We start from the raw sequence: 144,179 nt of genomic DNA, 5'->3' as shown, positions 1-144,179 counted from the left end.
CTGGCTACCAATGACCCCAGTAGCCAACAGGAAGTTCCCTCTGGGAATTGTGCAGATCTAGCTGCCAAGTGACCTGGTGGGCTCCAGTATTGCAGCAATGATGCTGCAACTCCTGGGACTACCTTCTTTACTTTTATCAACCCGGTTGTTCGTAACAAACTTGGAAGCGACTGTGTTGTATGCACAAGTACTAGCCTTGTCGCAAGCTGTCACTTGATCAGCTGGCACAAGTTCTCTAAGAGCTTAAACCAACTTCTATGAGCTTTTAGAAGAAGCTTTTAACTATGATGGATGAAAGCTACCTCAAAGGAGGCTAGTCTACTGGCAGAAAGAAGATGAACGCTGAAAGGAAATGCAAACCCTAGCAAACCCTAGTTTTACTGACTAGCGCTACTGGTGCAACAAAAGAGATGAAAGTTGCTGAAATGGATGCCATTGACTCTTGAAAAGGTAAAATGCATGTGACTAAGCTACTATGAAGGAAAATATGGAAAAAAAAGCATCTTTTTGTATTTTTGAGTAACTTTGTAGATTTATCATGCATGTGCTTTAACTGTTTTTGACTGTGCAGAGGTTGGTTGGTGAAAGGAAATGGAGTGGGCACAGGAGGTTGGGAAGGTGAGAAGAGGGCCTAAGGGGTCCCTAGCACCCTTCTAGAGAATTTCACAGCGATCAGATCTCGAAAAACTGCTCATGTGAACTTCTACAGGAAGTCTGCAGGGGTTCTATAGGAAGTTCTACAGGAAGTTCTATAGGAACGGCCGAAAGAGGATTTTAGAGGATTGATGGAGAAAAGATGGTGGGGAAGTGGAAATGAAGGGTGGATAAGGCTGTTAGGAGGTGTGGGACCTGGTAAATGAAGCTCAGGAGTGATGAAGATAGTTGGATTTGCTCAAGGATATAGAAAGCAATGTTGCACACAAATATAGAAATTAGGGCAAATCGAGAAAGTGTAGCGAATGGAGGGTAGGAATCTTGGATTAGGGGTTGGAACAGGTTTAGTGCTGGAGGAAGGGTAGGTAGGAATGTATTACAAGTACTCTGCACACTCTTTTCCAAAACTGATTGAACAAAGACTAGAAAAACCATAGATCTATCCACTTTGACCTAATCTGACCTAACAATCAGAAACATGATGAACAAAAGTTTATAGACAGGAAATTATGCAAGATAGCTATGGAAACTAAGCAAGAACATATCTAAACATGCAAGTACAACTCGTATCAACTTTTCCAACTAAAAATCTAACACTAGCCATTGCATAGAAAGGCAAGAACAGTGTTTTTGTGGCAGCAAGTATGCCTTGGTCTCAGCTCATGGTCCCAAGGAGGGAGAGATGAGATCAAGGATTGCTTGATGGTATTTTTGTAGATCTTTTCTGTTACCAAACTGTCAAATCAACCTGAAGCATGAAAAGCTATTTTAATCATCAAAAGAAACCTAAGTAACAAAGCAAGATCTTAACCTAAATAACAGAGATTATCCGATGAATGCAAAGAAAACTCATAAAAGTACACAAAGGAGGTACTGGCACTTGGGTTGGGCCCAACCCCAAGAGCTACAGCCTCCTAAGAAAGCTCAGATCTGGTGCAAAGTGAAATTCATTTCCATTACTCAAAAAATAATAGTCATGTCACAAAACTGTTTACAGCAAGAGCTCGAAAATGAGATGAAATGCAGAGCTGCACTCAAGTGTGAAAAATAAGTGTTCAATAGCTAACCTACCAAGGCTTGAAGTCTTCCTACTTATGCAACACGAGGACTCCCAACAATCCTCCTTAACTTTAAGGGCTTGGCTGCTCAAGACTGCAGTTAATTAGCCACTTCACAAAACCTGCTCGGCTGCCCCTTGAAATCAACTTTGGTGGGCTGTTGAACTTCGAGCTGATGGTGGAGAACTCGAGGAAGGGGTCATTTAGTGCAGGAGACACCCTTCCTACAAATCCTCAGCCTTGTTCCTTCGTATTTGGCTGTCAACTTGCTCATAAATGCTTGACCTTGGTCCAAAAGATGTCCAAAAATTTGCAATAAGCACATATTAGACTTTGTGGTCAAGTGACTATTCTCATTCATCAATTAACATAAATATATTTAAAAGCATGCATAAAACTATGAAGAATGGTGGATTAATCAAGAATAATAGGCAAAATGAGCCCATAAAGTTACCCATTTTTGGGGCTCATCATCACCCCCTGCTGAATGTGTTGCTCATCCTCTGAGCAACTAATCCAACTCATCATCTTTGATTGCTTTGACTGCCTCTCTGACATCCCAGGCTTTCGAGGTGATGTCTTATCGGTCATGAAACCCTGCCTTTCTCTCTACTTCCTTCCATTCCCTGTGTTCTTCTTTTTCATTGACCCCTTCTAGTAGTCCCAAGAGCAATGGAGGACTGAAATTTAGGCCAATCCAGTTGGTCTTCAGATTTTGCACTGACTGCTTATAAAGTGGCACTCTTGCCAAAGCCTCCCTCATCCTTGTTGTGGAGTGGTACTCTCTTATTTTCAGACTGTGGGACAATGTGTTCCATCTCCTTATGCAAGCATGAATGCAGTTATCCCCTAATAGTCTTTCCATGTCCTCAAAGTGAGTAATGGCCTGAGCTTGCCTTTCGATGTAGTCTGGAAGAGCCTGAGGGTTGTTGGCAAGGTGCTGATGGGCATATACTAAAGCTGAGGGATCTTCTGGTTCTGCCCTGATCATGAGTGGCTCACTTAGCTCCCTGTCCATAACTTTCCGAATTTCTGCTGCCCTCTTTTCCTCATGGCTTAACCAAGAAGCCATGGCCATGAGTTGCACATCTCCCAATGCAGTATTAGGGTCCCATAGATTCATGTTTGGAAGCGTCAAGTTGTGTAAATAGAATTATGCTATCTTGGCCTTATCTTCATCTGAGCTATTGTCACACAAATACATGAACTGATTGTAATTCTGAAATGGAGTAGTGCCCCTTTGGGCCAGTGTGTTAATTTGAAATTGCAACCATTGGTATTTAAGGTATAATGCATAAGATTTTGTAGGTTGCGTACATTGTAAGGCTTTTATTGCCCAACTGGCCATGTAGGCCAATTGGGCCTCTTTCTCTTGCAACCGTTGTTTCAAACCCTGTATTTCTTTTGCTCCCTGAGATTCCTGTTCTTGCAGCAATTTTGTTAGCATTTCCACATTAGCTTGTAGCTCTTCCTCTTTCTACTGTTTCTCAGTTGTGTCCTTGTTTGTTGGAGGTCCTCCTTGCTGCTGTTGCCCTCCCAAAATGGACAGCCTATATTCCTTGTGGACTTTTTGTAGTTGCAACTGTTTTTTCAGCAGCTCATTCTCCTCCTACAGCTTGGCTCTTTTACAGCTTTCTACATGTCTTACCATGGCCAATTCTCCCCTTAATTCTTTTAACTTCTCCTCCATGTTGCCTATGTCCTCAACTCCCTTAGATTTGGCGATTTTCATCCATGTGTGTGTTCTGATCCTCTCTTTCTCTAATTCGAAAAATAACAGTACAACAAATTTCTGTGGGATGATTTTCCCACCCTCTAACAGATTGTAATATGAGCCGAAGTTAGGTTGAGGGGTAGGTTCAAGTATTTCTTCTGTTTTTCTCTCCCTTTGTGATTGTTTAGCTACCTTTTCCTCCAATTTCTTAGTCTCTTTTAACTTGGCTAGAGTTTCCTGTAGAGATGTTGTAGCTTCCTGTAGCGCTGCCTTTGAGTCCATTGACTTAATTTTCTCTTTCCATGTAGAGGTTTTTGGGCTTCCTCTTTCATAAGTAATGGATATCTTGGAAGGAGACTCTTCCTTCTGTTTAGTGGGTGAGTCGTCAATGACAATCGGTTCCTTGGATGGTGGCTGAGGTTTTCCTACTTTGATCCTTGTGCTTTTTCTGGCTTTGAAGTACATGGAGGTACTTTTTCTCTTTCCTTTTTGCTTTGTAGGGGTGCTTAATGCAGTAAGCACAGCTGCTGCCTCCCTTGCCAACGCCTCAGGGGGTTTCTCTTCCTGCTGTTCTTTTCCCTCACTTCCTGTAGAAACCTCTGTGTCCACTATCTCTGTCTGTATGACTGATATCTCAGGGTGTGTCTCTCCCTTGTCTTTCTGGGTCCCTGCCTTAGCTGTGGCAGTCTTCTTTTGGGCTCTCTTGGCCTTTTTCTTCCCAACCTTTGTCTTTCTCCCTTTCTCTGTTTTTGTTGTTTTCTCCTTTGCTGTCTTGGGTTCAACAGTCTTGCCAAATTCTTCTTTTTCTTTCTGTTCTTCCTCTGTTTTGCCCTCTGGTTGAATGTCCTGTGCTCCCTCATCACTGTCCTTCTGAATTTATTCAGTTTTCTCCCCCTCCTCACTGCTGGATGGGGTTATGTTCTTAGCCAAAGTTCTAATGTTATCATCCCTGGACATATTTCTGAAGGTTTCCCAAGCTATGGGGATAGTATAGGTGTGTAAAGCATCTTCCACCAATAGTTTGATGAGCCCATGGTGGGTCAATTGATCGGGGATCCCTTCATTTAGCTTTGTACCACATTCAATTAAGGACTGAAGAAGGAAATATGTGATGCTCAGTTTCTTGGCTGGAGGCAAATCCATCCCATGTCTTAATTCATGTAACAACCTGAAATGATATCCATAGATGATGCTAAACCTCACTTCACATGTGATATACTTCATAATTTGATAACTAACTTCACTCCAGAGAGGAGGCAAGCTTGTCCTTCGAACTCTGTTTTTGTCTTCTACAGGATGCTGCTCAGGCAAAAAAATGTTTTCTTAGCAACTTGGCTTAATTATCTCTCTTCTTTGCTCCAAGAGAGCCCCAATGGTAGACCAGTAATTCTACTGATGAGCTCAAGGGTAAGTTCTAGAGTCAAACCCCTAAAACTAACTGTGGCATGTGTCTTTGAATGTGGTCTTAGAGACATTAAAAACTCTTCAATTATTTCCTCATCATAACCCTGAATTTTGTCAAAGAAGGATATCCAATTTGCCTGAGTGAAAAGGTCCACCACCTCCAGGTGCTCGTGCAACTTGCTAGAGTCTGAGGGTTCTTTCCTTATGAATCCTCCTGGCATGGTGTTGAGTGCTCTTTTTTCGTTTTAACCAGAAAGGAAAATGTTCAGGAAAATAGTCAATTCACTGCAACAGAGGATAACTGAATTCGGTTTCTCTTGAACCCAAGAAGGAAGTTCTCGTGTGTTTCTTACAATATCAAGTAGCAATAATTCTCCTGCTTTAAGACTACTATCACCCAAAATTTGACTGTCTGTTTATGATTTTTTTTTTTTTTTTACAGAACAGAGTATAGGGGCACAGGTTCTTTTCTCAGCACATAGATAGATAGGCATAGTTGTTTTTTCACACTCACACAGGCTGGCTTGTATTACTGCATGTATCTTTCTTATAGGAGAATTTTGAAAAAGGATGGGGAGATTTCAAATGCAGAGAGAAAAAGACACTGTGTAGACTTAGGGAAATTTGCAGGCAGACTTTCACTTTTTCAATGCCCAGGCAGACTTCCACTTTCTTTTTTCAATCTACTTCGTGTTCAATTTACCACCTTGTTCAAACAAATCATGTACAGAGGATTTTTCTTGAGCCTACCTCGTTTGGAGCTTGAAATTCGACGAAATTTCCAGGTTTTCCTTCCACAGAGCTGTTCTCTGCCTTTCTTGTAGAACCCTTCCTGTAGAAGGCTCCCGGTTCCTGTAGAATGAAACTGTGCTTCCAACAGAGCCCAATAGGTGGGATATTTTCGAAAACAGGCAGAAAAACTGGTGGAAGATGATTGGTTAACTGTTTGAGAAGCGGTGGATGCATACTCCATTCAAGAACGTTGTGAGTGCAGAATGAACAGAGGGTGATGCATGATTCAACTGAGCGTCTTTTAACTGTGGCATGATTTGTGGTGAGGGAATGAGGTGGAGGAACAGATCGTTGATCCAACATCACAGCCATAATGCTTCCACATGTTTCTAACTTCCATCACCTCCTTTCTCTCGTTATATGCCGCCACCACTACCAGTGCCGACGATTTCTTCCTGAATGGACACTCCACACATGTTGGCTGCACATCTAATTGGTAGTTTTGAATTTAACGGAGCTCGTTGGGATTCCACGAGGATGTGTAACTGGCCGAGGGTGGCCAGTTGACTGGCCACTGATTCCACTCAATCCGAACCATTCCCATAGTCATGCAGCTTTAAAATATAATTTATGCAATTGAAGAACGAGTTTAGGCACTTACCTGCGTGGTCGCGTCTGTGTTATGCAGATTTCGGGTTTTGGAACCCATTCCTTCGTTTGCTGTTGCTACATGCACACTGCATGCTTGGCCTCGGCTGTTGCTGATGTTCATATGTTCAAGTAGAGCTCCATGCATGTTTCTTCTACCATACTTTGTTGTCCCTGTCTCTGGAGTATGTCTTTCAGAGGGATTAGTTGCTACAGGATTCCTATAGGATGTCCTGTAGCTGCTTCTCCTCCTGGAATGCAAGCTAGAATGAGCAGGGCTATACTGTTGATGAGGGTCTCGGCTGATGAGGAGTCTAGATAGAGGGTAACAGGTATGGTGAGTGGAAAACTGCTGCTTGATTTGTTATTAAAAAGTTTTTGCTGGCAGTATGAAGAAAATAGGATTTCTGTATGTGACTGTGCAGGAAAAAAATGAGTGCAATGAAGGTGTTCAGAGATGGAAAAAGGTGACATATGGCGATGGATGGAAGCAGGGAGGTTTACAGGCCTCATGGGCTGATTCCCAACCTTCAGGTCCTCTTCTGAGGTCGATTTTGGCTCGTTTGTAGGTTCTATAGGATCTTCCTGTAGAAGACACAAAACTTTCCTGTAGAAGGTGAAATCTTAGCCCGAATGAGACCAAATCTTAGGAAATGGTAGTGGTCATGGAGGAATTGATGGTGAGGGATGCTTGTAGCCCAGTGCTGACTTTTGTTTTTGTCTTGTGCGATCCTCCTAACCTGCAATGTCCTTCCTGCAACCTGCAATTTATCCAGCAGAAATTAGTTGTATTTTCATTTTTTTTTTTAGTCTGAGATAGCTAGGGCGCCTCCAGGAGGTTTTCACCCTCACTGTCTGCCCTGGGTGCCTCCCAGAGGTTTTCACCCAAGGATCTTTTATTCTTTTCCTTTTTTCCTGTTTTTTTTTGTTCAAGGTGTGGGTGGAGTGGAGACAGGGGCCTGCTCCACCACCAACACTGATTTATCCAGAGTTTCAATGAACTCCTGCTTAGAAAGGGGCTTCTTGTAGATTTTCAATCGATGCCCATTGACGAGCATGGGGATGGCTTCTTCATCAATGGTCCTGATAAGGACTGAACCATTTTCGTTGCATTTCTCCACTGTATATGGTCCCAACCATCTTGTCCTCAGCTTTCCTTTGAAATCCTTGTATCTTGAATCATATAACAGTGCCCAATCCCCTGGCTGAAATTGCTTTTCTTTAAGGTGCCGGTCATGCCATATCTTTCTTTGAAGTTGGACCACCTCTGAGTGGAGAAGGGCCTGCATTATTTGTTCATCTAGTCCATTAGTAGTTGTGCATGGCTGAGATCTAGGTCCAGCTGAGCTGCCAACCTTAATGTGTTATATTCAAATTCTATGGACAGCAAAGCCTTCTTCCTGTAGACCAGCTCATAGGGTGTGAAACCTGTTGTAGTTTTCCAGGTAGTGTTATAGGCCTAGGTGGCCTCAACCAAGCGATCTGCCCAATATTTTTTGCTGCTTCTCACTACCTTAGTTAAAATCTCTTCCAAAGCTCTGTTAGTGACTTCCACCTGTCCATTTGCTTACGGGTGATAAGGGGTGGAAGTTCTGTGCTTAATCTTGTGATGAGCAAGCAGGTATTCAATTAGGTTAGAGGTAAACTGACTTCCTTGATATGTGACTAATTCTCTTAGGTAGCCAAACTTGTAGAAGATATTTTCCCTCAAAAACTCAGCTACCTTTTCTTCTATCGCTGCTTTGATTGCCCTTGTTTCTGCCCACTTTGTCAGGTAATTTGTGTGCACAATGATGTAAGACCTCTGGTTTGAAGGAGGGTTGATACCCACAAAGTCCATGCCCCACTTCTTAAATGGCTCGAAAGTCACTTGAGGTTGGAGGGGCATCTCATCCCTTGGAGTCGGTTTCCCCATCCTTTGGCATTGGTCACATTCGTTGATGTATCTCTTGACATCTTGATGAAGAGTGGGCCAATAGTAGCCCGCCTATAGAATTTTGAAGGCGGTTCTTTTTGCTGCAAAGTGGCCTCCATAGGGCCCATCATGATAGGTTAGGAGGATGTCGAAAACTTCCTCCTCTCTGACACAACGTCTCAAAATATGATCTGGGCCAAGTTTAAACAAGTTGCCCCCAATCCAGGTGAATGGGGCGCCATTCCTCACGATCTTACTCTTCTCTTTTGAGGATAGGTGTGGCGGGAACTGTGCTGAAACCAAGTAATTTTCTATATCAGCAAACCATGGAGAGGGTACTGAAATAGCAAACAGGTGGTCATCTGGCATTTGATCATCCACCATCCCTTCTTCACCTACAGGAAAATCTAGTCTAGACAGAAATCAACAACAACATTTTCCTTACCTGGCTTATCAACAATGGTCAAATCAAATTGCTGCAATAAGAGTAACCATCTAATGATACGAGCATTTACATCAGGTTTATTCATTAGATACCTAATTGCAACATGATCAATGTGTACGAATGTTTGATAACCACTGATGTAGTGTCTGAACTTATTTAGGGAATGGACTACAACTAGGAGCTCTTTCTCAGTTACAGTATAGTTTAACTCTGCCTTGGACAGGTTTTACTGACAAAATATATGGCATATGGTAGCTTTTCTTCGACTTGTCCTAAGGATGCTCCTATGGCTTTGTTCGAGGCATATGTGTGAATGTGGAAAGGTAGGGCCCAGTTTGGACCTCTCAAGATTGGGGCAGTTACCAGCTTACTGTTCAACGCATCGAGAGCCTCTTGACAGTTGTCAGTCCATGTAAACTCAACATCTTTCCCCAAAAGACCAAACAATGGATAGGCTAGCTTACTAAAATCTTTAATGAATTTTCTATAATATCCTGCTAAGCCTAGAAAACTCCGAACATCTCTTACCTTTTGAGGAGGTGGAACCCTTTGGATGATAGCAATCTTGTTGGGATCCACCTGTAATCCTTGTTGAGAAATTGTATGACCTAGCATGGTCCCTTCAGTCATTAGGAATTCACATTTTTCAGGACTGATGGATAGGTTCATTTCAATACACTTGGTTAAAACTTTTCCCAGGTTAGTCAATGCTTCTTGGAAGTTGGACCCATAAGGAGTAAATTCATCCATGTAGATTTCCACCGAATCATGAACCAGCTCAGCAAAGATGCTCAATACTGCTCTCTGGAAAGTGGCAGGAGCGTTGCATAACCCAAAGGGAAGGACTCAATAGGCAAAGGTACCCCATGGACAAGTGAAAGTGGTCTTATCTTGGTCTTCCAGGCTGATTTGGATCTGATTATACCCACTAAACCCATCTAAGAAGGAAAAGAACTTCTTCCTTGCTAGGCCATCTAACACTTGATCTATGAAAGGCAAAGGGAAATGGTCCTTCTTGGTAGCTTTGTTAAGTTCTCGATAATCTACACAGATTCTCCACTTCCCGTTCTTCTTGGGCACAAGCAACAAAGGAGAAACCCACTCACTGTTAGAGATGGGGTAGATGAATCCCGCATCTGACAACTTTTGCAGTTCTTCTTTGACAATATCCTTGAGTGTTACAGGGAAAAGTGTCTATATAGAACTGCTCTATCCCACTAAGGTGTGATAGCTGCCTTAGAAGCAAATAGAGAAAAGCTACTTTCGTTTTTCCTTTATGAATTATAGATAAAGAGGAACAGAAAGACCAACCTCTGTCTTGCGCTAATCTCCTGATTTGATCCCTCTCTTCTTTGATAGTCCTCAGCTACCTACTCCCTTGCACGCCCAACTTCACAAAGTACCTGTAAGATCACAGAAGCATAGCACTATACAAAGACATGGATCTATAATCATAAACAATCTAGGATCAGATGTAAATTGACCATACAAATGTAGCAAGCATCAATGACACAAAAGCATGGAGGAAAACTCAAATAGCTTTTATTGATAAACAAGAAAAGAGCCAAGAGGAGTTACAACCAGTTGTTCTGACCCAACATCAACCTCCCAGAAAAGAAGCCCCTCTTCACCTCAAACAAAACTTAGATCACCCAACAATCTGATGTTTGTCTCAAGAAACCAACAACAATTCCTTACAATATGCAAAATTCCAGCCTCTGGATCTCTGGGATGAGGGATCCATATATAGATATCTGTAAGGGGGATGAGTCAGCTTGTGATTTTATTAGTGTCTTCTCTCTGATAGTTCTTGCTTCCACTTGGAGACTGATGGTCTCTTACTCATTCTTGGTCGAATTCAGTGAGGCAAGTGTCACAGGAGAAGATTCTGGAAGCTTCCATTGCCTCTCCACCTTGTGGAATGACACTGCCATTTGTCATTTCTCGCCCATCGCACCCCACAGAAGGGATTTTTGAAATGCAACGCACCCACACAGTGTATTCAGGTGGGATGCAACGCACTTAGCCAGTGGAGCAGCTGCAATGATCCTGTTTTGACCAATTCTGAGCAGTTTCTCATGGAGAACTTCTGGGAGAAGTTGTAATTTGTTGACCTTGTTTCTTTAGGGGTTAGAACAACACTTTTAGGGACTTAGGAGCCCTTGGTTTATGGACATTTCATGCTTGGGGTTGTAGGGCCCAAAAATGTCTATAACATTGAGGGCTGGATTCATCCTCCTTTGAGGCTGCTTGACTGGTTTACAATCCTCTTTAATGTAAATGTGATGGGTACAGACTGAAGGATGGACTCCTTTCATCTCCTTATAGCTCCAAGCAAAAGCATCCAAATGGTTGTTCAATAAGCTACACAGCTCTTTCTTCTGAGAGGGGGATAGGGATGAGTTGATATTCAAGGTTCTCTCGGGGCCAAATTCCACATTCTTAACTCGGGGAGAGGTCATATCAGTCACACAGATATCCACAAAGGCACTGGCTTGGGTGTCTCCTACCAACTCATGTATTGGCAGCACACTGGGAGGTGGATTTTGAATCATTTTTTCAATAAGGTCATCCTCGGTTTGAGGACCTCCTTTGGTGGCTTCCACTGTGCATAACGGTGCAGAGTAGACTTCATCCTCATCTTCCTCCTCCAACCAGAAAGGTAAGTCATGTTCTAGCAGAGGTTGGGCAGGAGGATATAGGACTAGCTGTTTAGACATAGGCCCATTCTTAATGGTCATGCTCCCAGCTCGACAATTGATGTAAGCATCTGCAGTAGCTAACCAAGGCCTTCCCAAAATGAGGGGGTATCCAGTGAGTTTTGCCTTTGGCTGAAGGACCAAGAAGTCCGCAGGGTACTCCCAAGAATCAATGGAGACCACGACCTCTTCCACAATCCCTTCGAGGGTCATGGTGGAGTGGTCTGCTAACTGCAGTACTGTCGAGGTCTTTCTTAGGGAACTCTGAAGGTTGAGTTTGAGCACATTTGTCCTATAACATTGATAGTCGAGGCATCTCTCTTGCGCCTGCTTGGGTGCCTGAAACACTTCTCTTTGATCAATTTGTTGTAGATTGGTACATCTTTTATGGCTTGGAGAAGTGGTATTTTTACACATAATTGTTTAAGTTCTCCCAGGAGCTCAGTCTCTTCTGGGTTTGGTTGCGTGGTTCCAGTTAGTTTCTCAGGAAAGGGTGGAATGGCTTTGGGTTCACTTTCCTATTTTTCTTCTTCATCGTCCTTAGGAGGAGGTTGGCTATTTGGGAGGACCTTCCCAGATCGTAGGTTGATCTCCTGAATCTCCACAGCATAGGTAGGGCATGTTGTCTCTCCAGTATATACTTGCTGGGCCTGTCTGTTATTGGGGTTCGGGTTCGGTTGAGCAGGAATCTAGGGTTGTATTGGAGGAGCAGGAGGTAATGGTTGCGGTTGAGCAGGTGGTGGAGGCAAAATAGCGAGAGGAGAGTTGTACTGGGGCCTCCACCCCTATTGAGGTGCATTCCACTGAGGTTGTGGCTGAACATGAGAATGGAACGAATGAGTAGCAGGTTGAGTATGGTATTGAGATGGGTATGACCAAGGAGGGGGTGCGGACCAGGAAGGATGAGCAGGGGGACCCCAAGAAGGTAGGTGAGTGGATTGGTTGGGGTTGTAATAAGTCTAGGATGTCCCTTGCATCCCCTGCTCGTACGGTCTGGATCCATGAGGCCTCCCTTGGTTTAGGAAGTAGAGTGCTTCAGTGGCTCCATCAGCCCCTTGGTACATAGCTTTAATTCTGGGTAAGGTTGGGCACTGATTTGTAGGTTGATCTGCCTCACAAACGAAGCATATCTCTACGGAGTGCAGTGGACACTCGTTCCTAGGATGCTTCCTTGTACATCTGGGACAAAAGATGGCCAAAGCCCTCTCAGCTTCCTCTTACTTCTATTGGATTCGGAAGGTGTCCATTTGCATGGCAATGGTCTATCTCACCTCACTTTTAAGGTCTTCCATCTGGTTTGCAAACTCATGTTTGGAAAAGGTGGTGCTGGCTGAAAGTTGACTCCCCCTACCTCTTTGCTGGGTTGCCCTAGAATTGTTTCTAAACACATCCTTTATGTTGTCATAAGGTAGTTGGTAGATGTCTCTCCTAGCTAGTAAATGGAGGGTATCTAGAAGGTCTTCAGGGACTCATCGAAGCAGAACCAGCTTCAGAGATTCTGGGTCAAGTGTGCACTTGGCCCTTTTATAACTGAGTTGGAACCTTTCTTCATAGTCTTCTAAAAATTCATCACTTCCCATGGTCATCTGAAAGATTTCTCCCTTTGTTTCTTTTGACCTACAGTAATCCCGGTATTTGTTGTTAAAGGCTTGTTGCATTTGAGCCTAAGTTGTGATACTATTTCCAGGTAACCCCATGAACCAGCATAGTGCTGCATCCTTAGGGTAGAGGGAAAGAGTTTCAACTTTTTCTCGTCTTCTGCATAGTCATAAGTTCGACAAAGGATAACAAACTCAAACAAGAAGGTATCAGGGTCTTCAGTGGTCAATCCATGGAAGTGAGGTAAGACCGAGGGACTTATGTTTTTCATTTTTGTGTCCCCATTGGTCTCTCGGATGGGAAAGGTACCTTCTATTCTTTCCTCATTTCCTATACCGTTTCTGTGTTCCGCCATGGTTTCAGTAGGAATGTTTTCTTGCTCTTCTTCTGTTATAGGATCTTCGTATATTTTTGGAGGGTCACCTATAGGTTCTTCTAGATCACTGCCACCGAAGAAGAGAGAAGGGTGACTCAGTGATGTGGTGGGGGTGTTGGGTAAGAATTTTCCTGAATTGTTTCTGTTCCTACGAGGCATGAAAGGAAATATTTTTGGTTGTTTTTTTTGTTTTTTCTCTGCTTATACCTGCAAAACTGAAATTGATTGAACAACAAATTGCAACTAACTAAAATAAACCTTGTTGGAATGAAGATTGCAGAATTGAAATGAAAGCAGGAAATGACTAATCTATGCTACTGAAATGAAATTGCAAAAATGAAATGCTAGGCTACGCTTGCAGAATTGAAATTGCAGAATTGAAATGCTAATCTACGCTTACAGAATTGAAATTGCGGAATTGAAATGCTAATATATGAAAGCAGGAAATGTCTGATCTATGCTTGCTAAAATGAAATTGCAGAAATAGAAATGAAACAACTACTCTACTCTTGCTGAAATAAACTACTTAGTAGAAGGTTGTAGTAGAAAATAGAAGAAAAGCAGCAATCACAAATACTCTGACGCTTCCCCGGCAACGACGCCAAAAAGATGGTGGGCTCCAGTATTGCAGTGATGATGCTGCATCTCCTGGGACTCCCTTCTTTACTTTTATCAACTCAGTTGTTCGTAAGAAACTTGTAAGCGACGGTGCTGTATGCACAAGTACTAGCTCTTGCCGCAGGCTGTCACTTGATCAGCTGGCACAAGTTCTCTAGGAGCTTAAGCCAACTTCTATGAGCTCTTAGAAGAAGTTTTTAATTGTGATGGACGAAAGCTACCTCAAAGGAGGCTAGTCTACTAGCAGAAAGAAGATGAAAGCTGAAAGGAAATGCAAACCCTAGCAAACCCTAGCAAACCCTAGTTTTACTGACTAGCCTTACTGGTGCAAGAAAAGAGATGAAATTTGTTGAAATGGATGCCATTGAATCTTGGAAAGGTAAAATGCATGTAACTAAGCTACTCTGAAGGAAAATCTGGAAAAAAAAGGCATCTTTTTGTATTTTTGAGTAAATTTGCAGATTTATTATGCATGTGCTTTAACTATTTTTGACTGTGCAGAGGTTGGTTGCTGAAAGGAATGGAGTGGGCACTTGCAGGAGGTTGGGAAGGTGAGAAGAGGGCCTAAGGGGTCCCTAGCACCTTTCTAGAGAATTTCACGGCGATCAGATCTCGAAAAACTGCTCACGTGAACTTCTACAGGAAGTCTGCAGGGGTTCTACAGGATGTTCTACAAGAAGTTCTACAGGAACGACTGAAAGAGGATTTTAGAGGATTGATGGAGAAAATATGGTGGGGAAGTGGAAATGAAGGGTGGATAAGGCTGTTAGGAGGTGTGGGACCTGGTAAATGAAGCTCAGGAGTGATGAAGATAGTTAGATTTGCTTAAGGATGGAGATAGCAATGTTGCACAAAAATATAGAAATTAGGGCAAATCGGGAAAGTGTAGCGAATGGAGGGTAGGAATCTTGGATTAGGGGCTGGAACAAGTTGGATAATGGAGGAAGGGTAGGTAGGAATGTATTACAGGTACTCAGTACACTATTTTCCAAAATTGATTGAACAAAGACTAGAAAAACCAGAGATCTATCCACTTTGATCTAATCTGACCTAACAATCAGAAACATGATGAACAAAAGTTTATAGACAAGAAATCTTGCAAGGTAGCTATGGAAACTAAGCAAGAACAGATCTAAACATGCAAGTACAACTGGTATCAACTTTTCCAACTAAAAATCTAACACTAGCAATTGCATAGAAAGGTAAAAACAATGTTTTTGTGGCAGCAAGTATGCCTTGGTCTCAGCTCATGGTCTCAAGGAGGGAGAGATGAGATCAAGGATTTCTTGATGGACTTTTGTAGATCTTTTCTGTTACCAAACTATCAAATCAAACTGAAGCATGAAAATCTATTTTAATCATCAAAAAAAAGCTAAGTAACAAAGCAAGATCTTAACCTAAATAACAGAAATTATCCTATGAATGCAAATAAAACTCATAAAAGTACACAAAAGAGGTACTGGTACTTGGGTTGGGCCCAACCCCAAGAGCTACAACCTCCTAAGAAAGCTCAGATCTAGTGCAAAGCGAAATTCATCTCCATTACTCAAAAAATAATAGTCATGTCACAAAATTGTTTACAGCAAGAGCTCGAAAATGAGTGGTGGGCTCCAGTATTGTAGCAATAATGCTACAACTCCTGGAGCTTCCTATCTCTAATTTTATCAACCCGGTAGTTCGTAACAAACTTGGAAGCGATGGTGCTGTATGCACAAGTACTAGCTCTTGTCGCAGCTGTCACTTGGTCAGCTGGCACAAGTCCGCTAGGGCTCAAGCCAACTTCTATATGTTCTCAGAAGAAGCTTTCTAAATGATGAACGAAGACTAGCTGAAAGGAAATTAACCTACTTTGCAAGAATGAACTGAAAGCCAACCAAACATGGAAACCCTAGTAAACCCTAATCTGACTAGCTTAATCCTTACGATGCAACGATGGGAATGTAACTCCTAAAAATGATGCCATTACTTCTAGTGATATGAGATGCATGAGATTAAACTACCTCCATTGAAAAGAACATTGTTTTTATATTTTTGCTTAAGTGGTTGGAGTTATTATGATTTTGTTTCTTATTAGGGTTTGACTGTGCAGGGGTAGTTCGAAGGGAAAGAAAGCTTGGGAAAGGTCAGGAGGGCTAGGAGAGGTTCCAGGGGATCCAAAACATCATTCCACAGAAGTCCACAACGTTCAGGTGCTCGACAACCGAGTTTGCAGGCTTCTACAGGATGTCTGCAGGGGATCCTACAGGAAGCTCGGGATTTCTACAGGAAGTCTGCTAACTTCTACAGGATGTTCTGTGGTTGGAGTTTTGGGTGATGGAGGAGTGGAGGAGTTGTATGGGTGGATAGGTAGGATGGAAAGGGAGCTTATGATGGCTCAGGGACAGAGATATGAGATGAGGAAAGAGTGGGTACAGTTGGTTGGTGGATAGAAGGGTGGAAGCAATGAAAAGTCCAAAAAGATGGAGCTACGTGAACAATAGAAGGGTTGGAAAGCAAACGAGCTGAACAGAGGTTGGGTAGGTGGCTTTAGGCGCGGTTGAGAAGAAGAAGAAGATAACAGAGTGATGCAATGTAGTGTAAAGGAAACAAATCTGCACAAAACCGAGAATTCATCAACCTATCCTAACTATGTTATTAAATCAATGAACAACAATGTAAACTTCAGAGAAAAATCGTGCATGGAGTTGGAATGAAGAAGTACTGCTCAAGATCAGAATGCATGGATGGATCTACAATTGAAATGATTGTGTTGCAGCTTGAATGAAAGTATAAGACTGCGTTTTTTTGGTGGTTGGTATGGTCTACACCCCCAATCTCTAAACAGAGATGGAAGTGAGTGCACTGTCAACCTTTTCTTGGAGCTCTAATGAATGATGATCCTCCTACTCTAATCTAAGCAACTAAAAGCGCTTGAACCATAAACTAATCCTACTCAATCACATAAAAGAAATCAAATCAGCAGACTGTAATTTCCAAATGCATGTCAAAACAGAGGAATAAAGTGCTGAAAGGAAAGACAAGTAACAATACAAGGAAAATGAGGTCTATTGCTCTCAGGTTGGGCCCTAACCTGAGAGCTAGAGCTCCCTTAAAAACTCAGAATTGAATCCAAAACTGCCCGCCTTTATTGAATAATCATGAGTCTAACATCATGCCAAAACTGGCTTACAAAAAGAAAAAACCGAGCTGTAGCTCGTGCTTAGAAATTGCAACAGTAGTTCAAAAGTTCAAAAAGCTCCTATCAAAGGCCACGACCTTAATATTTATACATGATGAGGATCAAGCTGGCTTCCTCAATTAGTGGAGCTCGGCTGTCCAACTAAAAGTAAACTGCTGTAAACTGCTGTTCCTGTAGAATCCGTTGGCTGCCTTTAAGCTTGGTGGGGAAAGCTGTTGGAGCTCAGAGTTAGGGTGGAGATCACGAGGGAGGTCATTTAAGGCTGTAGACAACCTCCCTATAAACCTGCAATGCCACCTTTGCTGTCTCCTTGTCTCCTTCTGCGTGGTCTTTGCTCCCTTTAATGCCAAAAAACTTGAAATCATCATGTATTAGCCACATAGATATAATGCTTGCCCTTCTTCCTACAAATAACACGAATATACTAAGAAATGAATGCATAAGTGATAAAAGATGAAGGGTTGAGCAAGGTAAGTAGGCCAAATGAGCCCAAATTGTTACCAAAAACTGGGGCTCATCATCACCCCCCAGCTAAAATATTTGCTCATCCTTGAGCAATTTTGCCCCAGCTCCTTGTCCTTGGGCGAGAACTAGGCTCCGGAATACGCTCTTTCTTTCCTACTCTTGGTGGCTCTGCCTGTTCTGCCCTTGGTGGTGATGAGGGTGCCACTCCTTCCCTCTTCTCTGTTTCCTTGACCTTGAGCCGGGCTTTTGAAGCCGATTGGTCGACCCTTCCTTTCCAAGTAGTTGTTTTTGGGCTCCCCCTCTCGTAGGTGACCGATATCTTCGAGGGGGACCTCTCACTGGGTGAAGTAGGGGCATCCCCTGTAGTGATTTGGCTGCTGGATGGGGGCTGTGGCTTGCCCGTCTTTATTCTCGCACTTCTTCGAGCTTCAAAGTATAGAGGGGTCTCCCTCTTTCTCTTCTCTTTTGGCTTAGGTGGCGTGCTGAGGGCGGCCAGCACAGCTGCTGCCTCCCTTTCACGAATATCAGCTTTCTTATCCTTGGGTTTCACTTTTTCGGGGCTTCCTGTAGAAGACCCTGTTTTAGCCAATTTCGGGCTTCCTGTAGAAGACCCTGTTTTAGTAATTTTCGGGCTTCCTGTAGAAGACCCTTTTTCAATAATTTTCGGGCTTCCTGTAGAAGACCCTTTTTCTGTTAATTTCGGGCTTCCTGTAGAAGCCTGTTTCTACTTTCCTGTAGACACAGGTGTCACCACCTTGGCTTGCTTTGCTGCATGAGTTTTGCTTTTTGGTTTGGTTACGGGTGCTGATGAGGTACTTTTGCTGATGTGGACCGTCTCGGCTTTGTCTGTTCTGCCTTGCAACCTTTTCTCTCTTGTTGTCAAGATGGGTGTGTCATCTTTTTCTTTGTCATCCGTTTTTTCATGCTTCTTCTTTTGTTCTTTCTTCTGCACTGTGGTCGGGGTCTTCTGGCCTGTTTCTTTCTTTCCCGCGGCCACTGATTCTTTTTCCTCACTGCTGGAGGAACCACTTTCTTCAGTCAACATCCTTATGTCTCCATCTCTTGTCAGATTTCTGAATGCTTCCCATGAGAGGGGAACCTTATATGAATGAAGCGCATCCTCCACAAGAAGTTTGATCAATCCATGGTGGGCTACCTGATCTGGTATGCCTTCTTTTAACTTTGTGGCACACTCAATTAGAGATTGTAGCAGGAAATAAGGGATGCTCAGTTTATTTTCTACAGGAAGATCAATCTGGTGTCTCAATTCAGTGAGCAACCTGAAGTGATACCCGTACACAATGCTAAAACGGCCTTCACAGGTTATATACTTCATGATCTGCAGGCTAACTTCATTCCATGGTGGCAGCAAACTGGTTCTACGCACCCCATTTTTGTCCTCCGAGAATTCCTCCTCAGGTGGAAAGAATTCTTTCTTTGCCTGCTGGCTCAACTTCCTTTCTTCCTTATCCCATGGCAAACCCATTGGAAGTTCAGTAATTCAACTGATATATTGCGGGGTGAGCTTGAGGCTTAGGCCCCTGAAGTTCACGGTGGCCAATGTTTTGGATTTCATCCTCAAAGCTTGTAAAAATTCTTCTGCCACTTCGTCGTCATAACCCTGCAACTTGTCACAAAAGGATATCCATTGCACCCGTGTGAAGAGCTCCACCACCTCCTGGTTTTCTCTTAACTTTGATGAATCAGTGGGTTCCCGTCTAATAAACCCACCCGGCATGATAAAAACTGTTGCTAGAGGTGGCGAATGCGGAAGAGATTTGGCCTACTGAGACAGAGCGTAGAATTACGCTTCTGTCGTGCACATAATCCACGAAACTTATCCCTGAGGACCTTAACACAGTTTAATTACACTGACATCCTGTAGAACGACAGTTTATGCATGGCAGACAACAATTGCAACCATTTCCTATGACCAGACTGTAGACGACGATTCTGCCACCTTTAAAAACCAATTGCATGGAGAGTTCAGGGTTACCTTTTTATCTGCCACCTTTTTACGTGAGGAACCCGCCTTCCTGTAGAAACAACTTTCCTGTAGGAGCAATGCGTGATTCCTGGGGAAGACTGCAGTTGGTCTGCGCTCTCAGTGTTGCTTCACAGACGTTCTGATAGCCAAAGGCTCGGAGTTTCGAACTGCAGAGGGATCCGAATGTTCACTCGAGTTTCAAATGGTGAATGATAAATGCATGCGGGCAATCTAGCCGATTAGATTTGAATCGGCAGAATCCGTGGCACGGGGGTGAGCTGTCCCCGCCGGACCGTTGGATGACGTCGTTCCATCATTTTTCTGCGAGTTCACTTACTACCGCATCATCCCTCCAGCAGATCCGCCGCCGTTTCTTCTGCTAAATCCGTTTTTCCCGACAGGATTGCTCTCACGTGCGTGCTGCCCATTCCTTTTGTCACGGCCGCCACCCAAACATCCGACTGGACCATTAACCGGTCGACGTGGCCAGTCAACTGGCCATACAGCCGCTCAACCCATTCACTTCACACTTTGCAAACAATTCAAAGTAAAATTCATGCAATCTGACGGAAGAAAGGGTCGAGACACTTACCTGCGCAGCTGCAACACGATTTTTCGGGTTTTGGACGATGATGAATGGATCTATCTGCTACTGGTGAATTTGCACAGGCCCGGAGGTTCACGTTTACAGGCTGCCGACGATGGATTTGATGCTTGGCTGCATGCGTCCGCGTTTTCATTGCATATGGCCAGCGCTGTGAATAGTATACACTCTAGCGGGCTTAACTGTTACAGGACTCCCGCGGGATGTCTTGTAACAGTTCTTCCTCCTTGGGTGCATGCTGCACGACGAAGGATCTGGCCTCCCGATCACGCTCCCAGGGCTTCTGGATGACTGGGATGGATATGGTATGAGATCTCAGCGTTTTTTTATTTAAAAATTGCTTTTTCTTGATAACTCATCGATCTGCTTTGCTGGTGCAGGTAACTTCGTTGCATGTCGACAAGGATGGCAGGACGAGGTGACAACAATGTGCAAGGGAGATAACAATAGCTTGCATGCGTCCAAACCGATCCTTAGTCGTTATATCTCCTCATAAAATAGATTCTGGGCCGTCCTGAACTTCTACAGGAAGTTTCCTGTAGAAATACAGAGCTTCCTGTAGAAAGTTTGCGTTTCCTGTAGAAAGTCTGCACCTTCCTGTAGAAAATCTGCGTCTTCATGTAGAAGACTCAAGCCGTGATAAAATTGCACATACCTTGGAGAAAATGAGTATTCTTGGAGGAGGTGCTGGTGAGGTCTCCTGACAGCATGATAAGGATCCTTGGCTTTGAGTTGAGAGGCTTCCTCTCCTCCATAGAACACCTGCAACCTGCATGCAACTTTACATTATGAATTTGCTGACCTTGTTTTTTTCTTATTGTTTTTTTTTCTTTTTTTTTTTTGAAAGATAACAGGGGCGCCTCAATGAGGTTTTCACCCTTGCCATCTGCCTTAAGCGCCTCAGAGAGGTTTTCACTCAAGGATCTTTTTTCAAATCTTTTTTCTTTTTTTTTTGAAAGACAATAGGGGTGCCTCAATGAGGTTTTCACCCCTACCACCTGCCTTGGGCGCCTCAGAAAGGTTTTCACCCAAGGATCTTTATTATTATTTTTTTTTTTTTTTTTTTTTTTAGATCTTTCAGGGTATGCCCAATGGAGAGGCAAAACCCTTCTCTATGACCAACACTGATTTCTCCATAGTTTTGATGAACTCTTGTCTTGAGAGAGGCTTCTTGTAGATCTTCAATCGATGCCCATTGACAAGCATGGGGATGGCTTCCTCATCAATGGTCCGAATAAGAACAGATCCATTGTCATGACATTTTTCCACTGCATATGGTCCTAGCCATCTGGTTCTCAGCTTCTCCTTGAAATCTTTGTATCTGGAGTCATACGACAAGGCCCAATCTCCCGGCTGAAATTGCTTGTCATGGAGATGTTGGTCATGCCACACCTTTCTCTGAAGTTGAACCACTTCCGAGTGAAGGAGGGCCTGCATCCGGTGCTCGTCCAGTCCATTCAGCTGCAATAACCTTTCTTGTTGTGCATGGCTGAGATCTAGATCTAGCTGAGCTGCCATTCTCAAAGTGTTGTACTCGAACTCAATGGACAGCAAAGCTTTCTTCCCATAGACCAGCTCATAAGGTGTGAAGCCGGTGGTGGTCTTCCAGGTCGTGTTGTAAGCCCATGTGGCCTCAACCAGGCGATCTGCCCAGTCCTTTCTGCTACTGCTCACCACCTTAGTCAAGATCCCTTCTAATGCTCTATTGGTGACTTCCACCTGCCCATTTGCTTGAGGGTGATAGGGGGTGGAAGTCCTATGCTTGATCTTGTGGTGAGCTAGTAAGTCTTCAACCAGGTTGGATGTGAACTGGCTCCCTTGATCGGTGACTAGCTCTCTTGGGTAGCCAAACTTGTAGAAGATGTTTTCTCTTAAGAACTCGGCCACCTTTTCTTCTGTTGCTGCTTTGATTGCTTTAGTCTCTGCCCACTTTGTCAGGTAGTCAGTACACACAATGATGTAAGACCTTTGCCTCGAAGGAGGGTTGATTGGACCCACAAAGTCCATACCCCACTTCTCAAATGGCTCAAGAGTCACTTGAGGTTGGAGAGGCATCTCATCCCTTTGAGTCGGTTTCCCCATTCTTTGGCATTGGTCACATTGGCTGATATATCTTCCGACATCTTGATGAAGTGTGGGCCAATAGTAGCCTGCCTGCAGGATTTTGAAGGCAGTCCTCTTTGCTGCAAAATGTCCTCCACAAGGCCCATCATGATAGGTGAGGAGGATATCAAAGATTTCCTCCTCCCTTACACAACGCCTTAAGATCTGATCGGGGCCAAGCTTGAACAGATTGTCCCCGATCCAAGTAAATGAGGCACTTTTTCTGATGATTCTGCTCTTCTCTCTTGAAGATAGGTGTGGAGGGAACTGTGCTGAAACACGGTAGTTTGCTATATCAGCAAACCATGGAGAGAGTGCTAAGATAGCAAACAGATGTTCATCGGGCATCTGGTCATCCACGGTTCCATCCTCATCTGTAGACAAATCCAATCTAGATAAAAAGTCAGCAACAACATTTTCTTTACCTGGTTTGTCAACAATGGTCAAATCAAACTGCTGCAACAAAAGTAACCATCTAATAATACGAGCATTCACATTTGGTTTATTCATTAAATATCTAATTGCAACATGGTCTGTATGTACAAATGTTTGATAGCCAGTGATATAGTGTCAGAACTTGTTCAGTGCATGGACCACAGCCAAAAACTCTTTCTCGGTTACAGTGTAATTCAGTTCAGCTTTGGACAAGTTTTTACTAACAAAGTAAATGGCATATGGAAGTTTTTGTTCAACTTGTCCTAAAGCTGCACCTATGGCTTTGTTCGAGGCATCAGTGTGGATGTGGAAAGGTAGGGCCCAGTTTGGACCTCTCAAGATTGGGGCTGACACCAACTTGTCCTTTAATTCATTCAAAGCCCTCTGACAATCATCAGTCCACTTAAACTCCACATCTTTTGCCAACAGGCCAAACAATGGCGAGGCTAGCTTGCTGAAGTCCTTAATGAATCTCCTGTAATACCCTGCTAATCCTAAGAAACTCCGAACATCCCTTACCTTTTGAGGAGGTGGAACCTTCTTGATGGGAGCAATTTTGTTAGGATCCACCTGTAACCCTTGGCAAGAAATGGTATGGCCTAGCACGGTCCCTTCAGTCATCAGGAATTCACATTTTTCAGGACTAAGGGACAGGTTCATCTCAATGCATTTGGTTAGGACTTTTCCCAGATTGGACAATGCTTCCTGGAAGTTGGCCCCATAAGGAGTGAAGTCATCCATATAGATCTCCACTGCATCATGGACCAGCTCCGAGAAGATGCTCAAGACAGCTCTCTGGAAGGTAGCAGGAGCATTGCATAGCCCAAAGGGGAGAACTCGGTAGGCAAAGGTACCCCAAGGACAAGTGAAGGTGGTCTTATCTTGGTCTTCTGGGCTGATTTGAATCTGGTTGTACCCGCTAAACCCATCCAGGAAAGAGAAGAACTTCTTTCCTGCCAGTCCATCCAACACTTGATCTATGAAAGGTAGAGGGAAATGGTCTTTCTTGGTGGCTTTGTTCAGTTCTCGGTAGTCCACACAGATTCTCCATTTCCCATTTTTCTTGGGAACCAACACCAGAGGGGACACCCATTCACTATCTGAGATGGGGTAAATGAATCCGGCATCCAACAGTTTTTGCAATTCTTCTTTGACAATGTCTTTAAGGGCTGGATTCATTCTCCTCTGAGGTTGCCTAATCGGTTTACAACCCTCTTTGATGTGTATGTGATGGGTACAGACCGAGGGATGGACTCCTTTCATCTCCTTATAGCTCCAAGCAAAAGCATCTAGGTGACTGGCCAACAGGCTACACAGCTCCTTTTCCTGGGAAGGAGATAGGGAGGAGCTGATCTTTAACGTTCTCTCAGGGCCGAACTCCACATTCTTGACTCTGGGAGTGACAGGGTTGGTTGTACAAAGATCCACTAAGGTGCTGGCTTGGGCATCCTCCACCAATTCCTCTAAGGATAGTGCACTGGAAGGTGGATTCTGGATCAAGGTCTCAATCAAGTCATCCTCGGTTGGGGGGTCTCTTCTAGTGGTATCTAGGGTGCACAAAGGTGATGAGTACACTTCATCCTCTTCTCCTTCCTCCAACCAAAGTGGTAAGTCATGCTCTAAGGAAGGTTGGGCAGGAGGGTATAGGACTAGCTGCTTGGACATAGGACCATTTTTGATGGTCATATTTCCTGCACGACAACTTATGTAAGCATCTGCAGTGGCTAACCAAGGCCTTCCCAAAATAAGAGGATATCCAGTAAGCTTTGCCTTGGGTTGCAGAACCAAGAAATCTGCAGGGTATTCCCAAGATTCGACAAAGACCAAGACATCCTCCACAATCCCTTCGGGAGTCACAGTGGAGCGATCTGCTAGTTGCAGAACTGTCGAGGTCTTCCTCAAGGAACCCTGAAGATTGAGTTTGAGCATGGTATCCCTGGTCATCACATTAATGGCAGCCCCCAGATCAATCAAGGTGTGAGGTATGATGGTGCCATTGATGTGGACATCTACTACAGGACTCCCAGGATCTAGATACTTTGGGCAGATGACTTGTCCTAACATAAGGTCAGACAGTTGTCCTAGGACATTGATGGTTGAAGCATCTCTCTTCCGCCTGCCTGGGTGTTTGAAACACTTTTCCTTAACCAGTTTGTTGTATATAGGCACATCCTTGATGGCTTGGAGAAGTGGTATTTTCACACACAACTGCTTGAGCTCACCCAGAAGCTCATCCTCCTCTGGGTTGGGTTGTGTGGTGGCGGTTAGTCTCTCAGGAAAGGGTGGAATAGCCTTTGGTTCACTTTCCTATTTATCTTCCTCATCCTTTGGGGGAGGAGGTTGGCGATCCAGAAGAGTCTTTCCAGATCGAAGATTGATCTCCTGGATCTCCATAGCATAAGTAGGGCATGATGTTTCCCCAGTGTATACCTGCTGGGCCTGTCTATTGTTGGGGTTCGAGTTCGGTTGAGCAGGTATCTGAGGTTGCCTTGGAGGAGCAGGAGGTAATGGTTGAGGTTGAACTGGTGGTGGAGGAAAAATGGCAGGAGGAGTGTTGTACTGGGGCCTCCACCCCGACTGAGGTGCATTCCACTGAGGCTGTGGCTGGGCATGTGAGTGATAGGAATGAGTAGTGGGTTGAGTAGGGTACTGAGGTGGGTAAGACCATGGAGGAGGCATAGACCAAGAAGGATGAGCACAGGGACCCCAGGAAGGCATAGGAGTCAATTGGTTGGGGCTGTAATAAGCTTGAGGTGCCCCTTGCATCCCCTGCTGGTAAGGTCTAGGTCCTTGTGGCCTCCTTTGGTTGAGGTAATAGAGAGGTTCAGTGGGAGCTTCTGTCCCTTGGTACATGGCTTTAAATCCAGGTAAGGTTGGACATTGGTTTGTGGGATGGTCCTCCTCACAAACGAAACACACTTCAACCGAATGCAATGGACATTCGTTCTTAGGGTGTCTCCTGGTACATCTAGGGCAGCAGATAGCCAAGGCTCTCTCAGCTTCTTCCTTGTTCTGCTGGATCCTGAATGTGTCCAGCTGCATGGAAATGGTCTGTCTCACCTCACTCTTAAGATCTTCTAATTGATTTGCAAACTCATGTTTGGAGAAAGGGACACCAGCTGAGAGGAGGTTTCCTCTACCTCGTTTCCGAGCTTCCCTGGAGTGGTTTCTAAACACAGTCTTGATGTCCTCATAAGGCAGTTGGTAAATATCCCCCCCAGCTAACATGTGAAGGGTATATAAGAGGTCTTCAGGGACTCCTCGGAGCAGGACCAACTTGAGGGATTCAGGGTCAAGTGTGCACCTGGCCCGCTTATAGCTAAGCTGGAACCTCTCCTCATAATCCTCTAAGGACTCATCATTTCCCATGGTCATCCGAAAGATTTCTCCCTTGGTTTCCTTGGACCTACAGTAGTCCCGGTATTTGGTATTGAAAGCTTGCTGCATCTGAGCCCAAGTAGTGATACTATTCCCAGGTAAGCCCATGAACTAGCGTAATGCTGCATCCTTAAGAGTTGAAGGGAAGAGTTTCAGCTTCTGCTCATCTTCAGTATAATCATAGGTTCTACAAAGGACAACAAACTCAAACAGGAAGGTATCAGGATCTTCAGTAGTCAGTCCATGGAAGTGAGGTAAAGCAGAGGGGCTAATGTTCTTCATTTTCATCTCTCCATTGGTCTCTCGGATGGGGAAGGCACCTTCTATTCTCTCGTCTTCCCCTCTATTGTCAGCCATAGCTTCAGATGGGATGGTCTCTAATTCTTCTTCTGCTATAGGATCTTCCTATATCTCAGGAGGTTCACCTATAGGTTCTTCTGGATCACTATCACCGAAGAAGAGAGAAGGGTGACTCAGTGATGTGGTGGGGGTGTTCGGTAAGAATTTGCCTGTTTTATCTCGATTCCTACGAGGCATGAAATGGAAAGACTTTTTTGATTTCTTTTGTCTTTTTTCTTTGGTACCTACAAAACTGAAACAGATTGATCTACAACTAACTATCTTACTGAAATAAAGATGCATAATTAAATTGAAAGCAGGAAAGAACTAATCTACTTTGCTCAAATGAAATTGCAGGAATGGAAATGCTAGTCTACGCTTGCAGAATTGAAACACTAATCTACGCTTGCAGAAATGAAATGGCAGAATTGAAATGCTAATCTATGAAAGCAGGAAATGTCTATGCTACTTTTGCAGAATGGAAATGAAATAAACTACTTAGCAGAAGGCAAGAGTAAGAAAATAGAAGAAAAGCAACAATTACTAATACTCTGACGCTTCCCCGGCAACGGCGCCAAAAAGATGGTGGGCTCCAGTATTGTAGCAATAATGCTAAAACTCCTGGAGCTTCCTATCTCTAATTTTATCAACCCGGTAGTTCGTAACAAACTTGGAAGCGACGGTGCTGTATGCACAAGTACTAGCTCTTGTCGCAGCTGTCACTTGGTCAGCTGGCACAAGTCCGCTAGGGCTCAAGCCAACTTCTATATGTTCTCAGAAGAAGCTTTCTAAATGATGAACGAAGACTAGCTGAAAGGAAATTAACCTACTTTGCAAGAATGAACTGAAAGCCAACCAAACATGGAAACCCTAGTAAACCCTAATCTGACTAGCTTAATCCTTACGATGCAACGATGGGAATGTAACTCCTAAAAATGATGCCATTACTTCTAGTGATATGAGATGCATGAGATTAAACTACCTCCATTGAAAAGAACATTGTTTTTATATTTTTGCTTAAGTGGTTGGAGTTATTATGATTTTGTTTCTTATTAGGGTTTGACTGTGCAGGGGTAGTTCGAAGGGAAAGAAAGCTTGGGAAAGGTCAGGAGGGCTAGGAGAGGTTCCAAGGGATCCAAAACATCATTCCACAGAAGTCCACAACGTTCAGGTGCTCGGAAACCGAGTTTGCAGGCTTCTACAGGATGTCTGCAGGGGATCCTACAGGAAGCTCGGGATTTCTACAGGAAGTCTGCTAACTTCTACAGGATGTTCTGTGGTTGGAGTTTTGGGTGATGGAGGAGTGGAGGAGTTGTATGGGTGGATAGGTAGGATGGAAAGGGAGCTTATGATGGCTCAGGGACAGAGATATGAGATGAGGAAAGAGTGGGTATAGTTGGTTGGTGGATAGAAGGGTGGAAGCAATGAAAAGTCCAAAAAGATGGAGCTACGTGAACAATAGAAGGGTTGGAAAGCAAACGAGCTGAATAGAGGTTGGGTAGGTGGCTTTAGGAGCGGTTGAGAAGAAGAAGAAGATAACAGAGTGATGCAACGCAGTGTAAAGGAAACAAATCTGCACAAAACCGAGAATTCATCAACCTATCCTAACTGTGTTATTAAATCAACGAACAACAATGTAAACTTCAGAGAAAAATCGTGCATGGAGTTGGAATGAAGAAGTACTGCTCAAGATCAAAATGCATGGATGGATCTACAATTGAAATGACTGTGTTGCAGCTTGAATGAAAGTATAAGACTGCGTTTTTTTGGTGGTTGGTACGGTCTACACCCCCAATCTCTAAACAGAGATGGCAGTGAGTGCACTGTCAACCTTTTCTTGGAGCTCTAATGAATGCTGATCCTCCTACTCTAATCTAAGCAACTAAAAGCGCTTGAACCGTAAACTAATCCTACTTAATCACATAAAAGAAATCAAATCAGCAGACTGTAATTTCCAAATGCATGTCAAAACAGAGGAATAAAGTGCTGAAAGGAAAGACAAGTAACAATACAAGGAAAAGGAAGTCTATTTCTCTCAGGTTGGGCCCTAACTTGAGAGCTATAGCTCCCTTAAAAACTTAGAATTGAATCCAAAGCTGCCTGCCTTTATTGAATAATCATGAGTTTGACATCATGCCAAAACTGGCTTACAAAAAGAAAAAACCGAGCTGTAGCTCGTGATTAGAAATTGCAACAGTAGTTCAAAAGTTCAAAAAGCTCCTATCAAAGGCCACGGCCTTAATATTTATACATGATGAGGATCAAGCTGGCTTCCTCAATTAGTGGAGCTCGGCTGTCCAACTAAAAGTAAACTGCTGTAAACTGCTGTTCCTGTAGAATCCGTTGGCTGCCTTTAAGCTTGGTGGGGAAAGCTGTTGGAGCTCGGAGTTAGGGTGGAGATCACGAGGGAGGTCATTTAAGGCTGTAGACAACCTCCCTATAAACCTGCAATGCCACCTTTGCTGTCTCCTTGTCTCCTTCTGCGTGGTCTTTGCTCCCTTTAATGCCAAAAAACCTGAAATCATCATGTATTAGCCACATAGATATAATTCCTGCCCTTCTTCCTACAAATAACATGAATATACTAAGAAATGAATGCATAAGTGATAAAAGATGAAGGGTTGAGCAAGGTAAGTAGGCCAAATGAGCCCAAATTGTTACCAAAAATTGGGGCTCATCAATGAGCTGAAATGCAGAGTTGCACTCAAGTACGAAAAATAAGTGTTCAGTAGCTAACCTACCAAGGCTTGAAGTCTTCCTACTTATGCAACACGAGGACTCCCAACAGTCCTTCTTAACTTCAGGGGCTTGGCTGCTCAATACTGCAGTTAATCAGCCACTTCACAAAACCTGTTTGGCTGCCCCTTGAAATCAACTTTGGTGGGCTGTTGAACTCTGAGTTGATGGTGGAGAACTCGAGGAAGGGGTCATTTAGTGTAGGAGACATGCTTCCTACAAATCTTCAGCTTTGTTCCTTCGTATTTGGCTGTCAACTTGCTCATAAATGCTTGACCTTGGTCCAAAAGATGTCCAAAAATCTACAATAAGCACGTATTAGACTTTGTGGTCAAGTGACTATTCTCATTCATCAATTAACATAAATATATTCAAAAGCATGCATAAAACTATGAAGAATGGTGGATTAATCAAGAATAATAGGCAAAATGAGCCCATAAAATTACTCATTTTTGGGGCTCATCATGACCTGTTATGAAACCAGCTCAAGAGAAGATAGAAAAGATAGATCAACACCTTAGAATTCAGCCTCTTCGAGGGGGAAACCTCCTTTACATTACATAAATGAACAATTCTTGGATGATACAAATGAAAATACCTCCTTTCTATATATAGGAGTCTAAGGGGTCATAACATAATTAGAGCCGACATAACAATAATAATGTAAGGGCACAATAATAACAATAGTGGGCTTCTATGGGGCACAAGAGTAACAATATGGGCACTACATGGGTACATAAATATAATAAGTGGGTTGTACTAATAACAATAAGGGGTTACACTAGTAGTATGGGGGCCTAACATGCCCCTCTCCTTCAAAAAGCGTTGTCCTCAACGCTTGAGTAGTTCTTGATGCTTCTGTATAAAATTCTTGTCCTCCCATGTGGAATCTTCAGCAGGTAGGTTCTTCCACTTGATGAGATACTCTGAAATTGATCGATTTCGTAGCTGTCAGGTTCTTGTTTATGTGACTACTCCAGGTTCCAATATGATTTTTCCTTCCTCTTCAATTTCTGGCAATATTGTTTGAATTGGGATCTTTTGCAACTTTTGAATAAGTGGCCATACTTCTTTGTCCTTCTTCCATTCATCCCTTGCTTCGTTTATCCAATCTGGTTGGATAATAGAAATATCACAAAACAATTCTTCCACATCCTCATCCTTGAAGAGTCTTCCCATTCGGTAAGGTCGCCATTTTTTAAGTGCATGTAGTATTGCCAACATTTCCTTCTCATGAATAGCTTGCTTTAGATGTAGCAATAAAAATACCCAATCGCCTACATCAAAACATTTTTCACTATGATGTTGATCTACTTGTTGTTTCATTTGATTTTGCACCAAAGTGGCGTTATCCTTTAAAAGTTGGAGAACTTGTTGTTGATGCTCGATGTGATCTTTCACTGCTTTAACCTTTTTCTTCTTGATATGTCCTTCTATCTTTAGAGTTTGAGGCGTGGTAATTTCTTCCAATCCTTTACAAGATATGGTCGGATTCATTTCTTGACGTTCGATGTGATCTTTCACTTCTTGAACATTTTTCTTCTTGATATGTCCTTCTATCTTAATAATTTGAGGAGTGGTAATTCCGACCAGTGAATTACAAGATATCGCTGGATTCATTTCTTCTTTCTTGATGTGATCTTTCACTTCTTGCACCTTTTTCATCTTGATATGTCCTTCTATCTTGAGAGTTTGAGGAGTGGTCATTCTTGCCAATAGTTTACAAGATATGTTCTGATTCATTTCTTCTTTCTCTGGGGTCGGGTCCTGGCATATGTCCTCTTCTTTTGATGTTTCTTGATCCTTTTCTTCCTCCTCTTCATACTCTATGTAAAATAATTTCTTCTCAGCACATTTATGACCTTTAGTGCATTTGCTATCACAATTGTAACAAAGCCCTTTTTCTCTTTTTTCTTCCAATTGTTGTGGTGTAACCCTTGTAGGTTGTGGAAGGCTAGGAGAAACAACACGTACATCTTTATAGTTGTGAGGGGTAAACTTCCTTGTTGCCATAATTTTACTTTCAAATATGTCACAAAGCCTTTTTACTCTTTCCAATTGTTGTGGTGTTGCTCTAAAGAAGGTGTTGCTCTTTGTATCCTCATAATGTGCTATCATTTCCTCCGTGAGAATTGACCACGTAACAAGTTGTTTACGAGAACAAAGCCCTTTATACCATAAAAATTGATCCGGTTCTAAATATGAAGATGCAATACATACCTTTTGTAACAGTGGTACACCATGTAGATCAAAATATTGCTCCATCTGAAGTATCCAATTTACCGGATCCTTGCCATCAAACTTCCTCATCTTGCTTTTTATTTATTTTAGGACCTCGATCTTGAAACGAATGTAACTCTGTACTTTCGGATATTTAAGTTCTAAAATTGCTACCTGTAGTAGCCCTCTGTGTCATCTTTCCAATTCCACTAGTCTGATCCAAATTGGATTCTCCAAGAAAGAGTTATGCACAATCTACCAAGATGACCTGATTATAGACCTTTCCAGAAGAGCGAAGTTGTATGAAGTGCCACGTGTACAATTTTCGATATTTGGTTCTAAAAAAGATATACAAGAAACTGCGGTCCATCCTCCTTTTGTACCTTCTTACAAAATTTTAATCCAATGCTCAGAGAGAAAGTTAAGACGATTTTCCCCAGGTCACCTGTTTAGAATGTAATTCAGGAGTCTGCAAAAAGACCAACTTCCTCAGATCATATCTACACAATTATAGTGCGAAAAGCTCTGAAATTTGGACCCGAGGTTCAGCGCGATTTCTTCTCAAATGGGTTTTTTTTGCAACTTCTGAAACGTCTCAGAAAAAAATTTATAGCAAAAATTCCACGATGACCTGTTTGGAGCAGCGAAACCCTAGAATCCAAAGCTCTGATACCAAATGTTATGAAACTAGCTCAAGAGAAGATAGAAAAGATAGATCACCGCCTTAGAATTCAGCCTCTTCGAGGGGGCAACCTCCTTTACATTACATAAATGAACAATTCTTGGATAATACAAATGAAAATACCTCCTTTCTATATATAGGAGTCTAAGGGGTCATAACATAATCAGAGTCGACATAACAATAATAATGTAAGGGCACAATAATAACAATATTGGGCTTCTATGGGGCACAAGAGTAACAATATGGGAACTACATGGAAAACACTGAGATCTAAGATGAACTTTTGATTGTGTTTCAGTGAGTTGGCAAAGGGTGAACCATGTATGTTCATGGGGTAAGTGGGGAAACTAAAGTAATTTGCACAATGGTTCAATACTTCCTAAAGGACCAAGGCCTTGTGGTAGCAATGAACCGAAACATAGAAGCTGGAGTTCTACTAGTGTGTTTCCATGTGTTGTAGCGGCTACAGCCACTCTCCAAAATTTTGGCCTGCACCAATTTTGGAGCCTCCCTTGGAGAGTTTCACTTGATGACCGCACACACTCGGGTTCACTCCGTGAGCTCCTGTGAGTCTTTACATTTGCCTTGCTTGTTTATTGCACTCAAGTCTCTGCATGTTTATGTCTAAGTCATGCTTGCGATCATTTTCTAGTTATGCCCAAAGTCTTTGCTTCGTATGTGTTTGATGTGTTCGCCATGAAAGCATTGTCACACTCAAACACGAAGTCAAATTCACTATCGTGCAAGCGTCGTCTCGATCATGAATGATCAATCACGAGTGTCACATTTGTCACTTGCACCGTCGGTTAGTCATGTTTAACATATGTATCTGAATGGTTTGGTCGTTTCGTCGTCAAGTGGTGTAACTGTGTGTCCGTATGATCACCTATGCATCTTTCGACTGTTCACACACTTAGTCATTTTTGTTGATGTTCTGACGACTAGACTCTTCACTAACAGTCAAACCATTACCCTAATTTATACTCGATCGACTGTCAACCAGAACAACGCAGAAGTACCAAGCTAGTTCTTTCAAGCTATGCTGCCCGCAAGCATTTTAATCAGCACTCATGCTGGCCACTCGGACAGTCGACCAACTGTTCATCTCAGAAATTACGTAGTGCTCATGAGTAGGTCTGCTGTTGCCCATCAGTCAGCTTAGCTCAGAAATTGTGCAAAGATGATCACTAGGCCGACCTCCCGCCCTTAATGCAGTTTTCCCAACCAGCAGCTCCCAACAGAAGATTGCCTGTTCCCTCTAGGAATTGCATAGTTTCTACTGCTATTGACTGAGTAACCAACTGGAATTTCCCTATGGGAATTGCGTAAGTCTAGCTACCAGTGACCCCAACAACCAACTGGCAGTTCCCTTTGGGAATTGCTCAGATATGGCTGCTAGTGACGCTAGCAACCTACTGGCAGTTCCCTTTGGAAATTGCGCAAATCTAGCTGCCAGTGACCCTAGCAGCCAACTGGCAGTGCCCTCTGGGAATTGCGTAGATATGGCTGCCAGTGACCCTAGCAGCCAACTGGCAGTTCCCTTTGGGAATTGCGCAGATCTGGCTGCCAGTGACCCTAGCAGCCAAATGGCAGTTCCCTCTGGGAATTGCGTAGATCTGGCTGCAATGACCCAGCAGCCCACTAGCAGTTCCCTCGCTGGGCTTGCTGATCCCTCATGCAGTTTGACCCATTCCTCTGGAAAATTGCACAAATTTGGTTGTCTAGCCCCTGCTGATTGTTCGTTCTGGAAAATGCGCAGAGAATACCTGTCTTTCCTTCCAACATCCCGAACAGTTCCTCCCAAAATTCGCGCAATTTTGCCTCCCAACCGAGCTAGACCTTGCAGTCAGTCACTGTCGACTCAGATCGCCTATCTCCATATCTCAGTGACTCTTGCACATTTTTCATGAGCTGTTGGCCGGAGCCATCATCTCGCATCACAGCCCTACTACCTGTCTTGGTCACTTGCATTCGAATGATCATGTGTTATGTTAGACTAGGAGGTTTTGGATTTGATGTTGTCTCATCATGAGTGACTGTAGGTACCGGTACACCAACAAACATGTCAAGACGACAAACGAGATGAATGAAGGGAGCACATGTAGATGGACAGGTTCACCAATGGACGAACGAGTGAAGCATGCAAAACAGAGGAATGCGACGAACATGTACCTTCACGAACAAGTGAGCCTGTCAAGCCTTCCAGCATGAAAGCAAGGAACAACATGCTAAAGCTTCATCAAGTGAACCAAGGACCATCGAAGACTCCACGCACTTCACCATGTAGAGGTGAAGCTATGGTACACCATGAAGACATCCATCACTCAGTAGCACTCTTGCTCGACATGCACTCCAGTAGTAGCATGAATGTATCGACATTGTCATGTCAAGTCATGTCGAGTCAAGTCATGAGTCATGTTACCCACATCTCCACTATGGGCTTGTTTTCAGTCAATGTAATGTAACATGGAAGTCCAAGAGACCCACTTGTTGAATATAGAGTCATGTAAGTCAGAAAGTCATGGAAGCCGAATGGTCATGAGGGTAGTCGAACAACCACAAGGGTTAGTTTCACCCTTGGCTATAAATACCCCCCTCATTTGTACATGAAAGGAGTCCGTAATCTTTTCTTTGAGGAGTAAGTAGTGGCTCCAATGCCCCACTGACGGGGTTAGTGATGTATGTTGTAACGATGTGTCTTGGAACTTTCACTTAATTCAGAAGCTTGTTAAAAGGCTAACACGTTTTCGTACATGTATTCTATTTTTTGTAAGACTGATCTTTAACACTTATAATGTATGTTGCTTTAACCATGTGTTCTACATCCGAACTGATTCATTTGTTGTAATGCATCATCTATTAATGGAAATGTGTTGTATATGTTGTTAGTGCTATCCCATCCGTGTCAACTGCTTTGCCGGACATCAAACAAACCTTTCACATGAACCTTGCTGCAACAACCATCACATTTGTCTCGGACTGATCCGTGAGTGTTGTACGTGTTATCTCACCTTCTATGTTGTGACAGCTGCGGACTACTCCGCCGGAAGCTGTGCATGTCCTTTTGTGTTGTGTGGTCCTAGCCGAGTTGGGATTGCTCCCTTTCAACCTAGAACTCACCTTCACTCTCTTCCCCTCAAAGTGAAAGAACCATTGACACAAGTACACTTACACTCACCAGGCACGCGAACCTCACTTCTCGAAGGCAAAGCGAACTAATCTTCTGTGCTGACAAGAAAGATTTGAGGCAAATCCTTAAGACAATGGCAACTGGGCCATCATACCAGAAGGGACTCCCACACCAAATGGTGTGAGGTCTAGTTGGGACTTCATACCGGGGTGATCCCCGAAATGTTGGCAAGTCCAACACCGTCAATAATTTGATACTTCTTGCTTCTCTTTAGTCTCTTCTGTTCTAAGAATGAGACAAAGGAAAGAAGAAAATTATTTTTATTCCAACCCATCTACCACTCTTTTTGTGGTTAATAACTGCCTCCACCTCACCAACAAGTTGCAAGTAGTTATCTGCTCATTAATGAGCTCATGTTTTCCACTTTTGAGGACAACTCCCTGTCTTCTAAATTTTTTTATTTTTATTTATTTTTATTTATTTTTTATTTTTTATTTTTTCCAATATCATAATTCTTTAATTAAATGCCTATGACTTCTTGATGGGGAATAATACTTCCACAATAAATTGCAGCTCCATTTCTTTAAGCCATTTGTACTCAAAAAATAATTTTCTTGATTTCTTTATTTACAAAAATAAAACATAATAAATACGAATTTACAATTATCAAGCCAAGGGATATCACATCCTCTGTTGCTTAAATTTGACACTGTCTCAGTGTCTTAATCAATGTCTTTATGGAAGTACACTCCAGTGTTGGAATTTCTAAGTCTAACCAGTTAGAAACTCTTCATGTACTTTTTGATTTATTTCTACCTACTTGTTATATTAATATACAAGTTATTTACCATGTAAATACTGGAAATAAATACAAGTACATGCTCAACAAGTTACAGATCATCAACTGAAAGAAACAAAACAAGCACACAAGTGACACCATTGTTTTTGGACCAATGTCCTTGGAAAAACCCAACGCGGGAAAACCGATGCAACTATCTGAGGGTTTTATTATTATGTAGTTTTTGAATACAATTTGGGTGCCAAAACCGGCTCACCCAATAGAGAATAATCTCGAGAGTAGTACCTCTCCTTCGGAGATAGATGCTCCGGATGAAACCCCAGATAAACACTCCGACAACTCCTCAGCTCTAATCTGCCCCACGGAAAACCCCAGAGTCAGCCTCTTCTGCCCTCTGCATCAGCTTTCCGGGCAGTTCCGGCAATTCCCGACAGTTCTGGTTGTTCTTAGCATTTCTGGCTTCTACCCTCTGCATCAGCTTTCTTAGCAGTTCATGTAGTTCTCGGCAGTTCCAGCTGTTCTCGGCAGTTCCAGCCTCTGTCCTCTGCGTCAGCTTTCTTGGTAGTTCCGATAGTTCCCAACAGTTCCGGATGTTCCTGATAGTTTCGGTTTCTTCCCTCTGCATAAGCTATCCTGGCTGTTTCGGTAGTTCCTGACAGTTCTGGCTTCTGCCCTCTGCATCAGCGTTCCCAGCTGTTCCAGAAGTTCCCGGTAGTTCCTGCTGTTCCCAGCAGTTCTGGCTTTTGCCCTTTGCGTCAGCTTTCCCAGCCGTTCTGACAGTTCTAGCTTTTGCCCTTTGCGTCAGCTTTCCCAGTTGCTGCATTGATCCTCCCAACACTATCTCTGCCTCTCTGCTTCTGTATTCACTACCCCTCAGCTGCAACTCCAGATCACTCTCTCAACTTTCTTAGCAAATCCAACCCCAAAAAGTTGAAATCTTGATCTCTTGGTGTGTTCTCCAAGTGACCCTCAAGCCTCCTCTTATACTTTCTTCATTGACAGATCAACAACTGAGATTAAGTCCCTAATCAATGGCTAAGATTAGATCTGGCTTGATCCATGTCTTTTGGACCATTTTAACACAATTTTATATTAATTCACATTAATATTTTAATTTCCCTAAGTTTAGACATAGGGACTCCATTAAAAATATTAATTATTTTGATATCTCCCAAACTGTTTAGAATCTGCCCAAACCCTTTCTGGGTATTGGAGATCTCATGTGCCCTAACCTCTCCACCAAATTTTGTGGTTAGAGAACATCCGATTCTACCCCAAATCAACATCCAATATTTCATCCAAATAGAGAAAGATATACTTCTTCAAAAGCATCCTCCAACTCCAAAGTTGCTTCTTCTGGACCAAAATGTCTCCACTCACCCTTAAGTTGCATTACATCTCTATTTCAGAGCGTGACTACCCTCCGATCTAGAATACACAATGGTTATACTAGGAACTCTCCCTCTAGTTCCACATGTACACCATTCCAATGGATTACATGAGATGGATCATGTACATACTTTTTCAACAAAGATACATGAAACACATTATGAATTTTAATATTGGCTCGTAGATCTAGTTGATAGGCTATATGTCCAATTTTGGCTAACACCACAAAAGATCCACAATATCTAGGTGACAACTTGGAAGAACTACCAAGTATGAGTGTGCTTTTCTTGGGTTTGAATTCTAAATACACATGATTCCCAACATTAAACTCTTTTTGAACTCTTTTCATGTCTGCATATATTTTCTTACGATATTGGGCTATTTTCAAATTTTATTTAACATGCTTGACCACTTCTTCCATTTCCTTTAACACACCTAGTCCCAATACTAATCTATCTTCAGGATGATCACAAAATAAGGGTACCTTGCATATTATTCCATACATCACTTCAAAATGGCTCATTTTCAAGGAGGTTTGATACCCATTATTATAAGCAAATTCTGCTAAGTGCAAATAGCCCTTCCTTTAGTCTGTTTGTCCTTAACATACATCCTTAGCATATCCTCCAATATCTGATTGGTCCCTTTTTTTTGTCCATCAGTTTGAATATGTTAGGATGTACTAAAGTTTAACTTTGTTCCCATACCTTCAAACAACCCTTACCAAAACTTGGATGTAAACTTTGCATCTCTATCTGAGATTACAATTTCAGGTATTCTATGGAGTTTGAAAATTTATATAATGAATATTTTTGTAATGTTGATGGCTTTAAACTGGATTTTAGATGGATAAAATATGCTTTTTTACTTCTTGGGTGTGTGTTATATTGTTTCCATGACTAGCCCCACGCGTGAAGCCGAGAGGTTAGAGGGAGGGACCCAACGTCCCTTGTTGGGGGGTTTGAGGGGGGCGGTAGTCCCCCTCTACAGAGTCTGGGGTAGCACCCTGAATTTTTTTTTTTGACCCTATATTAGGTGGGCGTACCTACCTATGGTTTTGTGCAGGAGTTTTGCACATGGTTTTGGGCATGATGGTTTTCTACCCATGGTATCTTGTAGATCCAGTCAAGGGAACTACAATTATGTTCTAATCCAAGGTTAATGGATTGGGATTTATGGATGCTTTGGCATGTATATATATGTATTGTAACATTGAAAGGAGTATAATAAAAAATAAATCTAGTAGTCCCAGTTTTGGGATCCAGGGCAAAATCTTTGTGTATATTTGTTTTATGTTTTATGCTCTTGCCATTTTTTATTTTCGGTTTTTAGAATTCGTATGCAGGTGATTTATTTACAGGGTTAAAACCTACATTTGGTATCAAAGTTGTTTCAACTTCAAGGGGACGCCTTTACAGCTGAGGGATTCTTCTTGGGCCCGTGAAAGACCTTATTCAGTGGGAGATCTATAAGATTGATTCTTGTGGTGAAAGAAGATGGCGAGCAGTGGAAAGATATAGATTGAGAAATTTAATGGTTAGAGTTTTGAGTTGTGGAAACTCAAGATGGAGGATTTTCTAGTGGATAAAGATCAGTGGATTGTGGTATATCCAGGTACTAAACCAACAACAACGTCATATGAAGACTTGATGATGTTGGATCAGAAAGAAAAAAGAAAAATACGATTGTGTATCTCAGATTCAATATTGTTGAATGTATCAGGGGAAGCTACAACGAAGGCTTTGTAGGACACGTTAGGGACTTTGTACCAATCTAAGTCTCTGGTGAATAAACTGTTCCTATGGAAAAAAATGTATAATATGAGGATGAAGGATGGAGACTCGATGACAGAGCATCTGAATGCCTTCAATATTATGGTAAGTCATTGCTATATGTTGATATTAAAATTTCAGATGAAGATAAGTGCCTCAGTTTGCTATGTTCTCTACCAAATTCGTGGGATGGTTTGGTTGTTGCAATAGGTAGCAATACAACTACCTTGAAGTTTGATGAAATAGTCTCATCTTTGCTGTCAGAGGAGATGAGACGAAAAAATATGGAGGGTGAGAATGGAGATGCCTTGTTTGTATGAGGACAATCCCAGAAAATAAACAAAAATAATTCCTCAAGTGGGAGATCTAAATCAAGAGGGAGATCTAAATCTCCAGGAAAACCTGTAAAGGTTTGCTGGAAATGTGAAAATGAAGGGAACTTAAAAAATTTCTGTAGAGCTAAATCTCCTAAGAAAGGAAAGGGATCTGATGATGCTCATTCTGCAGAGATGAAAACCACCTCAGATGAAGGTGGGGATGCGTACTTGGCTTCTTCTTCAAGTACACATGTAGATCATGAGGCATGGTTGATTGACTCAAGTGCATCCTTTCACTTCGATCCCCATAGGGAGTGGTTATGCAAGTATGAGAAATATGATGGTGGTGATGTATTCTTAGGGTATGACAGGAAGGCTAGAATCGTCAGACGTGGAAAATTTAAGCTAAAGTTGCAAGGTGGAAGGATTAAAACACTTCCAGGTGTTCTGCATTTTCCTGCATTGGCCAGAAATCTGATTTCAGTAAGCAAGATGGATGATGCATGTGTAAAAACAATGTTCGAGAAAGATACCTACAAGATGGTTTGTGGAGCACTGGTATTGATGTAGGGAGTTCGGATTGGAACTCTGTACAAGCTTCTAGGTAGCACTGTTGTTTATGGGTGCAATAGTTCTATGGTTCCTAAAAGTGGAGCAAAAAATCTAGTGGTCTCTGGAGAAAATACCATGCTATGGCATCAAAGGCTTGGAAATATTGGAGAGAAGGGCCTTGTAATACTTCATGGTGGTGGTATGGTAGAAGGTATGTCTAATTTCTCTTTGGATTTCAATTTATGTGAACATTGTGTATAGGTGAAACAAAATCATGTGAGTTTCCCCTCTTGTGCTAAGAGGGCGAAAGGGATATTAGAGCTTATGCACAGTGATGTGTTTGGACCTGTGTCGGTTCCATCATTGGGTAAGTATGTGTACTATGTATCATTTATAGATGAATTCTCAAGGAATACATGGATATATTTCCTCAGGAAGAAATCTGAAGTCTTTGACAAGTTTAAAGAATTTAAGGCTCTGGTGGAAAACCATATAGAGAAGAAGATAAAGGTGATGAGGAAAAATAATAGTGGAGAGTTATTCAAGAAGGAATTTGAAGAATTCTTTAAGAAGTCTGGTATAACACAAAAAAATACAACTCCATACACACCTCATTAAAATAGAGTTGCAGAAAGAATGAACATGATGTTGATGGAAAAGGCAAGAAGCATTCTTAGTGGTCCCAGGTTAGGATAGGAATTCTGGGCAGAGGTGGTGGAGACTGCATGTTACCTGGTTAATAGATCACCTTCATAAGAATTTGAGGATAAGTCTCCACATGAGGTATGGACTGGTAAGAAACCCTCTTTTTCACATATGAGGGTATTTGATTGTGATGCATATGTACATGTTCCAAAGGAGAAAAGAACCAAGTTGGATAGTAAATCTGAAAGGTGCATCTTTATTGGGTATAAGGATGGTTTAAAAGGTTATATCTTTAGAACCCAGAAACAAGGAAGATTGTGTGAAACCAAGATGTGGTGTTTAGAGAGGTGAAATAAGTTATTAAACATGAATTCCTACCAAAGGAACCTGATAAGATAGAGTTTGAGCTAAAGGAGGAAGAATCAGACTCTACAATAAAATAGGAATCAAAAGATGAAGAGCCACAAAATCTAGTTGTGAGAAGATCACTTCGAGAAAGAAGACAACTAGAAAGATATAGTCCATCTACTTTCTGTTCAATTTTTTCTTTATCTATTACTGATGATGATCCTAGAACTATCAGGGAAGTAGTTAGAGGATGGAAAACTCTGGAAAGAGGCCATGGTTGATGAAATGGAATATTGGAACAAAAATGAGGCTTTGGATCTGGTGGAGTTGCCAGATGGAAGGAAACCCATTGGAAGAAAATGGGTATTTAAGAAGAATATGAATGTAGAAGGCAAGGTGGAGAAATACAAAGCCCAGTTGGTAGAAAAAGGTTATTCCTAGGTGTCAGGAATCGATTTTAGTGATATTTTTTCTCCTGTTGCCGAGGTAGCTTCTATTAGATTACTTTTATCTGTTGCTGATGCTTTTGATTTTAGGTAGAAAAAAAGGATGTGAAGACAACATTTCTTCACGGGGATCTACATGAAGCAACTTGAAGGATTTGTGGTGAAGGGTAAGAAATAACTGGTATGCAGGTTAAAAAAGTCTTTGTATGGGTTAAAACAATCACCAAGGATGTAGTATCAGAAATTTGATACATTTATACGGGGAATTGGCTTCACCAGAAGCAAAGAGGATCACTTTGTGTATTTTAAATTAATTGGTTACCGTGTTATATATCTAGTCTTGTATGTGGATGATATGTTGCTGATTAGAAATGAAAAAGAAATTATCCAGGATTTGAAGACCCAATTACCATCCAAATTCGACATGAAGGATATCGGAGCTGGAAACTATATTTTGGGCATGGAAATTAAAATAGATAGGGCAAAGAGGAAGCTCTGGCTAAACCAGAGGAAGTATGTCAATACAATACTATAGAGGTTTAATAAATTTATCTACTAAACAATGTCCCAAGACACAAGATGAGGAGGAGGACATGTCCCGTGTTCCGTACACAAGTGCAGTCAGTAGGTTGATGTATGCAATGGTATGTACTAGACCAGAGATTGAACATGCAATGGGATTATTGAGCAAGTTTATGTCAAAACCAGGAAAGGAGCATTGGATATCAGTGAAGTGGGTTTTCAAGTATTTGTGTGGCATTAGTGATTAGGGTTTGTGCTACTAAGGTAGACCAGGATTGGATAGAGTTTTGGGCATCCATGGCTTTGTTGATGTAAATTGGGCTGTAGATCTAGATCACATAAGAACTACAAGTGGGTATGTGTTTAACCTATTTGGAGGTGAAATTAGGTGGATGAGCAAGACACAGTTTGTAGTGGCACTTTCAACTACAGAGGCAGAATACATGGCAACCACTCATGCAATCAAGGAAGCAGTTTGGTTGCAAAGATCGTGTTCAAGTATGAGGTTAGTACAATGAGATATAAGGATAGACTGTGACAACCAAAGTGCAATTTTCTTGGCAAAGAACCTTGCTTATCATTCAAAGACAAAGCACATTGATGTTCAATATCACTTTGTGAGGGATATGGTTGAGGAAAAAATGGTATTGTTGGTAAAGGTAGACACTTTTAAGAATACTACAGATGCATTGACAAAGTTTGTGAGTATTGAGAAGTTTACTTGGTGTAGAAAAATGGGCGTTGCAGGGTTGGACCAATGATTAAGATCTCCTGTGACCCCCTGTGTGGAAAAGAAAACACTAAGTGGGAGAATGTTGGGTGTGTGTTATATTCTTTCCATGACTAGCCCCATGTGCGAAGTTGGGGGGTTAGAGGGGGGCTGATCAACCCCTCCTTCATTGCGTCAGGCATAGTGGGGGGGTCATAGGGGGAGCAGTAGCTCCCCTCTACGAGGTCTAAGGCAACACCCCATGAATTTTTTTTGGGACCCTATATTAGGTAGGCAGACCTACCTATGGTTTTGTGCATGGGTTTTGCACATGGTTTTGGGCATAATGGTTTTCTGCCCATGGTATGTTGTAGATCCGATCAAGGGAACTACGATTATGTTCTAATCCAGAGTTAATGGATTGGGGTTTATGGATGCTTCGACATGTATATATGTATTTTAACATTGAAAGGAATATAATGAAAAACCAATCTAGTAGTCTCAGTTTTGGGATTCAGGGGAAAATCTATTTGTATATTTGTTTTATGTTTTATGCTCTCGCAATTGTTTATTTTCTAATTTTAGAATTTGTATGCAGGTAATTTTTGTATAGTGTTAAATCCTACATTACCGATCTTATCAACCACGACCATAATGGAGTCATGTTTCCTCCTAGTCTTTGGTAGTCCAATAATGAAATCCATTGAAATTGTCTCCCATTTCCATTCTGGAATGAGTAGGGGTTGCGACAAGCCAACAGGGTGTTGATGAGAAGCTATAATTTCTCCACACTCAAGACATTTATTTACATATTATGCTATCTCATTTTTCATATTTGCCCTGTAAAAATCCTTTCTCAACATAATAATCAACATTTTGTAGCTAGGATGGCCAACTGTTGGGTTTTTGTGTAGCTATACTAAACCAATTTTTTCTTCAGATTTATATCATTAGACACATAAATTCTACCGTTATACAACAATATGTATTTATTATTTATTGAAAAATTACTCTCCTCTTCACTCAATGTTTCAAATTTTTGAACTTTTCCCTTGATTTTGAGGTCTTCCAAATCAGAATTTGTAGCCACTTTGATTTTGTCTATTAGATTTGTTGACCAACTTGTTGCTAATGCTACAGATATTTGATTGAGCTTTCTGCTTAAAGCATCAACTATTTTGTTTCCCTTTCCTTTAATATGTGTAATCTCAAAATCATATTCACTAATAAATGGTAACCACCTTGCTTGTTTATCATTTAGAATAGGTTGATCAAATAGATATTTGAGTCTAACATTATCTGTTCTCAACAAAACAATTCTTGCTATAAGATAATGTCTCCACATTTTGAATGCATGAATGATGGCTGTTAGTTCTAGATCATGAGTAGCATAATTTTTCTCATGATATTTCATATTTATATATTTATAACAAATAACATGACCATATTGCATTAAAACTTCCCCTAAATCTTCCTTACATGCATTTGTACATACCACAAAATCCTTGTTGCGAGCAACCAATTTTAAAATTGGAGCTATGGTCATGAGTTGTTTTAACTAATCAAATATGTCTTGACACTTTTGACTCCATTTAAACTTGATTTTATTTTTTGTAAGGAATTAATTGGATATGCAATTTTGCAAAATCTGTTTATAAATATCCTATAGTGGCCTGCAATTCCCATAAATGATTTAATTTCCTTTACATTTTTAGGTACCATCCACTTCATTATTGCCTTTATCTTTTGTGGGTCAACAAAACATCCTTCTTTTGATATTACATGTCCTAGATAATGAATTTGTTTATGGTAAAATGAACATTTGTTGAATTTAGCATATAATTCATTATCTCTAAGAGTTTGAAGGACAGTCTACAAATGTTGGTCATGTTCTTATTTACTCTTCGAGTATACTAGAATATCATCTATAAAGACAATTACAAATTTATTTAGGAATGGTTTAAGTACATTGTTCATAAGGCACATGAATGTAGCTGGTGCATTAGTAAGCCCAAATGTGAGTACTACAAATTCATAATGCCCATAACATGTGTGAAATGTTGTTTTGTGAATATCTTCATCATTAATTCTAATATGATGGTACCCTAATCTTAGATCCTTTTTTGAAAAAATAGAAGCTCCTCTGACTTGATTAAACAAGCCATCTATCTTGGGCAAGGGATATTTGGTTTTGATGGTCATTTTATTAAGTTGTCTGTACTATGCACAACCTAAGAGTACCATCCTTCTTTTTGACAAACAAAATTGGTGCTCCCCAAGGAGATACACTTGGCCTTATATAATTTTTATCCAAAAGTTCCTATAACTACTATTCAACTCCATCAACTTAGTAATACCCATTCCGTATAGGGCCTTTGATACTGGTCAACTCCATGTATAACATCAATGGTAAAAGTGATATCACTCCTTGGAGGAAATCTTGGTATTTGTTCTGGAAAAACATCCTTACACTGTTCCAATATAGGATATTATTCTCATAATGGTTTCTTATTATCATAAAAATTATTTTGCACTTGGACAATGAACATTTGACATCATTTTCTAGCATATTTCTTCATTTTTATTGCAAATATTTTCCTCACAGAACTATTCCTTGGAATTCCTTAGACTAGGCAGGCTTCCCCCTTATCATCAACACAGGTAAAATAATTTTCTAAACATTTTAATATCACTCTATTTTATTCCAACCAGTCCATACCTATGAGGATATCATAATATCCCAAGGCTAATATATTTAGATTTAGTGTGGTATGCATTCCATTGAGATTTATTGTATGACTTTTGCTTATTTCAGTTAGTTTTTCTTTTAGTTCCCGTGGCCAAATGTACTAACCAAGGCTTTCTTTTATTCTCTTTTACAAGATTACATATTTCAACTACAATAGGGGAAATATAACTTAATGTAGATCCTGGATCAATAAGTACAAACACATATTTTTCAATAATTTTAGCTTAAACTTACACCATGATGGACTGGAAATCTACTTGCCTTCCATCCAACGCAACACTGATTCTGAGTGTGTTACATGCAACACCATTTACAGTAGATGCTTCTTGAATATTGTTTAATGTTGATTTCTTATTTAATGGATTCTGTTGACATTCTCTCCATAAGTGGTTTTCATTACAACCCTAACATTTTATTGGTGGTTTTACTTATTCACTATAATTTCTGTTTCTTGTTCCCGATCCTCCTTTCTACCCCATATTCTTTTGTCAATTTACATTTCTGTATAATTTATTTCTTGGATACTCTTAGGAAATGAAAGTTTCTTAAACCCCTTTCTCTTAATATTGAATATGTCATGTTTCTTTTCCACTCATCCCTCAGAACTTTCTCCTTTTTGTTTGCTCTGATTGAAGCATAACTTTGGCTTTTTGATGGTCTCATCCATGGTTTCGGGTCGTCAAGTTCAATCCTTTCTCTAAATGAAAATGGTAGGCAATTGTTAAAATTGGCAACTAGGGCCAAACTCCATGTGGGTCATATTATTTATGGCAGATGATATTTTTATTGGATCCCTCTCATTGAGAGGTGTAGGATTGATCTAAAGATCATCTGATTCCGATAAATATTTATGAAGTTATGAATTTATTTATGTTATGGACAAATTGTTAAGTCGACCAACAACTTATGTAGGCTCATAAGCTCAACAGTCATGTCTATTCAACCTCTATGTTTTAGTATAAATAGAAGAGGTCTTCAAGTCATTTCTACACACACTTGGATCTCTTCCTTTCTCTACTTGTCTTTGGGTTTTAGTAGGAGGAGAGATCCTAAGGACAAGCCAGAAAAGTCGGAACTGCCGGAATAGTCGGAAAAGCTGGAAAGATGGAACTGCCAGAAAAGCTAGAAAAGCCGGAATTTTCGGAAAAGCCGAAAAAGCCAGAACTGTCGGAAAAGTCGGAACTGCCAGAAAAGCTAGAAACGCCGAAAAAGTTGGAAATACCAGAAAAGCTAGAAAAGTTGGAAAAGACAGAAAGGCCTGAAAAGCCGGAAATGCTGGAACTGTTAGAACTGCCAGAAAAACCAGAACTGCCAGAAAAGCCAGAACTACTAGAAACTATTGAAACAGCCGGAGCATCTATCTCCGGAGGAAGGCAACATGATGTATGAGATCATGGGCAGCGTAATAAGCAGCATGATGATATGAGCATGGGCAGCATAATAATGCATGATGATATGAGCATGGGCAGCATAATGATGAATGAAATCATGAGCATGGGCAGTTTGATGATGAATAAGACCATGGAAGATGCAGCATGATGAGCAACATGAAGATGAGAGCAGCTCAGTCATCAAGGTTCAACACATGCGACAGTACAACAAGGTGTCACACGGTACTGTGCAGCAAATAAACGAGATGCATCACTATGATAGGTGAATGAGTCACCTTAGAGAATCAGTTGAAGCAATATGTCTTCAACTGATCTCATGCCAATATCAAAAGTCAAAGTGATTGACTTCTATTGTAAATGTACTATCTCTCTCACTTTCTCTGCTGAACTTTGAAGAAGATAAAAGAAGAATTGATCAAGGGTTTCCCCACGTTGAGGTTTGTCCTTAGCTAGCGCCACATCTTGTGTCCTCTTGTCTTGGCTTGTCTTTTGCGATTTATATTTATGTTCTATCTGCAGTTTACTTTATGCTGATGTGATTGCTAATGTGGAAAAGAAATTGAAATAAATTACTCTAGCATAGAACATACCTAAAATTAGCATGGTATAAGAGCTGAGGTGAAGACAATTCCCAAGCAAGAGTGAAAGAGCAATCACCAAAGACAATAGGGATAAGACAAAAGGATCAATGGGTTCCACATCTCTCTTCTAAGTTCACAAAGGGTGAAGTCAAAGTAGAACATATTATCAAAATGCCGTAGCGGAAGTTTTTGATGGCACATCTAAAGATCACTTCATTGGAAAGTTTGGATCTAAGGGTGGAAGGAAAGGCGGATGCCTTGGTTGCAATAAGTTTGGCCATTATGTGAAGGAGTGTCCGAAGGTAATGCAGATCATCAAGGAAATGGTCGACTCTTCAAAGAAAGCAAGGAACCCTAAATCACTTTTATGTACCTGATCGCAAGAAGAACCTGGTGTCCATCTCGGAAATGGAAGTCAAAGGTTTCAGGGTGGCACTCATTGATGGAAAGGTACGTGTTTGGAAATAGAATTTTCAAAGATGTTTTTGAGTTCAGGGTTGTATCAAATTGCAGGAAGTCCACTGGGGACCATGTCCATTGTCACGTAGCACCGAAGGTCTGTGAGTCAGATGGTGACAGGGATGCCTGAATTCAAAAGGAGCATGAAAGTACATGTCTGAGATGTACTGAAGGAAAATCTTACAAGGGGACCATTCCCCTCATGTAGCAGGTCCACAGGTTTGGAACAACCCAAGGGGTCTAAGATTGATAATTAGGAATGTAACAGTTCAAAATAAATATGAAGTTAAATTCCTAATTAATATCAGATTCAAACAAATCAACATTTACCTATATTACCTATGATCGCCTGTGATCGACGTCTGCTAGATGACAACAAGGTTTTGGGGACAACTCTGCACCCAACCGTAGGCTCAATTGCACAAGGATTTGTTACAGTTGGCCACCCCCGAGCTCTCAACCAATGTACTACTCCCAGTGACTCCTATGTCTTAGAACACCATTCTCCTCAGAGAATGAAAGATAGAATCTCGAAAATATGGAATGCAGGAATCCCTCTCATCTTCCTCACCATCTATTAAATAGAACAAACATTGGAAGGGGAACCACATGCACACACTCCATGTGTCTACATGCAACTTTCTTTTGATTTTTAGCTTTCTTGTTTTATTTTCTTCTTTTGGATAGTTTTTTTGTTTTATTTCTTATTTATTCTTATTTAGAGCTTTAGTATGATTATTACTATTTTTATTTTTATTATTTTTATTTATTTTCTTGTATATATTTTTAATATCATTTATTATTTAACATTTATGATTTATTATTTTTATTATTTATTATTAAGTAATTTATTTATTATTTATATTATTAATTATTATTTTTGTATTATTTATTGTTTATTGTTATAGGGGAGAGATATTACATACTCTTCCACCTTAAGGAACTTCGTCCCGAAGTTAAGTTGAATTATTTATTATTTTTATTATTTATTATTAAGGGGAAGGATATTACATACTCTCCCACTTTAAGGAACTTTGTCCTGAAGCTAAGTTGAATTATTTATTATTTATTATTTTATTTACTTCATGTTGCCAACACCCTCTGCTGAACTAGTATAACCAATATGCATCGAAAGTCTCCAACACCCCGAGAAATCTTAAGGAATCTCTATAGCCTGGTGCTGAAAGTGGGAAAAAGGACAAAGATTCCTTAAGATTTCCCTGGGTGTTGGGGACTTTCGATGCCTGCTAGTTATACTAGTTCAGTAGAGGGTGTTGGCAACATGGAGTAAATAAAATAATAAATAATAAATAATTCAACTTAACTTCGGGACGAAGTTCCTTAAAGTGGGAGAGTATGTAATATCCCTCCCCTTAATAATAAATAATAAATAATAAAAATAATAAATAATAAATAAAAATAAATAATAAATAATAAATCACTTAATAATAAATAATAAAAAATAAAAAATCGTAAATGTTAAATAATAAATGATATTAAAAATATATATAAAAAAATAAATAAAAATAAAAATAGTAATAACCATACTAAAGCTCTAAATAAGAATAAATGAGAAATAAAACAAGAAAACCATAAAAAAAGAAAATAAAACAAGAAAGCTAAAAATCAAAAGAAAAGTAAAGAAATAAAACAAGAAAGCTAAAAATCAAAAGAAAGTTGCATGTAGACACATGGAGTGTGTGCATGTGGTTCCCCTTCCAATGTTTGTTCTATTTAATAGATGGTGAAGAAGATGAGAGGGATTCCTGCATTCCATATTTTCGAGATTCTATCTTTCATTCTCTGAGGAGAATGGTGTTCTAAAACATAGGAGTCACTGGGAGTAGTACGTTGGTTGAGAGCTCGGGGGTGGCCAACTGTAACAAATCCTTGTGCAATTGAGCCTACGGTTGGGTGGAGAGTCATCCCCAAAACCTTGTTGTCATCTGGAAGACGTCGATCGCAGGCGATCACAGGTAATATAGGTAAATGCTGATTTGTTTGAATCTGATATTAATTAGGAATTTAACTTCATATTTATTTTGGACTGTTACAGTTTCAATGCCTGTTGGTTATACTAGTTCAACAGAGGGTGTTGGCAACATGAAGTAAATAAAAATAAATAATAATAAAAACATAACTTCGAGACGAAGTTCCTTAAAATGGAAGAGTATGTAATATCCCTCCCCTTAATAATAAATAATAAAAATAATAAATGATATAAATAATAAATAATAAAAATAATAAATCATAAACGATATTAAAAATATATACAAAATAATAAATAAAATAATAATAATAATAATAAAAATAAAAATAAAAATGGTTATTCTCTAAATAAGAATAAATAGAAATAAAACAAGAAAAACAGGAAAAAAAATAAAATAAAACAAGAAAGCTAAAAAAAAGAAAAGAAATAAAACAATAAAACAAAAAAAATCAAAAGAAAAGTAAAGAAAGCTAAAAATCAAAGTTGCATGTAGACACATGGAGTGTGTGCATGTGGTTCCCCATCCAATGTTTGCTCTATTTATTAGAGGGTGAGGAGGATGGAAGGCATTCCATCATTCCAAGATTCTATCTTTCATTTTCTTGGGAGAATGGTGTTCTAAGACATAGGAGTCACTGATAGTAGTATGTTGATTGAGGGCTCGGGGGTGGCTAGTTGTAGCAAATCCTTGCGCAATTGAGCCTACGGTTGGGTGGAGAGTCGTTCCAAAAACCTTGTTGCGGTAAACTTACTTCTACCACAGGTAAGCACAATTCATAGTTTGAATTTAGTTTATGAATTGCGTGTTTATTTGGCTAGGTAAGTGCCACTCTGATTTAAATTTAATGTTAATTAAAAAGTTTTTGCAATTAAATAGAACAAACATTGGAAGGGGAACCACATGCACACACTCCATGTGTCTACATGCAACTTTATTTTGATTTTTAGTTTTCTTGTTTTATTTCTTTACTTTTTTTTTTTAGCTTTCTTGTTTTTTTTTTTTTTTTTTGATGGTTTTCTTGTTTTATTTCTTATTTATTCTTATTTAGAGCTTTAGTATGGTTATTACTATTTTTATTTTTATTTATTTTCTTGTATATATTTTTAATATCATTTATTATTTGACATTTATGATTTATTATTTATATTATTTATTATTTATTATTAAGGGGAGGGATATTACAAAGAATCAAGTACTATTCATAGTTTGAATTTAGTTTATGAATTACATGTTTATTTGGCTAGGGAAGTGCCACTCCGATTTAAATTTAATGTTAATTAGAAAGTTTTTGCAATTAAATAGAACAAACATTGAAAGGGGAACCACATGCACACACTCCATGTGTCTACATGCAACTTTTTTTTGATTTTTAGCTTTCTTGTTTTATTTTCTTTTTTTTTGATGGTTTTCTTGTTTTATTTTTTATTTATTCTTATTTAGAACTTTAGTATGGTTATTACTATTATTATTATTTTTATTTATTTTCTTGTATATATTTTTAATATCATTTATTATTTTTATTATTTATTATTAAGTGATTTATTTATTATTTATATTATTAATTATTATTTTTGTATTATTTATTATTATATTATTATATTTATTATTTATTATTAAGGGGAGGGATATTACAAGGAATCTCGCATATGTAGGTGGAAGAAAGCTCTCTATGGCTTGAAGCAAAACACCTCGAGCATAGTATGAGAGGATCGATAGTTGTCTGATAAAGCTGAGATTCACTAGGAGTGAAACGAATCCGAACCATCTGAAGTTTGTGGATGATAGACCTCTCATACCAGCACCTTATGAGGACGACCTACTTCTAACAGGCACAAACCCTCTCATTTACAGAAGTAAGAGGGAGTTGGATTCCAGATGTGGAATGGTGAACTGCAAGCCTGTGACTACCTCGAGGATCTTAACTTTCAGAAGTTATATGGTAGTGATGTTGGACCAGATTTGGGAAATGCCTCTAAATCTCATAAACTCATTCGCGTTGATGTTCTTGGTGAACTTCCGTCCAGACATATGTTTTGCAGTTAGCATGGTGAGCTCATATTTGGTTGAACCTCACTAGATTGGTGCCAAGAATCTTCTGAGATGTCTTCGGGGCACAATCTCTCATGGATTGAGATACACTGCTGGAAATATGAAACTGCATGATTATTCAAATGCTGATTGGGCAGGCAGTGAGGAGGATCGCTAGAGCACTTCTTAGTGCTGTTTCTTTGGATTCTGCTTCGATATCATGGATGAGCAGGAAGCAGAAGTCGGTTGTTATAAGCACCGTTGAGACTGGATACATATCTACGAGTATGATCTCGTTTGAAGTTGCCTGGTTGGGGAAGCTCTTCAAGTGAGTTGTTTGTACCACTGTGATTCTCTGTGACAACCAGAGGTCGGATTCGATTATTGAGAATCCCGTATTCGACGATTGCTCCAGCAGATAGAAATCAGATACTACCTTATCTGCGATATGGTAAGTCTATGAGCAAGGAAGCTCCATCGCTATGAGATGATGTATAGGTCGCTACACTTTGTCTAAGCCCCGGGGGAAGATCAAATCTGTGATATTCTCGAATGACTTGGAGTCGTCAAGAGACCCTTGTACAAGGGTCCTGCATGTTGTATACATTAAGCTCTGGGAGCTTTGGGGGCTTGTGGTTCTTACTGGAACAACATACGACCACAGGGTGACTCACCCTCCCCTGGTGGTGCGCACTGGGACATGATGATTTGCTCTCCTGTGGACAGGATGATTCACTCTCCTGTGGACAAGATGATTTGCTCTCTTGTGGTACAAGATGATTTGCTCTCTTGTGGGACGGGATGATTCGCTCTCCTATGAACAGGTTGATTCGCTCTCCCGTGAACAAGATGATTTGCTTTCTTGTGGGACAAGATGATTCGCTCTCTTGTGGGACAGGATGATTCACTCTCCTATGTAACAGGATGATTAATTCTCCTGTGAGGTTTGGATGATGTGTTCTCCATGAAGATTGTGTAGCAGGATGATTAATTCTCCTGTGAGGTCTGGATGATGTGTTCTCCATGACGATTGTGTAGCAGGATGATTATTTCTCCTGTGAGGTCTGGATGATGTGTTCTCCATGATGATTGTGTAGCAGGATGATTACTTCTCCTGTGAGGCTTGGATGATGTGTTCTCCATGGAAATTGTGTAGCAGGATGATTAGTTCTCCTGTGAGGACAAGATTGATTAAGTTCTCCTGTCGAGGCATCCTACCCATGCAGTCTGGGACTCATGGGAAGTACCTCTCATCTGATCAATGAGCAGGGAAATGAGGATATGGAACATAGTAGTACCGATGGATGCATCGCTATATCTACCATACTCCCTATGCTAGGATGACTTTCATTGATTTGGGATCAATGATACTGGTCTAGGACCCGTGGTAGGAGTTGTACCCACTATGACACTGACTTCGGGTCAGTTGAGGACTGGTCTAGGACCAGTGGTACATACTCTGAGACTAGCTTCGAGTTAGTAGAGTATTGGTCTGGGACCAGTGGTAGGAGTTGTACCTACTATGACACTGACTTCGGGTCGGTTGAGGACTGGTATGGGACCAGTGGTACACACTCTAAGACTGACTTCGGGTCAGTCGATAATGGTATGACACATTCTCGATCAATGCTTCTTCTTCATGGTTCAACAGAGCTAAGTTTAGAAGAGCAGAGCTGAGCTGAGCAGAGCAGAGCCAGTAGAGCTGAGCAGAGTAGAGCAGAGCCAACAGAGCTGAGCAGAGCCAACAGAGTTGAGCAGAGCCAACAGAGCTGAGCAGAGCTAGCAGAGCCAACAGAGCTGAGCAGAGCTAGCAGAGCCAGTAGAGCTGAGTAGAGCAGAGTAGCACCAACAAAGCCAACAGAGCAGTGCAGAGCCAACAGAGCCAGAAGAGCATAGCAGAGCCAACATAGCTTAACAAAGCAGAGCAGAGCCAATAGAGCTGAGAAGAGCAGTGCAGGGCACTGATAGCAGAGATAGTACAGTTGGACATATGGATCAGCGGATGGAGTTCTCCCTAGTTGAGAGGGAGTGTTAAAATTGGCAACAACAGCCAAACTCCATGTGGGTCATATTATTTATGCCAGTTGATATTTTTATTAGATCCCTCTCATTGAGTGGTGTAGGATTGATCTAAAGATCATCCGATTCTGATAAGTATTTATGAAGTTATGAATTTATTTATGTTATGGACAAATTGTTAAGTCGGCCAGCAACTTATGTAGGCTCAGAAGCCCAACAGTTATGTCTATTCAACCTCTATGTTTTAGTATAAATAGAAGAGGACTTCAAGCCATTTCTACACACATTTGGATCTTTTCCTTTCTCTATTTTCCTTTGGGTTTTAGTAGGAGGAGAGATCCTAAGGAAAAGCCAGAAAAGCCGGAAAAGCTGGAATTGTCGGAAAAGTCGAAAAAGTCGGAACTGCCGAAAAAGACGAAAAAGCCGGAGCTGCCAGAAAAGCCAGAACGCCTGAAAAGCCGGAAATGCTGGAAATGCTGGAAAAGCCGAAAAATCTGAAAAAGCTGGAACTGTCAGAATTGCCGGAAAAGCTGGAATACCGGAAAAACTGGAAACGTCGGAAAAGTCGGAAATACCGGAAAATCCAGAAAGGCCGGAAAAGCCAGAAATGACGGAACTGTCAGAACTACAGGAAAAGCTAGAACTGCCAGAAAAGCCGGAACTATCGGGAACTACCGAAATAGCCGGGGCATCTATCTCCAAAGGAAGGCAACCTGATGTATGCGATCATGGGAAGCATAATAAGCAGCATGATGATATGAGCATGGGAAGCATAATGATGCATGATGATATGAGCATGGGCATCATAATGATGAATGAGATCATGAGCATGGGCAACTTGATGATGAATAAGACCATGGAAGATGCAGCGTGAAGATGAGAGCAACTTAGTCGTCAAGGTTCAACACATGTGACAGTACAACAAGGTGTCACACGGTAATGTGCAACAAATAGATGAGATGCAGCACTATGATAGGTGAACGAGTCACCTTAGATAATCAGTTGAAGCAATATGTCTTCAACTGATCTCATGCCGATATCAAAAGTCAAAGTGATTGACTTCTATTGTAAATGTACTGTGTCTCTCACTTTCTCTACTGAACTTTGAAGAACATAAAAGAAGAATTGATCAAGGGTTTCCCCACATTGGGGTTTGTCCCTGGCTAGCGCCACATCTTTTGTCCTCTTGTCTTGGCTTGTCTTCTGCGATTTATATTTATGTTCTATCTGCAGTTTACTTTATGCTGATGTGATTACTAATGTGGAAAAGAAATTGAAATAAATTGCTCTAGCATAGAACATACCTAAAATTAACAACCACTGATAAATATCTATATTTTTTCCTTCTCCTCTTTCAGATAAGATACATATATGAATAAACTCATGAATTTTTTAACAAATTGATCCATGGTATACTTTCCCAATTTCTATTCATGAAACTCCTTAGCATTTTCATCAACATACCTCTTAGTCAAGTACTTCTTCTTGAATTATTTGCTGAACAATTTCCATGTTAAGTTCTTACTTCTAATTCTCTTGACAACTTTATTCTCCTCCCATCATAAGGATGCCCTACTAGTTAATTGGTAAGTTTCCAATCTTGTTTTGAGGTTACTTAGGTAATTATATACTTCAAAATATTTGGACATACCTAGGAGCCATGCCTCTGCTCTTTCTTCAGATTTACCATCAAAATTAGGAGGCCTAATATTTTTAAACCCTCCCTAAAACTAGGAGGTAAACCTCCTTTTCCTAGGCATAGAGATATTATTGTTTGATTTTTATTATCCCTAGTCACTAGAATCATTTGTTTGGCTTTCACTAGAAGTTATGGAGTTGGTACTACTAGCAGATTTTCTTCTATATATTTTCCTACGCGTGTCCTCAGATCTTCTACTACTCCTTTTTTCTTCAAATTTTTAGAGTATATAACCATTAATGTTTTCTTGCTCCTCCTTATATTTGGACAATCTTTCTTGATTGACTTTAATGGCGCCTAAATCTTTCTTCAAACTGTGAACAACTTGCAATATTTCAGATTCATGTTTCTCTGTACTGCTATTTCCCCCACCCAAAATTCCATGATCAATGTTTTGCTCCTCACCTCCTCTGGGTGATCCTACAAAGGTTTGTCCATTTAAATCTTCAACAATATTCCCAACTCTGTATATCACACATAAATTATTGTTCATTTTAGGACTCATAAGAGGCCCAAATTTGAAACCTATGCTCTAATACCAGTTGTAATGAACCTCACACACACACTCACAATTTTTTTATTTTAATGAACAATAACCAATAATAGTAAACTTATTTTCACTATTAAAATTAATTTTTCTAAGAATTCTTTTCCCCAATTAATGATGAAAATGAGCACTCCAAATTCCTCACATGTTTTTGTTTTACTTCCAATTTGAACTATAACTCTCATGCACTAAACCTTTTTATTATGTTTCATATAGGTGAATTATATTTATTCTAATACTTAACATTTATCCCTGGTAAAAAAAGTACTTATTATTACATATATTATTCGTTATTTGCACATAAATGGAGCTAATTACTATAAAATTTGTACTTGATTACACTAGCTTATTACTTAAGCTAATTGTAGGTACCCTACTATCATTTCTAAAAAATATGGATTCTTGATCCTTTTCATAATTGATGTTCATATATAAACATCCCTCCTACCACCATTACCACTATTAATAACTCTTATGAGATTTTATAATGAACTTGTAATATAACTAAGTCAAAGATCATAATGAATGAATAATTTTTAATTACATCCATTAAACATTGTTCTCTCTGTATATATGTTAGTTCTTTTTTCCTTATATTTCATGTGGTATTACTTTCAATATTTGGTTCATCATATGTGGTAAAGTCTATAAATTAATTTGGGAACTCTCCAAATTAATCTACTTGTATGCATGGCACTCACTGATGCATCCAAGTGTTGTACCCTTAACCTAAAAAATCAATGCTCTAAATTAAATCTCACAAAATCAATAGATGAAAAAGGTTTTAGGGTTTTTGAAAATCTTAATGGCTATTCTTCCATTTACCTAACTTCATTCATTTCCTTGTTTTTCTCTACTGCTTACACTACTCTGTGACTAGGTTTCTAGGGTTGGTTTTTCTTTAGTGTTCTCGCATAGAATACTTGTGTTACCTATATGAAAGTCTGAATTCAACATCATGAAGCTTGGTTTATTTTTTAACGAGTGTAGTAATGTTTTTTACCTATTGGTGATTCCAACAAAGGTAAATGAGTTCAAAACCCTTCCTTGTTTCACTTGTCACTTATATTACATTGGTTACAAGTGATATGTTTTGTCGTTTGGGAAATATCTAATGTTTTCTCCTAGTGTGTTCACATGATAGCAGAGATTTTTATTCTTTGTATGGAAATTTACTTTTCAACATTTATTTTTATACCCTTGCGGTTTACTTTGGGTAATGTTGGGCTCAATTTATTCGGAAATTGGTCGCAGGAGTACAATGAAATTTAATCTCCATACGCCAATAAGATAAGGTGAACCTTCATTCGTTTATTTAATTTTCTCTTAATCTATTCAGTTTCCTTTTTTTGTCCTTCAATGTTATACAAAGGAAATCCTATTGATTTCAGGGTTCCTGACATAATTATGCAAGTTTTCTTTCCCAATTTGTCTTTTACGAATTTATTTTCGTCTATACAACTCCTAGTGAAGTAATTTCATACAAGGGTAGTCATGATGGCGTCAGTCGTAGTTTTATTTTAGGAGGGTAGTTTTTGAAGTTGTTCTATGGTCACTGAATTAGGGCTTACACATTTTAATCTCTTTCGCTGTTTTCTTCTGTACCCATTTTTCATATGGGAACAAATAAATATAAGAAATTACTTGTTTTATTTTAATTTTTGGTTATATTGTTGTTACATAATTATGATATGCTTTGATACTTATGGACATAGTTTCCCATATAGGGATTCCCATCCCTGAATTGGGTTTTTGTCCAACAATTTAGTCTATAAAATGACACAACAAAACAATTAGAGATACCAACTTGGACAATGTTTTTTGAAAATTAATAATCAAATACTTGGCTCCTCCCAACCTTGACACAACAAAACAACTAACGTCCTGTTGTGCTGTACAACAACCCCCCATTTGGTAAAATAATTTAGATAACAAATGGGGACCCTTTAGAAAATAAATTGATTTAAAATCCATTAAAATCTAAATAAAAATCCAAGAACCCCACTACATAGTGAAATCACATTTCACATTTTGCAAAGCCTTGTGTGCAACACTTAACGTTATCATTTGAAACATCACCGAATTTCGATATGCACAAAATATTGGAATATTCCTTTCCCGTCAAATCATGTCAGACTTTTTGCATCGCAAAAAGTAATAAAATATGTTAAAACTTCCTTTACGTATTGTGATATAACGATGGACCCGACAAATGAATTAACTGTAATAATAAAACATATTCACATCCATTGGATCACAATTTCGCAAATCACAAAAATGGCAAGCAAACTATTATGTGACATTGCAAATAACCGATTTGCGAGAGAATCCAAACCCACTGACACATCATTAAATTATATTTCACATATTAAGGATGGTACATCAACAAGTTTTAATGATTTTTTCCGAAAAGATCGTTGGAAATTGACTACATTAATCTGAGTTAATTCGAATCTTACGCAGATATCGTTTCAGGGTATGGATATTTATGATCCAGCGCCTTAAGAAATTCAATGCCTTCTCACCATTACAGATGCATTTAAGTGTTTCAGTTTCATTAAATGGAATAAGGTTTTCGTATTTTCATGTCGTTATAGTCTATTTCTCATCCCTGCACTATCACTCTTGTCTTATTTGTGGTGACATGACTGTAACAAAGACTCGATTACTCAGCTTAATGGTCAAGATGAATAAGGGAAAGGTTACACATTCCACGACTGAATATGTATTGGAATCATCACCTTTATTTTCTGATACAACTTGTCTAAGAGAGTGTGGTGCTGGCTCCTAGGAGAATGTTTATGATATATTCGAGAAGGAAATATAGAAGGAAGCAACGATAGATGATATTCAATTCTCAGACGCTTCTTATCCTGAGGTTGAATGCTTTGTTTTGCATAAGATGGTAGCTAGGCCAAAATTATTACCCTACACTCATATGTTGAAATGGGTTATTGAAAATGTGAACATTGAAGACAGAGAATTTGTGACCTCAAAGCAAGTGGTTATCGGTTCTTTTAAACAAGAGGATATCATAAGAATGTACCATTTACCTCAGCCACACAAGGTTTATGATAAAGCATTTGTTGAGAAATTTGTTGCTGAAAATGAAGAACCCTCCAAAGTTATAAAGCAATGGAGGTCAAATCCTGGAAAGCACAAGATGGATAAAACTTGTATGTATTCGATAGCCTGTCTTGCTGCTCCTTATTTATACATTTGCACAATGCTATGTAGATTATTCGGATATGCAGATGCTACCAAATTCTAAGTTGAATGGGTGCCTCTTATTAATGCCGCTTCTAATTCTATAATAATAGATTGGGCCACAATTTTGTCAAATAAATTAGCCCACCATATCATAGAATATAGGAGGAACTGTTTTTTTACTACAAGAACCATTCCTCCATTTTATATATGTGCCTACGTCATGGATGTTGTATGTTTCATTTTTCCTTTTCCAATTAAGGGATGGAAGTGGACTCCTCAGGATTCCATGCCAATACACGTATATCATAAATCCATTTGGAAATCCTGTTTCAATGAACATTTCTATCAAATTTTTCAAGGGGTTATGCTCCCTATTCGTTAGGCTGTCTTTGACAAGAAAGCCCCAAGGATATCAGAAGAAGCCAAGGCTAACATTCAACCTATGGCGAGATGGTTTGGAGAAGAATTATTTACATATATCAGAGTTTTTGGAAGCACCGCTCCACCACATGTACTTCCATGGTATGTCCCTAATAAATTATTAGCCGGAGAAATTTCATACCAGACAATTAGCAAGGGCGTAACCAGGTCTCTCAAAGAGTCTAAAAAATCTCTCTGGCCCACTTTTCCACTTCGGTGTGGTGTTTATTGTTTAAATGACTTCAAACATGCACATGTTGAAGTCAAACAAATTCACAGTTTAAATCTTGTTGAGTTTAGAGAAAGGCAATATGACCCCATGAAGGTCATGTATGATTTTACCTCGACTGTTAAAGTTAAGGCATTTGTTCACAAGGACGATATTTTTGAAGCATCTTAACAATTTTCATAGGTACAGAGTTTAGCCGCCCTCAAACTGAATCCAACCGAATTAGCATAATTTAAGGAGTACAAATATCAAAGGTTAATGCATGTGCCTTCGAATCTACTTAAAATAATCCTACAAGATTCTTGGGAAAAAAGGATTTATACTAATGTCTCACAAGAGGGTGCAAATAAAGCATTCAAAGATGTTGAATCACAAAAGGATTCTGCTATAGAGAAAGACATAGAAGAAACTTCCAACAAGAAGAGCACTGAGAAGGGACTTGATCAGGACCAAATGCAGAAAGAACGGGGATAGTTTGAACATATCATCAATGAACCACATGGTGGTACGAGTTAAACACAAATTTTTCCCGAAACACCAAAACCTCCCGAGAAATATTCAGAAAAAGTTATCACTACGTTAGAAGATATTGAAGTTATTCTTGCTTTTCCTTCTTCATAAATTATTTTGAAAGAGGAGGAAATTCCTCCTTTAGATATGTTTTATAGCCCCGAACATTGGGAAATCATGAAGAGACAAAGGAAAAAGAGAAAAAATGACAATGCTACTATTAGCTTGCCAGGAAACAAGCCAATGGACGTTGTCTGGAAAGATACACCTATAGATCCATTCGAAAATTTGACCAAATTATCTCATTTTGCAGGAGCTTATGCTTCTGCAACAATTGATAAAGCTGAAGAAGTGAGAAATTTGATCAAAGAAAAGGAGGAAAGAATAAAGCAGCTGGAAGATCAACTCACAAAAGAAAAGGTGAATAAACAGGAACATATTAAATCACATCTTGAACAAATGCAACAAAGTTTCGAAAGCCTAAGACTTCAAGGCCAAGTAGAATTAAATGCCAAAGACGTTGAAATCACACAGCTATGACTTACTGCAAATCAAATAAAAGATTGCCCAAGAGTTGATGAATTCATCAAAGAAGATTTATAAATCAATGCTTTGCTATTAAAGTAGCAATCAATATTTTGTAAGCAATTAGTAGAGATTAGTCCATTGTGCCAAGAAGCTGATGCATTAGTGAGTCAATTCATAGATGCTAAAATCAACTTTGAGTAAATAGATGAGAAGATTTCAAACTTGATCACATGGCAGGACAATTCAAAAGGAAAAAACAATAGAATTGCCAAAGATCAAAGAATCTCACAAGGACATTCTCTTTACTGATTGGGAAATCCAGATAAAACAGGCTGAAAGGGAAGTTTCTAGTGCAAGCAAAACATCAAACAATATGATAGAAACTATTAATGATAATCTTTGGTATGAAGGTTTTATTAAAAAATGTTCGCTAGGAAATCTGCTCGAGATCGATGATTTGCAATCAAGTTGGGACGAAAGTCTTGTAGCAAAAGAACAACGGATTAGACAATCGTTGCATTTAAATTGGGAATCTTATTGGTCATACCTAGTAAAACAACATAGTCAATTGCTGGCCCTACGATGCTTAACCAATTATATCATCCATATATCTCCATCACTTTCAGATATAGTTTATGCGGGACAAGTAAAGATAAGCATTAGGAAGCCTCCAGGAGTTCAGGCGATGATAGATATCTACGAGAAGTGGAAGAAAATCAGAAGCCAACACCAATCAAGATTAGTTTTTTAAGTTTTAAATCAATTTTAGTTTTGCATTTTTGGCACTGCTTCTAAGGAGAGTCGTTTCACTCCTCATAATTTAGTGCTCAACTATTTTTGTAATATTTTTTGTTATTTAAACCCCTTTCATGTATTTAGAAAGAGGTATGACAATTTTATTTGAGACTCTTTAAAACATACACTTTTGAACTTTTTTAAAGTTTTTTTTTTTGAAGATCTAGCCCATGAAAGTTTATTTGAGAAAGTTTGCTAAGAATTATACTTCTATTTTTCTGTGATCGATCTTGAAGAAAACACATGGATTGCAGATTTATTATCTATGGATAAATCATCTGACATTGGGTACTTTTATCATTGCGTAGTGATTATTTTATGAATTGTTAAGTTGTTTCTTCTATATGTGCATTTCTTGTCAGTTATGTTTTAATACAACCTGTTATATATTCACTTTTGAAATATAGCTGAGCTGTCATTCTCTTTATTTTTGATAAGAAAAATTCTGTTAGATATTTGATGTGATATGTTTTACATTCATCCATTTCGATTAACTATTTAATCAAAATAGTTGTTTTTACGAATGTTTTATACTTCTTGTATGAATAATCTTCATTATCATTCAAGGTAGTCATTTATCTAGATTGCACAAATATTGTTTTAAGCCTGGGTATAAAGTAATATATATATAGATAGTTTGATTTTTCTGTTGAAACCACCCTCATCTACCAAATCAAATTTGATGATCAAACACATACCTCATCCTACCATATTTTCAGATTGGGAAACTGGTCCCATAATTCCAGTCAGAGCCACCAACCCAAACAGATAAGGGACGATATTCAAGTCCCCTACCGGGTGGTTATCCCCCATGTTGTTGCAGCGAATTTCGAGGCTTCAACATTTTGGTGCTAGAAGGAGCTCCAGGGCTATGAATGGCAAGTAAATCTAAATGAGTAAACCATTCTAAGAGTAAAAATCCCCCACCATCTCCTCCAACTTCTCGGTCACATTCCAGATCTCCAAAGCCCAGACGTGAAGTTCTGAAAAAATCTCTAAAATCCACTATTGTTTCTCCAAAGAAATTAGATCAACCTTCTTCTGTAGAAATTCCTGAAGTACAATCTTTAATCCAGAAATTAGAAGGGATTTCTCTGTCTCAAGAAGAATCTAAATTATATGAAGCCAACATTTCTTCATCTTTTCCTTCCTCTCAAAGATTAACCAGATCATCGAGTGAAAAATTTGGAATACCACCATTTGAATTTCCTCTACCTCCTCCTTGAAGGGAAACCAAGAAATCTGAGTTTGAAACTCATAGTGAGATTATTTCACCATCACCTCAAACTCCTTCATTTATTCAACCATCTTCATTGCAAACTCACTCTATCCAATCATCCACTTCACCATCTCAAATAATCATTGATACTGGTACAAGAGCACAATCTTCCTCCATCCAATCACCTTCTACCACTGGTGCATCTTCTTCCACACAGATACCCATAATGGCTCAAAGACCATGGAGAAATCCAGGATCCATTCAAATGGCAGGACCATTACATCCATTACCTGCCCATCCAGAAAAACGGTTGCCAAAATTTAATCCCGATGATGGTATTACTGCTGAAGAGCATATAAACAACTTCATGTTATCTATAAATAGAAGATGTTGTTGTATGATTATTTCCTTATACTTTCGAAGGATCAACAGGATCCTGGTACTTTTCATTATCATCTGGTTCCATTGATAATTGGAACGTGTTCCAAGAACAATTCCTAACCAAGTTCGGAGACGACCTCTCAAAAACTACTCTTCTTAATGATGTCTCCAACTTAAAAGCCGAACCTAGAGAGCCCATTAAGGATTTCAATTCACATTTTAACAAATCATTAATAATATCCCAGTAGCATCCAACCCAAGTGCCAAAGTACAAAATGAATGGTACATTTCTGCTCTCCCTTGAAATATAACTATTTTTGTTGACAGAGCTACTAAGCCAACCTTGGCTAAAAACATGAAAGAAGCTATAGCTGTCGAAAGACGAATTTTATCCTTAGAGAAGAAAAATGCACCAGAAGAAAGAAAATCCAAAAAGGTCACCTTAAAAGACGAATGTAAGAAGAAAACACCTAAAGACCCTTTTGATCTTGAAGGTCTGCAAAAAGTACTTAAAACCATGTCCAATGAAATGGTCGAGATAAAGCAGCAAGTAGCTAAAACTTCTTCTAAAAAACCTTTTAGACCTTTTAAAAGAATCTCTGATCCTAAACCTCCAAATACTATATCAAATGACGAATCCGATTTGGAACAATAAGAAGTATCAACAGTCGATGAACAAAATGGTGATGATGAGTTGGTGGAAGTACATGGAATGTGGGATTTCATTCTTCCTTTGTCAGACAATGAAGAAGAATAAGCTTTACCTGTTGCTACCAGAAGCAAGAGTGCTACTCATTCAACGCAGTCAAGTCAAAAGAAAAAATTATCAACTCCTGCTGTCAAAGAAAAAGAAATCGGTAAAAAATATTCTCCCAAGTCTACTCAAACATCCCCACCTCAATCTAATCCTTCACCTTCAGCCAAAACCTTACTAATTTTTGATGATATGGGATACAACATAGTCGAAGACATGAAGAAGACCGGAGAAAATATTACGCTATATGAGCTTAGCAAGCTGAAACATCAACAAAAGCTATTGCTCAAGGAATTAAATGTAGTTCCCACGTCTCCTCTTCATGCTGTTGTAATTTCTCAAGTTGCTCAAGGAATGGGTAAGCCTCCCAATACTTCATCGGATAAAGTCAAATCAACCGATGTTGTTTTAATTGGTGGTAAATCTAATTCTCACACTCCTCCTTTTCTTTTGACTTATGAAATCTTTAATAAGAATTTTCACAATTGTTTAGTTGATTCAGGGGCTTCATCCAACATTATGCCAAAAGCAGTCTATGTGAAATTAACTGTTTCACCCCAGAAATCTCCTGTTGACATTCTATATTTAGATCGAACACAAGTCGAATTCATAAGAGAAATTAATTTGGTTACCATCAGACTCTCTTCAAATCTGAGAGATTTCCTAAATTCTATGACTTGATCCTCAACAGATATTGGTCCAAAAATCTCCATGGCTATTTCGCAACAGACTGGTCTCATATGTGGCTTCCTTACAACGGCAAGCCAAATCAAATAAGGGTCAACCGTGAGAAGCATTTATAGTACATTGTGACTGAACTAGAAGGAGAAAATGAGCCTGTTGCATACAACAATAATATCATTGGAATTATCCTGTTGAATCATTTTTGGGAAATTTTAATGCACAAACTTCACCTTTTCTGGAGAATTCTGTTGCCTCACAAATTGAAAATTATTCGCAAATAAATTCTTCTAAATGTATCAATTTTGTAGATAAACCAATAATTAATTCTTTGTTTTGGATTTTTTTTTTTGATGGATCTAAATCTAATGATGGAGCAGGGGCAGGTTGCATATTAGTTAGCCCTGAAGGAGAGAAAACTATGTTGGCTTGCAGAATTGAATTTGAATGCACAAATAACACTGCTGAGTATGAGGCATTAATTCAAGGATTGGACAAATCCATAGGCCTTGATATCAAATACCTCCAAGTCTTTGTAGACTTTGAAATTGTGATCAAACAGGTAAGGAACACTATTCACTGCATTTTTGGACATTTAAAGAATTATCAATCATTAGTGCAGGACCTTAACTCACATTTCTTGGCATTTAATCTCTCCAATACCAAGACTTCAGAATGCAAGTGTTGATCTCTTGGCTAACATTGCTTGCAAACTCATACCATCGGAAGATTATAGTCATGACTGATTTTCTATAGAATTAATTTTTAGACCTTCTATTCATGATAATATAACCAATTGGCGAGTTTTTAATGATGATCCGGGTATCATAAACTTCTTAACATCTGAAGGTTCATACAACAACCAAATAATAGATGGAGAACAACATGATAGTCAGCTTAAGCAAAATACAAATGAAAATCCCATACCCAAATCTGTAGTTAAGCTGGAAGATCTGTATGATCTTAAAGACAGACTCAAGAAACCAACTAATCCAAAAATTCAAAGTTCAACATTGAGGTTTGAATTAGTAAATCTTGGAACTGATCTAAAACCACAAAATATTAATCTAGATCTTGGTATTACACCTGATGAAATGTTAGCCTTCATTCATTTGTTGAGAATATATAATTTTTATTTTTCTTGGAATTATGATGATCTTAAAACATATGATACTTCTATCATACAACACATTATTCCTATGATATCTGATGAAAAGCGTGTACAACAGAATTTGAGAAAGATTCATCGAAATTTGGAGAACCAAATGAAATCTGGATTAAACAAACTTCTTAAAGCCAAAATAATTTTTCCTGTTAGACATTCAAGATGGGTTTCTAACATAGTACTAGTCAAGAAAAGGAATGGTCATATTCGAATTTTCATAGACTTTCGCAATCTCAACAAGGCTTGTGAGAAGGACAAATTTCCACTGCCTCCTATGGAACATGTACTACAGTCAGTTGTAGGTTCAAAACTAATGTCTTTTCTGGATGGATTTTCAGGTTAAAACCAAATTCTTGTACATCCATATGATCGATTGAAAACCACATTCAGAACCAAATGGGGAAGATACGCCTATCAAAAGATGCCGTTTAGATTAATCAATGCTGGTGCAACTTTTCAGAGAGCCATGGATATAACTTTCAAAGGTTTGGTGAATAACACTGTGGTCATTTATTTAGATGATATAACAATATATTCAAAGAAACATAGTAATCATTTAAAAGACTTAAAACAAATCTTTGAATGTTGTAAAAAGTATAGAATTTCTCTAAAACCAAAGAAGTCTTACTTTGCTTTAAGCGAAGGTAAACTTCTCGGATTTATTGTATCTAAAGATGGAATTCACATAGATTCTAATAGGATAATTTTTATTTATTTATTTAAATTTTATTTATTTATTTATTATATTATATATATATATATATATATATATATATATATATATAGATATATATATATATATATATATATATATACTTTATTTTTATTTTTATTTTTATTTTTATTTTTTTCTGAAATCCCTTTGCTTCACAGCAAAAAATCCATGCAGTCCTTCCTAGGTTAGATAAATTTTGTTAAAAGATTTGTCCCCGACTTTTCAAAAATTGTTTTACTCTTGTAATCCATTATCAAGAAAAATTCGGGTTTTAAATGGGGACATAGCGAGTGAGAATCTTTCTATCTTATCAAAAAGACAATTTTAAATTCTCCCTCTTTAGCAACCCCAAACTTTTCTAATCATTTTATTTTATATACTTTTGCCTCCGAAACATCATATGCAACCATTTTGACACAAATCAATGATGAGAAAATTGAAGCACCAATCTCTTTCTTTAGCTCCAATTTGCAAGGCACTGAATTGAATTACTCAGACGTTGAAAAACAAGATTCTAATGTTTTCAAATCTATAAAGCATTTCAAACCTTTTCTTCTTAAAACACACACTAAAGTAATAGTCCCATTCTCATGTGTGAGAAATTTACTAGTGCAAAAAGAATTAGGAGAGAAAAGGGCAAATTGGGTGACAACACTGCAGGAATATGACATTGAAATTAAACCAGTTAAAATCGTCAAAGGACAAGTTTTTTGCAGGATGTTAGCAGGAGCTTCCAACATATCAATAGACGAAGATTCAAGTAATACTATGCAAATATATGAGGTAAATCTAAATGAGTCTGAATCCCAATATGCTGATTTGATTTTTTATTTGAGAAATGAATTTTCTCCTCAACTCAATTATAAAAGGAAAAGAGATTTAAGGCTAAAAGATAATCAATATCAAATCATTGTCAATGTATTATTTCGAAAAAAATATGATTTCATTTTGCTAATATGCCTCGAAAACTCTGAAGCAGAAAAGGTTTTGCGGGAACTCCATGATGGCCCAACTAGTGGACATTTTGGAGGAGATATAACAACACACAAAATTCTTCATGCTAGTTATTATTGGCTAACACTGTTCAAGGACACTCATGAATATGTGCAAAAATGAAAAGTATGTCAAACAACTGCTGGAAGACAAAGGAAACCAACAATTCCATTACAACCAGTCAACATTGAACAACCTTTTGAACAATGGGGGTTGGATGTCATAGGTGAGATCGTTCATTGTTGAAAAGAGCAACAAGAAATGATAAAAATAGAATCCAGAAATTCCAATTTTAATTTGTCCTTGAATTAAAATCGTGAATTAAATTAGAATTTAGTCTCACCAGCTGCTTGAAAAATAATTAATTAATTCATTATGGATTAATTAGTTGGAGAAATTCAAGTTAGAAGTCTTTCTGCAGTCATGCAACAATTATCCCTTAATTAAGGAGATAAGATTGAGTTATATTTGAGTTGTAATTAGTTAGCTCAGTTTACTGAGTTAAGTCCAGTTAAATTAGTTCCAAAATGTTTGAGGAACTAATTGTGAGTTATTAGTTAGTTGATGCATGCATGCACTCAACCAGTGTACCCCAGATAATTGAAGATTCCCTCATCAGAAACTCATGCATGTTTATTTAGAGAAAGACCCAGTTGAGCTAAATGTCAAGGACATGTTACTATCAGTTTCATGTGTTTTCCTGTAAAGGAAACTCATCCATGCAGTCAAGGGAAGGTTCCTTAAGGATTGTGTAGTTTTACAGGGTGTGAGATCAGTGTGAGTGATCAGTGTTACACTTGGTAATAGTAGGATCACCCAGGAGAAATAGCGCAAGGAAATAGGAGAAGCCTTGTTTTCCTGTGAGCATCCAGGAGGATTGTACTGATAGCTGGTTAGCTGTGAAAGATAAGGGTTTGTATTATTCTGATATATTTCCACCTTGTATGATAATACAGATAGTGGGGTTTTTAGCTGAGGCTTTCCCCTGAGTATTTTCTATGTTTCATGTGCATTGATTCTTCTTCTTATGTTTATATGTGTTTAGCTCGATCTTGCTCAATCTTTAAGCTTCTGCAAAGAAAATTGATAGTAGAAGTACATTATAGTATTTTGATTTGGTATATTGCATTATTGGGTTAATCTGCAGCTAGATTTTCTATATGGTCTCAGAGTGAGATTTGTAGAGAATTTGCAAAAATTCTACATGGTATCAGAGCTAGCTGATCTATAGAGAAATTTCTACATGGTATCAGCGCAAAGGTTATCAGAGCTGTGAACAGTATACTGAGAAGAGAATTCGAAGTTTGAAGTTCGAGGTTGCAGGTACAAATCGAATTCATCTCATACTTCAGGTTGGTCAATGGCGTTCTATGGCTTGAGACTTGAGTATGCCTTGGATGGCAGCTTGAATTACATAGCATGGAAATATTGCATGGAGGTTGTATTATAAGACAACAACTTGAAGGATTTCATTGATCAAGAAATCCCAAAGCCAGGTTCAACTAATGCACAAGAGTTGGCTGAATGGAAGAAGTGTGAGGCGAGGGCGAGATGGATCATCCTTGAGGGAGCTCGAGACCATATTGTCTCAAGTTTCCATGGGAATGATACTCCATATTTATTGTGGAAGACATTGAAGGACATCTACCAGAACAATCGCGACCAAAGGAAATTGGCGCTCAGGGACAAGCTTCGAAGAATCAAGATGGAGAACGACAATACTATTTCCACATATTTGAAAAATCTCATCACTTGCAGAGATGATGGTGCAGCCAGCCACTCCAGGCCGCCCTTCTAGGATCTTTCCTACGCAACTTGAGATCTTTAAGAAATTCTTACAAGAAACATACTGAGAAGGTCACACCAAATTCTCCCCTCAACGCTGGTTACTGGCTGTCCCTCATTCCAACAAAGATGCAATCAACATATATAATCTGCTTTATTTTAACCGAATTATGAATTGACATCTATGATGCTGCTCCCGGATAGTCACAAGAGCTTAACCAGCAAACAGCTCACGGCTTATAACATACATATATATATGCTCTGTTATATATGTCTACGCATCCTCTTGGTGTGAAGGCTTAACGGTGGTGACCACTTAAAGATAAAACCACGCTGGTATTAAGTCCAATTCCAAACTCAACAAAAAGATTGCGCCCTTACGGTCATTTCAACCCACATAAGAATTCATATGATAGCCCACTATCTTATCTTAACAACAAAACAGCTCGGAGGTTTTTTCCCGTTTCAGCATCCTCACAATTTGGTTACCCAGCATAATAACTATACTACACTATGTTCCCTGTCCTGAGTCATATGGAGGAAAATGTGATTTTATTCTATGGCGAAGACATATAATTCTGGCATCGGAATTGTCTACATATACAGCTTTAAAACTTCGGACTTTTTATGTCAGTTTCAACACCCGCCATGGAATGTAAAATATAACAAGAGCGTTGTTGTATATATAAAGACAATGATTTACCATAGGCAACTCCGCATGACAGTCCCGATTCGTTCTTGGCATAACCCTTTTACGCCCATATGCTTCCTTGGTAATCAAGCCACAATACGCAGGTAAATAAAGAACGAGTCTTGATTATATGTGTATCTGTTGCACAGGTTCTGGTTACATGCGCATTATCACGTCCAAGCCTGTTATCAAATGAAGATCGAACAGCAGATTGTCAACAGTATTTTCATAACCGAAACTGCACACCGATACGGCTTACCTTCACATACTATATGGGCATACGCCTTTCCCCATACGCTCCTCCGCAAGACAAAGAGTAAAGAGTATATGCGTATCAATTAAAACCAGTCCTTAATTAAACTTTTAACAGCACCGATCCTTATACAACTGGCATTCATACTTCAAATGCTGAATATACATAACAGGTTGCTCTCGGAGTTATATCCCTGCAAAGGAAATCTCTGCATAACAATCGGTTTGATGTGGCTCATGTGAAGCGCGCATCAACAATTTACATAGATTCCAGATTTGAAAACAACCAGATTTGAACACGCAGTCAAGAACTAATACACACAGTGTGTATTGTAAAAATATACAACTTTAATCACTGCACTTCACACAATTCCAACATTTCAAAACATCAAGTTCTCTCAATAAGTGCGCATTGGAAAAAAGGCAACTTCAACCCAAACCATATCTCAGAATTTTATTAACACAACCATGTCCGTACAATCGAATTCAACAGTGTCATGTTCACATAAAACAATAGATTCATATTCACATAAAACAAGTATTTACAAAAATTTTATTCATGGCCAGATAAGCAAATCCATGGCCCTTTTACAAACTGCTGAAGGCTTACAACCTTGCTAATCAAGCCTATTTTTTTCCTCAACCTCTCTCACCATCTCTCATTATTATACAATTTTAAAAAAATCATTTAATTAAATGCTCAATCTCTTAAAATCCTCAACAAACCCCTAAATTTTTCAACATCCCTAAAAGATAGGTTTTTATCCCTAAAATCCTTCAATTTATTAAATTTACTCATATCCTTTTATTAATAAAAAGATATTTACATAAATCCTCACCTTCTGTTCTTCCAAACCTGCAATCACACACAAATCATTAGTTTTAAAATCACAAGACCTTACGGTCTTGTTTGATGCTTCAGTCATCAAATCTTTGGGCTGCTTTGAATCATTCATATGATTCAACTCCTCTAGCTCTTCATCACTTTCAAAAAGTAATGGTCCATTTTCTGGGTAACATAACAAAACTTCAACATCTTCCTTTTGCTGTAGCTCAACTGTTTCGAGCTTCTCTATCCTCTGTCTGGCATCTATAACCTGTTCAAGTTCCCTTAGTTCCTTTATCAACCGCAAATTTACCTGATGATTCCACTTCTCTTGTAGTCTCTGCCACCTCAACTTCTTTCTTATGACATAACCATGCTTCTGGTTTTCCTCATTTCTTTGCAACATCTCCATTAACACCTCAAGCTGAACTGCTATCTCAGCCTTCTCCCTTTCATATTCCTCTTTGCTTAACTGTCTCTGTATGCCAACTGCCTTGGCATCCTTCTCCTTTTGTCCTCTGCTGTGATTTATTTCAGAACCTTTGTTATGACTGTCACTAGTCATCATCATTTCCATCTCTATGAGTTCCTTACTCACTTTACTATGAGTTGCACTAAAGCCTCTTTCGCAGCAAGTCCTGTCCTGCCGCCACTTACCTCACCAAGCCCTCCTCACTCGGTCTTTTGGCAAGCAATTGGTTCTATCTCCGGAACCTCCTTTGAGCACTTCTCTTTGCTCTTCCTGGCTTCAACTCATCTCCCTGTTTACAACTGTCTTCCTTATCCAATCTCTATTGGATTTCCTCAAGGTTCTGCCACCTCTATGTTTCACCTAGAAACTTTCACCAGCTTCCTTTATCTGTTAGTTGCAATAATATTTCAATGCAAAGACTACAATATTCTATTCTTCAAAAACATATCATCTTACCAAAAATTGACGCAAGCCTAGAGCCTAGCCTGCAATACCAGGATCTTCAAATTACCATACTCAGCAAATTCCCAAACTTCAAATATCAATCACTGGCAAATTCATCTTTCTCCCATTTCAACATGCAGAAGCTTTCTTTCATATTTATGGTTATGAAACCTTTTCACAATAATCATTTCTCAAACATCAAATTATTTATCAATCAGATTTTAGATGCTTCATAACACCAGAACTATGCCTTAAGTCCCTCATTCATTTCATCACCAACATACCATCACAAATTCTTTCCCATGTGTTGGATTCAGTTAAATGCGCCCTTGAGTTATCTTAACAACTTAACAAAGTTATTCAAATCCCAATTTGGAAGTCAACCAACTAAATTGCGCCCTTCAATTTGCCACAGTCTTCATCATTATCATAATGGAACTCCATTAACCCAATGCATTACAATTTTTCCATGTTTACAAATTTCATTGCAATTTAACAACATTCTTTGGACTTAAAATTTCCATCTATATAAGCGTCTTACTCCAGGTTCAGGACCACATAATGAATCCAGTTTTCATACCTTTATATCTGCGTTTTTTGACCAGGAATGAACTTCATTCCAGCGCTGTACCATTTGCAACGATCTGCCATTCTATTCACCTCCTCGGACGCTGCAACCATCAATCCTCAATCTGTTTCTTGTCAGTAAAACCCAATTCAAAATTAAACAAACCAATCATTTCAACAGAGCCAGGCTCTGATACCAAAAAAATGGTGCAGCCAGCCACTCCAGGCCGCCCTTCCAGGATCTTTCCTACGCAACTCGAGCTCTTTAAGAAATTCTTACAAGAAACATACTGAGAAGGTCACACCAAATTCTCCCCTCAACGCTGGTTACTGGCTGTCCCTCATTCCAACAAAGATGCAATCAACATATATAATCTACTTTATTTTGACCGAATTATGAATTGACATCTATGATGCTGCTCCCGGATAGTCACAAGAGCTTAACCAGCAAACAGCTCACGGCTTATAACATACATATATATATGCTCTGTTATATATGTCTACGCATCCTCTTGGTGTGAAGGCTTAACGGTGGTGACCACTTAAAGATAAAACCACGCTGGCATTAAGTCCAATTCCAAACTCAACAAAAAGATTGCGCCCTTACGGTCATTTCAACCCACATAAGAATTCATATGATAGCCCACTATCTTATCTTAACAACAAAACAGCTCAAAGGTTTTTTCCCGTTTCAGCATCCTCACAATTTGGTTACCCAGCATAATAACTATACTACGCTATGTTCCCTGTCCTGAGTCATATGGAGGAAAATGTGATTTTATTCTATGGCGAAGACATATAATTCTGGCATCGGAATTGTCTACATATACAGCTTTAAAACTTCGGACTTTTTATGTCAGTTTCAACACCCGCCATGGAATGTAAAATATAACAAGAGCGCCGTTGTATATATAAAGACAATGATTTACCATAGGCAACTCCGCATGACAGTCCCGATTCGTTCTTGGCATAACCCTTTTACGCCCATATGCTTCCTTGGTAATCAAGCCACAATACGCAGGTAAATAAAGAACGAGTCTTGATTATATGTGTATTTGTTGCACAGGTTCTGGTTACATGCACATTATCACGTCCAAGCCTGTTATCAAATGAAGATCAAACAGCAGATTGTCAACAGTATTTTCACAACCGAAACTGCACACCGATACGGCTTACCTTCACATACTATATGGGCATACGCCTTTCCCCATACGCTCCTCCGCAAGACAAAGAGTAAAGAGTATATGCGTATCAATTAAAACCAGTCCTTAATTAAACTTTTAACAGCACCGATCCTTATACAACCGGCATTCATACTTCAAATGCTGAATATAAATAACAGGTTGCTCTCGGAGTTATATCCCTGCAAAGGAAATCTCTGCATAACAATCGGTTTGATGTGGCTCATGTGAAGCGCGCATCAACAATTTACATAGATGCCAGATTTGAAAACAACCAGATTTGAACACGCAGTCAAGAACTAATACACACAGTGTGTATTGTAAAAATATACAACTTTAATCACTGCACTTCACACAATTCCAACATTTCAAAACATCAAGTTCTCTCAATAAGTGCGCATTGGAAAAAAGGCAACTTCAACCCAAACCATATCTCAGAATTTTATTAACACAACCATGTCCGTAAAATCGAATTCAACAGTGTCATGTTCACATAAAACAACAGATCCATATTCACATAAAACAAGTATTTACAAAAATTCTATTCATGGCCAGATAAGCAAATCCATGGCCCTTTTACAAACTGCTGAAGGCTTACAGCCTTGTTGATCAAGCCTGTTTTTTTCCTCAACCTCTCTCACCATCTCTCATAATTATACAATTTGAAAAAAATCATTTAATTAAATGCTCAATCTCTTAAAATCCTCAACAAACCCCTAAATTTTTCAACATCCCTAAAAGATAGTTTTTATCCCTAAAATTCTTCAATTTATTAAATTTACTTATATCCTTTTATTAATAAAAAGATATTTACATAAATCCTCACCTTCTCCTATTTAATTCAAATTAATTAATAAAATATTAAAAATCATCACACCCCATATTTACAAATTAATATTATCACACCCCATATTTACAAATGGAGAAAAAGGTCTTGATGCTCCTGCATCAGATGAGCTTAGCAGTGTGGGAATAACTACTTTCGATGATGATATGGTGAGCCTCGCTCTCCTTGGCCTTCCAAAGAGATGGAATAGCTACGAGGATTCTGTGAATGGAAGGGAGAAACTGTTGGATTGGGAATGACTGTGGTCAGATCTCATGTAGGAGGAGATCAGGAGGAGCACATGAGATGGTTCTTCATCCAAGGATGATGTTGAAGAAAATTTGGCCTTAGTAAGTAAGGCAAGGAAAGGGAAGCAGATGGATTCTCATTCCAAATCGAATTCTTCCCATGGAGGGAAGAAGGTTGACAATTCTAAAGTGAGATGCTTTAATTGTCACGAGATGGGACATTATGCGACTAATTGCCCATTGAAGAAGTCCAAGAAGGGATCCTCGGAAGGATCTGAAGGTGAGGCATTAGCCTCTCAGTTCGAAATGGAATTTACTCTCATCTCATGCATGGTGTCATCGATGATGGGTTGTGGTTGGTTTCTTGACAGTGGAGCCTCATTCCACATGACCGACGATAAAAGTTTATTCAGTACCTTGGAGGAGAAAGACCTCAAGATGCGCATAGAGATGGGTGACGATGAAATGTTTAGTGTTCCAGGAGTGGGCATAGTTGCTTTTCAAAGGGAGCATGGAGATCCTATCACCTTGACAGATGTGAAGTATGTGCCTAGACTGAAGAAGAACTTGGTATCAGTCGCGATGTTGGAGGACAAAGGCTACGATGTTGTCTTCAGTAAGGGAAGTGTTTTCCTTAGACACATCACCACAAGACAGGTGAAATGGATTGGTTCATGAGTCAAGAACTTGTATGCTCTTGAGGTTCAAGATGCATGCAAAGCCTTGAGGAGCAAGTCAAATGTTAGAGACTTGGTGGTTGAGAGGGAGAATAAATTACCTCTCAACATACAGCCCCAGAAGAAGTCTCAGACAATTGTGGAGGAGCCACAATTGGAGATGTTGAGAGGAGACCGAGTGGAGGCATCCACTCATGTGGAGACTATTGAGCGATAAAAATGTGTCTTTTTAACTCCTAATTACCTTCACATTAATTATCAACCCAGGGACGACTTTTTATTTCAAGAGTGTACGCAGTTTGAGGCGGCGATTTACTCAAGAGTAATGTTTTGCAGTATAGTGCTTAAAAGTAAATGGATGCTTGGAAATAAATCTAACTACAACAACATAAACTCAAATGCTCTGAAATCCAACTATTCACTCAGCAAACATCAATTGAGGATACAGTAGCAATAACTCATTCCTCTAGAGATTGATGCAATTGAAATCAAACTAGAACAAGACAATCAATCTAGGAACGAGGAAGCAATAACCAATGTTATCTACAGTTGACAGTCCTGCTTTAAAGCAATTAAAAGGAAATAGAAATTGAACTAAAGCTGCCATTGAAAGTAAACTAGGAAAACTCTTTAAAAGCAAACTATTGCAATTAATCAACAGAAATGAACAACAAAGTAAATGGGCAGCAAACTGTAATTAAAGGAATCGAATAACCAATAGTCTATAATGAATATCAAGGTATGGAATGAACAACGAAGCTTTACATTTGAAATGAACAGCATAACAATATATGTTGAGAAGGATGATAACCTCTGTCATGATGGAAAAGAACAGCCATGCGATTCAATCTCAGCTTGTGCAATAAAACAATTTCATAAAATATTATAACAGCTCGCTGCAAAAACATGAAACTGTAAGGAAATACGATTCAAAGAAATAAGAATTAAATCAAACCATCACACAATGGAAATTGGAAAGATATAATACACAGCAGCAGCATAATCCACCAGTGGCTGGGCCCTTAGCCGCCAGCGGATGCTGCTGGGCTACTTCAGATGAGAAGAGTGAACAACAACCCTTTTATTTATTCATCATCAAACTGTGAAATCATTACAGCAGCTGAAGCTTTGAAAATTACAATGGTAATGCAACAATCTCCTTTTCCCCCTATTCTATCCTATCCCATCATCATTCTTGAATCTTTAATTCTGAATCCTCAATTCTCTATCATTTTTCCATCTCTATCTCTGATATCTGTTTTCATTTAAATAGAGAGATCAGAGAGAAGTTACAATAAAGATAAGTACAACATGATTTCTATTACAAAATTAGATAATTTCCAACCAATTTATTAACAAGAAGATATATTTCCATCCATCTTTCAACAAGAGCAAGGCGAATTTGGCTTTGCAGCTGAGATTTGGAAAATGGCCACACAACGAATCTGAGAAAATTGTGCTCAAATAACCCTGCGTTTCTCTCAATACAAGCTGAATTTGGACAAACCGTTCCTTATTAAAGTTAATTTGGTCCGTTCTGGACAAAACTCATGTTCTATATTTTCCAGATTCATCTTCATTTGCTCAGAATCTCAACCGCAAAACTGTCACTTCTTATTCCAGCGCATTTCTGAGTTGACACTTTTAATGATCAAATCTTCAATCTGGAAATTATCTTGGAGGCTAAAAATGGTGAATAATGTTATAACCAATTTATTAAACTTTCATTGATAAAATCGTGCATAATCATCAATTTATTAGAAATAAAGGAGAATAAATAATATTTTTACATAAGAGCATAAATCATTGTAAAATAGAATTATATGATAAATTATGATAAATGATGCGATGAAGAATGGTAGAAATGGGTGGAATAAGCGTTCAAAAGTGACAATAATAATGGTATATTAACGACCCAACATACCCCCACACTCAATATGTTGCATGTCCTCATGCAGCCGAAAGACAGAACCCATGTGTTAACCAAGCAATAAAAAAATTTGTTCATCCCAGCTCATGAAATGGATAGAACACATGAATTCTTCCTTAATTAATGAATATTCACTTTTAGCACTCTTGATGAAGGCATAACAATTTTTACATTGACGTTCAAGTTATGTGCATATGAAGTTGTAGCAAAATATGATATAAGTGACATCAACCTTCATTAACCATTTTCCAAAAAACTACAAACCAGATTTTGTTGAAATTTTGCAAGTAAATTTACAATATATGAATGCCTCTATGATCCAAAAATCAGATCGTTTTGATGCACGGATCATGAGATATAAACAAAATGGTTGTAGGTGATAGTGCATGATTTCCGAAATTTTATGAACCAATATAACTTGAAATTGTCTAAGTTTGTATATTTTAATGATACATTTGTGTTTTCCAGAAATCACAAGAATTGAGTTCATAGTTTTAAAAATATTATGGAAATCAAATTCTGCACTGTGTAAAAATGAAATTGTATGCCTTAAATGAGGAATAAAGTAGAAAACATCCATCATGCGTAGCAATTCCTCCCCCTATCTGAAGAATTAGCATGTCCTCATGGAATGCTAGAAAACAAATAGAGGTGGTTGCGACCAGCTGTTGAATTCGAAGCTTGGTGTAAAACAACATGGAATAAGGGAGGTGTTGAGAATGAATAAGAATAGCAATGGATGATAAAGAATATGAATGACATGGTCATAAGAAAGAAATGAATGAAAGCAACACTCCCCCAAACCAAAAGATGATATGCCGCAGAAAAATGTGGGAAGTGGTAAAGATGTGGAATGAAGGATGATAAATAATGCTCAAAATGGATTTTCATTAAATTCTCCTAAATTTGTAATAAATTAGAAAATAATGCTATTTTACCTCATGTTTTACCTCCAAAAAGAAAAATGTGAAATGATATATATGTACTGTCATTTGTTGAAGCTGATGTAGGCAGAGTTGGTACTGAAAGTGATGCAAAAGGTGGAATCCAGGCAAGCACATCATGTTTGAAGAATTGTTCACATTCGCGAGCCTCTTCTGTTAAGTGCAATAGTGTGGTCATGCTACGAATAGAATTCTGCCCATACTTGTTGTTTTCCTGTAAACAAAGCACTATTTGGCATACAATGTTCTTGAATCCATAGTGTTAGTTTTGAATAGCAACAAATTAAGATGTATGCAAAAATTTCAATCAGAAAAACTTGTGTATACAGGCAATAGTAATATTTTGTCAAATCAACAAGTTATGGCAGAGTGCAGTAATCATATCACATGCTAGCCCATAATGCATACATTCCCCCCTCCAATTGGAAAATGGATTCCATGACCATACAACATATGAAAGGTGTTGTGCTGAGAGAAAGACAAGGAAATTAACAATATATTAGTAAATGAAGCAGAGTACACATATCAATGATAGGACGACGAGAGTTATGGTTATAATGAGAGCAGAGTGTGTAAGATAGTTATGAATAAGAGATAGGACGCTTTGGATTGATGATAAGTTATGAAAAAGAGAAAAGGACAACAATATGCAAAAAAGATGCTTTATTGACGCTATTCTAGCTGAAAATGATGTGATTGATCATAAAACAATTTCTCATGCATAAAGGTTCAAAACAGGTAAAAAAATTAAGGAAATAACTTTTCTGATAAAAAGAAAGAATAAGAAAATGGTATTATAGTAATAATTGACGATAAGATATAACTTCAATACCATAAGCAGAGCCGCTGCTGCCAACAGGCGTCCATAGCCTCGACAGGGTTGCTTTTTAACCCATATGAGCCAGGATCCTCAATTTATAAATGGAGAGTTGCAATGCTGTTCCACAGAAGAGATCAGTGTGCTGGCGTGGTAACCAGATAACCACACTTCCATTCACTGGAATGTAGCAAAAGTGATCAGGCCGGCTCGTGATGAGACCTCCTGTTCCAAGGATAATTTGGCTATCCAATGGATCATAACCCTGGTGTGGTGGCCATAATGGGAATGTCACTCTGTTACAGCCTTATGAACATGGTAGGCTGGCTCATAATGAGACCCCCTATCCTCCATTTGCGAATTTTTTTTTGTTGTTATTACACATTTTTATGATAAAAAGAGGGAGGCTTGGTACTCCTTAAGAACAAGGATGGTGGAAGAAGTTGAACATGTCAATAGAAAAAAAATATACCCATAATTTCATTTATTATAGACAAAGAAGATTATAACTAGGAAGGATGGAACCAGTATGGTATTAAGATGATCAATCTGAATCATGTACAACAGAAAATAATGCAATAAAGTAATATATAAATAATTGTGTCCCTTTTGAAAAGATTCTATCATCAAGGAGTTGTCCTGTTAAAAATCATAACGTAAATGATATTAACTCACTTCAAAAGAATCCATAATTCTTATTCTCATAAAAGTAGTGTACTTCATGCCATGAAGGGGAATCAGTAAAATGTGGTTGAGATGAACTAGGAATAATCCTACAAGAGGAAGAAAGGGTTGCTCTCAAAAATACTCCCAAAGTGTTGCTCTTTTGAAGGAACAACAAAAACACTCAAAAAAAATTGGTGTTCCTTGTAGGGAACAACAAAGGAAATGCACACCAAAAAGCAAAAATACACATAAAAAAGTGTGAAAACGCAAATGCCGTTCCTTTGGAAAAAGGAACAGCAAAAACTAAAAGTGTCGTTCCTTTAGAAAAGGAACAACAAAAATGAAAAGTGTCGTTCCTTTGGAAAAGGAACATTAAAAACGCAAGTGCCGTTCCTTTGGAAAATGAACAACAAAAATGAAAAGTGTCGTTCCTTTGGAAAATGAACAACAAAAATGCAAGTGCCGTTCCTTTGGAAAAGGAACAACAAAAATGAAAAGTGTCGTTCCTTTGGAAAAGGAACAGCAAAAATGCAAGTGCCATTCCTTTGGAAAAAGAACAGCAAAATGAACCACGGAAAAGGAACAACAAAATGAACCATGGAAAAGGAACGACAAAATGAACCGTGGAAAAAGAACGACAAAATGAATCGTGAAAAAGGAACAGTAAAATGAAAGTGAAAAAGGAACAACAAATTGAACTGCTAACCCAAAAGGTGTTGTTCCTTTGGAAAAGGAACAACAAAACGAAAATGTTGTCCCTTTGAAAAAGGAACAATAGAAACAACAAAAGTGCACACAAATGTTGTCCCTTCAGAAAAGGAACAACAAAATGCACAAGCATAAAATGCAAGCATGCAAAGAAGGAATTCACTGTTCACTGTATTGATGTTGAGGATGGGTTATAGTTTGAATGAAGCAACACCTGAAACACAAAATATTAGAGAAATCAGGAAAGAAACAACATTTTATTTAAAAAACAATATGTAAATAAATAAATTAAGTTACAACAGCTATGATGTTATGTCAAAAAAATGATTTATTCGAAAAATGTTTTGGTAGCAAAGACATGACATGAATCTTCAAATGGAAATCAATTCTTCATTTCTTCTATTATGAATCCGTTGGGTAATGAGTTGGATGAAATTCCTTTGTTTCATTTAAAATTTCTTTCAAGAATCACTCGTCCATAAATTGACATTTTTTTTCTCCTAGGACATGCAAAAAACGAGTGTCTACCTGCAATAAAACATTAAATCATGGAGAAAGAGAGGTGCACGACTCCCATAATCCAAGAATTATGCAAAAAACTAACAAGTAGTTACTCTGTAGAACAAATCCACGGAGAAAATAACAAAGTAAAATTTATTTGTCACTTGCAGGAGAGCAGTGGCCAATCATGCTAACCCGTAGTGTTTTGATCACAACTTTTTTGTTTTTTGTCCAAATTGAGTGATTCCAAAGCCAAATGAGAGCTAATGCAAAGGTTTATCTCCAGTAGTAACAGGTTTTAAAAATTCAATGATATGATATTTCAATTTTAGTTAGAACAACCTGCATAACAGAGTCATTTTCAATTACCCAGCTTAGACCAAAAGTTGATACTTCAAGCATAAATTTTTTGTTTGATGTCGGATTCAAATGATTAAAATTGGAAATGAAAGTATATTCATTTATTTATCTCCAACAGAAACAGTTTTGAAGACAAGAATAATTGATGGGTCAAATACTGTAAGGAACAGCCGGAAAGACATAGTTTTAAGAGTGTTGATTTACGATAGACAGTCAGTATTTTGATCCTAAATTCCCCATACGATATCGAAAATGAGTGATTCCAATTGAATTTTAAACTAGATTCATAGGGGAATCTACCATAGAAACAGGTTTTAAAAATTTATTCATTTAGGCCTCCAAAAATGGACTGTCCCAACTCTGTTCCTAATCTGCCCGCTAGACACCCTGTCAATGTTTTGGTTCGAACTTTTTCGTTTCAAATCCAAATTGAGTGATTCAAATTGGGTTGGAAAGTAGACATAAAGGGCTACTTAGGATGGAAACATGTTTTAAAAATATTGTATTTTGGTCCCTCAAAACATGACTGTCCCGACTGTTTTTCAGAAATTTCATCAAGCCCGCAAGCCAAAAAAAAATGTGATATTCAAGCATTTTTTCAAATTGGTGATAAAAGTGAATATGAGTGTTTGTAGAACTATTATTTCCATTATAAGTCATCTACATACACAAATTAATTAAAAAATTATCACCGATGTTGATTTCCATAGCATGTTGCAACAAAAAACAACTAGCTTTACAAAAATAAAAATAAAAAAGATGTGTTTGTTTTATTTGTTTATTTATTTTATTTTCTCCACTATCCTACTCCTCTTTGAGAATCGATTATTTTTATGTATAAGAGTATTTCCAGTGGAACCATTTTAGAAATAAGGCTTTACGTATGCACATACCCAAATTTGAAAAATGCATGTTGATAAAAATTAGGGTATGAGAAGCCAACTTCCCTTGAAAAGATGGTATCAAAAATTGTTGAAGTATGAAGTGATGATGCAAACACGTGATGGAGTGAAACCAATCTTCAATATATCCATTACTTTCTTGATTTCCTTGGTTTGTTGGTGCAACCTAAAAGAAACCTCATTTTCTTCCATAGCTTCTACAATTTTTGAATTTGAAACATTCTGAATCTCATTGTAAGTTTTCTCTAATGGCACATGTGAGATAGAATGGGTGGGAAGGGTGGGTAAATTTTGCAATTCAACATTGTAAGCATGTTGTACTGGTTTATTGTGGTGAGGATGTGGAATTAGTTGAGCAAGAAATTCAAAAGTAGAAATGTTGGGCAGTTTCTTACCATAACAGAAGATGTTCTTCATGTGTTTCTTCGAAGCTCCTTCTTCCAATGTTCCTGTCAATTAGTTAGTGAAATGGGTGGTGCTTACATCACCACTTGAGTGAAATCATGTGATTTGTTTTTCAAAATTTCTATTTTTTTCCTAGTCATTCACACAAAAATTCAAACATCTATTTCTACTCTAAGTTCTTTAACAGTTCTGTTGAAAAGCGGGTGGGGGAGCAGGGCTTTTACATGCTCCGTACGTAGGTTCTTACCTTCCGTTTTTAATACCCAATTCTTTCCTAGCAGATACTCATCGGATGCACGCTACTCTTTTAAAAATGGCTACACTCTCCCCGGCAACGGTGCCAAAATGTCGAGCGATAAAAAGGTGTCTTTTTAACTCCTAATTACGTTCACATTAATTATCAACCCAAGGACGACTTTTTATTTCAAGAGTGTACTCAGTCTGAGGCGGCTATTTACTCAAGAGTAATGTTTTGCAGTATAGTGCTTAAAAGTAAATGGATGCTTGGAAAGCAATCTAACTACAACAACATAAACTCAAATGCTCTGAAATCCAACTATTCACTCAGCAAACATCAATTGAGGATATAGTAGCAATAACTCATTCCTCTAGAGATTGATGCAATTGAAATCAAACTAGAACAAGACAATCAATCTGGGAACGAGGAAGTAATAACCAATGTTCTCTATAGTTGACAGTCCTGCTTTAAAGAAATTAAAAGGAAATAGAAATTGAACTAAAGCTGCCATTGAAAGTAAACTAGGAAAACTCTTTAAAAGCAAACTATTGCAATTAATCAACAGAAGTGAACAACAAAGTAAATGGGCAGCAAACTGTAATTAAAGGAATCGAATAACCAATAGTCTATAATGAATATCAAGGTCTGGAATGAAAAACGAAGCTTTACATTTGAAATGAACAACATAACAATATACATTGAGAAGGATGATAACCTCTGTCATGATGGAAAAGAACAACCACGCGATTCAATCTCAGCTTGTGCAATAAAACAATTTCATAAAATATTATAACAGCTTGCTGCAAAAACATGAAACTGTAAGGCAATACGATTCAAAGAAATAAGAATTAAATCAAACCATCACACGGCGGAAATTGGAAAGATATAATACACAGCAGCAGCATAATCCACCAGTGGCTGGGCCCTTAGCCGCCAGCGGATGCTGCTGGGCTACTTCAGATGAGAAGAGTGAACAACAACCCTTTTATTTATTCATCATCAAACTGTGAAATCATTACAGCAGCTGAAGCTTTGAGAATTACAATGGTAATGCAACAATCTCCTTTTCCTCCTATTCTATCCTATCCCATCATCATTCTTGAATCTCTAATTCTGAATCCTCAATTCTCCATCATTTTTCCATCTCCATCTCTGATCTCTGTTTTCATTTAAATAGAGAGATTAGAGAGAAGTTACAATAAAGATAAGTACAACATGATTTCTATTACAAAATTAGATTATTTCCAACCAATTGATTAACAAGAAGATATATTTCCATCCATCTTTCAACAAGAGCAAGACGAATTTGGCTTTGCAGCTGAGATTTGGAAAACGGCCACACAGGGAATCTGAGAAAATCGTGCTCAAATAACCCTGCGTTTCTCTCAATACAAGCTGAATTTGGGCAAACCGTTCTTTATTAAAGTTAATTTGGTCTGTTCTGGACAAAACCCATGTTCTAGATTTTCCAGATTCATCTTCATTTGCTCAGAATCTCAACCGCAAAACTGTCACTTCTTATTCCAGCGCATTTCTGAGTTGGCACTTTTAATGATCAAATCTTCAATCTGGAAATTATCTTGGAGGCTAAAAATGGTGAATAATGTTATAACCAATTTATTAAACTTTCATTGATAAAATCATGCATAATCATCAATTTATTAGAAATAAAGGAGAATAAATAATATTTTTACATAAGAGCATAAATCATTGTAAAATAGAATTATATGATAAATTATGATAAATGACGTGATGAAGAATGGTAGAAATGGGTGGAATAAGCGTTCAAAAGTGACAATAATAATGGTATATTAACGACCCAACAGAGACCTCCAGTAGGGGGAATTTCGAGCCAAGTGGGCAGAGGGGTCACATGCAGCGATACCTCCAGGTGTGAGGTGGGGCGATGTGAAGTGATAGTCCCAAGAAGGCTAAAATTGGGCAGGGTTCATTGAGAGGTTTTATCTCATGGATCGTACCTTGCTACAAGAGCCCAAAGTACAGAGTAGCGGGAGGAATCAGTGGGATTGATGTAGTTAGAGATCAAAGTGACAAACGCTAGAGCAGTCATATATTGAAGAGCGTAGAGAAGGATTGACAACAATGCAGAAAGGCTTAGTCAACAAAAGGATAGAGTTTTTAATTGACAAAGGCAATAACAGTTAGAGACTTTGATGACAGTTGCATCATACTGATTCAGGTTGGATGTTTTTTGTTTTTGGAGTTGCTGGAGCAACAACACTAGAGAGAAGCTTTGCATGCAAAACATTCCAAAGGTTCAAGATCGGGATCGAGTTGAATTCATTTCTTGTTGAGAGAGAGTGTTGAAAATAGCAGCAAGAAATGATAAAAATAGAATCCAAAAATTCAAGTTTTAATTCGTCCTTGAATTAAATTGTGAATTAAATTCGAATTTAGTCTCACCAGCTGCTTGAAAAATAATTAATTAATTCATTATGGATTAATTAGTTGGAGAAATTCAAGTTAGAAGTCTTTTTGCAGTCATGCAAAAATTATCCCTTAAATTAAGCAGATTATCCCTTAATTAAGGAGATAAGATTGAGTTATATTTGAGTTGTAATTAGTTAGTTCAGTTTACTGAGTTGAGTCTAATTAAATTAGTTCCAAACTATTTGAGGAACTAATTGTGAGTTATCAGTCAGTTGATGCATGCACACACTCAACTAGTGTACTCCAGATAACTGAAGATTCCCTCATCAGAAACTCATGCATGTCTATTGAGAGAAAGACCTAGTTGAGCTAAATGTCAAGGACATGTTACTATCAGTTGCATGTGTTTTACTATAAAGGAAACTCATCCATGCAGTCAAGGGAAGGTTCCTTAAGGATCGCGCAGTTTTACAGGGTGTGAGATCAGTGTGAGTGATCAGTGTTACACTTGGTAACAGTAGGATCACCCAGGAGAAATAACGCAAAGAAATAGGAGGCTTGGAGGGCAAAGGAGAAGGTTTGTGAGAAGCCTTGTTTTCCTATGAGCATCTAGGAGGATTGTACTGAGAGCTAGTTAGCTGTGAGAGCTAAGGCTTTGTATTATTCTGATATATTTTCACCTTGTATGATAATACAGATAGTGGGGTTTTTAGCTGAGGCTTTCCCCTGAGTATTTTCTGTGTTTCATGTGCATTGAATGTGTTCAACTCGATCTTGCTCAATATTTAAGCTTCTGCAAAGAAAATTGATAGTAGAAGTAGATTATAGTATTTTTCTTTGGTATATTGCATTATCGGGTTAATCTATAATCAGATTTTCTATATGGTCTCAGAGCGAGATTTGTAGAGAATTTGCAGAACTTCTACATGGTATCAGAGTTAGCTGATCTATAGAGAAATTTCTACATTCATAACTCTTCAAAATAACACAAATACATGTAGAATTTTGTATAATTTTTCCTACAAATCAGCTAGCTTTGATACCATGTAGAACTTTTTCCACAAATCAGCTAGCTCTGATACCATGTAGAAATCTCCCACCTGTAGATCAACCCGGTAATGCAATGTACTAAATCAAAACACTTGATCTACTTCTACAAACAATTTAGCGGGAGCTTAATCAACCATGAGAAACATTAATAAGAACACATATAACTGATAAGAAGGAATAAATCACACATAACACAGAAGTATTTACCCGGGGAAAGCACCTGCCTAAAACCCCGTCTCTGTATTATCATACAAGTGGAAATATAGTTTGGATTACACAAAGCCTTAGCTCGGAAGCTATCTAGCTCTTAGTACAATCCCTTTGTTGCTCATAGACAGTTAAAGGCTTCTCACAAACCTTCTCCTCTGCCCTCCAAGCCTCCTATTTCCTTGTGTAGTTTCCTTGGGGTCTAGTGCTGCCACCTGTGTGAATTGGCTTCTTCACACACTCACTAACCTCTGATCTAACTGCACAAACTTGAAGGAGATTAATCCTCATCATGGATGAGCTTCCTTTATAGGAAAATATTCATCCAACTGATAGTACACTATCCCTTCTCTGATCTCAACTGGGTCTTTGTCTAAACTACCATGCATCAATTATCCATGAGAGAATACTTAGTTATCTAAAAATAACAGTTGTCACATGCATGCAAGCATCAACAAACTGTATCTCATTAATTTAACAACTTGTTAAATTAATCTAACTGGAATTAACTAAGTTAAACTAAGTCAACTGATCCTCTCAATATAGAACTCATCCTTAATTCATCAATCAGTGGAGCAAATCAAGGGCACATTCCCCAATCAGTGGAGAAATTATTGCATGTTCTCACAAAGACTTCAAGTTTGATTTTCCTTAACTAATTAACTCATGGAGAATTAATTAATTAATATTCAAACTGCTGGTAAGACCAAATTTGAATTTTACTTCCTATTTTAGACCAGGGACTGTCTAAAAATAGGAATCTAACTTGAACTGCTAAAAATGGAACTTCTGTTTTTAGCACTTCCATTTTTCATTCCCTGTTGCCCAATCCAGCATTGATGCCCAAACTGCTATTTTTAGCAATTTCTTGTTGCCAATTTTCAACACTCCCTCTCGACAAGAAAGGCTTCCTCTCGAACCCGATCCTGTGCCTCTGGAATGTTCTGCATGTAACATATCTACCAAGTGTGGTTGCTCCAACAACTCTCGGAACAAAAAAAACTCCCAACTGACCTCTCTGTTGGGCTAGAAACATACTCTGATGCTGAAGCTCTACCTGCTGCTGACAAGTGCTCCCTCTCTGACCTCTGCGCTACTGCAACATCTCCATGCATCTCGCACCATTGCACCCTTCTCTGTGCTACCTTGCATTGTGAAACACACTTGTGCCTCTCGCATTGCTGCAGCCTGCATGCTCTGCGCTGTCCTGTGATTCCTTGCACTGTAGCTCTCTTTGCTGCTCCATCCGCATCTATCTCTACCCAATCAGTCAGTTCTTGCTACTCCACATCGGGGTCCCGTAGCAAGGTCTCATCCAAGAGGTTGGGTACTTCAAGGATCTTGCCCCTCCTCTATGGGACGATCACTCCACATCACCCCACCTCCTACCTAGAGGTATGGCTGCATGTGATCCCTCTGCCCACCTGGCTCGAAGTTTCCCCCTATTGGAGGTCTCTGCATGAGTAGATGTCTCTACTTGATCTCTTCTCAGCTTCCCCTGTTGTGGCTGCTCCACAACCTCCTGAACCTGCTGGACCAATCGTGGCTCGTCCACAATTGTCTGAGACTTCTTCTGGCACTGCATGTTGAGAGGTTTTATACTCTCCCTCTCAACCACCAAGTCTCTAAGCTTTTCCTTGCTCCTCAAGGCTTTGCATGCATCTTGTACCTCAAGTGCATATAGTTTCTTAGCTAGCACACCAATCTATTTCCACTTTTCCGCTGTCATGAAATTTTCTAGAAAAAGAGCTGATTTTAAATCAGTGATATCTCCCTCATCCAAACTCCGATTCAGCCGATTTTTTTTTTGTATTTTTCTGAAAGGAATCCAAATATGCTATTTATTTCTGAAAATTTTGTATAGAAATTTTCAGATCTGCTCTGCAAACTCTCGGCCCAAAACTCAAAACTTTGAAATCTCATCTCAGTATACTGTTCTCTCCTTGATCACCTGTGCTCTGATACCATGTAGAATTTTGTAGATTTTTTCCTACAAATCAGCTAGCTTTGATACCATGTAGAACTTTTTCTACAAATAAACTAGCTCTGGTACCATGTAGAAATTTCCCACTTGTAGATCAACCTAGTAATGCAATGTACTAAAGCAAAACACTTGATCTACTTCTACAAACAATTTAGCAGAAGCTTAATCAACCATGAACAACATCAATAAGAACACATATAACTGATAAGAAGGAATCAATCACACATAACATAGAAGAATTTACCCGGGGAAAGCACTTGCCTAAAACCCCATCTCTGTATTATCATACAAGTGGAAATATAGTCCGGATTACACAAAGCCTTAGCTCGAAAGCTATCCAGCTCTTAGTACAATCCCTCTGCTGCTCATAGATAGTCAAAGGCTTCTCACAAACCTTCTCCTTTGCCCTCCAAGCCTCCTATTTCCTTGTGCAATTTCCTTGGGGTCCAGTGTTGCCACCTTTGTGAATTGGCCTCTTCACACACTCACTAACCTCTGATCTAACTGCACAAACTTGAAGGAGATAAATCCTCATCATGGATGAGCTTCCTTTATAGAAAAAATATTCATCCAAATAATAGTACACTGTCCCTTCTCTGATCTCAACTGGGTCTCTGTCTGAACTGCCATGCATCAGTTATCCATGAGAGAATACTCAGTTATCTGAAAATAATAGTTGTCACATGCATGCAAGCATCAACAAACTGTATCTCATTAATTTAACAACTTGTTAAATTAATCTAACTGGACTTGACTAAGTTAAACTAAGTCCACTGATCCTCTCAATATAGAACTCATCCTTAATTCCTCAATCAGTGGAGCAAATCAAGGACACATTCCCCAATCAGTGGAGAAATTATTGCATGTTCTCAAAAAGACATCAAGTTTGATTTTCCTTAACTAATTAACTCATGGAGAGTTAATTAATTAATATTCAAACTGCTGGTAAGACCAAATTTGAATTTTACTTCCTATTTTAGACCAGGCACTGTCTAAAAATAGGAATCCAACTTGAACTGCTAAAAATGGAACTTCTATTTTTAGCACTTCCATTTTTCATTCCCTGTTGCCCAATCTAGCACTGATGCCCAAACTTCTATTTTTAGCACTTCTATTTTTAGCAATTTCTTGTTGCCAATTTTCAACAATACATTCTTACTACAACAAATTATTTTACCAAGTGGGTGGAAGCAATTCCAGTAAGAGTAGTCAATTCTGATGCAATTATTGAATTCGTTGATCAATTTATTATAACCATATTTGGCTTACCTAATGCACTCATGTTCGGCAACGCATCTTATTTTTCTGGAAACATTATAACTAAATTCACACTAAACGAAGGTTTTAAATTAAAGTAGTCTGCATATTACTATCCTCAAGGGAATGAGTTAATAGAGTCAACTAACAAAAATCTCATTAGATTCATTAAACAGACTGTCGATCAAAGCCAAAAGAATTGACACAAATATTTGAAATTTCCTCTATGGGCAGACATAATCATTGAGAATGCCTCAATAGGCACTTCTCCATTTAATTTGGTTTATGGGAAAGAAGCTGTCATTCCATCAAATCTAGCTATTCCCTCTCTGGCCCTAGTGCAATTCATTGAAGAAACTCCTCCTTCTTCGTTACAATTAAGGCAGGATCGAATTCTCAAATTAGAAGAGGAAAGAGAGAAAGCAAAGATCACACATGTCCATCATCAACATTTAGTTAAAACTTCTTTTGATGCAAGTTTAGTTTCCACAAAGTCATTTCAAATCAGAGATCTCGTCTTGAAATGGGACAAAGCACATGAGGAAAAAGGTAAACACACCAAATTCTAAATATTGTGGTTAGGACCATTTTAGATTGTTGAGAAAGTAGGACCATCGACCTTCATATTACAAGATTTATTAGGAAGAAGAGACTCTCTTCCTGTTAATGGGCTTATCTTGAAGAAATTATTTTCTTAGGAGATAACCTCTCCTAATTGTAACATTATCGCATTTATATTCTTTCTTTTTTTTATGCTTTCTAAGAAAATAAATGTTGAATAACATTTACTTTTGGCCTCACAATAAGTAGAGATTGTTAAGGAGACAATTATAACATTTGAAAATTTAGCTAAGTTCCATGAATCTCTGAAATTTTCTTTGCCACTGAAATTATCTATTCATTGAGAAACCTCCAACTTTATAAAAAACTTTTGTTCTATTATTAGTCAAGAAAAGTATCTTTAACAAAGTAAAGACTGTTTGCGGATAAACATCTTTAACTCTATAATTGTCATCCAAAACTCTTAAAGAGTCAATGGTTCTCCCCATCCAGTAAACTTTTATCTTTTTAGAGTTTAATTCTAAAATATACTAAAACTTAAAAGATAAGAGGTCTCATCAAGAGCCTACTTATCATGTTCATAGGGAAATAATAAGACTGACATTACTAATACTACATACCAAAACAGGGTAATGGCTTGAGATTATTTTAATCTTAAGACAAGGGATCTCATCACGAGGCAGCTTTTTCAGTCGAATTACAACCAGTGAATGGCATTGTCATTATTTGGCCAACAAACCAAGACAATGACTTTTGAGTAATAAAAATATTTTTTTGCAAAAAAATAAACTATATAAAAAATAAAAAAAAGAGAATAAGTATATGATTTTGAATTTATCTCTAAAAACTACATTATTATCTAGATGAGATACTAAATCATTGTTGGTTAAAGGGTAACCCCGTCGAGGCTATGGATTCCTGCTGGTAGCAGAGGCTCTACTTGTGACAAATGAGTACATTAAAACGCTGATTTGCAAAAGCCCCCTACTTTATTTTTAAATTAAGTAAAGGCTGATATAGACAAAGGAATTTTCATCTTTAAGAGGATATCAAATGAATTATAATTAGGTGAATTTGTTTTTATTATCCAGAGAAATGTTATTGATCCGAAATTTCATGCAATTCCTATTTCCTGAACTATCTTTACTTTGAAAGTTTTAGAAACTTCAAAATTATCAGAGATAACTGGTTCTTCTAGTGAATTTCCAATTGTTGTGCTCTACAATAACCCTCCATTTGGTAAAATAATTTAGATAACAAGTGGGGACCCTTTAGAAAATAATTTGATTTAAAATCCATTAAAATCTAAATAAAAATCCAAGAACCCCACTACATAGTGAAATCACATTTCGCATTTCACAAAGTATTGTGTGCAACAAATAAAATTATCATTTGAAACAACACTGAATTGCGATATGTGCAGAATCTTGGAATATTCCTTTTCGGTCAAATCATGTCAGACGTTTCGCATTGCAAAAAGAAATAAAACATGTTAAACCTTCTTTTACATATTGCGATATAACGATGGACCCGACAGACGAATTAACTGTACTAATAAAACATGTTCGCATCCGTCAAAACACAATCTTGCAAATCACAAAACTAGCAAGCAAAATATTATCTGACATTGCGAATAACTGATTTGTAAGAGAATCCAGACCCACTTAGACGTCATTAAATTTTATTTCACGTATTTTAACAAGTTTTAATGATTTGCTCCGAAAATATCGTTGGCAATAGACTACATTAATGTGAGTTAATTTGAATCTTACGCGGATATTGTTTCAGGTTATGGATATTTATGATCTCGCGGCTCAAGAAATTTGATGTATTCTCACCATTACGAGTGCATTTAAGCTTTTCAGTTTCATTAATTTGAATAAGGTTTTCGTATTTGCATTCCGTTATAGTCTATTTCTCATCCTCTGCACTATCAGTCTCATCTTCTTTGTGGTGATAGGATTGTAACAGAGACTCGATTAATCAGCTTAATGGTCAAGATGAATAAGGGAAAGGTTACACAATCCACAACTGAAGATGTACTAGAATCATCACCTTTATTTTCTGATATAACTTTTCTACCAGAGTGTGGTGCTGGATATTGGGAGAATGTTTATGATATATTCGAGAAGTAAATACATAAGGAAGCGATGATAGATAATATTCAATCCTTTGACGCTTCTTATCTTGAGGTTGAATGCTATGTTTTGCATAAGATATCAGCTAGGCAAAAATTATTACCCTCCACTGATATGGTTAAATGGGTTATTGAAAATATGAACATTGAAGATAGAGAATCCATGACCTCAAGGCAAGTGGTCATTGGTTCTTTTAAACCAGAGGATATCAGAAGAATGTACCATTTGCCTCAGCCGCACAAGGTTTACGATAAAGCATTTGTTGAGAAATTTTCTACTGAAAATGAAGAACCCTCCGAAGTTATAAAGCAATGGAGGTCAAATCCTAGCAAGCACAAGATGGATAGGACTTGTATGTATTCGATAACCTCTCTTGTTGCTCCTTATTTATACATTTCCGTAATGCTATGTAGATTATTCGGATATGCAGACGCTACCAAATTTTCAGTTGAATGGGTGGCTCTCATTGATACCACTTCTAATTCTATAATAATGGATTGGGCCACAATTTTTTTAAATAACTTATCCCACCATATCATAGAATATAGGAGGAACCATTTTGTTACTACAAGAACCATTCCTCCATTTTATGTATGTGCCTACGTCATGGAGGCTGTATGTTTCATTGTTCCTTTTCCAATTGTGGGATGGAAGTGGAATCCTCAATATTCTACACCAATTCATGTATATCATAAATCCCTTGGAGTTTCAATGAACATTTCTATCAAATTTGTTAAGGGGTTATGCTCCCTATTCATTAGGTTGTCTTTGACAAGAAATCCCCAAGGTTATTAGAAGAAGCCAAAGTTGACATTCAACCTGTGGTGAGATGGTTTGGAGAAGAATTATTTACATATATCAGAGTTTTTGGAAGCACCACTCCACCACGTGTACTTCTGTGTTATGTCCCTGATAAATTATTAGCCAGAGAAATGGCATACCAGACAGTTAGCAAGGGCGTAACCAGGGCTCTCAAAGAGTCTAAAAAATATATTTGGCCCACTTTTCCACTTCGGTGTGGTGTTTATTGTTTAAATGACTTTAGACATGCACAGGTTGAAGTCAAACACATTCACAATTTAAATCTTGTTGAGTTTCGAGAAAGGCAATATGACCCCATTAAGGTCGTGTTCGATTTTACCTCGGCTGTTAAAGTTAAGGCATTTGTTCATGAGGACAAGCTTTTTGAAGCATCTAAACAATTTTCATAGGTACAGAGTTTAGCGCCCTCAGACTGAATCCAACTGAATTAGAAGAATTTAAGGAGTACATATATCAAAGGTTAATGCATGTGCCTTTGAATGTACTTAAAATAATCCCACAAGAATATCAGGAAGAAAGGGTTTCTACTAATGCCTCAGAAAAGGAAGCAAATAAAGCATCCAAAGATGTTGAATCACAAAAAGAGCCTACTATAGAGAAATACATAGAAGAACCTTCCAACAAGAAGAGTACTGAGAAGGGACTTGGTTAGAACCAAATGCAGAAAGAATGGGGAAAGTTTGAACAGATCATCAATGAACCATAGGGTGGTACGATTCAAACACCATTTTTTCCCAAAACACCAAAACCTCCTGAGAATCTTCAAAAAAAGTTCTCACTACTTTAGAAGAATCGAAGTTATTCCTGCTTTTCCTTCTTCAGAAATTGTTTTGAAAGAGGAGGAAATTCCTCCTTTAGATATTTTTTATAGCCCTAAACATTGGGTAGTCATGAAGAGACAAAGGAAAAAGAGAAAATTGACCATAATTCTATTAGCTTGCTAGAAAATGAGCCAATGGATGTTGTCTAGAAAGATACACCTATAGATTCATCCAAAAATTTGACCAAATTATTTGAGTTTTCAGGAGCTTATGCTTCTGCAACAATTGGCAAAACTGAAAAAGTGAGAAATTTGATCGAAAAAAAGGATGAAAGAGTAAAGCAGTTGGAAGATAAACTCACAAAATAAAAGGTGAATACATAGGAACATATTAAATCATAGCTTGAACAAACGCAACCAAGTTTCAAAATCCTAATACTTCAAGGCCAGACATAATTAAATGCTAAAGACGATGAAATCACACAACTGTGATTTACTGCAATAAAATAAAGGATTACCCAAAAGTTGATGAATTCATCAAAGAAGCTTTAGAAATCAATGTGTTGCTATTAAAGCAACAATTAATCTTTTGTAAGCAATTAGTAGAGATTAGTCCATTGTGCCAAGAAGCTAACGCATTAGTGAGTCAATTCACAGATGCTAAAATTAACTTTGAGGAAATAGATGAGAACATTTCAAACTTGATCACATGGCAGGACTCAAAAGGAAAAACAACAGAATTGCCAAAGATCAAAGAATCTCACAAGGACATTCTCTTTATTCAGGCTTCTATGATCTATAATGAATTAAGAAAAGTCTTTCGGTAGAAATCACATAAGAGAATTTTTTGGCCGACACGTTACGAACCAACAAGTGTGGTTCATCATCAAGACCAGATGAAGAGGTAGACCATGGCAAAGGCTTAAATAGGCTTAAATAGGGAAATCGAGATAAAACAAGTTGAAAGGGCAGTTTCTAGTGCAAGCGAAACATCAAAAAATATGATAGAAACTATTAATGATAATCTTTGGTATGCAGGTTTTATTCAAAAATGTTTGCTAGGAAATCTACCCAAGATCGATCATTTGCAATCAAGTTGGCACAAAAGTCTTGCAGCAAAAGAACAACGGATCAGACAGTTGTTGCATTTAGATTGGGAAGCTTATTGGTCATACCTGGTAAAACCACATAGTTAATTAATGGCCTTACGATTCTTAAACAATTCCATCATCCATATGTCGCCACCACTTTTAGATACAGTTTATGTGGACAAGTAAAGATAAGCATTAGGAAAAATCCAGGAGTTTAGGCGATGATAAATATCTATGAAAAGTGGAAGCAAATTAGAAGCCAACACCAATCAAGATCAAATTTTTAAGTTTTAAATCAATTTTAGCTTTGCATTTTTGGCACTGATTCTAAGGAGAGTCGTTTCACTCAGAATTTAGTGATTAGCTATTTTTGTAATATTTTTTGATATTTAAACCCCTTTCGTTTATTTATAAAGAGGTCTGACAATTTTATTTGAGACTCTTCAAAAAACATACACTTCTGTACTTTTTTAAAAGTTTTTCTTTAATTTTGAAGATCTAGTCCATGAAAGTTTATTTGAGAAAGTTTGCTAAGGATTACACTTTTGTTTTTCTATGATCGATCTTGAAGAAAACACATGGATTGCAAATTTATTGTTTATGGATCAATCATCTCGCATCAGGTACTTTATCATTGCATAGTGATTATTTTATGAATTGTTAAACTGTTTCTTCTAGCTGTTTTCCGGATGGATTTCGTAATTCGGGGCAAAGTTGGTCTCAAGGTTCATTCCCAAAGGCCTAGGAATCCCTTGACAGGTTTTGGTGGGATACACAGTAAATCCTGAGGGAGAAGTCGTGGTTTAGGGCCTAGTGATCCGTGTTTGGATTATGATAAAGTATGAGAGACTAGTCTCGGTTTAGGGCCTAGTGATCTGGGATTGGATTGTAGTAAATCCTGAGAGACAAGGAGGCTGAAAATTCCTCAAGGATAGTGATGGATTTCGGATGGAATTCCAAGTTCGGTTTGGTTGTGATCGGAGCACCAATTTTGGTGTGATCACGATTTGGTGAGGGTGGAGGCAATTTAACCTCTGGATTCCCTTGGTTGTTTTTGGATTGGTTTATCCATGAAATCTCACATTCATGCTTGGAATATGACATAGGGGTGACTGGTTGAATGAAATATTTGGTTCAACCATGTCTACGGTCGGGTGGTACGTGGAAGTGCCAAACATGGTCGGATTTGACTATGATTAATGAAATCTAAGTTCTCTTGATTTTTCACTTATTTATATGTGGATTTAATGGTTGTTATATCTATGTTATTTACATGGTTTTATGATGATTATAAGCATGGTTAATTGACTGGTTCATGTCATGGTCATTTCATGTGTTTACTTGTAATTGTTAAAATGATGGATGCAAGGCCTAATTGATGTCATAACAGTTCAAGGGATAAGGTGGTGGTCCTTATTGTAATGTTTCATAAGAGTTTTCAGTCATTCATGCTCTGTCTTGTATCCTAGACCTGTAGGTTCCATTGATGCCAAGTGTTTGACAAAATGTCAGTCCTGGTTGGGGATGGCCAAGCCTAGTCTTATGATTTATTTTTTGTTTATTAGTCTTGTCATCATGTCTTTGATGGATTCTGACTGTTATAACAAGTTCTGGGTAGTGGCCAAAATTCTGGGCTAGAAAAGTGCATTGAACTCCGTAGATGCTGGCACAGGTTTGCTGGAAAAGTCCCTAGATGTTGACTTGCAAGCCTATGAGAGCATTCAAAGGTCCCTGGACATTGGCATGCCCATAACATGAGAGCGTCTAGAGCTCAAGAGGTCTAAAATATTAGTGGATCCAGGGAAAGGATGCATGAGTGGCTGAGATGTCCCCTAGTGGTGTTGTTGCTAATGTGGAAGGTATGGTTGATGTGTTCCATTGATTCCATTTCCTTAAGGTCACCAAGGAGGTTGAATCCCTTAGTGGCCTATATTTTCGCATGTTTACCCCAGTTGGCTGGTTACTTGGGTAGATGTGGGAGGAGGGTGGTTACATATTGTTATTAGAGCGTGGTTTCACTCTCCTTGGGTGAATTTTTTGTCATGCATTCATGTCAGTTGTACACGTGTCAGTCATTCTTGTGGTCTATGTGCTTGTTGCATATGCATGGTGTTAGTCATGGTCGTAGTGATGTTGCCATGGGAATGATGATTTCGTTGTGTGAATCATGTTGTAATGAGTGTATGACTGGTTACATGTTGTTATATGTCTCTTACATGTGTCATTTTGTATTCTTGGTTACATTCTTGCATGCTTGGTTATATGTATCATTCTTCTAGGTTTGGTTACAAGTATCATTGTTCATGCTTGATCATATGCATTAATGCGTTAATGTGGTCGATTACGCATTGCTTATGCATGTTAATGTTTGCATGTGGTCAAGTATACAATGGTGTTATGTTTGTTGTTGTCATGCATGTAGTCATGGTATGTGTGTAGTTGATATGGTCATGCATTGATGATTGGACTCTAGATAGACTGATGTTACATGGTTATGTGCTTATGTATCATATGTCTATATGCTGTTATGATTATGTTATACATGTATCACACTGATTTGATGATCTTGCAGATGAGATATCCTCCCTGAACTATGCTAAGGTATGTTGGTTTATTGTGATTTTGTTTAGCTGACATAGTATGCCTTACAAGAGAAAGATCAAAATGGATAGCAAGATGGTAGACTACAAAGACTCTCCCTATGAATTGAATGAGCAGCGTGGTGTTGGGTTCTCTTCTGATTTGGTATATGCATTGAGAAGCTCAAAGGAAAAAATAAGGGGTTGTAAGGTGGACAATGACAAAATCATGCAGGCACAAGAGAAACAAGCAGAGGTTAATGCAATACTACTTCAGAGTTTGTTAGAATTGCAGTGACAGGGACCACTTTGGATTAGCCAGGAGTAGGAGGAAAAAACTAATGGGACATATGGAAGCAAGTCTTATGGTGGTCATAGGTCGGAAATAAACAACACGATTAGAGATGGAGGTTGTTGGATTGGATAGTTGATGGAAACATGTACTAATATAGTTCTAGTTCAGACATGCATCATGATCATCATCATTATCATCCTTACAGGAGGAGTGATAGGGGATACTTTATGGATGAGTTTAAGAGAGCAAATCCAACTACCTTTGATGGAGAGATTAAGACATCACAAGATGTAGAGGCATGGTTGCTTGGTATGAAGAAATTATTCAGATTACATGATTATTCAAAAAACATGAAAGCAAAGATAGCCGCTTTCAGTCTCAAAGGTAAATCATATATTTGGTGGGAATATGTGAAGAATGTTAAAGGTGTACATGAGGATGATTTGAATTGTCATGAATTTGAGAGGCTCTTCAAGAAGAAGTATTTGTCGGAAAGATACTTTGATGAAAAAGCTAAGGAGTTTTATGAGTTGCGGATGGGTTCCATGGCAGATGATGAGTATACTAGCAGGTTCTTGGAGCTGTTGAGATATGTGTGTTACCTCAAGGAGGCGAAGGCCAAGGTTTAGAGATTCATCAGTGGACTTCCAATAGCATGCAAAGACTAGATTGATTTCGATGAGCCTACATCGTTGGATGAGGCCATCCAAAAGTTGAAACATTGTTATGAGTAGTCGAAGTGAAAATTTGAGCCTAAGAGTGACTTGAAAATAAATGAGAAAGCTAAAACAAAATTTCCACCAAAGCGAGGAATACCTCAAGATGCAATTGAGAAAGAAAATGTAGTTCCTTATAAGGTTCAACAACTGAGAAAGGACATGGAGACCAGCAGGCTAGAGGCAGTGGTACGGAACCATTGCAGTGTTGGACATGCGGTAAGGATCATCATAAGAGGGATTATCCGTAGTATCAAAGTGGTGGTAGACCCAAAATCTACAGTTCTTAGGAGGCTCATACAGTTGGTGATGTTGGTAATAACATTCCTCGTATCTATGCAGTTGTGGACAATAGGCAGGCAGATAATCAGACATCTATCATTGAGATAGATGGTAAGCTTTGTGGTCAAGTTGCTTCTATTTTGATTGATCTTGGATCTAACTATAGTTATATTAATCTTGACTTGGTGGATAAGTGTGGTTTGAGGAAAGAAGTGCATGCCAAATCTTGGTTGGCACATTTGGCTACAATTACAAAGAAGAGAGTTCACCATTGGGTAAGAGCTTGTGCATTTGAGTTAAATGGTATGCCTACAACAACACATTTACTTCCATTGGGTTCATACAGTATGCCTTTGGGTATGGATTAGTTGTACCTTCATAGGACCAAATTGGATTTATTCGACAAAGCCATTGAGTGTGTGAATGATAGTTGGGAAAATAGAATTTTGCTAGGGAAGAAGAAGCCTACACTAGTGAGGATGGTTACCTCTATGCAGGCTAAGCATAGTTGCAGAAAAGGTTGTGTGATATTTGTAGTGCATATATCTAGTGACAAGGGAAAAGATATTGAGGATGCAAAAATCTTGAAGAGGTACCCTGTATTGTAACAATATGAGGATGTGTATTCAACAGAGATTCCAGACTTACCTCTTCATAGAGAAGTAGATTTCTCTATTGATTTAGTGCTAAGGGAAGCACCAACATCGAAGGCACCTTACAGGATGAGCACTCAGGGGCTAGTAGAGTTGAAATTGTAGTTAAAGGATATGCTTGACAAGGGACACATTAGGCCTTGTGTATCACCTTGGGGTACATCAATGTTGTTCGTAAAGAAGAAAGATGGTACTATTAGATTGTGCATTGATTACAGGCAGCTGAACAAGATAACGATTAAGAACATGTACCCATTGCCGAGGATTGATATTTGTTTGATCAGTTGAAGGGAGAAACAATGTTCTCTAAGATCAAATTTGAGATCGGGATACCATTAGGTACGCATCAAGGAAGAGGATATCTTCAAGATTGCGTTCAAGACCAGGTATGGGCATCATGAGTTTGTTGTAGTTCAATTCGGTTTGACTAATGCTCCATCTGCATTTATGTGTTCGATGAATAGTGTGTTTCATCCCTATCTGGAAAAGTTTGTTATTGTATTCATTAATGACATATATTCTAAAAATGAGGAAGAACATGCCGAGAATTTAGCATCAGTGTTAAGATTTCTAAGGGAGCACCAGTTGTGTGATAAAATTCGCAAGTGCAACTTCTTTCAGACTGAGGTACATTACTTGGGGCATGTTGTTTCCAAGGAATCCGTAACAGTAGATCCAAAAAAGATAAGGGCCATCATGGAGTGGGTAGCTCCTAATAATGTGGATGCGGTGAGATCATTTATGGGACTGGTAGGTTACTACAGGAGGTTCATGATGAGCCCCAGTATTGCAGCAAGGATGCTGCAACTCCTAGAGTGACCAACTTTACTTTATCAACCCGGGGTTCATACAAACTTGGGGGTGACAGTGCTATATGCAAAATAGATGGAACAATATACCCTTCTCACTTTTCAACTAGGGCGATAGAACACTAGGGTTTTGCAAAACAATCTTCTATTGACAAGAAGGAGGATGACTATTGACAATGAATGTAAAGTTGTATTTAATGCAGAAAGTAAATACTTGCCTATTTTATGAAAATGAAAGTGCTGAATGGGAAGTGCTATTAAATGACATTAAATGACCTAGCTAAGAACTAACACATATTACTTGTAGAAGAGACCTAATTAAAATTGCATACTATCATCTAGCTATCTGGACTAAGTAGGCATGGAAATTATCCTAACACTTCTATGATTGATGTATGCATGCATTATCTAAATACTGCAGAAAACAATCTTTTGATTTTCCATTTAAAAATGTAAATTCTAAGTTAAACAAGCCAATCTTTTGTAGGGAAGGAAGGCATGGAAAATCTGGTCCAAAATGGCATTGAGGGTATGGAAGTCAAGTTGACGGCCTATAATCTGTGATAGGTTAACTCGATAATGCAATATAAATCAAAGCAGAATACTATAACCTACTTCTACTATCAATTTGCAGAAGCTTAAATATCGAGTTGAACAATATAACCAGAAGAAGAAGAATCAATGGCACAATACACATGAAAATACTTTGGGGAAAGTCTCAGATAAAAACCATATACTATTGTATTATCATACATGGTAGAAATACAAAGGAATTATACAAAGCCTTAGCTCTCACAGCTAGCCAGCTCTCAATACAATCCCCACAGATGCTCACAGGCATTCTTGGCTTCTCTCTAGCCTTCCTCTCTACAATCCAAGCTCCTATTTCCTTGCGTTGTTCCTTGTGAATGATTAGCCTATTACCAAGTGGAAAAACAAGCCTTCAAAACTGTGCAAATCTCAAGGATGAATCCTTGACTGCATGCATGAGTTTTCTCCATGAGAAAACACATGCAACTGATAGTACACTGTCCTTGAACATTAATCTCAACTAGGTCTTTATTAGAATAAACATGCATGAGTTTTTGATGAGGGAATCCTTAGTTAACTGGAGTAGCACTAGTTGAGTGCATTAATGCATCCACTGAATATTAACTCACTATTAGTTCCTCAAATAGTTTGGAACTAGTTTAACTGGTCTTAACTCAGTAAATTGAGTTAGCTAATTACAACTCAATCTTATCTCCTTAATTTAAGGGATAATTCTTGCATGACTTTAGAAAGACTTCTAACTTGAATTTCTCCAACGAATTAATTTAAAATAAATTAATTAATTATTTCCAAGTAGCTATTAAGACTAAATTTGATTTTAATTCACAATTTAATTCAATGAAAAATTAAATTGGAATACTCTTGTTGCCATATTTCAACACTCCCTCTCAACAAGAAAGGGATTATCTGCCACCCCGATCTTGTCTCTATGGAACTCTAATTTACACTTTGACAATGCCTTTGTCAAAATGTTAGCATCTTGCTCCTCTGTTGAAATATACTGCAGCAACATGATCCTCCTCGACCTGTGGAAAACCATAGGCAACAAATCTTGCCTTATGCTTCTCCACACTACCATCAACAGCTTGCTTTACCTTGTAAAGCCAACGGGAACTCACAACTGACTTGTTCTCCGATCTCGGAACCACGTCCCAAACACTGTTACGAACTATGGAGTCATACTCCTCCACCATAGCATCAACCCAAATTGGCTGCTACATTGCTTCCTCAAACGAAGATGGCTCGGTCTCAACAAATTCCCTAGCAAGGGCCATGTATCCAATGTACCTCTCAGGTGACCTCCTCTGTCTGTGCTGAGAATATGGTGCTCTCACATTCTCTCTTGCATACTCCAACAATTTGTCAACTTCTCTTGTGCACTTTTGTCCATCTCTAGAAGACTCTGCTTGAGTGGATGTTTCCACTCCTGGAAGCTCTGCATGCGGTTGCTCTGCATCAGTCTGAGGCTCCTCCTCCTTAGGAACCAACAATTCCTCCACAACCTGTAGTTGGAGCTCCCTCTCAAGGGAAACTCACATGGCCTTCTGCTCATCAAACTTGAGATCTCTGCGAACCACTGTCCTCTGATTGGTAGGCAAGTACACCCGATAGTTGTGAGGTGTATCAGTGTACCCCGCAAATATCCCCAACTCTGCTCTCGGCTCAAGCTTCTTCCGTGCATCCTTTGTCACATGGAAATATACTGATGAGCCAAAGATATTGAAGTGACCCACATCTGGTCTCTTACCGGAGAAATCTTCCTCTGGTGTCTTCATCCCAAGTATGCGATGCAGGCTTCTATTCGGCAAATAGACTGCTGTGTTGCATGTGTAAGCCCACAAGTGAAGTGGTAGGCCTTGATCATGCAACATTGCCCGTGCTACTCCTATAATAATTCTTTTCTTCCTCTCAGCCACCCCATTCTGCTGTGAGTTATGAGGTGTTGTCAACTCTCGTTTAATTCCTTCCACTGCACATAAGTCCTTAAACTCTTGAGAGACATATTCTCCACCATTGTTGCTTCTCAAGGCCTTGATATTCTTCCCTGACTCTTTCTCGATCAAATCTTTGAACTCACAAAACTTTGTGAAAGTTTGGTCCTTCTTCTGCATGAAATAAATCCAGCATTTATGAGAATAGTCATTAATGAAATTCACATAATACCTTTGCTTCGCTGTGGATGCCATCGAGAATGGTCCACAAAAATCAACATGAACTCGCTCTAAGATAGTCTCTGCTCGACTGTCTCGATCATGAAAGGAAGACTTGGTGTACTTTCCCAAGGTACAACCTTTGCATGTGTCAACTTGATTAAGTTTACCTTTGGGAAGTCCTGTAGATATCTGCTGCATTATCTTCAAAGCCCCATGATGCAAATGGCACAATCACCTGTGCCACAACTCGCCAATGTCTTGGCTTTGCACCAATTCTTCTTTCATACTCAATGCTGCACAATCATCTACCTCTAGTTTATAGAGATTCTTCACCCGAATCCCTATCCTCTTGGTCTGACCCGTGGCTATGTGTCTTAGGAATGCCTTTCCTTTATTGAAGACAACATCGTAGCCTTTGTCCTCCAACATCGCAACCGATACCAAGTTCTTCTTCAGTCCAAGCACATACATCACATCTGTCAAGGTGAGAGGAGCTCCATGCTCCCTCTGAAAAGCAACCGTGCCTAATCCTGAAACATTATACCTTCCGTTGTCATCGATCTCTATGCGCATCTTGAGGTCTTTATCCTCCAAGGCACTGAATAAATTTTTATCACCAGTCATGTGGAATGAGGCTCCACTGTCAAGATACCAAACACAACCCATCATCGATGACACCATGCATGCGATGAGGGTAAAGTCCATTTCAAATTGAGAGGCTAATGCCTCACCTTCCAATCCTTCCAAGGATCCATTCTTGGACTTCTTCGATGGGAAATTAGTCGCATAATGTCCCATCTTGTGACAATTAAAGCATCTTACTTTAGACATGTCACTCTTCTTTCCTCCATGAGAAGATTTCGATTTGAAATGGGAAGCCTTCCCCTTCCCTTTCCTCGCCTTACTTGCTAAGGCTAGATTTTCATCATCATCATTCTTGGATGAAGAACCATCTCGTGTGCTCCTCCTGATCTCCTCCTGCATAAGATCTGACCACAGTCGTTCCTAATTCGGTAGTTTCTCCCTTCCATTCACATAGTACTGGTAGCTATTCCAACTCTTTGGAAGGCCAAGGAGAGCGAGGCTCACCATATCATCATCGACAATAGTTATTCCCACACTGCCAAGCTCATCTCTGTAGGTGGTGAGCTTCTTCAGATATGTGGAAATAGTATCGCCCTTTTCTATCTTGATTTTTTGAAGCTTATCCTTGAGTGCCAATTTCCTCTGGTCGCTACTATTCTGGTAGAGTTCCTTCAATGTCTTCCACATTGAAAATGGAGTATCCTTCCCATGGAGACTCGAGACAATATGGTATCGAACTCCATCAAGGATGATCCGTCTTTCCTTCACCACACACTTCTTCCACTCAGCCAACTCTTGTGCATTGGTTGAAGCTGACTTTGGGATTTCTTGATCAATGAGTTCCTTCAAGCCATTGTTTTCTAATACAACCTCCATTCTATGTAATTCGAGCTACCTTCTAAGGCATACTCGAGTCTCAAGCCATATAACACCATTGTCCAACCTTGAAGTATCATATGAATTCGATTTGCACCTGCAACCCTGAACTTCAAACTTCGAATTCTCTTCTCAGTATACTATTCACAACTCTCATACCATGTAGAAAATCTGTGATAGGTTAACCCGATAATGCAATATAAACAAAAGAATAATACTATAACGTAATTCTACTATCAATTTGCAGAAGCTTAAAGATCGAGCTGAACAATATAACCAGAAGAAGAAGAATCAATGGCGCAATACACATGAAAATACTTTGGGGAAAGTCTCAGATAAAAACCCCACACTATTGTATTATCATACATGGTGGAAATACATAGGAATTATAAAAAGTCTTAGCTCTCACATCTAGCCAACTCTCAGTACAATCCTCACAAATGCTCACAGGAAATCTTGGCTTCTCTCCAACCTTCCTCTTTGCCCTCCAAGCTCCTATTTCCTTGCGTTGTTCCTTGTCGATGATTAGCCTATTACCAAGTGGAAGAACAAGCCTTCAAAACTGCACAATTCTCAAGGATGAATCCTTGACTGCATGCATGAGTTTTCTCCATGAGAAAACACATGCAACTGATAATACACTGTCTTTGAACATTAATCTCAATTGGGTTTTTCTCAGAATAAACATGCATGATTTTCTGATGAGGGAATCTTCAGTTAACTGGAGTAGCACTAGTTGAGTGCATTAATGCATCAACTGGCTGTTAACTCACTATTAGTTCCTCAAACATTTTGGAGCTAATTTAACTGGACTTAACTTAGTGAATTGAGTTAACTAATTACAACTCAAATATAACTCAATCTTATCTCCTCAATTTAAGTGATAACTCTTGCATGACTTCAGAAAGACTTCTAACTTGAATTTCTCCAACTAATTACTTTAAAATAAATAAATCAATTATTTCCAAGTAGCTGTTAAGACTAAATTCGATTTTAATTCAGAATTTATTTCAAGGTCAAATTAAATTGGAATATTCTTGTTGCCATATTTCAACATTTTGCAAAAAAATATTCTATTGACAAGAAGGAGGATGACTATTGATAGTGAATGTAAAGCTATCTTTAATGCAGAAAGTAAATGCTTGCCTATTTTATGAAAATGAAAGTGCTGAATGGGAAGTGCTATGAAATGACTTAGCTAAGAATTAACACACATTACTTGCAAAAGAGACCTAATTAAAATTGCATACTATCATCTAGCTATCTGGACTAAGTAGGCATGGAAATTATCCTAACACTTCTATGACTGATGTATGCATGCATTATCTAAATATTGCAGAAAAGAGTCTTTTGATTTTTCATTAAAAAATGTAGATTCTAAGTTAAACAAGCCAATCTTTTGTAGGGGAGGAAGGCATGGAAAATCTGGTCCAAAATGGCATTGAGGGGTATGGAAGTCAAGTTGAGGGCCTACCCTAGGCTCATATAATCATTTCTTCCCAAAACATGCTGCTACAAGGTTTCATGTAGTTACTACAGGATGTCCTGGTTTACTACAGGAAACTTGCTGAAGGCTATAGGAAGGAAGGGAAGGTGAAATGAAGTGCTGGGAAGATGTTTGATGGTGGAATGAGGTATGGGGTAAGTGCACACTACCCAAGGATCAACTCAACTCTTCAGGATGGTTGGATTTTCTCAAGGTGGCTGTCCATGGTGGCTACAAAACATAAATATGAATTAGTGGTTGGTAGGATTTGGAAGTAGGTGGAGAAGACTTAGATGAAGCTGGTGGAATGAGTTCCTCCATGCAGATCAACAACTCCCTCAACAACACATATTCTTTTCTTCATTCATGCACACCTTTATGTAATTATCGAAAATATGAGTTGAATTTGAGAAAATCGTTTTATTGATGGCTAATGACTAAATCTATGAAATGAAAGACTTTTAGACTACAAAAAACTCAAGAAAACAAAATGACAATTGCAAGTGCTTTTAATAAATTATGAATAATGATCTACTCAACAAGAAATCCTAAACTATGCAATGATCAAAAGATAAATCTGTTTTTGGGGCTGTGAGAGTGGGGCCCTCAAACCATGATCCCATGAGGGAGATGAGGAAGAGGCCACTGCCATAAGATTTTCTGAAGTATTTTCTTTCACTACTGTACCACTGATCTACTTCTTCAATTAATGGAAGAAAAACTAAACAATCATTCAAATACTTGTAAATTAACAAAATAGAAATAACTTCAGCAGTTAACTATGATTCTAATCTAAGAATACATGTATAAAAAGAGGAAGTTTTTCTTCTAAGGTTGGGCCCTAACCCAAGAGCTTCACCCTTCTGAGTCACCTCAGTGCTAGATCAAGGAAAACCTTTTCATTATCATGAAAATGTCAAAAATAGCATAAGAATAACAGTCACAATATCTTAGCTCGAAATTGCCTCTTGGCTACAATAAAAAGTCGAATCCTAATGAGGCCCTTGGCCTTCTTATTTATACAAACTGAAGCTACCAAAAACTTCCTAAAAATTAGGGAGACTTGGCTCCCAAACTCGAGAATGACTTGTCTTCACTGTCACTGGCTTGGATGCCAATGAACTCAGTTGGCGTGGCTGCTTGTAACTCCAAGTTGATGAGATTTGGTGGAGGAATATTCAAATGATTGAGGAGTTAATTAGGGAGACAAAATATCCTAAAATCCATATTTCTTATCCACTTTGAGCTCCTACACTTAATTTAGCCCAAAACTGCTCCAATTCCTACATTTTAATACATATTAGGCTACATGACATAATTAGGGAGACAAAATATCCTAAAATCCATATTTCTTATCCACTTTGAGCTCCTACACTTAATTTAGCCCAAAACTGCTCCAATTCCTACATTTAATACATATTAGGTTACATGACATAACATTTCACCTTTACCTTTCTCACTAAGAAAAATATAATACAATATGTAAGGAAATGTGAGAAAAGTTGATTTTAATAAGTTGGAGAGTGGCATTAAGACCCATATAATTTACCTGTTGATGAGCCTCATCAGTTCATTAGGAACTTATCATGCATTGCATATCCTATCACATCATTGTAGAGGAAAGGTAAGAAGTTCGAATGGACAGAGGAATGTGAAAATAGTTTTGAGCAGCTCAAGCACTTGTTGACATATGCACCAGTGTTAATGATTGCAGATTCGAACAAGGATTTTGTAGTGTGTACAGATGCTTGCAAGAGAATACTTGGTGGAGTTCTCATTCAATAAGGATAGGTAGTGTGCTATGAGTCTCGAAAACTAAATGAGCACAAGAAAACTATCCGACACATGATCTTGAGCTAGCAACGATCATACATGCATTGAAGATGTGGAGGCACTATATTCTTGGCAGGAGGTTTGTATTTATGAGCAATCTTAGTGGGTTGGGGTCTTTATTTTACCAATCGAATCTAAAGACCAAGTAAGCTAGATGGTTGCCCTCCCTTAGTGAGTTCTATTTCGAGATCAAATACATCAAAGGAAAGGAAGAGAGGGTTGCAGATGCTCTTATCAAGAAGGTATATGTAAATCATATAGCAGATATGAGCTCTTATGGGATAGAGTTACAGGATAGGATCTTGTAGGCAAGACAATAGGATGACAAGTACATGGGGATCATGCACAGGTTACAACTAAGTATAGGTATAGGTGTAGGTACAGGTACATGCATAGGTGTGGGTGTAGGTATAGTTACATGCACAAGTACAAGTATAGGTATAGGTACATGTATAGGTGACCAGGATGTAGACTAGCATCTCATGACAGATGGTTTGGTGAGATTCAGGGATATGATCTATGTGCTGAATTGCAGTGAATTCAAGAAGCTTATCGCGAGGGAGTTTCACGTGAAGCCATACTTGAGCCACCCAGAATATCAGAAGACATTGACGACGATGAAGAAGTTCTACTATTGGTCGAATCTGAAGAAGGAAGTGGCAGAGTTCATGGCTAGATGTTTAGATTGTCAGTAGGTAAAGGTAGAATGGAACCATCTAGGTGGTCTACTACAACCTATTGTGATTCTGGAATGGAAATGGGAGGTCATTTCCATGGATTTCATGTCATGTCTCCCGACGACAATGATATAACATGATTCTATTATGGTCATGGCTGATAGGTTGAGAAATATAACTCACTTCATTCCAGTGAAGAGTACATATTCAGCCAGTGAGGTAGCACTGGTTTTCATTAGAGAGATAATGAGATTACATGATATTTCGAAGGATATTGTGTCAGACAAGGATGCAAATTTCACTTCCAAGTTCTGGAAGGAGTTATTTGCAGTTTTGAGTACAGAGTTGGCCTTCAGTACAACCTATCATCCACAGACATATGGAAAAATAGAGAGGGTCAAAAAAATGTTGGAGGATATGTAGAGGATATATGTAATGAAACAACATACGGTGTTCAAGGAGTTTCAGGTTGGGGAGCATGTGTATTTGTGCATCAAGCCCAAGGAGAGCTCTTTGAGGATTAGACCATGTGCCAAGTTGGCACCACAATATTGTGGTCCTTTTGAGATCCTTGAGAGGATTGGGCTAGTGGCCTATCGACTAGCACTGCCTCCAATAGTGAAAGTCCATGGTGTTTTCCATATTTCATTGCTTAAGAGGTATATAAAAGATGTTGATCATGTTGTTGATTGGTCTATATTGTAGGTGGAGCAAGAAGGAGAGTTCCCGTCGGAGCCTCAGTTCATATTGTAGTGGAAGCAAATCATGCTTAGGAATAGAGCCATAGAGCAAGTTAAAGTGCAGTGGAAGCACTTTGGGCCTGAAGAAGCTACATGGGAGATGACAGATCAGATGCAGGCCCTGTATCCTTAATTGTTTGTCGGTTGAGGTAAAGGATTGGTTTGATGTTTGGTATATGTTTGGCATATGTTTTGTTGATGTTTTGGTATATGTATATATATATGGATGCAAATACCGCCATGAACTAAGTTATAAAGCTCCATTAAGAAGTATGGTTGTAATTTTGTCATTTTGTCATGATGTTTTGATTTTGAGTAGTTTTTTCATTGTAAATACTACAATGAGCTAAGTTATAATACTCCATAGGCAGTATGTTTGTTTTTCAGTGGTTTTGTTGAGGTCTTGGTGTGGTTTAACACCAAGGATGGTGTTCCCCAAGGGAGAGGGTTCTGTAACAACCCTAGTTAAAATTTCATGTAATAAAAGTTAATAAAGGCAAAATAAGACCACAGTTAAGGGACACGTATTCCAAGATGAATGTTGGGAAAATATATCCTAGTGGGAATCACTAGATGTATTTATGGCTAAGGAAATTGACAAAGTCTAATGCAAACGCACTAAAAGGAAAAGAAGAATTTTGGCACATTTATTTATGAAAATAAAGGAAATTAGGAGAAAAGTAAGGTGAAAGGTCACATGTTTCATGTGAGGAGGAAATTGACGGAAAATAATGGAAAATGAAGAAAATAGTGGCCTTATTAATAAAAAGGCTTCTGAGGATCAGTTGGTAACTTTTTTCAGTTCAAGTTTTGGAGTTCTGTTATTATTCTCTCTCTCTCTCACCCTTGGTCACTTAGAGTTTTCTTGGAGCACTCTAGCTTTGGATCAAGGAAGGAAAAGAAAGCAAAGGGAAAGGAAGGAAAGCAAGGATCAAGGAAGGAAGAGTAGGATCAGGGAACTTCAACAATAATACTTGCAGATAACATATTGCATGTGTGATTTCCTAGCTGGTTTTGACATGAAATGGATTTGCATGTTGGTGGCATGGTTTTGCCGGGTTATGACAGTGGTTTTCAGCCTAGCCTTACCTTTTTTTTGGATGCCATGGTATGTTTGGATTATTATCTCAGTTTTGAGCTTTGGTTTTCTGAATGGATTTTGGAATCCAAGGTGGAGGTGGTCTCAAGGTTCATTCCCAAAGTCCTAGGAATCCCTTGACTGGTTTTGGCAGGATACATGATAAAGCCTAAGGGAGAAGTATTGGTTTAGGGCCTAGTGATATGAGTTTGGATTATGGTAAAGATTAAGAGAATGGTCTTGGTTTAGGGCTTAGTGATCCAGGATTGGGTTGCGGTAAAGCCTGAGAGGCAAGGAGATAGAAAATTCCTTAAGGATAGTGATGAATTCCAGATAAAATTCCAAGTTCGGTTCGGTTGTGATCAGAGCAATGATTTTGGTGTGATCACGGTTTGGAGAGGGTGGAGGTGGTTTAACCTTTGGATTTCCTTGGTTATTTTTGGATTGGTTTATCCATGAGATCCCACATTCTTGCTTGGAATATGGTATGAGGGTGACTGGCTGAAAGAAATATTTGGTTCAACCATGTCTACGGTTGGGTGGTACGTGGAAGTCTTGAACCTGGTCAGATTTTCCTATGATTAATGAAAGATAAGTTCTATTTATTTTTCACTTATTTATATGTGTATTTAATAGCCGTTATACCTATGTTATTTACATGGTATTATGTTGGCTATAAGCATGGTTGATTGATTGGTTCATGTCATGGTCATTTGATGTATTTACTTGTAATCATTAAAATGATGGATGCAAGACCTAATTAATGTCATAACAGTTCAAGGGAGAAGGTGGTGATCCTTCTTGTCATGTTTCATAAGAGTTTTCAGTCATTCATGCTTTGTCTTGTATCCTAGACCTATAGGTTACTTTGATGCCAAGTCTTCGATAGAATGTCACTCCCGGATGGGGATGGTTAGTCCTAGTCTCGAGGTTTATTAGTCTTGTCATAATGTCTTTGATGGATTTTGAAACTTTTAACAAGTTCTGGGCAGTGGCTGAAATTATGGGCTAGAAAAATTCCATGAATTCTACAGATGTTAGCACAGGTCTGTTGGGAAAAGACCCTGTACGTTTAATCCCTTCATAGTGGCCTCTTGATGAGGCTCATCAATAGGTAAACTATATGGGTCATAATTCCACTCTCCAACTTATAAAATTGACTTTTCTCACATTTATTTACATATTTTGTTGTATTTTTCTTAGTGAGAAGAGTAAAAGTGAGTTACTATGTCATGTGGCCTAATGTGTGTTAAATGCAGGAATTGAAGAAATTTTTGGTTGAATTAAGTGTAGGAATTTAGAGTAAGCAAGAAAGAGAGATTCTAGGAGTTGGTATCCCTCCACAACTCCTCAATTCATTCAAAAATTCCTCCACCATATCTCATCAGCTCAGTGTCATTGGCAACAAGAAAATTGAGTTCATTGGTAGCCAAGCCAGTGACAGTCAAGGAAAAGTTGTTCTCGAGTTAGGGAGACAAGTATCCCTATTTTCCAAGGAGCCGTTGGTAGCTCCAGTTTTGTATTGTAGGTTTTAACCTCGTACAGAAATTACCGGCATACAAATTCTAACAACAGAAAATAAACAATGTGAGAGCATAACACATAAAACACATATACAGATATTTCCCCTGGATCCCAAAATTGGGACTACCAGCTTGATTTTTTATTATGTTCCTTTCAATGTTACAATACATATTTATACATGCCAAAGCATCCCATACCATGGATCGAAAACCATCGCGTCCAAAACCATGTGCAAAAACCATCCACAAAACCATATGTAGGTTCGCCCAACCTAATATAGGGTCTAAATTTTTTTTCCCTGGGTCTCTGCCCCAGACCCCGTAGAGGAACACTAACCAGCCCCTTCAAACCCCCTGTATAGGGGGGGCTGCCGCCGCCCCTATGATCCCCCCACTATGCAGTCGGCGCAACGAAGGGGGGGCTCTGTCCCCCCTCTAACCCCTTGATTAACTAGGTGGGCTGGTCGTGGAAAGAATATAACACAACCCAACATTCTCCCACTTGTTGTTTTCTTTCCACAGGGGGCCACAGGAGAGCTTAGTCATTTATCCAACCTTGAAATGCCCATTGTTTATCTACACCAAGAGAACTTCTCAGAGCTCATAGATTTTGTCAATGCATCTGCATATTCTTCAAAGTGTCCACCTTTACCAGCAACACCTTTTTGTCTTCTATCATATCCCTCACAAAGTGATACTGAACATCAATATGCTTTGTCTTTGAATGGTAAGCTGGGTTCTTTGCCAAGAAAATTGCACTTTGGCTGTCACAGTCTATCCTTATAGCTCCCTATACTAACCCCATACTTGAACACAATCTCTACAACGAAACTGCTTCCTTGCTTGCATGAGTGGCTACCATGTATTCTGGCTTTGTAGTTGATAGTGCCACTACAGATTGTTTCTTACTCATCCAACTGACTGCACCTCCAAATAGGTTAAACACATACCCACTTTCAAATATTCTCTGATCCAGATCTCCAGCCCAGTCTGCATCAACAAAGCCATGAATATCCAACACTCTATCCAATCTTGGTCTTCCTTGGTAGCACAAACCATAATCACTAGTTCCATGCAAATACCTGAAAACCCACTTCACTGCTGTCCAGTGCTCCTTCCCTGGTTTTGACATAAACCTGCTCAATACTCCCACTACATGTGCAATGTCTGGTCTAGTACAGACCATTGCATACATCAGACTAGCGACTGCACTTGCATATGGAACATGGGACATGTCCTCTTCCTCTTCTTGTGTCTTGGGACACTGTTTGGCAGAACACTTCACACCTACAGGAATAGGAACCTTCACCTGTTTACTATCCAACATATTAAACCTCTGCAGTATTGTTTCAACATACTTCCTCTAGTTTAACCAGAGCTTCCTCTTTGCCCAATCTCTTTTAATTTCCATGCCCAAAATATAGTTTTTAGCACCAAGACCTTTCATGTCGAATTTGGAGGACAATTGGGTTTTCAAATCCTGGATAATTTCTTTGTCATTTCCAACCAACAACATATCATCCACATACAAGACCAGATAAATAACACGGTCATCTGCTTTGCTTATGGTGAAGTGAAGTCCCCGTATAAATGTATCAAATTTCTTATACCACATCCCTGGTGACTGTTTTAACCCATATAGAGACTTCTTTAACTTGCATACCAGTTCTTTCTTACCCTTCATCGCAAAACCTTCAGGTTGCTTCATGTAGATCTCCTCTTCTAGATCCCCGTGAAGAAATGTTGTCTTCACATCCATCTGTGCTACCTCAAAATCAAAAGCAACAACAACAGATAAAAGTAATCTAGTAGAAGCTACCTTGGCAACAAGAGAAAAAATATCACCAAAATCAATTCCCGACACCCGGGAATAACCTTTTGCTACCAACCGAGCTTTGTATTTCTCCACCTTTCCTTCTGCATTTGTCTTCTTTTTGAACACCCATTTGCTGCCAATGGGTTTCCTTCCAGCCGGTAACTCCACTAGATCCCAAGCCTCATTTTTGTGCAAAGATGTCATTTCATCAACCATGGCCTCTTTCCAGAGTTTGCCATCCTTTGAATATACTACTTCCTTCACAGTTCTGGGACCATCATTAGTAACAGATAAAGCAAAATTTGAACAAAAAGTAGATGGACTATACCTTTCTAGCTGCCTTCTTTCTCGAACTGATCTTCTCACACCCGGATTTTGTGGCTCTTCATCTTCTGATTCCTCCTCTGGTGTAGAGTCTGATTCTTCCTCCTTAAGGTCAAACTATATCTTCTTAGGTTCCTTTGGTTGGAATTCATGTTTAATAACATCTTTCACCTCTCTGAACACCACATCTCGGATGTATACAACCTTCCTTGTTACTAGGTTCCAAATCTTATAACCCTTTAAACCATCCTTATACACAATAAAGATGCACTTTTCAGATTTACTATCCAACTTGGTTCTTTTCTCCTTTAAACATGTACATATGCATCACATCCAAATACCCTCAGATGTGAAAGAGAGGGTTTCTTACCAGCCCATACCTCTTGTGGAGTCTTATCCTCCAATGCTGATGAAGGTGATCTATTGACCAGGTAACATGCTATCTCCCCCGCCTCTGCCCAGAATTCCTATCCTAACCCGACAGCATTGAGCATGCTTCTTTCCATTTCCATAAATGTCTTGTTCATTCTCTCTGCAAATCCATTTTGATGAGGTGTGTATGGAGTAGTCTTCTGTTGTGCTATACCACACTTCTTACATAATTCTTCAAATTCCTTGCTGCAAAACTCTCCATTGTTATTTGACCTCAACACCTTTATCTTCTTCTTTGTCTAGTTTTCCACCAAAGCCTTAAATTCTTTAAACCTGTCAAAGACTTCAGATTTATTCTTAAGGAAATATATCCATGTATTCCTTGAGAAGTCATCTATAAATGATACATAGTACACAGGCTTACCCAATGATGGAACCTTCATGGGTCCAAACACATCGCTGTGCACAAGATCTAATATCTGTTTCACTCTCTTACCACCAGAGGGGAAACTCACCTGATTCTGCTTCCCATATACACAATTTTCATAGAAATCAAAATCCAGAGAGATATTACTCATACCTTGTACCATACCTTTACCATGAAGTATTGGAAGGCCCTTCTCTCCAATATGTCCAAGCATTTGATGCCACAACATAGTCTTCTCTCCAGAGACCACTAGATTTTCTGCTCCACTTTCAGGAACCACAAAACTATTGCAACCATCAATAACAGTGCTACCTTGCAGCTTGTACAGAGTTCCAATCCAAACTCCTCACATCACTACCAGTGCTCCTTGAACCATCTTGTAGGTATCCTTCTCGAACACTATTTTTACACCTGCATCATCCAGCTTGCTTACATAAATCAGATTTCTGGCCAATGCAGGAATATGTAGAACATCAGGAAATGTTCTAACCCTTCCACCTTGCAACTTCAAATTTACTTTTCTGCAACCAACGATTCTAGCCTTCTTATCATCCCCTAAGAACACATCACCACCATCATATTTCTCATACTCGCAGAACCGCTCTCTATGGGGAGTGAAGTGAAAGGATGCACTTGAGTCAATCAACCATGCCTCATGATCTACATGTGTACTTGAAGAATCCAAGTACACATCCCCACCTTCATCTGAGGTGGTTTGTGCCTCTGCAGAAGGAGCATCATCAGATCCCTTTCCTTTGTTAGGAGCTTTAGATTTACAATCCCTTTTGTAGTGCCCTTCCTTTTCCAGCACACCATCTTTACAGGTTTTCCTGGAGATTTAGATCTCCCTCTAGATTTAGATCTCCCACTCGATGACTTATTTTTGTTTCTGTTCTGGGATTGTCCTTGTACAAAAAAGGCATCATCATTATGGCTCTCCATATTTGTCTAGCTCATCTCCTCCGTCAGCAAGGATGAGACTATTTCATCAAACTGCAAGGCAATTGCATTGCTACCTATTGCAATAACCAGACTATCCAATGAATCTAGTAGAGAACACAATAAACTGATGCAGTTATCTTCATCTGAAATTTTAATATCAACAGATAATAACTGACTTGCCATAGTATTAAATGCGTTCAGATGTTCTGTCACCGAGTCTCCATATTTCATCCTCAAGTTATACAACTTTTTCTATAGGAACAATTTATTCTTCAGAGACTTAGATTGGTACAAAGTCCCTAACTTGTCCCAAAAAGGCTTCGCCATAGCTTCCCCTGATACATTCAGCAATACTGAATCTGAGACACACAATCATATTGTACTCTTAGCCTTCCGATACAACTTCTTCCATTCCTCATCAAACACTCCTGTTGGTTTAGTACTTGGATCTACCGTCTTGACTTTCCACAACTCAAAGCTTTGACCATTAAATTTCTCGATCTCTATATTTCCACCGCTCGCCATCTTCTTTCACCACCAGAATCAATCCTGCAGATCTCCCACTGAACAGGGTCTACCACAGGCCTGAGAAAAACCCTCAGTGACAAAGCTTTCCCCTTGAAGCCAAAACAACTCTGATACCAAATGTAGGTTTTAACCCCGTACAGAAATTACCTGCATACGAATTCTAACAACAAAAAATAAACAATGCGAGAGCATAACACATAAAACACATACGTAGAGATTTTCCCCTGGATCCCAAAACCGGGACTACCAGCTTGATTTTTCATTATGTTCAATGTTATAATACATATTTATAGATTCCGAAGCATCCAATACCATGGACCGAAAACCATCGCATCTAAAACCATGTGCGAAAACCATGCACAAAACCATAGGTAGGTCCGCCCAACCTAATATAGGGTCTAAATAATTTTTCCCCGAGGCACTGCCCCGGACCCCGTAGAGGGGGGCTAATCGCCCCCCTTAAATCCCCCATACAAGGGGGGCTCCCACCACCCCTGTGACCCCCCCGCTGCGCAGTTGGCACAATGAAGGGGGTGCTCTGCCCCCCTTCTAACCCCCCAGTTAACCAGGTGGGCTAGTTTTGGAAAGACTATAACACAACCTAACATGTATAAATAAGAGAGCCAAGGGACTCATTAGGATTCAATTTTTTGTTGCAGTTAAGAGGCCATTTTGGGCTAAAACATTGAGACTGTTATTGTTATGTTGTAATTGACATTTTGAAGATAATGAGAAATTATGTTTTGATCCAACACTGAGTTGACTCAGAGGGATGAAGCTCTTGGGTTAGGGTCCAACCCTAGCAAACAAAATTTCCTCTTTTTGTAGCTATATTCTTAGCTTAGAATGATAGTTAGCTACTGAAGTTTATTTATGTTTTCTTCTAATTAGCTTAACAAGTACTTAAATTGTTGTCCAACCTTTTTTCCATTAGTTTGAAGAGATAGATGGTGAGCTCTAGTATTGCAGCAATAATGTTGCAACTTCTGGGGCTCCCTTCTTTACTTTTATCAACCTGGTAGTTCATAACAAACTTGGAAGTGATGGTGCTGTATGCACAAGTACTAGCTTTTATTGTAAGCTGTCACTTGATCAACTGGCGCAAGTTTGCTAGGAGCTTAAGCCAACTTCTCTGAATTCTTAGAAGAAACTTTTAACTGTGATGAAAGAAAGCTAACTCGAAAGAGGCTATTCTACTTGCAGAAAGAGAAGGAAAACTGAAATGTAACGCAAACCCTAGTTTACCCACTAACCCTACTTTTGCAAGAAAAGAGATGGAAACTAATGAAATGAGTGCCATTGACTATGGAAAAGGTAAATTGCATTTATTCAGGCTACTTCTGAAAAGAAATGAGAAAAAATCATCTTTTTGTACTTTTGAGTGTTTTTATGTGAAATTATTATGCTTGTGATTTATCTAGTTATGGTTGTGCAGAGGTTTGGTGGCAAAGGAAGATGGAGTTGGTTTTTGAAGAAGTTGAGGAAGGTGTAGAGGGGTCCTAAGAAGCCCATAGTACCATTTTGGAGACTTCCACTACGATCAGACTTCGAAAAATCACTCACAAGAAATTCTACAGGAGGCTGCAGGGGATCTACAGGAGGTTCTACAAGAGGATCTACAGGAGGAGGCCGAAAGTGGTTTTTGGAGGTTTGAAGGTGGAAAAATGATGGGAGAGGGGAAATGAAGGCTGGATGAAGGTGTTGAGAGGTCTAGAACTTGTCAAGGAAGATCAAGAATGAAAGAGATGGTTGGATTTGTTCAAAGGGCAAGGAAGCAACTTTGTGAAAAACCACAGAAATTAGGGCAGATTGGTAAAATGTGGCGAATGAGTGGGGAAATATTGGAGAAGTGAGTTGGTTTTGGTTGTTTGATGGAGGGATACTGAGCTGAGATGTCCTACAATAGATCTGCACATTCACTTAGCAAAACTGACCATAGCAAGAACAGAAAAACAGAGTTTTGTCTAACTTAACCTAATTTCTGACCTAAAACTAGAGAAATGCTGAACAATATCTTATGAACAGGAAAGAATGCGAGAAAACCATGGTAAATAAATAGGGAACGATCTAAGCATGTGAATCTAAACTGATGTCAACTTCTCCAACTCGAAATATCACATTAGCAGTTGCATTGGAAGAGCAAAAACTATGTTTTTGGTGGCAACAGTAGTGCCTTGACCTCAAATCATGGTCCCAAGGAGGGAGAAAGGAGATCAAGACCTGCTGTTGACCTTTTTGGATCTTTTTCTGTCACTGCAGAAAACTACTTAAGCAACTTGAAGCAAAAACAACTATTCTAATTATCAAAAGCAACCTAATCTAATGAAGCAAAATGAACCTAAACAACATAAATTATCTCATGAATGCAAGAAAAAGCATATAAATACACAAAGGAGGTGCTAGGCAACTTGGGTTGGGCCCTAACCCAAGATCTTTAGCCCTCTTAGAAAAGATCAGTGCTGGTTCAAAACTTGGTTCATCTTCATTTATAAAAAAAAGAGCAGTTACATCACAAAAATGTCTTTAAAAAGAGCTCGAAAATGAGCTGAGTACAATGCTGCACAAAAGTGTGAAAATATACTAAGAAATGGCTAACCTCCAACTAAAAAAACTGAGCACCTAAGCCTTGCTATTTAAACAACTCGAGCCTCCAACAGCTCTCCTAAAATCAAGGAGCTCAGCTTCCCAAAACTGCAGATAAACAACAGTCCTTCTCTCCTTGCTCGGCTGCCCCTTGGATGCACTAATGTGGTTGCTTGTGCTCTGAGTTTCTGATGGATAATTTGAGGTAAGGGTTCATAAATGAAGGACACACCCTCCTACAAATCCTCTCCCTTGTTCTTCTTCGAATTTGGCTGCAAAATGCTCATTAAACCTGTGATTTTGTCTCAAAATTGACCAAAAATCTGCATAAAGCACACATTAGACTTTTTGGCATAATGACTAATCCAATTCACTCTATTAGCATAAATATAATAAAAAACATGCAATAAAATAATGAGAATGGTGGATTAAATGAAAATAATAGGCAGAATGAGCCCATATAGTTACCCATTTCTGGGGCTCATCAATAGATTAGTGTTGTAGTTTAGTGAAGGATATTACTCCAAAAAATCTTGTGATAGTGGCCCCTACCTCATCTCCCTCACGGGACCATGACTAGGAAACCCCACTCTCACAACCCCAAAACAAAGTTGTCTTTTTATCATTTCATAGATTAGGTTTCATTCTTAGCTAGATCACTGTTTATGATTTCTTGGAAGCACCTGCAGTTGTTATCTTATTTCCTTAAGTTTTCTGTAGCTTAAAGATATTTCCATTTCATAGATCTAGTCCTTAACAATAGATGGATCAACTTCCTCAAATTCAATTCATATTTTCCATGTAGACAAGGAGTGATACATAAATGAAAAGATAAAACAAGTTTTGTTTTAGTGATTGTTGATCTGCAGGAAGGGACTCATCCAACCAGCTTCACCTAGGTCCTCTCCACCTTCTCCTGAGGCATACCAACCCATAGTCTGAACCTCTATTTTGCAGCCACTGTGAGCAACCACCTTAGGCGTATCCAAAGTCCTTGGAGTGTTGGGCTTAGACTTGGGAAATGTTCACCTTCCCTACACCTTGTACCACTGTCATACACCTCTCCAACACCTCATCTCACTATTATTTCCCTCCAAAACCCTTCAACCAACTTCCCATAGCAATCAAGGACATCTTGTAGCAGTTTAGGACATCCTGTAGCGGCTTGTTTGACTTTGTTTTTAACAAAAATGATATGATAACCTAGTATAAGAGTAGTTTAGTCCCTCATCTTGGATTCCATGCCCATCAGTGCCACCTAGACCATCCTTCCCATTCCTTTTCCTCCTGCAAGATCAAATAGAATAACATAACATTTATATTTATGGATTTAGCAACTAAAAGACTCTTTTTTTTTCAAATGTAAAAATAGATAGTTAGTGCATGTATGCATGAATCCTAAAATGATAGAACAACTTTCCATTTCTAAATAGTCATATTAGCTAGATGATAAATTGCAAGGTTAGCATAATTCTTTTCTGCAAGTGATTTGTATTATTTCATAGCTAGATGATTTATGGAATTTCATAACATTTCCTATTTAGTAGCTTTCATTTCCTAAATAGAAAAGGATTTACTTTCCTACATTAGAACTAGCTTTACATTCACTGCCAACAGTAATACTCCTTCTAGTCAATAGAGGACTGGTATGGTACCCTAATGGCATAGCACTCCAGTTGAGAAGTGACATAGGTAGAATGATGGATCTACTGTGTATATAGCAATATCAATCCAAGGTTTTACAAAACACCGAGTTGATAAAGTAAAGTTGGTAGCCTTGGGAGTTGCAACATCCTTGCTGCAATACTGAGGCTCATCACTTTTTGGTGCCGTTGCTGGGGAGGTGTCTAGGTAGATGTTATTTATGATTTTCTTTCTAATTTTTATTCAGTAGGTACATGTTATTCTGCTTTCCTTTCTGTTTTGCAATTAATTTTGAAAAACACCTAAAAGAAAAAATTTATTTCATGCCTCGTAGGAGTAGAGACAATTTAGGGAAATTCTTTCTAAATACCCCCACACCATCAAATAATCAACCTTCCCTCTTCTTCGGTGATTGTAAGCTTCCCTCTATGACTGCAGGGGAACTAGAGAACCCATTAGGTGAGCAACCAAATATCTTTGAAGAGCCTATTGGGGAATAAGAAGAAGAAACCATTCCACACACTTACACCATGGTTGAAAACATAAATATGACTGAAAATAGAAATGAGGGTGATTTTCCCATCGTAGAGACTAATGGAGATGCTAAGATGAAAAACATAAGCCCCTCTTCCCTTCCTCATTTCCATGGCTTAACTTTAGAGGACCCTGATACCTTTTTGTTTGAGTTTGTTGTCATCTACAAAACTTATGATTATACCTCTAACAACTAGAATTTGAAGTTGTTCCCATCCACCCTTAAGGATGCAGCCTTGCACTAGTTCATGGGTTTACCTTGGGGCACCATCACTACTTGGGCTCAAATGAAACAATCCTTCAATGAGAAGTAAAGGGAATATTGTAGGTCCAAAGACACTAAAGAGGAATTATTCAAAATGATATTGGGACACGATGAATCCTTGGAAGATTACAAGGAAAGATTCTAGCTCAGTTACAAAAGGGCCAGTTGCACCCTTGATCTTGAATCACTCAAGTTAGTCCTTCTTAGAGGAATTAGGGAGGACATCCTAGAAACCCTAAACATGATGTCTAGAGGGGACATCTATCAACTATATTATGATGATTTTTCAAAAACCATTCTAGGGCTGCCAGAAAGAAGAGTAGGGCTAGTCAATATTTGGCCAATTCCACTTTCTCCAACACATATATCAATAGTGAAATTGGAAACATGTTGGAAGATTTTAAAAGTGAAATTCTGAACACCCTTTCTTTTGAAATGGACACCATGCAGATTAAGAGGAAGCAGGAGGAATCACAGAGAGCCTTAGCTATGTTTTTCCCTAGATGCACTAGAAGGCACCCCGGAAATGAATGTCCATTGAATGTTATAGAGGTTTTCTCGATCTTTGAGGAAAAACATTCCACAGATAAGTGCCCTTCTCTGCCTGGATTGAAGGCTGTATAGCAAGGGGTTGAAGGCGGGGTTGAAAAAATCTGTTATATACCCAAAAGGAGGCCTCAAGGTCCTCGACCATACCATGAGGGCATGCAAGGGGCATCCTAATCCTACTAAAATCCCAATCAGAATGCATCCCTTCCCCCTTGGTGTTCTCTTGCTCATCCTTCATGGTCCACAACTTCTCCTTGGTATTATGCACCTCAATACCCTTCCCAACCTTCCAATCAGTCATTTCATCCATATGCTCCCCCACATTCTCAGTGGAATATCCCATAACAAGCTTGGATGCCTCCATTCAACCAACATCCAACCTTAATTTCCCCACCTCAATATCAAACACATCTCCTTCATCCCTCTCCACCTAAGCAACATTAGATGCCTCCTCAACCAAATCTGAACCTGAACAACAAACAAGCACAATAGGTCTATAGTGGAGAGACGTCTTACCCTACCTATGTTGTGGAAATTCAAGAAATCAACATCAAGTCTGGAAGAGCGCTTCCAGATAACCAACCTCCATCTCCACCTGAGGGGATTGAAGAGGAAAAGGAAGAGAGTGTTCCTAAAGAAAATACAACTCCTTTTCCTGAAATATTGATCCATCCTAGTCAACACACCCTAGAAGAGACTGAACTTCTAGGAGAATTGAAAGACTTGTGTGTTAAAATCCCACTCCTCCAAGCCATCAAGGATGTCCCAATCTACAACAAGCTAATCAAGGGTATATTCTTCAAACATCTTTGGAGAAGAAAGAAAGACACCCCTACCATTAATATCATTGGACAATTCTCCGACTTAATGCTGGGGAGAGTGATTTTCCCAAAGTATCTAGACCATGGAAGTCCTGTGGTAGATGTGCACATTGATGGCATCATTGTCCCCTACACCTTGATTAATGTTGGGAATGCCATCAATGTGATGACTAAGGAGACCATGCTCAAACTGAATCTCCAAGGATTATTGAGAAAGACCACAACAGTATTGCAGCTTGCAAATAGATCCACAATAGCTCCTGAGGGAGTTGTTGAGGATGTGATGGTCTCTATTGATTCTTGGGAGTACCCTATTGACTTCTTAGTTCTTCAGCCCAAGACAAAATTCAATGGTTATCCACTCATCCTTGGAAGGCCATGGCTAGCCACTATTGATGCTTACATAAGTTGCAGGGCTAGGAACATGACCATTAAGAATGGGAATTTGTCCAAACAATTGGTCTTGTACCCTCCTGCTCAACCATCCCTAGAGCATGACTTACCCTTATGGTTGGAAGAGGAGGAGGAAGATGAAGTATACCATACCACATCCTACCCAATATGTACCCTAGATGCTATTATAGGAGGGGGGAAACCTAATGAAGACGGTCTCATTGATTAAATCCTCCAAAACCAGACCCCTAATGCCATACCTCTTGATGAGATGATGAAAAAATTTGAAGATAAAACTTGGAATTATTTGTACCTAGTTGACTCAAGTCCTACTCATATCAAAATGGTAGAATTTGGTCCATTTAAAACGTTGAAAATCAACCCATCTTTCTCATCCGATTAGGAAGAGAAGTTGTGCAACATGCTAAGAGAGCACTTGGATGCTTTTTCCTGGAGCTATAAGGAAATGAAGGGAGTGCATCCTTCGGTGTGTACTCACCACATCTACATTAAGGAAGGATGCAAACCAGTGCACCAACCTCAAAGGAGAATGAACCCAACCCTCAAAGACATAGTCAAATAAGAATTTCAGAAGTTGTTGGATGTAGGGTTCATTTACCCCATCTTAGATAATGACTGGGTGTCCCCTCTAGTTTTGGTCCCAAAGAAGAATGGGAAGTGGAGGATCTGTGTGGATTATAGAGAGCTAAAAAAAGCCACTAAGAAATACCATTTTCCTCTACCTTTCATTGATCAAGTCTTGGATTGTCTTGTAGGGAAGACGTTATTCTCTTTCCTAGATGGATTCAGTGGTTACAATCAGATCCTGATCATCCCAGAGGACCAAGATAAAGCCACCTTCACTTGACCTTGGGGTAAATTTTCTTATAGGGTCCTTCCTTTAGGATAATGTAATACCCCTACCACTTTTCAAAGGGAATTTCTGAGCATATTTGTTGGGCTAGTCCATGACTCGATAGAAATCTATATGGATGATTTCACTCACTATGGGTGTTATTTCTTGGAGGCTCTCTCTAAATTGGAGAAATTATTAAATAAGTAAATTTAAATGAACCTATCACTTAGTCCCGAGAAGTGTGAATTCTTGATGAATGAAAGGACCGTTTTGGGTCACTTAATATCCCAGGAAGGACGGAAAGTGGACCCAAATAAATTTGCTATCATAAAATGGGTACCTACTCCTCAAAAGTAGAGGGATGTCAAGAGTTTCTTGGACTTAGCTGGATACTATAGAAGATTTATCAAGGACTTCAACAAAGTAGCCTCACCATTATTTAGACTGTTGGCCAAGGACTCTGAATTTTGTTGGTCAGAAAGTTGCCAAGAGGCCTGAGAAATCTTGAAGGAGAAGTTGAGTGCTCGACCCATACTCACAGGCCCAAACTGGGCTCTTCCTTTCCACATCCATGCTGATGCATTTGAAAAAGCTATAGGAGTAGCTCTAGGCCAGATAGATGACAAGTTGCCTTATGCTATTTACCTCATTAGCGAAAATCTGTCCAAGGTTGAATTGAACTACACTGTGACTGAAAAGGAATTCCTAGTTGTTGTCCATTCCCTGAACAAATTCAGACTCTACATCACTGGTTATCAAACCTTTATGTATACTGACCATGCTTCCATTAAATACTTAATGAGAAAAGGTGATGTGAATGTTAGAATTATTAGATGGTTTCTTTTATTACAACAATTTGATTTAACTATCATTGATAAGCTAGGTAGAGAAAATGTAGTTGCAATTTTCTTGTTTACACTTCATTTGCCTGTAGGTGAGGAAGGAATGGTTGACGATCAATTGCCAGATGAGCAGTTATTTTCTATTTCAGTCATCTCTCCATCTTTTGTTGACATAGCCACCTACCTAGTTGTTGCAAAGTTCCCTCCAAATCTACCATCTAGGGAGAAGAGAAGAATTGTAAGGAAGAGCGCCCCATTCAATTGGATCGGGGGAAATATCTTCCAGCTGGGCCCAGATCAAATTTTGAGGAGGTGTGTTAGGGAGGGGGAAGTCTTTGACATCCTTCTAGCCTATCATGATGGGCCTTGTGGAGGTCACTCTGTAGCCAAGAGGATAACTTTCAAGGTACTGTAAGTTGGCTACTACTAGCCCACTCTCCACTAAGATGAAAGAAGATATGCCAGTCGACGTGATTAGTTCTAGAGAATTGAGACACCTACTCTAAATAATGAAACTCCCTTGCAACCTAAGGTGGCTTTAGAACCATTTTACAAGTAGGGCCATTGATTTCATTAGGCCCATTGATCCATCGTAAGGGCAAAAAAAGTACATAATTGTATGCGCTAATTATCTGACAAAGTGGGCTGAGACCAAGGCTGTCAAGGTAGAAACAGAGGAGAAAGTGGTTGAGTTCTTAAGGGATAATGTATTCTACAAGGTTGGGTACCCTAGAGAACTAGTCATCGATCAGGGAGCTCAATTCACATCACATATGATTGAGAATTTGTTGGGGCAGCATAGGATAAAACACAAGAAGTCAACTACCTATCATCCTCAGGCCAATGGACAAGTAGAGGTCACTAATAGAGCATTGGAAGGCATCTTCACCAAGTTTTTGAGCAACAACATAAACTATTGGGCTGATAGGCTAGTGGAGGCCACTTGGGCCTATAATACAACCTAGACGACAACCACTGGATTCACCCCTTATGACTTGGTCTATGGAAAGAAGGCTTTGCTCTCCATTGAGTTTGAGTAGAAAACTTTGAGAATGGCATCATAGTTAGATCTGGATGTTACAAAGGCACAATAGGAGAGGCTACTCCAGCTGAATGGTCTGGATGAATTCAGGATGCAGGCCCTCCTGCAAACTAAAGTTATCCAAGTACATAGGAAGGTTTGGCATGACAAGAACATTAAGGATAAGGTTTTTCAAGAAGGGGATTGGGCTCTGCTATACAAATCCAGGTTCAAGGACTTCAAAGGAAAATTGATGACCATGTGGTTAGGCCAATACATAATAGAAAAGTTCCATGACAATGGTGCTGTTCAAATCAAGACCATTGATGAGGAAGGTATTCCCTTGCTTGTCAATGGATACAAATTAAAAGCTTATAAAAGAACTCTATCCAAGGAGGAGTTCATCAACACCATTAGTAAGGAGGTAAATGTGATTGGAAGCGTCTTGGCTTCCAAGTCACACAATTATTTAAGGATTCTTTTTATTTGTGTGGAAAAAGAAGAAAAAAGAAAAAAGAAAAAAGAAAAAAGAAAAAAGAAAAAGGAAAAAAGAAAAAAGAAAAAAGAATAGGAGGCCTAGGTGAAAACCTCTAGGAGGAATCTGAGGCCAACTCTTGGGTTGAAAACCTCCATGGGGTAACCCAGGAGTGGGAAAAGGAAAATAAAAAAAATTCCCTAGGTGAAAACCTCCTTTGAGGTGCCTAGGGAAGGTAGGCAGGTTGAAAACCTCTTTTGAAGTAGCTTGTGTGTCTTTTAGAAAGAAAGAGGAAAAAAAACAAAAAACAAAAAAAACAAAAAGAAACCATGCCAGGGACCTCAAACCCGTCCACTAATAAATTCTGTGATTTTGCAGGTTTTTAAAGGCAATAAAAGATGCATAGCTATAGGGACAACATTACAAGTATAATGTCATTTCCCCCTCCATCAACTCCATCTAATCCATGCTTACCATGTCCCCATCACTCATCTCCATTTTCAGGCATCAAAATTCATTTTTTTGGAATTTTTTTGGCTTCTGAAAGACTACAGGGAAGGAGTCCCGATAGGAAAAACATTATGCATGCCTATTCTAGGTTGAGTGGGGACCCTACACCTCATCATATCTCACTCATCATCCATGCATCCCTGGTCCAAGCCATCATATCAATACCTAGCTCTGTTTCATTAAAAAAAACACAGGAAAATGTCCAAAAAGAGAAAGAAAAAAAAAATAAAAAAATCTAGAGGACATGTCCTCCCTTGCCTCAGCCATTCACTACTCCATTAGAGCCTTTCCATCATCATTCTCCAACCCCTACACCACCACCCAGCCTCCCTCTGAGAAAAATCATAGTAAACAGGAAGAAAAATGCAACTACAGGATCCCCTGTAGCAGTCTGTTCCATAACTGCAACAAGCCTAAGCCCAAATTATTCTTCCCAACAAGAGAAAAGGGGAGCACCAACATCTTTGAACACCTTGTTTCTCCTAGCCAAATCTCCACAACAACAACATCAACAAATATGTACCAAGCACCTGCACACATGGACCAACAAGCAATCAGCTATATAAGCAGGAAGAAATACACAGGAAGAACAAAAAAGAACACTTCCTTGAGCAGCAGCACAGAAGGCAAATCCTCCAACATGCATTGATCAACAAAAGGTAGGCATAGGTATGGAAACTCACCCAACTCTTCCCCAAGTACGATATGATAAAAAATGTATAGACGTGAAAAATATATTTTTATAAGCTGGAGGTGGCTAGTTAACTTGGCCACCCTCATCTCGTGATCAAAAGTGAACTCCTAGTCAACATGCCATGTTAGAGTGTCAAATCAATGGGCATCAGTAAAAAAGGTGGTTGATTTAGTTATGTGGGAGTGGGTGATAATTACGAGGGGCAAGTGCATGATCACCAACGGTGGGCCAACGGTCCCAATTAGGAAATCTCGTACCACTACCAACCAACACAACGCTCCAAGCCTCGACCATAAATGGAATAAAAACCCAAACTTTCATGTACTTTTTCTCATTTCGACATCAAAGAGACAGGGACCAGTTTGGAAAGCCGTCGAAGAGTCGAACTCTGCTCTGGCCATCCTATAGGAAATAAAGATACAAGAAGCTACAGGAAACTTTGAAACCTACAAGAAGCTATAGGAAGCACTGGAATTCCAGAGGAAGTATATAAGGGGGTGTCTAGGGTCAGAGTGGTCATCAATTATCATAATTCCAAACATCACAGTGAAAATTAAGTGGTCCATCTCTCCTATGTTCATGATTTGATAACTAAAAAAGATTCGGCAATCTTCTAGTAACTATAGTGAGCTTGATAAATAGACGAAATTTGGGAAATTTAATGAAATTGTGTGGATATAAGAAATGGTATAAATCGCAATAATCCACCAACAACATTTTAAGTTCTTAGCCACCTTGATACCCATACTAAAGTTTGACTACAACACCTCCTGCATTTAGCTAAAACTAGGGAAGAGAAATGGGAGGGGAATTCAATAGAACAGAACCCACAAATACATCAAGGATTCACCTTCATCCCCCCGTGGTAGATATCTTTAGGAGGCATCACTGGTTGAGCTTCTTTGAATTGCTAAAGGGGTACAATGATGATATAGACTATGACTTTTCTATGGAACTAAACCCTCAAGTAAGAACAAGTGCTACCACTATGGTGAGAGGGTTGTCCATTACAAACAACCCTGATGTGATCAACATAGTAACCGAACTTACTCTAGGGATACAATGGAGAAAAGAGGACAAGGCTAGCAACACTTTTTCACCAATTGAAGACAAAAATGGGGTCAGAAGGGAGTGCCTTCCCTATCCCTAAGACAAGGTGAGATTCCACATCCTTAAGTCCATTTCTTGTGAAACGAGACTAAATGTAGTCCATGGCTACCAATTCAGACTCCTCCATGAGTTTAGATTCAAAGACAAAGTACCCATAAACCAAAGGCTCAATGTGCCTTATTTTGTTTTACAATCCATTATAGACATGAGTGTGAAGGTGAAAGAAGGGAAGCACCAACAGTTAGCACACCATCGTCTCATCAAGCTAATAGTGGAATATGCCTTAACCCAATTGAGAATTCTTGTTCTCTGGTCCACATTTAGGGACATGGACAAAGAATCCTTCCTTGAAGCTTGAGCCCTTGAACATGGTGGGACCCCTACCTCTAGTGCTAAAGAGGAAGAAGAGGAAGAGGAAGGTGATGAAAAAGAAGAAGGATATGAAGAAGAAGAAGAAGAAGAAGCAGAAGAAGAAGAAGAAGAAAAAGGAGAAAAGGAAGAATAAGCAGTAGAAGAAGAAGAATAAAAAGAAGAAGAGGAGGAGAAGAAGGTAGTGACCAACACTTAGAAAAATACTGCAGAAGGGGATATATCTCTAAGATAATCTCCCAAACCCACTGAAAAGGAGGAAACTGCTACCTTTGCTGGCTTGAGCACACCCCCCACGTCCAAGAGGAAAAGACAGAGGCAGACTCCCCTCTATTTTAGAACAAGAAGAAGCACCAGGATCAAGCAGGGGAAGCCACAAACACCTACAAAAACTCCCATCATAATTGAAGAATCTCCAAACAAGCAAGAGGAGCTAGGTTCCTTGGGAATGAAGGTTGAGGAAGGCACATCACTGCAAGAAACCCCAAAGGCTACCATCACCTATGTCAGGAAGCCTGTCACCAGGTCAACATCATCTAAGCAAACTAAGGCACTTGTGACCCTCCAACAGAAAGGAAAGGGCCTGTTACATGATCCCCAAACAGTGCTACAGGAAACATTGTCAGGGCTATAGGAAAGACTTACAAAGTTACAGGAAGGACAACAGGGGAAGAAAGAAGGAAAAGAAGCAACCTAATAGATACAGGAGGGGGCAGATTCTCCAAATACATTTGAGGGAGATTTTACAAAGTTGCAGTAGCCTAGCCCACAACCAAATTTGAGCTCCTACTACAAGTTCATTGAGGGAGGTAGACTAATACCAAAAAATTTGCAATACCTCTATTCTTTGAGCTTAAAAAAGAAAGGGCAAGAACACATCGCTGGATGAAAATTGCTAAGTCAAAGAAAGTAGAAGCTGTGGGCCATATGGAATAAAAACTCTTAGAGATGGGCAGGGAGTTGAGTGAATTGAGAGACAAAGAACACACCATAAAAACACAATTGTAGGCGGAAAACACATGGATGAGGAGGAAGTTGAAAGAAAGGAGAGCTAATTAGACACCATGGAAAACCTCTCCATGGAGGCACTTCAATGTAGGCTGATGAGGCTCATTAATAGGTAAATTATATGGGCCTTAATGCCACTCTCCAACTTATTAAAATCAACTTTTCTCACATTTCTTTACATATTTTATTATATTTTTCTTATTGAGAAGCGTAAAGGTGAGATGTTATGTCATGTGGCCTAATGTGCATTAATTGCAGGATCTGGATAAAGTTTGGGCTAATTTAAGTGCAGGGACTTGAATTAGACAAGCAAGAGGGATTTTAGGAGATTTGGTCTCCCTCCTTAACTCCTCAATCACTCGAAGATTCCTCCACCAGATCTCATCATCTTGGAGTTACAAGCAGCCAATTTAGTGATAGTTGAAGACAAGTCAGTGTCGAGTTTGGGAGCCAAGCCTCCCTAATTTTTAGGAAGCTATTGGTAGTTTCAATTGTATAAATAAGAAGGGCTAGGGCCTCATTAGTATTCGAATTTTTATTGTAGCCAACAGGAAATTTCGAGCTAAGATATTGTGATTGTTATTCTTTGACATTTTGATGATAATAAAAGGGTTTCTTTGATCCAGCACTGAGTTGACTAAAAGGGTTGAAGCTCTTGGGTTAGGGCCCAATCGTACCAACAAAGGTTCCTCTTTTTGTACGTGTATTCTTTGTTGGCCGGATAAATCGTTCTTGCGGACAAGGTCGATCTCCCTAGTATCAAAAGATATCTAGCAACAAACAGGACAAGCAAATCTATCTTTCTCTAAACATATTGCGATTCATTAATAAAAACTAAAGAGGTGTTTTATACCCTACCTTAAGTCCAACGCTAGTTTGTGGCAGCCATGCTTCAAACATCCAAAAGAGTTTCCTTTTGAGAACCTGCAATCAAAAACAAGCACACATCAAATAACACCTGCATAGATAATATAATAAATCATATTCATCATGGTGATCAAGGAATCCATGAAATAAACCATAAAACATAGCTTATTGAGAAAAATAAACTTGATTGTATTAACTTTGAAAATAGAAGAACTTTACAACCTTTGGTGCCTTTATGTTGTACAAGCTCTTCCCAGGGTCCGAAACAGGAATCTCCTCTACTTTGACAAGCCTCACACTCTTCCAAATGAGATCAACAAGGTATGTAATCTTTCCTCACAAAAGCTCAATTAGGAAGACTAAGTTCCAACAACATTTCACCTCAAAAATATTTAGCTTTCAACCTCCCAAGTAACCAGCCCAATGCTTCATTTTATAGTGCAAAGGAAGGAGGTTACAGGTCCACCTATGAAGGGATAGAGTCCTCCTTCAAAGGGATAAGCTCCTCACATCAAGGGGTTAGCTCCTTAAGGTATGGGATGCATGAACCTTAAAGGAGCGAACTTGCCACCTCAAGATTCCTTCTAGAAGCTTCCAGAAATGACTCAAAGTGAGTTTTTAAGAATGTACTTGCGCCTTTTTGACTTTTACAGGGGTCCGCACCCATTACACAGAGACAGAGCGGTCAGGTGCGCAGGGGACATGACCATTAGGTGCGGGACCGCAGGTAATGCTAAGAGAAAGTGCAAAACTAGAGTTTTAGAGACTTTTAAGGGCTTTCTCTTATTTTCAAGGCTTGACATGAAGAACTGAGGTTTAAGACTTGCAAAGGAGGAAAGTATGAGTGGTGATAGACTCACACAGATTGCAGAATGTCATGGTGACAATTTTTAGTGCAACAGATTGCCCCCTAAAGTGCGAAGTCTGTAATAGATGAAAATAGAAGTCTTTCATGTATGAAGAGTGAATTACTTTATCATTTCAAGGATCATCCTGTGGACACCCCAGTTGGAACTTGTAAAAACATTCAATACAAAATATATATATGTGAACATATCATCGCTGAGGTAGGCATTCCCATGCTCAGATCAAAACTGACTAGAAAACTAACTAAATTGCTCTGATACAGGAATGATTTTGCAATACATCACAAGTATAGACATATGTAGACACAGTATGGATGTAGCCATCTATTTATGAATAGTCCACTGTATAATGAATAACAAAATTCCTCGCAGCCTGGATGGTGGAAACTAGATCCAGGGTCTTGATTTCTACTTCCTGAACTAGTACGATTCTATCCATGTGAATGAATGTGTCGAAGTCGAACATGGTAGAAACCACTTGATTACCAGTCAATGATGTGAACTGTTAACAAGTGTGAGAGAAACCACCAGTAATGTCAATGGCCCTCAAAGTACTCAGTACAATCCATGAAATGTGAATAGATGAGTTGATGTCGAACAAGTCATACAATCCTTTGATTGAAGGTCAATGATGCAACCTGTCATCGAAGGTGAGAAACCTGCCATTAGGGCATGCAGATTCCAAGGTACTGACGATTTCTAGATCATCTTTCTAGATAATGAGCTGAAGTCGATAGAAAGTGATCTGTCATAGGCAGGCCCACAACACGAAATCATAGATCAAGTTTGAAGAAATATATTGGCAAGGACTAACTCAGGGATGGTCAAGATGGATGACAGATATTTTGCAGATGAATGGTTTATTTGAACTGACCTCTTGAACACATAATGACACTGCAGATGGTTTGGTGACAATTGACCCAAAGCTAATACCCAGAAACCGGCTGAAGACTTTCAATATGGTTTGATTAACTGTTAGGCAAAGGATTTCCCAACCCACGTGAACAAAAAGTGTCATGTTCAAGAGTGGTTAAATGATTTTATAAAACACAAAGTATAACAAACAGGTTCATTTTTCTCTCTTTTCCCCCACCATTTCTGGCAAGTACCTCTTTATTTTTGACAAGCTTGAGGAGGATAACATTTGCTTGGTTATAAGCTCATCCTTCGGATGAGTCCAACTTAGTTTAAAATTCGAACCCTAAGAAGGAGTGGTTCGTTCTTGTTTAAAATTGAATAGGTCCTTTACTGTTTAATTTTAACGAGTCCAGTATAGGAAAAACTCGGTGTTTTTCAATTTTAGGGAGTTAGAAGAAAAACTTAAGAAAACTTCATGGCTGTCCTTTTTCATAAATTTGTGTCTCCCAAGCTCGAAAAAGTATAAAATAATACTTGAGAGAACCGCTTGACCATTACGATCAAGGAGTACTTTTCATAATTAGTGTCCCTGATCCGAAAAAGTAAAAAAGTGATCAAAGACACGTCATTTTATAACCAATATCGAACTTGAAACGACAAAAGTCTGGCAATCTTTTCATGTTTATACGGTCAGAAAAGAGCTGTAAGTGGACCGTCATTTTCATTCCGTTTTAACGAGTTTAAAAAGGAAAAACTCCGCAATCTTTTCATATTTTACAAGTCAAAAAAGAGCTTAAAGAGAACTTGTCCTAGAGGAACGAGTGGTATAAAGAGTAGCAACTGGTTCTGGCAATGGAGGAACTGCTCAAAGCATGTAATGGTTAAGAGGCTGGCTAATAAAACCACTCATAGATGCGGTCCCTCAGGAAGGGTAAACAACCAAGTGAAAGCATATGATCAGCCAGAGAGATGGTGGCGATGGAATGAAAACAACCAAGGCTCATCTAGAAGAATTTAGCAAATAAAAACGACAATCACTAGATGTAAATTAGGTATAGGTTCATTTTTACACAAGGTTGAACCATAGAGAACTCTGCTTGGATTTGGTTTCATTTTTACGCAAGCTTGAAACGAAAAACTATGCTTGTTATAAGTTCGCATGCCCCCAACATAATGACACAAAGTGAGGTACATGCCCCCCAAGCTTCATTGCATTCAACCAGGTGGATGGAATGAAGGTTCACTTTCGAGATCTTGGAAAGATTCGACTTGGAAAGGGAGTTGTTTCATTTTTTAATGAGGTTGACATAGGAAAAGAACTATCCTCAAAACCCTTGTTTCATTTTTTAACGAGCTTGACACAAGCCAAGGAACTATGCTCATGACTCCTTGTTCCATTTTTTAAACGAGCTTGACACAAGACCAGGAACTATGCTCGAGACATCTAGTTTCAATTTTTAGTGAGGTTGAGACAGGAACAAACTATCCTCGTGATAGATCAGGAATCAGAAAATGACTGTACCGCTTGATATGCAATTTCAAAGGGATTCAAAGGCATCGCGCCATGAAATGATTCCACCTCGGAATCGGAAGGTACGATCCAAGGATCATCAAAAGCAATTGTGTTTGATGAAATCATATGAATAGATGCAATAGAAGGCGATACATTAGGAGGAGGGAAGGAAAAATTTCCTAGTAAACCAGAATCTTTAATCAATCCTACCCCAACATCCTTGTAAGGGATAGTTGTTTTACAGACGTGCTAAACGCTATCAGTAGAGGCTGGGTCAGATGAGAAATAACTCAGCTAGTCTATTGTAACAATATTTCCATTATGAGGAATCTTAACAAGCCAAAAGACTGATGAAACAATAGCAGTCATAGCATAAGACCAACTGCGACCCAGGAGAAGGTTGTAATCTAGAGGGGCATCAACCACTTCCACATCTAGATTTACAGTTTTGCCTTCAACCTCTATAGGTAAATCTTCCAAAATACCAAAAGGATGGAACCCTTGGCCATCAAAAGCCTTTAGAATTATTGGAGACTGATTGAGTGTAGGAGAACCAAGAGATTTCCAACAATGGATTGACATAATACACGTAGAAGCTCCCTCATCAATCACAGTCCTAAAGCAAGGCCTGTTTTGTTTTTTACTAACACTGGAATCTGGAAAGCCATTTGATGAGGAAGGTGGGGTGTACTATTTTCTAAATCGAAGATTATTAGGTTCGAATCCTGAAGATCAACAGCTCCTATAGCAGACAATAGTAATTTACGCTGTGCTGGGCATGATTGCAGCACTTCCAAAGCCGACATTGCTGAAGGGGCAACAGCTAAGTCTTCAACAATGTTATAATTCTGAGCAGCTCTCGCATATGGATTGAAAGCTGATTTCTAAAATATACCTTTAGAAGGCGGTTTGGTTACTAAGTCTAGGTTGGGCTTCTCAATTTGTAGTGGAGTAGACCCAGGTGGAGGTGTAGTTGATGGGTTTGAATTAGAAGATTCTGCTTCCTTACCATCAACAGGATTTTTACTACCATAATCTTGCGATCGTGTCGCAATCCTGACATGAGACATCATCATAATGGGTTCTTCCAAGGTATTCGAGGAAGAAGCAACCGCTTTACTATCTTGAGTAGGAGAAGGATCCTTCAAGACAGCAGACGTTTGAGAACCTTTAACGAATTTCGAAAACTCTGCTGGATAGGGGCATTCTTTAGTAAAATGATCCTCGTCGTAGATGAAACAAGGATAGCGAGGTTTTCGTTTTTCATCAATAGATTCATTTTTATTTGTTTTATCTTTTGAATTTTGATTGTTTTTGTTCTTCCCCTTCTCTTTACTACTGGATTTGGTCGTAGATGAATCTATGACATGGACGTCGGCAGAAACTTCAGTGGAAGAATCTCCTTTCAGGGAATCAGGTAAAGTTATTATAGGAGAATATTTCTTTGAAGATTTCTTTTTGCTTTTAATACTAACTGAACCAATGATACCATCAGCGGCATGAGACCCTGAAGGAGCTGTAGTTTTTGGAATATTAGGGATTTTTTCATGTAAAGTACCTGACTACCTATAAACTAGGTCAAGGTACCGAGCCTGAGCAATTACATGCTCTTCAGTGAGAACTCCTGCCTTAGCTACATCTTTAGTGATCTTAGGTAACAATGATTTAATGAAACATTCGGCTAAAATTTGATCCGGAATAAAAAGTTTCACTAAACGCCTTCTACGTCACCATTCATGAATATGATCAGAAATATATGTGGACGTAGATTGTTTTAGTGAAGTTAACAATTCCGTGCCATTGTCGTATCTGATAGGCAACTAAAAATGAGTTAAGAAAGAAGTAGCTAACTGACTGAAATTATAAAAAGAGCCTCGTGGTAACTCAATGTACCATTTGGCAGCAAGACCAATCAGAGTTCGTTGAAAAAGACGTAAGCGAATTGAATCGTCAAAAATTGAATTAGATGCACACCAGAGGTGATAAGTCATAACATGATTTGACGGATCCTCACCTGACTTACCCTCGAATTTTGGGATATCACTGGGCAACTTATTAGGCATTGGCAGCTAGTACGAAAGATAGTAAATCGGATCGTTTGTAAGGTGCGACAAATCAGGTAAATCCAAAGTTGCAATAAATGGTAATTGACGGTTAGGTTCACAAAAACCTTGTGTAATGAGACCAGCTCCAGGAGGAGGATATCCAAGATAACCTGGAATCGGATTTGCATTAGGAATGTTATAACCTCCCGGGAAACCAGGATTAACCAGACCAAACTGGGGTTGTTGAGGCTGTTGATAAGTATAGCCAGGGTACGGTTGATATTGATAAACTGGATTTTGTATAGTAGGATTGGATTGATATTGTCCCTGGTACGGTTGACTCGTGGCAATTGTACTTGGACCAGCTTGTCCTGCAGGCATCTGGACCGAAGTCTAAACTGTAGGTCCTAACTAGGGCACAAAGACTTGAGGAGTTGACACTGATGCAGGGATAGTAGAAACCGGAGCTACAGATACTCCAGAAATAGGTGTGGTAGATTGAATAGAAAATGCAGCAGTTGTAGCAGCAGTTCGAGGTGGAGTCTGAGGTGAGCTAGGCCCAGGCGACTGAACTAAACCTTGTGCAGAGGTTTGAACCGTAGATTGGACAGGTTGCTAGGTTGGACCAGAAACAAAAGGCTGTCCAACTTGATAAGAAAACTGCACATTAGGTTGCAAAGTTTGTTGAGTTTGAGATGGATCCCACACCATATTCATTCCGGGACCCATAAAAGGTTGAACATATGAAGAACCATAACCTGGTTGAACATAGGGCTGATAATTAGGAGGTACATTTCTAGCTCCTTGTAAAAATGACTAACCAGAAGGCGGTTGGAAACCTTGAGTTGGGTACTGACCTTGAGGTTGATAACCCTGAGGCACGTACTGATTCTGGGGTTGATAAGCATCCTGAGGAATATGGGGTTGACCTTGGAGTATGTACTATCCTAAAGGTTGAAAACCTTGAGGTAGCCCTCTAGGTGGAAACTGACTACCTTGGGGTTTCCCCCCAGGCAATAACTGACTACCTTGAGGTTTCCCCCCAGGCAGTAACTGACTACCTTGCCCCACAGGCGGTAACTGACTACCTTGTGGTTGAGGGTTTGGAATACTACTAGACATCATAAAATCTGTTCTACATTCAACATTTTAGTTCCATTATTACTAGGTGTTACACAGTAATTTGTCACTGCCTTCATCCCAGTCTTCCTACTCTGTCATGAGTCCAAAATCATTCATGCTCATGCTCTATGTTGCCAAATGACCCACTTTGCCAAAGTTTCTGCATCATCACGACTGTTGTCAAAATAAACGCGCTGATGAGTGCTCCAAAACAGACCGAACGCGCTGCCATCGCGGAAGTACACGTGATTCCTGCGATGGTCAAATTTCATGAGACAACGCGGCTGTTGCTTATATTTGATCGTGATGACATGACCTTATCCGTTATTCAGTAACAATGTCAGCACTCCAGTACAGTTATGTACCCGCGATGATCCAGTCTGGGCGAGTTTGTTCTAACAGCCGGCCTTCCGATGACTCCAGACCTGGTAGTTGGCCTTGTTTATGTCGCCCTCCCTTCTCTGGCATGTCTGTTTCGCCATTTGAGCCACCTTCCTTGGAGATAAGCTCATCTTCCCACCATTCATGGAGACTCCTTCTCCTATTTAAGCCTCCACCATTGCTATGAGCTGTGAGTTTTGGAATTCGTAGTGTTTGGAGTGTTACTGATAGTGTTGTGAGCTTGATAGGTAGCTGGTGTGACAAGTGTGGGATTGTTAGAGAGCTTAAGGAAGGTTGTGAAGTGTTTTGATCTTGTGTAAACTTGTGATGAGAGAGTTTTGTCTTGGGAGATCTATCTTCAAGGGTGAATGCTTGAGGAACTTGTTGGCTGGACCCTCTTGAGAAGGATTTGACATCAGAACTATAATTGTATTCTTCTTTGTTTATCAATAATAGACGACTATCATTATGGTTCCACTCTTATTGTCTTTATAATGGTGATTGAGTTATATCCTTTCGGACTGATATATAGTTGCATCTATTGGATTTTATGCTTGTGTTTGTATCGTTCTTTGCATGTGCAGGTGTCTGTTCACGAGGATCGTGGAGACTGTGACCAGTCGGAGCAAAGGAACGGGAGCGTCAACTCCTCTACAAGTCCTAGCATTGGAATCCAGGTAGGCCCTCATCATCGGTATTTAATTTGCAATTAGGAACCTGCGTGTTAGTGTTGTTTGATTGTTGCTAGACCCTATTTGGACTAGTAGGGATCACCTCTGTCCGCAGAGGGGATTTACCTCCACAACAATTTGGTGACTCCGCTGGGGAGTTTACCTTGTTGTTTTATTTGTAAACTTTAGACGGAGCCTGAAGCACGGCCAGGTAGCCTTCAAAACGCTATTGCTCTGCATTAGCGAAGTAGATCAACTCCACTTCAATCAATCTCCGGTTTGGTTTACGGACTAAACAGCTTGGAGCTGGCCTTTGTCCCTTTTTGTTCATTTTTCCCTTGAGTTTTTGTTTTGGTCTCTTTTCAAAATTTTGGGATTAGTTCTCTGTTTCTTGGTTTCTTGGTTTGGTCTGGGAGATGCCTTGTTTGTTTAAAGATTGACTGTCTTGGTTTGGGAGTTTTTGGCTTGGTTGTGGCTGTTTTTGAACATCATCACGGTTTATAATTAAACAATCATGCTGTCATCGCGCAACCATTTCTGTAATCTCCTGTTCATCGCGTTAATACACCTAACAGTTGCGACAGTTCTGTAAATCGGACCATCGCGGGTAAGGCGTGTACTTCTGTGCTGACATCGCATTGTTGCTACGCGTAGTTCTTTATCAGTGCATTGTTGTTGTGTATCACTCGCGCTGATTCCTGTAGAATTGAATTTCTTCAATTCTGCCTCCTGAACCTGTTGGTCTTGCTATCCCCTGTTGTTCTCACTTGGTTTATGACTTGCTCTTCACTGTCTGGAGGTTGAAGCACTCTCTTGTGAGTTTTGTTGAGCGAATCTTGCCTTTTTGCTTTGTGACCTAGTTTTATTATTCCAAGTTTGTTGGATCAGCCTTGCTTGGTTACTTGTTTGCAAAGGTTCGTTTACTGCTTGCTATTGGTTTGATTGAGCCTTCCTCTTTGCTTGCCTTTGGTTGATTGTTTAAGTGATCGTTGTTGAACCAATCTTGACATTGTTTCGATTTCTTTTCACTACCCGGACACAGATCACAGTTGTTTGGGGTCAACCGGTTTTCCACATTTGTTTGTTATCGTTTCTCAAAGTTTGTTTAATGCACTTTGCCATCAACAAAAAGGAAAATCTCTTTTGCTTTGTATTAGTTAATGAGAATTAGAAGCTTTTCATTTTGATTAGTGATTAGTGATCTTGAAGAAAAGTTTGTGAATTTCCATTAGCTGCATTAGGGAAGCTATTTGTTGTTTTGTGATCATTTCGTTTGCGTGAAAGCCCTCAAACCCTCTCGTAACTAGCATTCATCGAATGAAATGACATATTTTGGCATATAGTTTGCATTTAGGGAATTTTGAGAGATTACATACGGTAAGGCCTGAAAACTGAAACCTAATACAAGATCAACCTTAAAATGAACTGAATGAACCTAAAAACGCATTGGAACATAACGCACACTATTTAGAGGTCTAGGCTAGAGACGTGCTCCGATGTCATTAAACCTAGTCACTTTTGTTTCACTTAAGGTTGGGTGATTCCTCCTTCCGTGATGCAATAGTGGTCTAGCACGGATTTGAACTCCCACGTACCGTCGAGTATATGGGGAGACCCCACTAGGTTATCATCCTTTATCCATAGGAAGCCGCGTCTGCCGCGTTACAAGCCGTAACGCACCGAACACAACATTCGGGAAGATTGAATGTCGTACGGAAAGTCCTTGGTTTTCATATGACTACCAAGGTGTATATGCAGTTTTACGGATTTGTTTGGTAAACCCTTTTGCCTAGCTCTCCAGAGTAGTCACTTTCGTTCCTTTTCGGACTCCCTAAAAGAAAAGGTCCATCTAAGCACTTGTCATTTCAGGCTCATTAAACATTCGAAGGCGACTAGAGTCATCTTTTTGTCCTTTCCTCGACTCTTAAAAAATGAAAAGGTCAAGTTATGTCCTTGCGTCTTAAAATTTATTCGACCATGATTTACATTTACCTGGTTAGATCTTGTTTGCGTTAATTTGAGTAGGGTCCTTTCTTGTTAGTTTCCCTAGGATTTTTTTTAAAGTTTTTCATCCTAGCGGAATCATCGATCCCGTCTCCCGTTCCAAGTGACCAAGGGTCTCCTTCTTCTGTTGCTCCTAAGGTACCGGTTGTGAGTGATACTCTCCCTATTATTCCGAGTATCAAACCGATTAACTCTCGTGCCCCAGACGACAAGGCTTACAATTTCACTGGAACCCCATTTGGGAGCCTTACGAAGACGATATTCCTTTTACCCCTACTGGTGTTTCGACCCCAATGTCTTCCTCTAACATGAATGACACATCTCCTAGAGCGAGTGAGACACCTGTTTTGTCGAGTATCGAAATTCCTATCTCGGCCACATCCCCGGTACCCTCACGCTATAGGTCTTTGAGGGATAATATGGGTACTAGGAACCCCTCTTCAAGTATCATGTGTGATCACCACATCACTCCCACTACAGGATCTTTTATTCCACAAGTTCACAATACACCCGTCACTTCAGTTCCAACTGTTTTGACTGTTTGTGTAGCATATTCAACACCGGTTGTTAGTGCCATTACGGAATCTTCAGCTGTGACTACTGTTGCTGGTCCGTCTCACGGCCTAGTAAGTAGTAGCCAACCGGAACATACACCCAGAGTTGTTCATCCTGCACAAAGTGCCCCGCCCTCTTCTGGTCCCACTCCAGCAGGGGGGCCATATGATCGATATTTGCAAGCTGTCCAGGATCCGAGATCGCAAGGTCCATTCTATTACTACGATTCCACTGGTCAGTACCTTTATCTTTCCAGGCCCTTGCTGTCTCAGTCTGTTTTTGAGGTATCGTTACCATTATCCATTGCTTGGGGCACCACCACTTATCATGGTGGCCAAGCAATGCCTGCACAGCTTCAGGGACCGCCTAACCAAGGCCAGCCGTCTTACGTGCAAACCCCCCAAGGGCAGCAGTATTACGGCCAGTCTCACCCAGGGCAACCTAGGGGCCCACAAGGACAACCCTTTCAGGGACAACCTTCGGCCTCTGGTGGTCCGTCTTTCACTTATCTTGCTCAACCTTCTGGTAATCTGGGGCAACCTGGTATTTAGCAAGGTTACCCGTCTGGGCAACCGGGACAACCTTACATCCAACAAGGTCAACCTAGTGTCCAGCAAGGTTATCCATCTGGACAAGCAGGACAACCTTATGTGCAACAAGGACAACCTGGAATCCAGCAAGGATACCCTTCTGGGTAGGGTGGTCAGCCTTACGTGCAGCAAGGCCAACCCACTGCCTAGCTTAGTCATCCATCTGGACAAGTTGGTCGACCTCAGGGTCAACCGGCCGTCCAGTCCACTCAGCCATTTGTTCCGCAAGGAAAACCCTCGGTTGTACAAGGACAACCTAACACCCAGCAAGCTCATCCTTCTGGGCAAATGGGTCTGTCCCAGACTCAACCAGGGCAACCTTCTAGCCAGGTGGCTCAAGCTCCACCCTTTCAAGGACATCCTTCTGGGCCCCAGACTCAAACTGGTCTTCAGATGCAAGGTGGGTTTCAATCCCAATCTTCTTACCAAGCGCAGCCTGGTCACCAGGCTCAGTATGGAGCTTAGCAACTGTATGGTTACCAGCAACCCCAGGGGCAAGCTCAGTTGGCCCCGTACCAAAATTATCAACAAATGCAGGTCACTCCTTATCAGAATTACCAACAACAATATGTTGCTCCTGCAGGTCAAGTTGGTAACCAATGGGGTGTTGGGGGGCAGATCCAGAGTCAACCGTCCAGTTATGGCTACAACCCCTATGGACAAAATCCCTACAGACAGAACCCTTATGGGCCAGGCCCGTCCGGACAAAGTCCATGGGGGCAACCACCACCTGGTTGGAACTCTGGTATTACCTCTTATCCACGGCCACATATGTCCTTCAATCCTCAGTTACCTTTCTTAGCAACATTGGAACTGCCGGATGTGTCCAAATTGACTAATGATCCTATTCTTCATAATCCATACTAGCCCCCAGTTCCAACTAAGATACCCGGTGATTGTCCAAAATTCGATGGCAAAGCTGGAGAAGACCCTCAAGCTCACGTTATGACTTATCACCTTTGGTGTTCGTCAAATTCGTGGCTTGATGATTCCATCCGGCTCCGCCTTTTCCAAAGGACTCTCACCGACTCGGCTGCTAAGTGGTACATTGAGTTGAATCGCGGATCCTTTCAAGATTTCAACTCGTTGGTAATGGCATTTCTAACTCACTTTCAGTTGCCCATTCGGTATGAGACAGGAACACATCTCCTCATGTCTCTTAAACAGGACACGGCCACGCACATATCCGATCATATACATAAATGGAGACGACATCGTTGTTTGATCAAGTTCTGGATTCCTGATCAGCTCCTGAACGATTGGTTTACAACCTCCTTTGTCCCTGCAATCGCGCGAGACATTGCTATGGGAGCTTGTGTGACTAAAGAGAAAGCTATCGCGTGTGCTCAGTACCTCGAATTAGTTTATTCTCAGTCAGGTACCTTATATGATTATTTTCCTGATGCCCCGAGACCCGGAACATCCAAAGCTCCACCAAAGCCATCTTTTGACGGTGTTATTGGCTCTGTAAATACATCTTCAAAGAAATCATCCGCGAACCTTGGGAAGCAAAAATTGAATGCTTCAAATGAAAACACTTCTCAGGGTGTATCTAATTCTGGAAATACTTCCGAGGTCAACGCCGTCCAGTCCACCACGACGGATAAAGCCTCGAAAGGAAAGAAGAAGGGGAAAGCGAAGAATAAATCTGAGCAGCCCAGACAGGACTCCCCTAAACCTCCACCCGAGGAAGGAGCCAAACGTAAGCCCAAGTATCCTTGTCTTATCTGCGATGAGGATCACTATACCAAAGACTGCCCGAGGTGGTCTGAGGTTAGTCGATTGTTGAAAGGTGCTCCCGGGACTCCTGCTGTGCTCAAAGAACCTTTCCCCTCACAGCAAACTCAAATGGTGGCTGATCCATCACAACCCTCTTCTTCATTTGGCTCTCAAGTATTTATGGCTGGGACGATCCCCGTCCACATCAGTACTCAGGCAAAAGAATATCCGTCGCATGCCGAGAAAGAGCCTGAGGTCCCCTCCAGCGCTCCTCCGTCCAGTTCTGGTCCACTCCATATCGAGAGACCTAGCACTGAGACGCCCATCCGACCCCCTCCAAAAGGTGTACTCCGGAAGTCTTCTTACAACCCTAATGCTCGTGCTGCCCAGCACTACAACATCGTTGAGGACTTAGCTCAGGCTCTGTCTGCTATGTCCGCCTTAGAAGTACTCTAGAGCTGCCCCTCCCAGAGGAAGTCCTTGCTATCGACCATCGGTGGCATAGACCCAGCCGACTTGGATCTGATTACTTTTGACCTCGAGGGCCATACGCCGAGACTGCCTCACCAAATCGCCTTCCTCATACAGGTCATTATCAACACCAAAACGATTCATCGTACAGTCATTGATGAAGGTGCTTCAACTTGCATCATGTCTGTTGCATGTTGGAAGGCTATTGGTTCTC

The sequence above is a fragment of the Pinus tabuliformis genome, chromosome J (genome assembly GCF_031772625.1).
Source record: "Pinus tabuliformis cultivar Carrire ecotype Pingquan chromosome J, CPIR1, whole genome shotgun sequence".
NCBI lineage: Eukaryota > Viridiplantae > Streptophyta > Pinopsida > Pinales > Pinaceae > Pinus > Pinus tabuliformis.
The sequence above is the reverse complement of the archived record's forward strand: the minus strand, read 5'-3'. Positions refer to the sequence as shown.